Source organism: Meles meles, chromosome 18 (assembly GCF_922984935.1).
Source record: "Meles meles chromosome 18, mMelMel3.1 paternal haplotype, whole genome shotgun sequence".
In the NCBI taxonomy this organism is placed as follows: Eukaryota; Metazoa; Chordata; class Mammalia; order Carnivora; family Mustelidae; genus Meles; species Meles meles.
Window position 1 is genome coordinate 15,987,893 of NC_060083.1, and position 142,631 is coordinate 16,130,523.

Genomic DNA, 142,631 nt, shown 5'->3' on the forward strand with positions numbered 1-142,631 from the left:
TGTGTGACGAGCTCAGTGTGTGCGGGACCAGTGACCACAGTGTCAGTGACTCACGGCAGTGGCGGCACAGTCCCCTGAAGCCCGGGCAGGGTTTGACCGTGAGGCCGACTCTGCACGGGGCGTCTGAGAGACAGATGTGACTGGTGTCCACCCAGTGAGACCGGGCAGGCTGATCTCCCAAGAAGTGCACGCCAGTGTGTGGGGGGACACTGAGGCCCTCAAGCCGATGGGACCTAATTCCATGACAGCTGACTCCACACACTGCCTGCTCTGCTGCGGTCCCCGAGGCGTTGCAGGACCAGTCACAGCGCCCCACCCTGTGCGGCCCGTCCCTTGTCAGGTGAGACTCCTGAGTGAGCGTGTGTCCTCTCGGAGTGGCCACTTGGATGTGCAGAGATGGGCCATTTGCCAGGAGGGGGTGGGACCCTGAGGCCCAGGAAGGAAGGGTCACCGGCCACTACCCCTGAGCTCACAGCATGCAGATGGGCACGGGAAGGGGGTGTGGGGACACTGCACGGAGCACGGCCCTGGATGGTCACAGAAATCCTGCGACCTGTCTCTGGGATGCTCTAGCCTTGGCACACGGCTGACCCTGCTAGTCAGACCTCTTGGAAAGGCTCCCACCTGCTCCCCGACCTCTAGGAGCAAAGGATGGGCAGGAAAGTTGTTCTGTCCTCCCCAAATAAAGACCATTCGAATGTGAAATCCAAAGTTTAATCTGACACAACTAAATATATTCATATATCTCACACTGGAGGATTTTTCGAAACATCAGAAGTTAGAAATTACAAGTAGCTATTGCTTCCTATATTCAGATACATTTGTTTTTATTCATTATTTTGATTCCAAATAGGGAGAGACAACTCTGGCAAAAAATCGTGGATCTATGAGAGCAGATGGCATGAGAGTGTCTCTTAAAGACGCAGACAGTGTTCTGGCCTCTTCCTCCCCAGCACAGGCCACGGACGCTGCTGGGTCCTGGGAGGAAGACTCTGTTCAGGGCGGGAAGGATTTGTGGGGTCAGCAGGCAAGGAAGGCAACCCAGAGTCTCCCCACACCAAGTCCTATCACAAAAGCTACAGCCTGTCTGTCTGCCTTCCTAGAAGCCGTCATTCCAGCGACATGAGTTCCTCTCGTGGCGGGGGGGGGGGGGGGGCGGCAAATTCAAATCCCCTCGACAATCAAGTCACACCAGTGTCTGACCCAGGTGACCCGGGGGAGGCCCAGAAAATGCTGCCATTTCCACTCTTCTCCCTGCTGTGGGGATCTCACACCCAGTAAAGCCAGAAACACCTGTCACCCTGCATCTCCTTCTGCGAACGGGGAGCCCAGAGGTTGCTCTCGACACCGGCAGGGCCCAGGTCATCTCCCAAGAGGTTAGCACAAGTGCCTGCGGGAGCCAGTGGGCTCGCCAGGGACCCCAGAGCTCGTTACCTGCCAGGCTGGCTCCCCCAGTTCTGGTCATCCCCAAGGAAAGAGTGGATTAGCAGGAGCAGCTTTGGCAATATGCAAATCCGGACTTTAAAGTTAAGAATGTGGCTCTAGACTGGTGGGAGATGTGAGGCCTTCCCTGGGGCGGCTGGCCTGGGGCTTGTGTGCCCAGAGACCCTGCCCTTCTTTGGGAGGTGGAGGGCGGAGATGGGCTGTCAACAGCGCCCTCTTCCCGCCCAGCTGGCCCATCCCTCCAAGCTACAGTCCACAAGCCAGCTCTCTCGGTGGCGACATGCGGAGTGCGCCCGCCTCATGGCTGCAACACCGTTTGCTGGTAAGAACGTGGAAGTGTGCTTTACGGAAGTAAAAACAGATATGGTGACTGTCGCTGTGATTGGATGATCCCACAGATCTCCCCTTAGCATTATCTGGGTGAACACGAATGCACATTGTAACCAGGGACCGTGCTTGACGAGGCAGGGACACTGGAGACACACAGCTAAGCGGCATCACGATTCGCAGCAACGGTCACGGGTGTGGGCCGCTCCCAGCCTCGGTGGTCACTGCAGGAGGGCCCTGAAGATGGCGTTCACCTCCTCCGCCATGGCCATCAGTGCAAACTCAAACTGCTCCTGGAGGGACAAGAAAGGGAGGGAGAGTGGGTGGGACCATGTTCCTCTCGACTCCAGCCTTCAGCTCGGCTGTGTTGTTCTGCAGAAACAGTTCATGAAAGAAAAGAAAGGCCACTTATGTCCCTAGAAAGGAGAGGACGGATGGCTTGCACGACGAGACCCCGTTTTCATGGTGACTAGGGTTTCTCACTCATCTTCTGTCATGGAGGGGCCCCCGCCTGGTCCCTTGGATTGCACAGGGACGGCAGAGTGCCCAGCCCCTGGGGCCCAGGGCAGACACAGACCCTGGCCGCTCTGAGTTCCAGACCCCACGCCAGCTGCCGCGGGACCAGCCACACGGCCTCCCCTCGGAAAGGCAGAGGGTAGTGTCATCGCGGTCATGGGCCATTGACCTAGTGTCCAGCCGCGCCCCATCCTGTCGCACCTGCCAGGAAGCCCCACCTCACCACAGCATGTCCAGTTGCAGACGTGTGTGAGCACACATGTGCTCCCAGCCACGGGCACACGCTGGAGGGGGCACGCTGTCTCACACGCAAACCTGCCAAGACCAGGAGGTGGGAGCGAGGGCGGTGTCAGGACTGTTCTCTGGAAGTGGGGGGCTCGGCAGCCGGAAGCAAAGCCCACTCTTCCACGCGGCTCCCAGGCCACCTCCCTGACCCGCCTGCCACTGCACGGGAGGCTCACAGTCATCCCAGAGTTCACAGGGATAAAGAAGTCGCACACACCATTGCTTCTGGTGAAGGAAAGCCTGGGGGATGGTTTCAGTGCGCGAGAACGCAAGGGGAAGGCAGCTGTAGATCCAGAAATCAGGTTAATACTGACTCTGAATGCCGGGCACGTGGCAGAAACAACAGAACGGTGGGATACTTCAGCGCTCACTTTGGGACCAAAGACTGTCACTGGGTGTTCTCTTCATGCTGGCACTGAAGGACTGACCCGTGTGGACCCTCATGGCGACCTTGCTAGTGGGCGCACAGCCTCCTGACGCACATTCTGGACACGACCGTCACAGGGGTGCCCGGTCGAGTGAAGCAGTGGCTTCAGGAGGCAGGCCCCGTGCGCCCGGCATCCCTCCTCACTCGAAGATCCCAGAGGAGTGGCCTCTGGCTGTCACCGGGGACAGGAAGCTGTCTGCTGTCACTTTCTCTCCCGGTAACAGCCTGTTCAGGGGGACACGCCTTCGGGAGGACCTAGTTTAGGATGTCCGAACAGTCACACCCAACCATTTCTTCCCCAATCGCTGACTTGACGATGGGGAGAGTAGGGTTTCATGATGACTTGAAACGTGCAAAGACAAATGGAGACTCTGGGACACTCACATCCAGGATCATGTGCCTGCTACAGCTTCTGACACCCTGAAAGTCAATCCCGGGACATAACGTTGATGAGGAAGGTGGCAAGTTCACACACTGCGAAGCCTCCGTGGCTGTCAGGAGGACCCGGTCGGGCCAACACGTGCTACAGCGGCCGCGACCAAAGCAGACGGCATATGTGAGCCGGTGCCTCGACTGCCCTCATCAGACAGTCCATGTTGGCAGCAGTGTGGCACGTCTGCAGGCTTAGATCCTTACTGGGTGGTTCGGGTGGCCCCGGGAACAGGAGGGCCTGCGGGACATGGTTGGGGGTGGCACGACCCTGGGTCCCAACACGGGAGTAGCTCTGGGCACACTGGTAGCAGGAGTGGGGGGCTTCCTGGGATGAGGGACTCTTGGCAGAGGCGTGCTGTGCGCTGCGCCTCGGTGCCAGTTGGCAAGGACATGGGGCTTGTCAGCCCCTCTGCTCCTTCCTGGAGAAGCAGCCGCGAGTGGCCGTGCCGCCGTGTGCTCTGGTCTCTGGCCCCCGGTGAACACGGGTGCACACTCACATTTCAGTGGTATCACCTCTGCTGAGAGGCCTGCGTCGGCGCCTCAGAAGTCCGGGGAGCCGAGCCGACAAGCTGGGCAGACCCAGCCTGCGACGAGCTTTTGCCATGGTGACTGCAAGTACGAGTGGAGGCGTTCAGGACTGCTGTGTCTGTGCGGGTGTGTGTGTGTTTGCATTTATAGTCACACTCAGATTCGTGTTTGCGATCCCTGTGGCTCACACAAAGAGCTCGGGGCACACACAACATTGCCATAGTACTGTCATCGTTACTGATTTTGAAGGGGGTCACAGTGAATGCCTGTCCCGGGGGCTGTCACCCTGCACGCAGAGCCAACGGCCCCTCCCCTCCTGGGCAGCGCTTTCCCGCGCCTCCCTCAAGGTGGGGGGGGGGGTGGGACGGAACGCTCTCCGTGCCCCCAGCTCAGTTATTCCTCACAGAGCCCAGCCCTGGCTCCATCCTTGCTGTCTGATGTCAGAGCAGACAAGGGATTGGGTGCATGCACGTGCACGTGTGTGTGCACGTCCATGTGCACACGTGCATGTGAGTGTACACACGAGAGTGTATGTGCTCCTGTGTGTGCATGAGGGTGCATGTGTGCATATGGACACACTGGCATGAATGTGTGCTACATATATATGAATGCACACCGGTGTGTGCACACAGATGTGCACACGTGTGTGTTTATATGCACGCGCACATGTAGTATGCACACATTCACGAGTGTACATGTGCATGTTCATATGGTGCACACATAGGCACGCACACTTGCACGTATGTGCACATGCATGGCCACATGTGTGTGCACACAGACGTGCATGTCCATAGGCATGCAGAAGGCATGCGCACGTGGGCGTCTGTGCATGGTCATACATGTGCAGCTAGGCACGTACACAAGCACAAGTGCAAACACGTGTTCATAGGTGTGCACACGTGTGCATGTGTGCATTTACACGGTCGTGTGTGAGCACACACAGGGACGCACACATGCATGTGCATGGGGGGGATAGAGACACAGCACCTGAGGGGACCATCCCCAGGTTCTCATGGAGCAGGGCGCGGGTCGGGAGGCTGGGGGCTGTGAACTGGATTACACTTAATTCAATCGGTCCTTGTCGCTCCCGGCCCTAAGCAAGGCAGGGGACAGGCTTGTGGAGCAGATCACAGACTGGGCAAAACCCGCATGCAGAGATGCTCCGGAGAGGGACAGGCGGGAGGTGTGGGCAGCACACGTGTACCCCATGCACACCCACCTGGGGCCAAGCGACATCAGTCCTTCCTGGGGACACACGGGTCAGTCGGCTTTTCTTTTTGAAAATGAATGTCGAAGAGAAAGTATCGTTAGAGAGCATTCAGGCCTTCAGTTAAGGAGGCACCTTCACGAGATGAGGGCACGGAGGGGAGGGTCTGTCCCACAGCAGGTGTAGAAGACGAGACATTGCTCACCCCGTGACTGTGCTGTTTTCACTATGTCCGCGATTGCATCTCCCTTCCTGAAATGCACGTCCTAGCATGCTCCTGACAAATGTGCGGTGAGGGGCTTGGGTGGCCTCTCCTTTGGCTCAGGTGGCCTCCATCAGCTCGGGTCTCACGGGCTGTGACCCCGCTGCACAGGACGTGCCCTCGGCTGACGCCAGCTCCGTGGCCAGTTCCTGCCCCCGGAGACGTGCAGCCCGTGTCTGGGCCTCGTTGGACTGAGTGTTTGCTTCCAGGTGGAGAAGCGGCTCTCGGGTTTTTTGAACGTGAAGATGGAGTTGTGCGGTCAAGGCTGTGCGCTGGGGCCGGGGCCGTCTCCAGTCCTGGTGGCGAGGCGCCTGCCGGCCCCTGTTCCGTGTCTTCGGCTCCCGTGGCAAAGTCCGACCACACGCGTTTGCGTGAACTGTCCACAGGCGACCTTCTCTTCGCTTCGACAGAAGAGTATTCACATTATACGACACTGTTTTTCTCACAGGAATTTCCCTTTTGTTCAATTGACCGTGAGGGAAACTCCGTCTCGTGGAGTAGGGCTGGGCAAAGCCGCCGTGAATTAAGGCAGACGGGGGTCTGGATGTGCTTCTTTCTTCACGCCTGGAGATTCCAAGAATTGCATTCACGGACACACTTCACGACAACTCTTGAACGCCGACCTGAAGGAAGAGGGTCCAGTCCTGCCGGGAAGCTACGTGACGCCAATTCTCTGCTGCCTGCTTCATCTCCCTTTCCCACAAGGCCTGGGGGCCACCCCCTGGGCCTCAGGACCTCATGCCATGAGGTCCGTTCTGGCAAACAGGACGCAGACAAGAGGGCCGATGGGTTTTGGGGTGTGTTAGGCATTGTCCCCACAGTTTCTCCCAGATCCACTCTGGAGTCTGCGTTTTGGGTGTCCTTGAACCGTCTGGGGTGGAGGAAGCCTGCCTGGGCAGGTACCCAGGTGCAGAGAGTAAAGCGGGTCTCAAACTGATGATTTCCTGCAGATTATCTGTGCGGCATCGAGATTCAGGGGAGAGAGAATCCATTTCTCATTCCTAGTTATTAAGTGTCCTTGCTCACCAGGTCCCGGTTCTCAGCAACCCCCTGCCCCTCACCCAGCCTCCTCCGTGGCTGCTGGTGGCCTGGTGGGGCCAGACCATCCAGGACAGTGCACTGACCCTGCCGAGCTGGCCCTTAGGAGGCCACCGCCAAGTGGCAAGGGCAGGCTAGTGGGACAGACATTCCCTGGGCACAAAACCTGCAGGTTACTTGTCACTGCTGACATTGTGATAGAGCACAACAACAAAGACACATGAAAAACACCAAAGCTCTCCCCCAGGACACTGCTCACACCAAGGAGAGTAGCCTGGTGGACAGCCCCTGAGTCGAGTGACCGAAGCTCACTTCCTTTTGAGATGGTCCTGCCTGAGGGGTACAGCCGGAATCCATCACAGGGACGGCAGACAGACTCAGTCATACCTGCCAGTTCCCTTTGGAGGACCTTTCCAGGCCACCCAGCTGTCCCACTAGGGGAGATGTGGGAGGTGGGATGACGGAGTACAACTTGGGGGGGGGTCCTGCTCCAGGGAAAGGTTGCTAGGGTCATGGGTGAGCTGGGACCCAGAGCTGCACCCGAGTAAAAGGCTCAGACCGGCGCCGTTTCCTGGCCACGGTCACCTGGAGTTGCATAACGTGCTAGCAGTGGGACCCTAGTGAGGGCACAGGAGAACGATCTGGATTGTTTCTGCAAGTGTTCTGCAGGTCTGGAATAATTTCAAAATTTCAAATTAAAGAAAAGCCCCAGGAAAACAAAGTGTGTCATGATGGATGAAATCCTTTCATTCGAATCAACTGTGATCATTAGGACAGCCCGCGGGCGGCCTCCAGTGGGACACAGTGAAGGGCAGGGTGCTCGGGGCAGACCCACTTCACACGAGGGCTTTTTATGACTGTGGTCCTTGTGGGCATAAGGAAGTCCTTCTGCAAGGGCATCCTTCAGTGCCTATGGACTTCCGTGCAGGTGCTGGCGGCATTGGGGTCGGGACCACCTTAAGAAGGGCAACATTCTGTATTTCATGACGTTGGGACCTTTATGGAACTGATGTGCGGGAGTGTCTGTGCCCCTTGGACCCCGATAACTCTGAACGCTAAAGGAACATCATATTGAGCCCATTTCTAGCTCTGCTTAACCCAACGCCAACCAGGCAGCTTGTGCTCACTCTTGTTGCAAGTGTCGCCGTTTCAGTAGGCAAATCAAGGCATTGTGAGGTGTCAAGGGGCCTGCGTCTAGCCCGGGGCCTCTCGATGACCATGCAGCAGAGCTGTGGTTCTGAGGGCCAAAACAGGGGAGTCTGGCAGGATGTTTGGTGAATCTAGAACATTCCCCTGCAAGGGTGCTGGGGTTATCACCGACCTCTTTTTGTTTAGAGAATAAGAGAGAGCAGGCAACAGGATGGGCGGAGCGAGAGGGAGAATCCTGAGCAAACCCCCCACTGAGCATGGACTCTGAGGTCATGACCTGAGTGGAAATTAGGGGTCAGATGCTCAACTGCCTGGGCCTCCCAGGCGTCCCTGTCACGGAGCTCTTATAAAAATGTGATGCTCTCCCCGTCCCTGAATCTGGTGAGGGAGGGCTCCAAAGCCTGGAGATCCTACCGAGTCTTTATGTTGAAATGCAGGTGGTCGCCGGAACCTCGGGCCAGCCTCTGGGGAGGGGCCTCTGAAGCCCACCTGGGACCTGTATGGGCGACGCTCGGTCCTCTTCTCCTCTCTCTTGGCTTGGAAACACGTGCAGAAAGACAACTTCCTCCCCCCACTCCCGTCCCCGAGGACTGGCCGGCAGTACCTTCGTCTGGACCATGCCTGGTCTCTGGTCCCTCAAGTGCTCTAGGGTTGCAGCGATGTTGATCTCCTTGGTGCCTGCAACGACACACACAGGTCAGCTCAGACTTGGCGCCGGCGCTCGCTGTCCCTCACCCACACCAGGCTCCCTTCCGGCTTGGCCCTGTTACACTCGCTGCTCACAGGTCTGGAGGGCAGCCGCCCTGGCCGCATTCATCTGGAAGGATGTGGTGCGCTGGTTTCTGCGGGTTCCTGCAGGAACGCGGGGCTGGGACTTGGCTGTCAGACGCGTGCTAGGTCCTTACCACAGTCATCGCTGTCAGAGACAACAACCTGATGCCTCATGTGTATGTGTGGCATTAACAGAATGTTTCAGTAATTTCAACTGTGTAGGTTTTTAAAAAATTTTCACGTAATGAGAAATTAGACTAATAAATCCTTTCTGTCTTATATCGAAAGGTAGAGCTCCTGGTGAGTGTCTCAGACAGTAACAAAGGGTGGAGATGCCCTTGTGTGTGTCCGCGGCAGAGTTTTGCTGAGAGACCCCCTCACCCCCCGCAACAGGCAACGTCGGGCTCACGGCAGGTGACCCCGGCTTCACAGAAATACCATTTGGGTTTGAAACTTTGACCTTGTCATTAATTCAAAGTGAGTTCTTGTTTCTCTGTCTTAGTAGACAAGGAATGGCGCTGGGTCCCAAGCCCAAAAACCTTCTCACAGTTGAAGGCACTGGGACACATCCGCCAACATGAAGATGAAAATGTGGGAACTGGGAGGGCGTAGTCGCCTCTGAGGTGGAAGGACCCTTGTGCCACACATGAGGTGCCTTGTTCCGAGTGTCACCTCAGCTCGTCACAAGAGCACAGGGGAGTGGGAGCTGCCACCCCACCCCACGGAGGAGACCGAGGCTTGTCCCGGTAGAACAGCCTGTCCCTGGTCACACAGCCCATGGCCGCGGTCATCATCATTCCGCACCAGGCAGAGGGGTGAGAGGCCCCTACGGGCCCCTCTCTGTCTCCACAACCTACGTGAGCACATCGCTCCTCTCGGGCACAGAACCAGGACCATGAACTTGCATGTTTCGAAGGTAATTTTTCAAGTTCTGGGGCTTATTTGGCTGGAACCGAGCAGCCTGTGATGTTTCCTGAGCACAGTGGGTTGAGCCGGGCAGAGAGGAGGTGAGGTGGGCACTGTGGCCGCTGCCCTCGTGCCCCCCCTCCCCGCCGGTCCTTGAGCAGACACAATGGGGGACGGCGCTCAGCATGCCGAGGCCTGCAGCCAAAGTGCTGGCCTTACAGGAACTAGGTTGGCAGTCCTTTCAGACACGGGATACTGTGCTAGCAGGAACGGGGACACCCCGAGTTTCCCCGAGCGCTACCTCAGGGCCTTCATAGCAAGGAGAAGAAATCCCCCTATTGGAACAGCCAGATGGTCCCCCAGGGTGCTCGGCAGCTGGGGTCTGCTGAGAATCTCATCCAAGGAAAAGACAGGGGTCGAGTTCTGGACGTGCGTCTCCTCGGGTGTGACGAGGCCACAATCAATGGGATTTGTTTTAAGGGAACCCACAATCCTCTGTTCTGTCCCGTGGATCTGTGTGTCTGTTTTTGTGCTGGTACCAGATTGGCTTGATGATCCCAGCTTTGAACAGAGCTCGAAGTCCGGGATTGTGATGCTGCCAGCTTTGGTTTTCTTTTTCTTTTCTTCTTTTTTAACAAATATTTTATTTACTTATTTGACACAGAGAGAGAGAGAGAGCACAAGCAGGGGGAGGGGCAGAGGGAGACACAGGCTTCCCGCTGAGCAGGGAGCTTGACACGGGGCTCGATCCCAGAACCTGAGCCCAAGGCAGACGCTTAACTGACTGAGCCCCCAGGTGCCCCTGGTTTTCTTTTTCAAGGTTGCTTTGGGTGTTTGTAGTCTGTTGTGGTTCTGTATACATTTAAGGATTTGTCTAGTCCTGTGAACGATACTGGTGGTGTTTTGATAGGGATTACATGAAATGTGTAGATGCTTTGGGTAGTGTAGACATTTGAACAATGTTTGTCAAAAACAGATGAACAGAGGGGAAGGGCGGAAGAGAGGAAGAGAAGGAACGGGACCGGAAGAGACTCCTGAAGACAGAGATCACACTGGGGCCTGGGGATGGGCTGCACGGGTGCGGGCTGTAAGGAGGCCCTTGCGGGGATGAGCACTGGGTGTGTAAGTGATGAACCACTGAATTCTACTCCAGAAACCAACACTGTATGTTCACGAAACTTTAAGTAAGAAAAATAAAGTTCAATGGATCAGAAACAGTAAGTAGAAGTAAAGGGAACTGCCGAGTCTGAGAATCTGAAACAAACAGGAGTTTGCCCACTATGAAATGGGGAGATGGAGAAGATAGGAGCCCAGCAGTCGGGGAGGGAGGCCACGGCGTGTGGTGCCTCCCATGGCGGCCACGGCCTGAGGATCCACTGCCTCATCTTCCCAGGGTAGGCCGGGCCCTCAGGGCCCTCGTGCGAGTTATCGGGATAAGTGTACAGAAACAGACTTCTTTAAGACACTGACTTTAGGGGGCCAAAGTCTCCACGCACAGGGAGCGAGGGGCAGACAGAGTTGTTCCACCCACGCGCAACACTGTTCTCCAGTGGGCAGGGGTGGCCGCAAAGGTGCCTGCAGGACTGCTCCCCGTGCCTGCCACCCAGTGCCAGGAGCTTGTGTTGCTGTCCTGCCCCAGTCTAAGCAGGCATGGAGCACCAAGGATCCGACACAGAGCGACACAATGCGGCCACGATTCACAGTCCTGACAGTGCTAGACGCTCGCAGCTTCCGGAGAATTAACCTGCTCGGTTCCGGCCATGCTGGCTGCCAGCCAGGCCCATGGCGATTTCATCCCACGACCTCAAGGCCTGGATTTGGGAGAATCAGGTGTGGGGCAGAGGCTGGTGCAACAGAGAGGAGTCCCAATCCTTCTGAAATGAAATCCACGGCTTCACATGGGATTCGGACTTAGGGAGAACCCTCTCTTTCTAAGGCCGTTCAGGGCACGCACTTTGAGTCCTTGAAGCTGCTTAAAACTTCTTCCAGGGCTCTTTATTCCGAGGGGCTGCTCTGTATGCTGGGACCATACAGAGGCCGTCCCTGCTGGAGGCCACAGCCGGGGCTGGGGACACATGCGCCCTCCCTCCTGGGTGGCAGTGTGCAGGTCAAGGGATGATGGCCGCTGTCCCAAGCCGGCAGCTTGGATAAAACCCTATGAGGAACCTCTCTTGTTTTATCACTTGATGATGCCCCTCTGGACCACTGTCTGTGGGGAGAGGGAGGGGCAGGAGGGGAAGGCCAATCGGGTGGTTCCTAGATAAGGCGTTTAAGCCACCAGCAGAGCCAGCAAGAATCCTGCTTCACCTGGAGCCAGTCGGACACTTGAGGAGGTCAAACCAACACTGAAAAACATCCAGAACAAAATTTGGGGAACTGATCGGTTTAAAAGTCAAGTCCATTGTGGGATGCGGGTGGCTAATGTCCGCTTGCTTGTCAGAATTGTGACAATAAGTTCTTTGCAGGGACACCTGGGTGGCTCAGTCAGTTAATTGCCTTTGGCTTGGGGAGCAATCCTGGGGTCCTGGGATGCAGTCCCACGTGGGGCTCTTTGCTCCGTGGGGAGCCTGCTTCTCTCTCTGCACCTCCCCTGCCCATGCTCGCTTTCTCTCTCTCTCTCTCTCAATTAAATAAAAGTCTTAAAAAAGAGAAGTTACTTGCAGTGAGTGCAGAGAGAGAAGTTCACAGAACTCAGTCCGTGGTCTGTCGTGCATGCTGGGGTCACATGGGAAGGGCGGTGGGAGAAGGTGCTGCCTGGCACTCAGCGCCCGTGAGTGCAGGGGGCCTCACAGAGCAGGACGCAGAACCCGCATTTGTAAAGCAGACCCATTGGGTCGGGAGGGCGGGGCGGGTGTGTGCGTCCCTCCTTGCTCTATGAAGGGATTTATTTAAATCCCCCCGATTCCAGGAAGCTCCCTTCAGTGCATTTAAAGTGGAATTCCCTCTTTAAAAATCCCGTCTTGCTGACAACATGAGAAACTGGAGGCGGATGGATGGACCTACTGCGTGCGGTGCTCAAATGGGAGAGCCTGTAAGTCCTCAAAGAAGCAGAACATGCGGAAAGATGCCCCTGGGAAGACCCGATGGGCGCGAGATACGGGGGAGCTTCCCGGCCTCCCCGCCTGAGAAGCATCGCTATTCCAACAGCAGATCTCTCAGGGCCTGCCCAGCGCAAGGGGTGCCCCCTGGGCTCGGCTGCCCCTGCCCACCCCGAGGTCTTCCCCACAGCCCCCTGGGGTCGGCTAGTGCACACGGGGACCCACCCAGGGCGGCGCTCCGATCACTCTCAGTCTCTCCTTAAATTTCAAGAACATTGGTTTCCAAGTTTACGTACCCATTAAATACATTTTTAAGCCTGGAGAGGTTTTTAGGCCCTAGATAAAAAGTATTAATCATGAAACAATGAACACCTCGAGAGCACTAGTATGATTAAAGCATTAAAACTTTTTTTGGAGCTGGGGCGTCTGGTTGGTTCAGTCGGTCAAGCATCTGCTTTCAGCTCAGGCCATGATCCCAGGGTCCTCGGATCAAGCCCCACATCGGGCTTCTTACTCAGCTGGGAGCCTGCGTCTCCTGCTCCTGCTTTCCCTGCTTGTGTCCCCCCTCTCGCTGTCTCTGTCATATAAATAGAATCTTAAAAAAAGATAAAAACAACTTTTTTTTTACATTGAACGGATGTTCTCGAAATTTAAGAAAACCAAGGTCTTGATGGGGTTGGCTTCGAGCTCTCCTGGCGTTTGTTCCCGGCCGCCGACTCGTGTGAACAGTCCTCCCACCTTGGCCAGCAGGCCTCCCGGCAGGTGCGCACCCACACACGACCTCTGTGCTGATGCCCGACACACAAACCAGTTTCATCGGTTTCTACCCACAAGGTGTGCAAACAGCAGGACTCCCGTGCGCTCTTTTCTTCAAGGTAGAAAGACAAGGTGTGTCCAGTGTGCAAGAGGGAAAGCCTTCGGTTTGCACAAGCCAGTGGTCTGGCTTCTGCTGTTAGGAGGCGCCGAATGCGGGCAGTGCTCTGGCCGAGGAGCGCCGTACCCAACACATCCGGCCCCAGCTCCGCCTCGGACAAGACCCGGTGGCTTGGGCGCTGTCCTGGAGGTGTGCCCACTGCACACACACACGCCTGGCACAGGCTCACGCACACGCTCCACTGTCCAGAGCCTTCGGGCTGTACTTGCAGCAGCCGGAGGGTTTCTGCTGGCCTCGGAGATGAGCTGTAATCTTTTGTCTCTGGATCAAAGGGGACAAATTTGCATCCTCCTCCCTTGAAAATCAAGGGTACCAGGACCTAAACCCAAAATACTTTCCATGTTTTTTTTTTAAAAAACAAGTTTGGAGTCATTTTTCAGGAGAAACTATGATGCTTACAAGTTTGTATGCAAGCCGTGAAGTCAGACAGAAGCAGGCCGTGCCGGTGGGCGCACTCACGGCGAACTGCAGGATGTGGGGCTGCTGGGGGTGCCGGCCGCCGGTCCTCCAGCCGGGGTGTCTGCACACCACGGGGCACCCATGGTTGTGAGCATATGGGCCCGGCGCCCAGGTGTAAGTGAGCCCGCTGGCCGTTGGGTGTGAAAAGGGACGGATGAGGGGAGACGCCCAGCACTTGGGGAGCAAGCCACCATGCACAGGTGTGGCTGCCTCTCCCACCACCGGAGCAGCAGGTGCGGTGCGCTCAGGGAGTGAAGGAGATGCAGAGGCTGCGGGGGTTGCGGAAGCCTGCAGGTGTGGTCAAGCCTCCTGTCCATGAGGGTCCACGCAGCCCAGAGAAGGGTCCGAGTCATGAACGCGCACACGTGTGTCCTGGAGCGCATCCTGGCTGCAGGAAAGGGGCCTACAGGACCACCGCCAAGTCCCCGGGAACACCGGGGGCTCCTGGTAGGAGAGTCTGCAGCTTGAAGCAGCTTTACCCAAATGTCTGGGCGGTGGGGATGCAGAAGCCAGCCGGGCCAGGCTGCACGGGCTGCTCTTGGTCAGAGAAACGAGTCCTTCAGCGTGACTGACCCTCCAACCTCTGGTCACCAAAGTGGCACCGTGGGCTCCGCTGGCCCCTCCTCCCTCAGTCCTCCCTCTGCTTCTGACTCAGGAAGCGGAGTCTGAGGCCTGGCTGGGGACGGTGCAGAGCACCACCGTGACTCCAGGCTCTGTCGGTGCCGCCGGTGAAGCACTGGGCCCCTCCTCTGTGGACTCCTCCTGGCCTCGTGGAAAGGAGGAGCAGATGCCCGAGGAGGCGTCGGGAGGGAGCCCAGAGGTCGGGAGGACAGCGTGGGGCATTAACATGTAGCTCCATGTGTTCTGTCCTGCGGAAGTCCAGGTGACTTCAGGGGCCCTTATGAAAGAGTCACTAATTCAGGGGACAGAGACACATCCCCTATACTACTGCCCCAGCCAGACGGCCCCTTTCTCGCTCAGGCCTCAGAATCCTACTTGGTACAGCCTGTGAACTGTCACTGCCAAGAGACCAGGATGTCTGTGTGTGGGGACTTCTGCTATCAGGAACGGATGGGGGGGTGGTCTCAGCAGGAGCAGGGACTTGCCCTCGCTGTGCGGGGAGGAAATGAGCACGAGGTGGGAACTGCAGCAGAGGAGGCCTGGGCAGGCCTCCGGGGTCTCCAGGGAGAGGGTCGTGGTGGCAGATGGAGTGGCCTCAGCGGCCCAGCAGTGGGCAGAGCTCTGCTGGAGAGTGCTGTCAGCAAAGCCGCTGGGCATGTGTGGCAGGGCCCAGTGATCAGGCCTGCCTGGGGGTGGCAGGACCGATGGTGACGCTGCTCACGGGGAAGGGGACGAGTGGATGGATAGGCTGGCAGCCCAGGGTCCAGCAGGAGGAAGCAAACTCATAGGAGGGACGGCCCAAACACCAGCCAAGTCAGGCGGGTTGACCCAGGTTTTGTGCTGTGTCAGCTGGGCTGGGTGTCTGTGGGTCGCCCACGGACTCATCAGACAGGGAGGAGCGGCATGGGCGACCCCAGCAGGCCGTGTGAGCATCCAGATCTGACCCAGGAGGTATGGGAGGGAGGACTGTTGCTCTGTGACGGCCTCACGGGGACCTGCGTCCCCCCACTGGCTGTTCTGAGCACCCAGAGCCGACACCCTGACTGCGCTGCTCATCGCGGTGGCTCACTCCACGGGATGGGGACTGTTTAGGAGGTGAACTTGCGATCGTGGTTCACAAAATTACCCAAATACGTGGTGTTCATGCTGTGTCCGTGGGGTAAGCGGCCCATCATGTCGTTCTCTCTGGTAAGCGGCACCCGTGGTGTGGCCCGGCCAGGGTCCTGGCCCACAGATGCGGCTCCGGGCCGCTTCCCTGAGTCAAGGCCGCAGCCGGCCACTGGCGCACGTGGCTCCCATCGCTCCCAGTGCTCCCAGCACCGCTGCCCCGTCTGACCCCGCTGCCTGGCCCTGCCGCAAGCCACCGGGCAGCTCGTCGTGGGAATGCAGATCCAGTCGGGTGGGGGATGGTGCCTGCACACCCCACCTGCTGCACTCAAACGGCTCCCAGTGTCCTGACACGTTGTCACCTGGGACCGCACGATGCTGGGGAGGAGGCGTCTGGCTTGGAGGCCGTGCTGAAGCCAGACTCCCTGTGGAATCCGCTTTCCGCTGGTTCTTCAGGTTTTTTACACTCCGCCACACACAAGGTGATGCTGCGCCTCGACACGCACCGTCCTCCCGGCCCGTCCTCCCGGCCCGTCTTGTCTGTGGCAGAGCCGGCCGCGTGCCCAGCCATGGGCGTCCCCACGGCGAGGGCGGGCTCAGGCCTCCCGCACACTCCTCCCCTCGAACCAACAGTCCCACCAGCCTCTGCCTGCCCTGTCGCTTCTGCAGTGGCTTCAGGCCGACCCAGGTCAGTGGGGCTGCCACTCCAGCCTGGAAACAACTCCTCTCAGCTCCCTTGCTTGCCCCATCTCTCTGGGGCCCGTGCCGGGTGTCCTGCTGCTGTCTGTCCTCTCTTCCTTCTGGGCTCTGTCACATGCAGAAAGACCTGGGCTCTGCATCCACCCGGCCAGTGGGAGGCCACCTGGCAGGTCGCCAGACCTCTGAGATCTGCTGCCTCAGTCTACAACGGGGTGTCCGAGTGAATGAGCTTCAGGCCCCCTTCTGTCCGAGGTTGATGGTCCAGAGCTCTGCCCCAGGTGGGGAGTGAGGCACCCCAGGGCCCTGCGTCCCGAGTAAGGGGACTCACGGCACGCTCCACCCCTATAAGACGCGACTCCATCTGTTCTTCTCCATGGAGGATAAACTCAGGGAAGGTGACCTTGTTGTCTGGCCTCGTTCACTGTGCCTCCCCCGACACCGTGCCTGGCAAGGTGTTCTGTAAACACCAGGTTGAAGTGACACTCCTATGGCTTCGCCCCAAGAAGGACATTGTGGTACAGTGACAGTGGCCACGAGGCCCAGGAGGACCCATGAGAGAAGAGAGGAGCTGGGGAGCCGTGGGGCAGTACGTGGGAGGCCCCGAGCCCTGAGGTCAGAGAGGCCGTGGGCCCGAGGGGCATGGTGGAGGAACAGGAGGGCTCCACAAGCCCCCGAGACTTACTCTTTCAGATGTCATCGAACGCCATGTGGAGAACAGACAGGGTCGGGACCGAGCAGGGACATCTGTCCAGAGGCCGCCGCAGTGGGGCTGGAAGGAACGGGTGCCCACCATCAGTGCTGTTCCCTAGAGCTGCATGGCCCTGTGGGACTCCCCGTGACGAAAGAGGTGCTCCATGTCCCCACCATGGCAGTCAGGAGTCACGGGTGTCCTGGGCCGTGAAGTGTGGCCAGGGTGACGGAGGCACAGGTTTTCACATTTTAACCCACTTGCGTCGGCACGTGTGGCTGATGGCTACGTGGGGAATGGCGCGTCTGAGGAGGAGCAACAGGTTGAAAGGTTCAAGCAGCCATAAAACGTTGTTTATTATACCGGACAATTCACTGCGGACTTTAAAAATGGGGTGGTCTGTTTGTTGCCTTGGAAGAGGCAATGGTATAGCATTATCAAGGACACGAGCTGTGAAGTCACATCCCAGCAAGGTCACTGATGGCTGTGTGATCCTGGGCGAGTTAGGCCTGAATGTCTTTACCTGAGAAATGGTAATAAACATGTTACCATCTGCTGAGCCCTTGTAGGACATCACTTGAAATGTAAGTACATAAGAAATGAAGTTGGGGAGAGGTTTAAAAAAACCTCTGTGTATTTTCCACATTGATTATGTATTACTTTGGGAAACATAGTTGTAATCAGGTAAAGAAATGAAAATTGCATGTGTCCATACACAAAGTATTAAAATGATGCCCACTAAAGAGTTAAAAATCATCCCATCTGCAGATAAAGGCAAAGAGGTGGGAAAACTTGCCCTTTTCACTTTATATGTTTTTCTAACATTTTGACAGACATGTATATGTTACTGCTTTTATTTATTCTCGTTTTTTGGTTTTATTGAGTTTTAGATTTTACTTCTAGTATAGTAAACATACAGTGTTACATTAGTTTCAAAAGTACAATATGTAGGCAAAATCTTCATGACATCGGTTTTGGCAAAAGATCATCCGGGTAGGACACTAAAGGCAACACCAGGAAGAACAGACAAATGGGGCATCATAATAAATAAATAAATAAATAAATAAATAAATAAATAAATAAATAAAAATGCTTTTGTGCACCAAGGACGCCATTTGAGAGAAGGAAAATATTTTCTCCCACAGAATTTCCCTCTTCTGTGGGAGGAAATATTTGCAAATCACGTATCTGATAAGGGATTGATATTCACAATATATAAAGAACCTCCTAACTCAATGACAACAAAATCGAACAGCCCAATTAAAAACTGGGCAAAGGGCTTGATGAGACAGTTCTCCAAAGAAAAGACCCAAAGAGCCAACAAACATGTAAAGATGTCACACTCATTAGGAAAATGCAAATCAAAACCACGAGACCACTTTGCACACTTAGTATGGCGACTCCCCAAACCACACACAATAGCAGATTTCAGAGAAGATGAGGTGAGACGAGAGCCCTCGCGTGCTCTCTGTGGGAGGGTGAGCTGGCGCGACCTCGGACGTCAGCCCTGGCATGGGCAGTGTCCAACCCCTGTCCCCAGGGTCTGCACCCAGAAGAGGGGGAGCCAGAGCTTGGAGATGAGTTTGCAGGCCCATGTTCATGGCCACATGATGCACAGGGGCTGCAGGCTGGACGTGCCCCGAGTGTCTGTCCATCGGGGGTGATGGTCAACGAAGGGTGGTCTGTGCACACTACCGATTGCGATCCCGCCGCCTGCGCCACAGGTGAGCCCGGGGGACACCAAGTGAGCGAATCCCATCACAGGAGGACACCTGCCGCATGGTCCCAGGCAAGAGGCCCACGGCTCGGTGAGATTTAGGGACAGCGAGCAGGATGGAGAGGACACATTCCTTCCTACAGGTGGCTGTCACCTGAGGGGCACTGTGTGACAGAAAACAGGAAGCAGGCCAGGCCGCTGACACAGAAGGAGGGGCCGGACCCCATGGGCACAGAGACCCACGCACGTCCCCACAGCGTGGTCACTTCCGTGGCCCGTCTGCACCCCCGTAGGCCTGCAGGGCACGTGATGTGCATGTGCAGTGCGGTCCCCGGGCCCTTGACCCTCGGCAGAATACGAAAGGGGTTTCTGGACATGGGCCGCCAGTGCGGAGGCCAGGAGGCCGTGCTGCGCCCCCGGGGCAGCCCAGTGGGGCGGGGCGGGCGGGTGTCCGTGGTGGCCCCCTGCGAGTGACGTCGCCATCCAGCAGCCAATGCCTCGGGGTAACCCTCCACCCCTCTGCCTGGCCGAAGAAATGGACACACATTCAAAAGGCACAACTTGGGGAAACACGTTGGTGGCAAGCGCGTCCCAGCCCCCTGAGCCGCATGCACTCTGGAAATGCGTCCCGACCAGGCTAGTGCTGATGACGAGTGACAAGCGCGCTCCGGGCCGCAGAGGAACATGCGGAGGATCGCACCGAGGAACACCCAGAGGCTTCAACCGCAGGGCAGAGAGCTTTGCTTTCTGCTGCCCCGTCGTCTGCCTGCTACTGAGCCGGCGGTGGAGAAAGAGCCAGAAGGATGCCTCGCGCTTTCTCCGAGGCCCTGGATAGGACACGGGCCCTAATCCCCAGAAGCCCGAGTCCGTGGGCGCGGGTGTGTGTGCCCCGTGTGGGCCTGGGGCACCGGAGGCCGCGGAGGGGGGGTGCGTCACAAGGGCTTTCTTTGGTCCTCATGCAATTCATTCCTTCTAAGAAAAGGAAATGGGAAGACAGGTTTCGTGTCCAGCCTCGGGGCCGTTGATCATCCGATGACCGTGGGGTCTGCTGCTTGGCCTGCAGCTTCCCAGGCTAGACAAAGGCAGGCTGGGCCACACCGCCTGGCCAGCTGCGAGCCCAGAACAAAACCACAGGCGGCCGCACAGTGTGGCGGCCTGGGAAAGACCTACCTTGGCCTGCGAGGGGCTGCCCTGCCCTTTGATCTCTCCTGAGACCCAGTCCTGGGCCACAGGTCAGAGGATTTCACTGCGCACTCCCCCCCCACCCCGTAGAAGGAGCAGGTGAAGAACAGAACGGCCAGACAGTGGCCCCCCTTGACTGGCTCCTTCCACGCTGCTGCTGGGCTGCACTGTTGATGGCTCCCGCGCCAGAGGGGGAGCTGCGGGCCCTGCAGCGGCAGAGGCCCTCGGGGGTGGGTCCATGCCCCGCAGAGGCCCTTGGACAGGCCAAGCTTGGACAATGAAGTCTGCCCTGCCCCGGGCGGGCTTCAGGGGCCGCAACATTCTTCAGCCGCTGCTCCGGTGAAGCCGGCATGCGCCTCTGAATATCTAGGACACCCCCATGCCCCACGGCTGAGAGATCGGGGACGTCTGTCCACTCTCTGTGGGTGAGCCGGGCTCCTGTCAGACGCCAACGGGCCCCCTGTTTCCCTTGTCGCCTTGATTCACCCACATGGCGTCATGTCAAACAGCAACAACTATGTGCAGCCTTCAGAGGGAATCCTGGTCCAGCCTCAGGGAAATACCACAGGTGAGACAGGCAGAGAAGGAGGGAGGTGTGAGGGAAGAAAGATAACTCTCTTGAGAGCTCTGAGCTCCCAGTACTTGCAGATTTGCAAATGAAAAGATGTCCTCTGAAGCCAGAGTGCCCTCCAGGTCAGGAAGCTTTTAACTAAAGAAGTTAGGGCTGTGTTAGGACCCAAACCCAAAATAGGTCATTAAAACCAGCACCAGACTGTTTGCTTTGGCTCTTGTGTTTGCATGTCGCCTGCACTCTGCTCATTTGTATGCTTAAAATAAGATTTGATGGTGCACTCTGCTCATTTGTATGCTTAAAATAAGATTTGATGGTGCAAAGCCCATTTCCTGCTCTCCGCGGTGGCTGGCCCGGGGGACTGCTGATAGAGAGGGGTAGGGTGCCCAGCCCAGATCTGCTGCTGACCCTCTGGTCACTGGTAATGTGCGTCCATCACTCAGGTGTGCTGGTCCTTACGTGTAGAACAGGGCTCATGACCACATCCTTGGTCTGGTGGTGTGGTCCGCTTTTCTCCTCCTTTTTCACCAGAAGAGAGTGGGGTAAGGAAAGTGCTTAGTTTGGGCTCGCCGGCATCTGCGGGAACACACACTGAAAATCATCTCTGTAATCAGCACCTGCTCCTGCTTCTGGACACACGATGAAGGACGGCTGTCCCGGAAGGCTGGGATAACATGCAAGTGTGTGCCCGTGTGTGTACAGACCAAGAGAATGTTCTGTTCTCGGGTGAGAGGGATGGCGGGATCCCCGCCTTGGCGGGCCCTCCTTCCAGGTCCCATGGGCCGCAGACGGGCATGATGGGAAGAGCAGTGTTTCCTGAGTTGCAGTGGGAACTCACCAGGACTCTCCAAGAGCTGGGTCCCATGTGTATCCTTCCCCAAAAGTGACTGTGGGGTGTTCTCCCTGGTCTCTGAAGAGATGCCCCCCAGCTTCGGTCTGGAGAGCGTGTCCCAGTGACCAGAGCAGCTCAGCGTCCACACATCTGGGGGGCCCAGGGGGCAGGGGCCGAAGCTCTGCCCCTGCCGAGCCGCTGGCGGCCACGTGGGCCCCCAGTGCCAGACCCGAGCCTCCTCCTCCCGGGGTCAGGTGCAGCAGGGGTGAAGTGTGCGGACCAGAGTGCGAGGGGCCGCAGAGGGGAAGACCATGGCACCCTGCTCACCCAGCTGTGGCAACAGGGAGGCTTGCACAGAGGGCGCGGAGGACACTGGGGCTGCTCAGGTGGCTGAGCCCGCGGCTGGCTCGGCCTCTGCAGGGAGGCTCCCCGGGCCCCAGGCAGCGACTGCTTATCCCCACCCTGCACTGGGCTGAGTACTGCCCTGGCCACAGGCACCAGCCCGAGAAACACCCTGCTCACGCGGACGGCTTTCATGTGACCCAGGAAAGGGACCAAGGCCAAGGAGAAGAGTCCCCCCAGGTTGCCATGGCAACGCGGTCCTGGCTCAGCTGCCACAAAGCAGCAGCCCTGCCCGCCTCACCCTTGGCCATCTTGTTGAGAACCATGTCGATCAGGACGTAGGTGCTGCTCCTGCCTGCGCTGTTGCTGCCAACGGAAGGGGAGACGTGAGAACACCGCTGGCCATGGGACCCCCATGTCCAGCAAAGTCAGGGACAGTGTATTTCCCTCCGCGTTTGAGTGAGGCTCACGAGGGGAGAGGGAGACTTGATTTGGAGAGAAAGACGAAGAAAGTGGGATGAGGAAGAGTAACAGGATGGGAGGGGGAGAAGGAAGGGGAAGAGGAAGGGGAGGAGGGGTAGAGGGCAGAGAAGTGGAGGAGAGAGAGAATGGGAGGAGAAAGGGAAGAGGGGGGAGGAGAGGAAAGAGAAAGAGGAGGGTTGGGGTGGAGGAGGAAAGGGAAAAGGACAGGGGAGGGGAAGAGGAAGAAGGGGAGGAGGAGGAGAAAGAGGAGGGAGAGGGAGGAGGAAGGGAATGAGGGGGAGGAGGAAGGGGTGAAGGAGGGGGAAGGGGATGAGGGAAGCTGAAGGGAGGGGGAAGAGGAGGAGGAAGGGGAGAAAGGGGAGGAAGGCCGGCGGGGAGCTGATCAGCGGCAGAGGGATTAGCTGTGTGTTTGTACAGATTTGATCCTGTCTCCCCTTTTCCTCCCTCTCTGGCCAAAGACATGGTCGGTTTCGTCAGAATAAACAACACATGAGTCTGGCTGGGTCCGTGCTGAGGGTGTCTGCACTGGCGGTGAGCAATGTCACCCCAGCTGTGACTGCAGCGTCCCTGGGAGAGGGCAGCAGCCCTCAGAGGGCAGGGAGGGCCCTTTCTGGGGAAGGCAGCTGCTTTGTGAGGCGTGAGAGCGTGTCTCCCCTCACCAAGAGGCCATGAGTTCCCACTCCCAAAGCAGCTGCTAGATGGGGACTGTCACATGCATACTCCTAGCTGAGGTGGTCGTACCCACTTCAGGATCAGGAATTATGTGACCACGGTCCCGGGAGAGATGGCGGGGCCTTGGGTGGCCTTTGTGGGAAAGTCTCACAGGCTCTGGCTTTACCAGACCCTCAGACCCATGGCTGGAAAAGCTGCGGGGACCCGCAGGGTCTGTGCATGTGGGGAGCTCGCTCATCGCCCCGTCCGTGCTGCTCCCCAGGTGACACCTAGCTGTCCTGGTTTGGATGGGCCTCCTTCCCAAGGCTGCTCGGACACCCGCACACACTGGCCACTGCTGCGGCCGCGGGGCACCTGTGCCTCCAGCCTCTTCTCTCTGCTCTCCGAGGGCCCCAGACCACGGCTGGCTCAGGTCCTCATCACAGACCCCAGGGATGCACATGGACACACGCAGGGACATGCCACGTGCACTGGCACAGACACACTCACACACCAAACACACACACATGCACCTGACACACACACACAGAGGCATGAACCCACGCATACACACGGCACACACACACACACTCAGACACGTACCCAACACACACACACATGCACACACACACGGAGGCAGGCACCCGACAGACACAGAGATGCACACAACAGGCACACTCATACACAGACACACATCTCACAGGGACATGCACACACCTGACAAACACACTCACAGGCACACACCTGACAGACACACACCCGACAGGCACACTGACACACGCACACACACGTACACTTCCCCACCGCACGGACAGACTGGGTGTCTGATCCTTGGAGAGCTCCTTTCTATCCCAGCAGAAGGGAACGTGCTGTAAGACACTTCCACAAATCGGAGCACGGTTCTCTACCCCAAGGAGGTGGGTGTGAGGCCCTGACGAGAGGGCACGATGACATGGCCTTCTGGTGGGAACTCTGCTTGTCTGTGTGGGTCCAACGGGCTTGAGGAGCCCCCGGGTTTTACTCCATGGCCAGACTCGCATCCTAAGCTGGGTGAGGCCAACCCTGTGCTAATTCCCGACTCTGTCCCTGCTCCCGACGGGCCCCAAGCACGTCCCAGCCTCTCGGTTCCAAACCTCAGCTAAGTGAGCTGGCGGCGGAGACAAGGCCACGGATGGAAAACACCATCCCATGGTGTTTGTGTGAGGGCAGCGTGCGGGCCTGAGAACAAATGGGTGTGAGGACATGCGTGTGTGGTGGCGGCCCAGGCGGGTGGACCAGCCCAGCGGGGCACAAGCAGCCATCTGCAGCCTGGTCTCCTTCAGCAGGGCCATTAGCTGTGCGTGTGAGGCAGCAAGAAAGCTCAACATGGGAATGTAACTGTGACTCCTTCTCAGGTAGCGAGCAAGGGGCAATTCACGTGAGGAGTGGTACTTGCCTGCAGTGAACAATTATTGGACAAGAACGGCCCCTGTAGCTCTTGTTTACTTTTCTGAAATAAAAAGGGACAGAAATCATGGTTATGCACTATGACTCCTGTCTTCGGTTTTGCAGACAAAGTCCTAAGCCCACACCAACAACTGCGTCTGTGACATCGTTTTGCAACCGTAGCCTCTTTTAACAAAGAGAATCAAAATTACACACACATTTTCAAAGATTTATTTTTCTGTTCAATATCAAGGGATTAAACAGAGCTTTAAAAGCAGTTCTTACATTTCCACACTTCCCCTTTCCCAGCAGGAACCCACAGCCTCTGTCACCAGCCTGTCCCACTGCCCCATCTAAGGCTCCAGTCACCTGGGCTGCTTAGTGGCGATGGGAATATCTAGATTCCTTGCTAAAATGTTTGAGTTCTTGGGGTGCCTGGGTGGCTCAGTGGGTTAAGCCACTGCCTTCGGCTCAGGTCATGATCTCAGGGTCCTGGGATCGAGCCCCACATCGGGTTCTCCACTCAGCGGGGAGCCTGCTTCCCCTTCTCTCTCTGCCTGCCTCTCTGTCTACTTGTGATCTCTCTCTCTGTCAATAAATAAAAAAAAAATTAAAAAAAATAAAATGTTTGAGTTCTGCCATTTATGCACCAAGTTTCTTACACCCTAGACATCATACTGGAACGTAACACAACTATCGTCTCCAGCATCTCACAGGGCCTCTTGGCTCTGTCCATCGGTGGGAGCTCTATATCGCTAAGAAACCACAGTGGAGACAAGTAATTCCTTTGTATGTATATGTGTGTGTTTACAAGCAACTCTGCTGTGCAGATTTTAGACCACAGTTTAGAAAAATTAACAACAACATAGATTATTTTGTCACCGAGCCCTAAATCAAAGCAAAGCACCGATTTCAAACGCACTGTATGAACTCCAAGTTTGTCGGAAGTCAGTGAAGCATGAAACAACTAAGCGTGTTTACGAAGTGCTTCGGAATTCTCAATAAAATATTTCTGCAGAGAAAAAAGTCAGTGGAATAACGTGTGCGGGGCTGTGTTCTAAAATACTCCCTATGAATTTCTACAGTGTATGACATGAAGCAAAATTGAAAACAAATGACAGTGCAGAAAAAAAAAAATCTTTTTCCTTGCACCAGACATGGGAAAACGTCACCGTTCTTTGTAAAGGCTTGCTGCCCAGCACAGGGTCAGCTGGAAGCTCATATTCTCTCAATTGGTGGCCTCGTCCTGAAATCCCAGAACTGAGGGGTCGGGAGGTGGGGGTTGTGTGCAGTAGGGAGCTGGCAGACCGCCCAGGCACCCAGCACGTGTTTCCACGTCCACCCCCAGAGCAGAGCTGGCTGCTCCTAGTTCCTGTACGGGCTGAACAGAGTGAGGTCCACACGGCCCCCCAAAAACAAAGGGGTACCTGGGTGCAATGCACCCCAAAGATGGGCCATGCCGGAAGCCACTGGGGTAGCCCTTGATCAGGGCTGCCTCCCGCACTGTGTGGAACGTGCAGACCACCCAAAACCATCTTAAAAATGAGAAGACCCAGAAACGTGGAGGAACAATTGCTGAGGATCCCTGTGACCACATCGCTATTTCTGCTGGAGCTTTTTCTCACTTGCGAGGTCATTGCAGTGTAAGAGTTTAGCGGGAAGGTGAAGAAGGTACGAGTGCACTCATTAAAATCAGCGGCGGGCCAGGATGCCCAGAAGATTCTTGGACCTTTGTGAATCAAATGGATTGGAAAATAAATCTCTTAATTTCTCCTTCTAAAGCCTCCCACTCTTTGGGTCACCTGGCCAGCTCAGTTGGTGGAGTGTGCGACTCTCAGGGTCGTGAGTTCGATCCCCAGGTGAGGTGTACCGATTACTTAAAAATTAGGGAAAAAAATCTTCAAACTCCCATTCTTAACTCAGGTTGTAAAGGCAACATGAGCTTTAGGTCTGACGAAATGGACGCCAAACCCACAGGATGAACCCCAGACGTGAGCAACGAGAGGCCCGCTGGCCCCCACCCAGGCTGTGTGCATGGCCGCGGACCTGGCGTTTGCCTGCGTGTGTATGCACACACGGTGCGTGCACGTGCCAATCAAGCAAGCCCAGGCTCAGACTCGATCTGTGGAAGGTTCATTCCTACAGGCCTTTTAGTTTCAAACACAAGGTTTTACTAGAAATCTCTTGGTCACTGGATCTTTTTGATGCGAACATTCTGGCCGTTTCCTACTTGGCAGTCCAGGCTGGGTTTAAAACGACTCTACCCAACGTTTGCCTGCTCACACATGGCTCAGTCTCCAGGTTTGGGGCATTTTTTCTGATGGGGCCGAGCATGGAACTAGTACATTAAAAAGAAAGAAAGAAAGAAAGAAAGAAAGAAAGAAAGAAAGAAAGAAAGAAAGAAAGAAAGAACGAGCCCCCAGATTCCCTTGTTTAGACTGTACCGGTTTCAGAAAACAGTCACCATAAGGGGCTAGGAGAGCATCAACATCCCGTTTATAGCTGGTCAGCCCCATTTCTGGCAAAGTGCTTTGAGGATAACTGCTCTTAGAGAGGACGGTGTTCTCTAGTAAGTGCCCCTGTGGTCCCTGCTCTTATGTGACAGAATAGAGAGCTGCTTTCTCTGGTGGGCGGTGACAGGCCACCTCGGCTGGACCCAGGGAGGGCTCACTGCGGTTTAACCCTCCACGCTGACCCCGCCCTGGCTTAACATATTTACGAACAGCTAGGAGTCCAGCGTGCATACAGCTTGCTGCCCGGTGGAGAGTTTTATTTACAAAGAATCGGAAGCTTGTATCGTTACAACGCAAGACATCACAAATAGGAAAGTAACAGCATCACACAGTCAACAGAAGCATTCACCTGGTCGACTCCAGACAGAGGCGCAGGGTGTTCATGCAGATAAGCGATACACAGCTGTCTTGTTTGACTCGATTAGAACAAATCAGCAGTCGGCGAAAGGTTGCAAACGTTCGGAAAAATGGATATTATATATATTTCAGCAGGAGGAATTCACTGAGAAAGAATGATTAGCAATACAAACCAACCCCTTAGGTCCCTGAGAAGGAACCATCATGCAACCAACAGCTAGCCATGGTCAGAGGTCATTAGAGGCTCAGAAAAGGGGCTTCCCACACTGCCTTGCAGCAGAGTCACAGCTTCCAATGATCACTTTTGTGACTATGCAACTGGGCTCAGCTGCAACATCACAAAAATAACACTGGCCACCACTCACGAGCTGGCAAAGTAAGGGTCTGTCCATTTCTACAGGGGTCAGCGTTGTGAGTGCCGTTGCGTACAGCAAGAAGGGAGAGACTCAGAGACACAGAGGGAGAGAGAGATAATTTTTTTTTAAAGATTTTATTTATTTATTTGACAGAGAGAGACCACAAGCAGACAGAGAGGAGGCAGAGAGAGAGAGAGGGAAGCAGGCTCGCTGCCGAGCAGAGAGCCCGATGTGGGACTCGATCCCAGGACCCTGAGATCATGACCTGACCCGAAGGCAGCGGCTTAACCCACTGAGCCACCCAGGCGCCCCTAGAGAGAGAATTTTTAAAAGCAAAGCCCTCGGGTGCCTGGGTGGCTCAGTGGGTTAAAGCCTCTGCCTTCAGCTCAGGTCATGGTCTCAGGGTCCTGGGATCGAGCCCCGCATCAGGCTCTCTGCTCAGCGGGGAGCCTGCTTCCACCTCTCTCTCTGCCTGCCTCTCTGCCTACTTGTGATCTCTCTCTGTCAAATAAATAAATTAAAAATTAAAAAAAAAAGAAGCAAAACCCTCACATGTGATGCTGATTATCTCTTGGCTTCAGCGGCTTCCCTTTAAAGTGGAAATGTGCTCCCTCTGGGCTCCTGAACTGTGTAATCACACATCTCACTGCCTGACGCACCCTGGCCAGAGCAGGGGAAGGCGGGGTGCATGGTCGGGGATGGGGTTGGCGGGGGGACCCCGCATAAGGTGACCAGTGTCTCCGGAAGCCAATGCCCCTTTCTGATTGCTGACTTTTGGGAGGTTCTTCTACCCAGAAAACCCCAAAGCGGCAATCCGTGCCTGAGCACGATGCCTCTGAGAATGCGGTGGCTGCTGCCCACCATCCAGAGAGTCCATGACAGGCAGGCTGGTCTGGAATACTGGGCGGTGCCGAGTCAGGCAAGCCCGCAAAGCTTTTGATTCTAATAGACTGGCACATTTCACCTGAACAAAAACCTCCCGGAGCCTTATTTCCCAAGCTTCCGGGGAGGGGGAACTTGGGGCATCCGTGTTTCTTGGAGCAGGTTGTACGCACTGAGGGCTGGTTGTGTATTGTTCCATTCCATATAGGGATATGGATTTCCATGTCCACCCATAGCATACATGTGCAAACACTGGGTGAGCATAAAGACGAAGCTGGTCTCTCTTTGTAGCCACGTCCTTTGGCCAGTAATGACTCCTTCCCAAGACGCTATCTCAGGAAATGCACTCTAGGTCAGATTCTTAGGTAGCCCACGTTTAGAAAGAATGATCAGCCTGAAACCCCACTGTCTCACGTGACATGGCCACAGACTCAAGGGTGGTAACTGCTCGGATATCAATCCCTCTGGGGTGGGGAACCACGCTGGACTAAGGTGCACTTTATTTCCTAGTTCGTTGTTCTGGATGTCTGCCTGCTTTTGCAATGAGGCAGGTTTCCCACTGGTTAAGCGTGAGAGGGGTCTGCAGAGCCAAGAGCTCGGGCACCGTGCTGCTCAGCACCTGCCTCGCTGGGTGGCTGCTCATTCTTGACCTCTATAGGCAACAGCTAGTGCTGGCCCCCATTACCAACTAGTCCAATGGACAAGCCAAGCTTCCATTCTGAATTCCCCCCTTTTTTGCCTTGTCAATAGCTTCCTGAAAGATGGAGTCTGGCATTCATGTCAACAGCTCAGTAACCACCCTCTAGCGCCAGACAGCCCCCTGGGCAGCTGGCTGGTGGGGCGTGATCAAAGACTGGATGTTTCCAGACTGTTGGCTTCCAAACTGCACTAGAACACACAGTCATGCACTAATTCCATCTGTGCTCTCCCCCAAGGTCTAAGGCCCCCCAGGCCAGATCTGGGCCCGCGCCTGTTACATCTCATTATCCTGTCCGACCAGAGATTATCCAAACTAAAACCCTGCCTTTTCCTCATCAATATCCTGCAAAGCAGGAACTTCAGGACTCCAGCACTTGGAGAATCTTATCAGAAACAAGGACCGCATTTCCACAATTCTAACATGGCTACATCCCCCCGTTTTAACTCCTGTAAAACCAGAAAACACCTTGCGGGTACTATGTACCATCATCGAAACCCCTTCCCCTCCCCCTCCTTTGTGTCATACGGAAGATATCGCTGACCCTGGAACAGCGCGGCTCTGAGCTGTGCTGGTCCGCTCACACCCGAATTTTTTTTTTTCCCTCGATAAATACAGGTCAGCACTGAAAATGTATTTTCTCTTCCTTGTGATTTTCTTCATGATGGTTTCTTTCCTCCGGCGTACTGTACTGCAGGACCGCAGGGCCCAGTACACCCAGCAACCAGGATGTGCCGACTGGCTTCTTGTGCCACTGGTGAGGCTTCTAGTCAACAGAGGCTTATTATAGTTATGTTTTGGGGGAGCCAAAAGTTAAACGTGTATTTTCCACGATGTCAGGGGGCTGGTGCCCCAAGCCCGTGCTGTTCAGGGGTCGACTGTATGTTTATGATCTATAAGTGCAGACAGATGGTGCGTTGTACAGCAAATGACCCCTTAGACACAGGAAACCTGGTGTTGGACCACGCTCCCTCCTCTCACGCCTGCACTCCAATCATGTTACCCTGCTTGCAGGGCTGTTTGTCATACCTGCAGAAATCCAGGAGGGACCTCACGGAGGAAGGCACTCCCTGGTCATTCCAGCTCAGGAAGTGGAACTGGGTCATTGTGTGCATCTCGTTGCTTTGAAGGATCTTCAGGTAGAAGCTCCTGATGAGGAAATCCTCACACCATATGTGCTTGGAGACAAGATTCACCTGTACAGGAGGACGGGGAGGGGGGGCATTGGGAAGGTAAAGCATTGTCTGAGCACCATGGCATTCTGAGCAGCGAAGGGCGAACATTACCCGGACCACACACGGGTCAGCAGTGGCTGGACGGCCCCTCCTACCTTCTCAGTTTTAACTGCGTTTATGCAAACGATAACTGTGGGTTCTTAATATCACCCAGGTCCATTAGCCAAATTGTTAGAAAATTATGTTACAATCCAAAGTGATTCTAGCTTTCATCCTTTGTATCTCTAAGCCATCTAAACCTGCAAAAAAAACTATGCTTTGGAACAGAAACACCAGTGGGTTCCACTGTACCTTAAATCTCACTGCAGGTGGTTATCACCTCGAGGTGGAGAGGAGACCAAGGGGTTTATGCAGACAGCGGGGCTGGGCGCTTCTCGGGGTCAAGGGCATGCTCAGTGGCCTAAAAGCCAGGACTCTGAGCTAGGGCTGGTCTTCACACCCCTACCCCCACGGGACTCTGCATTCTGACTGATGTTTAATGCAGAACATTAAACATAATGTGCTCATGCGCTCATGCGGGTTCATGTTGAGCTGCCCAAGTCGGCACAGTTCATCGTTGACGTGGACAGAGTGTCCGGCAAGGGAAGGAGGCTCGAATCTGTGCTTCCACAGCCTTGAACGCCGCAGGAGGCCACCGTGCAGGCAGGCTCTTCCTACAACAGGCCCAGGAGCGTCTATTGCTCGGGGCCTGGCTCCATGGGCCTCCTTGGGACATAAATGTTTTTTGGTTCCTTCTGTCTGGATTTGGAACCCTAAAGCTTTAGAATTTATGCCAGAGCCCGGGGCGCCATAGCACGGCTGTTTGGAGGGTCTGGGGGTCCATGGACTGTGGGACCCTGGGGACGCCTGCTTGCCCACCTGCTCCTGTCCTCTGCGGGAGTACCTGGTAGACGTGGTAGAGGTTGGAGTCTTTGTCGGGCCAGGAATGGTAGCACTGCCGGACGCCATTCTCCGAGAGGGGCGTCAGCATCACGATGACCACACAGCTGCTCTCCCACACCATGCAGATAGAGACAGAGACAGGCCACGGCCACCTCATGACTACTGGGTCCTGCGTGACGCATGCAATCCCTGCGCTCCTTGACATGGGCCATGGGGGCTCATGCTCGAGCACTGCCCTCTCTTTGGCCACGCCTCCTCTGTGGCTGGCTTCCTGCCCCTGAATACACCCCGTAGCTTCCACGCTCCATAAAATATGAAAAACACACCACAAGTGGCTCATTCCACACCTTTTAAAATGTCTCGAGACCCACGTTCAGCCGTCTGGCCTCCCAGCTTTGGACCTTTGGAGGGAACCTTCTACCACACGGTACGGACAGGCAGCGTGGCCTCTGACACTGTCCCCAGCAGTGCCACTGCGGGCACGTCTGCTCCCACATGCAGTGCAGATGGAAACTGGATGGCACGACTGTTTTTTGGTCGTTGTCATTTTTCTGCATGACGAGAAAACCGTTTTTGCTTTGTGAAGCTGCCGTCCTATGGGAAGCAGACTCTGCTTACAGAGAGCCATGGCTGGGGTTTCATTTACCTCCACGGAATATGGCCACACTAGGCCACGAACACAATTCACAGTAGCCACGTTACGAGCCACAGCGAATGGATGGACACACATCCAAACATGGTGGAGGGCAGACACTGGGCCCTCCACAGGGCTTCCTCTCCAGCTCCCAGTCTGGTGGCTGTGGGCCTGCGTGTTAACCCTGTAGTGTCGTCACTGAGACTGAGACCGCTGGTTCTGTGGGCCACGCAGAGGCGGTGCCGGGGAGCGTGTCAGCCTGGTGAATTGCAGAGCCCGGACGAGCATGCTTTGCCTGTGGTGGGTTACGGGGACTTCACAGAAATATTTACAAGCAACTGCATTTCGGGGGTCTGCCCTCCTGCCCGCAGCTCCCTCCATCTGGTGACATTTCCCAAATGGGAAACAGCTGCTTCTGACCCTGGATCCAGATGAGGCCACCAACGTGGATGGAACACGAGCCTTCAGGGATGATTCTTGAGTATAAACGGGGCCGTGCTCGGAGGAACCGGGTCCCGCTTGCTGGAGAGCCTCTGCTCGGATGCCCCAGGGCCACTGCTAAGACCTGGGACGCCTCCATGGCATGGCTTCACGCACCAAGGCAGTGGCCATGGCAGCCTCTGGTGTATCTGGTCCCTGCTGGCCTCTTCTTCGGCAATCGTGCACTGCAGAGTTTGGAGCAGTCCCAATGTCCTGTGCCACCACTGGCCGCCAGTCCCTAGGAGCCTGCCCCAGGCTTCTTCTCCGGGATGATGCAGCAGTTGAGCATGCCTGCAGTTCCAGGGGCACAGACGAGCCTAGTTAAAGCAGATGGAAAGAAACCGCCATGTCTCTTCATTCAAAGTCCATCTTGAAAACTAACTATTCAGCAAACCAAACTCTTTGAAAGCCCCACAGAGACCTGATGAAAGGAAAGCTGACCCATCCAAAATCGCAGGGAGCCCAGGTCACGTTCTCTGCCAGGCACCCGCTCCCTCAAGGCATAAAACTGCTCTCTGTACTTAGATCTCTTGTGATGTGTCCCTTTCTACCTTTGTTATCCTTGTTCTGTACTCATGCCTTTCTCCCACTGGCCCAGCATCTCTGAGAAGACCAGAGGCTGGTCTGGGCACAATTTCCACTCTCCCCGGCAGCCAGGACCATGCCTGGTTCTAGTGAGTGCTTGGCTAAAAACAACACGTGTGTTTAGAAGAGACCCCTTGAATATTTCTGTAAAAGGAAATAAAGAAAATCCTGTCAAAGGCAGGCCTGGAAGGAGGTTTCCCGGGACCTGCTCAATGCCAGAAAGGCTTTTTTGTTTTTCATTTTCTTAGCATGGGAACCATGTGCACGGGTGTTGGAGCCATGGGCACATGAGGCAGACAGCTCTTCTCGTGGGCGCTGTAGCCCCCACGGGCCTAACCGTGCAGCTCATTTCTGTGCTGGACTTACTTTTACAGCTTGAACAGAGATATCTGAAGTCTGGCCAAGATGAAGTTGACTCACATTTTAGGAGTCAGTTAATAAGATTTAGTAACACTTGCATTTTCGTCCTTAAGGGCTCACTGGTGTCTGTTGGCTCTACCGTGGTCTGAAACACATCCACAAGGGAAAAACAAGAGTCTGGGACACTTTCTGCAGTCGAGACCCCCAACCCGCCCTTGGCCTCCCCGAACGCCAGGTCTGAGCACTGCAGCAGGCTTCCTGTGGTCACGGGCTCTGCATCAAGCCACTTTGAGGACAGGCGGGGAAACCTCTGTCGTGTCTTCCGCGCACAGCTCAGAACGCACCCACCCAACCTGCTATTTGGCGCACAAGCACATCCGCATGGGCCTCCCTCAGCGATAAAGACACCGTCCACGCTGGCGGTGTGATGTTCGGTGCCGACATCCTGCGCCCCAGCCGGTCATATGGCCGCCATCCCACAGGCTGTACACGGCAGTCTTGACCTCTGAAATTCCCTCCTACCAGGCGTAAAGAAGGCATCTCAGTAAGAAATCCTTGTCGTGTCCCTGGAACGGGGTACACATTCTCTACGGAAGATAGCATGGCTCACTTAGCTGGAGGCTGCTGGACGCGAACCCTGGTCACGCAGGGGTTCCCAGAGCCAGGGCACACGCTTCCTGCCACGTCTGCGTCATCCAGTCCTGTGCAGTCCCTACAGGTTCTCATCACAGTGTTTGGACATCTAGAACGCTCCCTGGAGGAGGGAGAAAAGCAGGGTGGAGGTAGGTGAGGGAGGGGACAGAGGGAGGGGACAGGGAACCAGGAACACACTTAAAAGCAGAACAGCCAGGATGTTTTCAGCTGTGATCTGGAATACCAGCTGAAAAAGGAACTCAGGTGGCTCTGGGGGTGCCTGGGGGACTCTGTTGGTGAAGCGTCTGCCTTCGGCTCAGTCGTGATCTCAGGTTCCTGGGATGGAGCCCTGTGTCCATAGTGCTCTTTGCTCCATGGGGAGCCTGCTTCTCGCTCTCCCTCCGCTTCTTTCCCGTTCATGCTATCTTGTTCTCTCTCAAATAAATAAATCTCTTTTTTTTTTTTTTAAAGGAGAGAAGACGACACTCAGGATATCTGTCTTTCACCGAGGCCCGCCCAAATGCGAAGGCTGATGAGAGGACTCAGGGCTCTCCGCTGTGCGTTCCCTATGCAGAGTCGCAAGTGCTTGGCAGATCAGGGGTTTCAAGCCCTACGTTGAGGGGAGGTGATGAACTTGTGTGTAGGGAGTCCGGTGAGACGATTTATCTGCGGTAAAACATCCTGGCATGTCCCTGGCATGGGACTGAAGGGGTTTTCCCAAGAAATGAACTCTCCTCAGTTCCTGTATTTCCTTTAATTTAACCCAACAATGTGCTTGAAAACCAGCCAGTCCCTAAGCTAACGGGGCTCTGGAGCCAATGTCCGCTTCCACAACTCCTCGCTGCCCCAGAAGCAGGAGACCCCTTCACACATGACCTAGAGGGTGTCCAGGGGGAAGACCAATGACAATGCATCAGGAGCATCACACAGCGATGGGGCTTTGGGGACAAGCTCAGACTCTCAGGTGGGGCCTCTGAGGACGGCTAGGAGTCCGACTTCTGACCTGAGCCCTGGTGTGATGTGGTCCCCTGAGGAAGAGGGACGAGGAGGCCACGGGGACCCTGGATCTGGGGGAGGCTGGGGCTGGCCCTGGGGACCAGGCTGGGGCTTCTCTGGACACTGGCTCCGCTCCTGCAGGCTTTGACGGTGATGCCTCTGACAGGGCCGTGTGTGGCCGGAGTGGACTGCCCAGGCACCAGCCTCCTCCCTCCCTCTGCTCTCCACCAGGCACAGGCCCAGGGCCTCCAGGGCAGGACAGATGCATGGACTCGGTCCCTGGCCATGTCTGGGCCCTGGGGACCTGCCGTATGCATGCTGCTCGCTTGGGCTTTGTTTGACTCTTCCTCCCGGGTCCCCTTCTCACCTCCTCCCCACAACCCCCAGCGGAAAGTGCTCAGGACAGGGAACCTTTGCCTTCTTGGGCTCTCCCATGGGATCATGGCAAGAACTGCGATAAATATAAACCTCTATTTAAACCCAGCCCATCCCTCTTGGGAAAGAGAGCGTGCCCCCGGTGAAGGCTTCATAATGGAGGACCTTTGGAAAGTGGGGGACAGGACTCAAAGGGAGGGCTTTCTTCTCGGTGACACGTTGCTAACCGTGTCTGTGTTTGTGTCCACCGTGCACCAGCGGGACCCCCTCTATGGGGTGGCCCTCTGACCTGGGCTGCAGACTCTGGGCCCCATCCCCACTTGCTGGCTGCTGGTTCCACCTGAAAGAGCTCATCTGTTTGGCGGGATGGGCCGGTGTCCTCTTGGCTGAGCCGCCCCATGGTGAACGGGGATGACAACCAGTCTGCAACCTGTGGAGAATGTCGCAGGTCCTGGGCCGGGAGGCTGCCGGTGCCCTGCTCTACCACTCCCATCTGCAAGTCGTCCTCTCGTATCTGAGCTCGGTGAACGGGGTGGCCTGACTTTCCGGTGGTGACGCATCAACGCGGCCACTGTGGAAAGGACCTGGTTTGGGCAGCTTCCCCTATAATACGAGAGGAGGGAGGACAGTCACCTGCCTCCTCAGATCAGGATTCCCTCGGGCCTGGGTGGGGAGAGAGAGAGTGTGTGCAGGTCTGCTGGGAGCTACACTGTGGCCATGGGAAGAGGGGGTACCCGTGGCAAGAATGGCAACTGGCCAAGTCCCCCAGGATGGCCCCCTCCTCCTGCTGCCCCGGCTGCCCACATCCCCGTCCCACAGAGATGTCTCTTCTGGGTGAAAGCTGTCCTCACGCTCCTCTGGAGATGTCTGGCATGGAGCTCAGCCCACGGGCTCCGGGCTCCAGGATGCCTTGGGGGGCCAGAGCTCACTGCCTGCAGCTCTGACATGCTCTGGGCCTCGAGAGCCAGTGACGCAGCACCTTCGTTGGCAGCAATGTGTTAACTATGAGAACGCCCACCGTCTCTGCGGGGAGGCTGCCTGCCTTGTGTTTCCGGGAGGGGACGCGCCTGGGAGCAGCGCCTCCCCCAGCATGACGCCGTCTTCCCTGCCGAGTATGGGCAGCAAAAAGCCTGAGTTCTGGAGATCTGGGTCTGCATTGTGCCCAGCCTCCAGCTGGCTGTGCGGACTCGGTGAAGTCGTTAGGGGCCCCGGGCTCCAGCCTTCTGGTAGAACAGGGACCACGATCTTCTCCCACTGCAGTCAAATAAACCTAGGATGCACCTTCTCTGTCGTTTTTACAAGCAGACTTAAGCAGCGTTAAGTACTCGTTGCCACCACTCATCCCAGAACGTTCCGTCTTCCTGAACGCAAACTGTCCCCGTTAAATACCAGCTCCATCCCACTCCCCTGGCGCCCACCCTCTGCTTCCTGTCTCCCTGGATTGGACTCCCTGCAGCCCTCCTACGGGGGCCCTGGGAACTCAGGTTCACCCTCGGTCATCAGGGGCGTTGGCGAAGGTGGTTGCCCGCAGCGCCGCCCAGGGTCGGGCACATAGTGAGTCCGCAGTGGGTTTTCCCTCTCTTCCTGCTCCTTTCCTTCCACTCCCTTGGACTCCAGAGCCGCCCGTGCATATGTGTGCGTGTCTTTCTCTCAAAGGAACCACGCAGGCCACACCACACAGTGGCGGACACCCTCCCGGATCAGGACGTGTGTTCCTGCCTCAGCGCTCGAACCAACAGATGGCTGGCTTCTCCCGCCTCCTCCTTCTCCTCTGCCCTCCAGTCCCGACGTTCCCCTCCCCACATGGCTCATCAACGCCCAAGCTTCCCGGTGTCTGTGGGCTGTCACAGGCTGTGGGACTGTCCGCTACTCCCTGCAAGTTAACTGAGCAGTCCTGGGGACTTGCACATTCTGGACATGCTGGGCCTGGCTTGGGCCCCCTCGCTGACGACCTCCCCTGCCCCCACCGCCCAGCAGCCTCTCTCTGGATTCCCGCAGTGGCCACGTGTCTGTCTCAGCAGCAAAGTGTTTGGTCTCAGCCAGTGCTCTTCTCTTAGTAATGCACGGAATAGTGTCCCCCATAGGTCACACACACCTGGAACCTGCGGACATGACCTTCTTTGGAAATAAGGCCTCTGCAGGTGTGTTCAGCACGATGTACACTGGCCAGAATGGACCCTTAGTCTAATGACCAGCGACCTTGGAAGAGGAGCAGAATTTGAGGCAGAAACACAGATATCCTGTGGGGGGTCACCCCGTGGATGGAGGCAGGGGGGTGCAATGTGTCCATGGCCAGAACCCCAGCCATGCTTGCTACTCCAGAAGCGGGAGACAGAGACACGAGCAGGTCCCCCCACAGAGGCTCCGGTTGGAACCAGTCCTGCCCACACCTGGTGTCAGGGCTTGTATGCGCTACTTTGTTAAGTCACGGCAGCCTTGGAGAAGCCGTGCCCCCACCTTCCTCGAGACCATGGCATCTAGCCTCAGGGTGTCTGGAGTCGAACCAGTTTCTTTATGATAGACTTCTCAGCGGCTTCGGTGTGCTGTTGTGTGCAATAATCCTGGAGTGTGAGCTGGTCACCTGCAGAGTCTTCTTGTCCTGGGACACCTGCTACCATTCAGATGGACACTGGCATGTTCTGAGCAGCATGACTAAGGCTGCGATCCCGCCCATGGTCATGTTTCTCACGTTGCTTCATTTATGATGGCTTCTTCTGTTCCTGAATGTCAGACCTCCAGACACTTTGGAGAGTGACCCACGCCCTGCAGGCCCTGGTGACATGACGTGGGTCACTCTGACAATTACCTCCATCTGGAACACGGGGCAAGAAAAACATCCCAGCGCTCACGCTCATGTGACCTGGGCAAAGCGGAGGCCTCTTCGTCTTCCGACAGCAAAGATTGTTTTAACACACACACAACCCTCTGGACGGGACCTGGTCCACGGTAAGTGGCTGTGGATGTGACCAGCTGTTACCGCTGGGAAATGTCCTTGTGCCTTCCAGAAGCCTCGCATGTGGGAAGCAATTGCCGGCACCTAACCGTTGTTAGAATCGGATGATGGGTCAAGGTTGAGGACTCCCTCCTCCCGGCGCACAACTTGGAATGTTCTCTGTCCCTCCTCCTGAGCATCAGAAGCCGGGGAGGCAGCTGGAATGGGATGGCAGCGGCACATCAGTGATGTTCTATGAGCAGAGCCATAATCTGTGGGCTCCCATGAGTCTCAGCTGAGCCTCTGCACGAAGGTCCCTCTGGAGCTGGTGTCCCAGGACCAGGTGGCCCATGGGTGCTGAGCTCCAAGCAGGGAGGCACCCCACGCATGCCACATGGCCTCTCTGGGTGTGACGTGGGAGAACGTCAGCGTCTCGTGGCTCGGGACCCACTGGTCCTCCCACCATCCTAACGTGAGTTTAGTGGCTCTGCACCGCAGTTACAGGTTTGGACAACAGAACCCTGAGGCTCCGTTGGTTTATTTTCTTCAGCAGCATAAAGGCTGCGAGGCAGAGCCCGGGGCTGCATGGACATGCTCTGATCTTGGTTCCAGGTGACGTCTGTGGTAAGCTATGGCACCCAGGATCAACACACTGAGAAGGCAGGGGTGCATGCGGGACCCTCCTCCAAGTTCTCCAGAGCCCCCCACGCTGGGCACGTGCCCTGCTGCAGGTGGGGAGGCTGCAGAGGGCCCACAGCACACTGGGGAGCAGAACAAGAGACTCTGGGGAACAGAAGCATGGAACCTGTCAGCCCAAGGAGGCCTTTACTCTTAGAACTGCCACTTTGGACGCCAGCTTCACCAGCTGGGGTCCGAGGTAACCCCATCTGAGCGCATGGCCATGCTGCCGGGGTGGGGGCTTGCCATCCTCCCAGGCACTCTGTCTGCTCGCCCTCTCACCTCTGTCCTCCACGGGTTCGGCTGGGCGGCTGGATGCCCCCACCAGGGCTGGGGACAGCAGCGTGCTTGATGCACAGGGGAGTTGGTTTGACCGTGCCACCTTGCAAAGCCCCTTCCCCCTTAGCTCTGTGGCATGGCAGAAGCTGGAGCAGGACGTGGGGGAAAAAGGGGAGGCCCCTCGCTCTCCTGTCTGCTCTCTGGGGCCTGTGCTCATGCTGGCTCTCAGCGGCTGAGCCTCCGTCTGGGTGTTCAGGACTCTGCTGGATGGAACAGACTAGCCTGGCCCTTAAATGAGTGAAAGAGGGTCTACAAAGAAGAGGAGCTATAATCTGACACCACTGTTTACCTTCAGAGAAGAGAACCATGGACAAGGACACATTTGGACAGAATGCAGTAATTTAAACACTTATTAATTCCATTTCCTACTATTTCATGAAATAAAATTCTAAAGTGTGTAGAAAAGTAAGGATCTTTAAAGTATTCAATCTCTCGAGTTTTGAAAAACAGAAGATTAATAATAGAAACCATTAAAGGACCCGCATAAATCAAGTAACATTGATGAGTGCCGCCTAGAAACAAGTTTACATTTACTGAATCAGGTCCAAGCCATTACTCGCGGCCCGTCTGTCAAGGTCTCGTCGTCAGAAGAGTTCTGACTCCCTGCAGACTCACCTGCCAGAAGTTGGCCACGGTGGCAGGCAGCGGTCCCTGGGTGGCAATGTAGGCAGGATTCCCAAGGTGGTGATCCATCTGCAGAGACAAGATTAGAGGAACAAAGATGAGCCAAAAACCTAGAAAACAACCAGGAAAGAGAACACGGCTAAGGAGGTGAAGGTGGCATGTCCCGGGCCAGATGCTGGTCCTGGGGTCGCAGAGTGAGAAGAGCAGGCCGGGCTTCCTTGCTGTCCCTTCTGATTGCGACAATGCTTGGACCTCAGCAGAGCCCCGTGGCCCTGGGCGAAGACAGGTGGGGCGCCCACGTGGCGGTGTGTGCAGGGATGCGGGTGTTCTAGACCAGCCCAGCCACGGACCAGCATGCATGGCCCCCACCTCAGCCAGGAGCCTTGGCCCCGGCCACCTGCCATGTAAGCTGCCCGCACCCGTACCCCAGGCCACGTGCAGGGGTGTGGCCAACACGCCCCTGTAGGAATTGCAGGGGTAGGAATTGGGAGAGGTGAAGCCGGGGGTCAGACCCATGAGACCCCCTTCAGGGTCCCAGAAGAATGAATGGAGGAGTGCATCCTGCCTCCCACGAAAAGTTAGCTCTTCTCACACGGATGCTGGTCCCCATTACCCAGAAAGGGGTGCCGGCACCCTGATCAGGCTGGGGGTCTGTGAGCGTGGGGTGCAAGACCTCCCCTGGAGATGAGCCCAGCCTTCTGGCTGCTCGTTTCCCATTCCAGTCCTACAGAGCCAGGCACGGGGCTGAAGACAGACAAACAGCAGAAGACGCCGCGGTGGGCGTTCTGGCTGGGTGGTCTATCCAAGCACAGCCTGCTGGTCGAGACAGAGGGAGTCTGGTTTAAAATACCTTTGTTATGACATTTAATTCAAAGACGTCTAAGCAGGAGAATGCAGGGAGAAAGTGACCCAAGGAACAAAGCCTGGAAAAGGAAAGTGGGGGAAATGCAATCTGAGGGTCATCGAATGGACAGCCCCTTCCCTCCCGGGTCTTCCCGGCCCACTGTGCACCCTGGATGGACGGCACCATGGGGGGTGGACTGGGCCTTGAGCTGAAGCCTCACCTCGGCGCCAGGCTTCCGCTCCCCTGTCCATCCCTGATTTTCTCCCATCTGGAGCTAAAATATACTCTCCTGATACCAAGGTTTGAGGAGAGATTTAAAATCCTCTGTGTTTAAAGATACCTGTTAAGAAGACATTTCCCAATACAATGAAAAAAGGAGGCGTTTTCAACACACATGGTTGTGTGGCAGCCCACGGGGGTGTCGGCTGTCTACCCCACAGCCATGGTGAGACCCGGCCCAGCGCTGGGGTTGAAGTTGCCGCGGGAGGCGCTGTCTCTGCATCTGGGGCGTCCTCGCAGAGATGACAGCCGTCAGCACAAACGGGTGCGGGGCCCACCTTGTAATTACGAGGCTCCTGGAAGATCGGATGCAGGTCAGTCCCACAGAACAGCTGTGGGACGCCAGCGGGGGTGGGGCAGGAAAATGCTTTTTCTGCCTCTGGTCTGTGGGTCCCGATTAAGACTGGGCCTCGTTTTCAGAACACGCATTTGTTGGAGGCAACAGCTATGTACAAAAACCCTGTCTCTTTCCATCAAACAATTTTGCGTGAGAAGTAAAACCCCACCTCCTTTTCAAATGTGGGTTTTCGCCCAAAGCAATTTAGAGAGCACCACATTTAAAAATCATCAGTGTGTTCAAACTAGCACCTTAGTTGCTTTCAAACTGAGAAATCTCTGATTAACAGTCAAAACCTGAGGAGGGCTTCAGGAGGGTAAACAAGGCGACTCACTGAGGTTGGTGTCCGTGGTCCGCCATGGCAGGGGAGGGCGTGGACAAGGCCCACCGGTCTCCCAGGCCCTCGGCCACGGCCACGCGGCTGCCACTTGGCAGACAGTAGACAGCATAACGATCACAGAGTGGCGGAATGTGTCATGCAACCGTTTAACAATAATTCACAGACAATTAGGATTATTTCATTCTGCGTACATTCTGTTGAACAGAAACTAATCTGGACAGAAGTGCTTTGTATGTGCAGCAAGTATCGGGCAACAGAAGGACTTCTCATGGGTTTGTGCAATCTTTAACCCAAAGAGAATAAAACAAATACTTGACTAAGTGAACAGAAGCTTATATTTAAGATTTCCAAGGCAGGAGGAGCTCCCCTGTTCTTGGCAGAGAGCACTTCACTCGTGCGCACGTATGTTCACACATGTCCGCTCTGGGACGGGGGAGGAAATCAGCAGCTGTGTCTGGGCCCCGCGGTCAGGGTCCGTGAGGTGGGGCGGGTGGAGGGGAGGCTGCACACATGACCCCGTGGCCCATCGGCTCTGGGAAGCCACGTGCATATGGTGCGGACTCCCCTGTGCGCGCCGTGGGCGTGTGTTGCCAGTAACCTTGAGGCTATCAGTCAAAGCCCGTGCAGTTCACACCACGCCCTCAGGTGGCCTTCCCCGTGGACTGCAGGGCCCCCAAAATCAAACAGGACTTACGCCCAGTGACTGCATAGCAGGCGTGGGCCATGGGGTGCCGGTTCCCAAGTATGACTCACACCACCATTTTGCTCTCACAGACTGTTGATTCCACTGTCCATGCTCCTGGCAGGGTACGGAGAGGTGTGTTCCCATGAATTTCTGAATGCACAGGCCCTGCAATGCAGTCCCAGCCAACTGCTCTAGGCTGTGCAATGCCAGTTAGTAAAGGGGTGCAAGTGGCTTTCAGAAACTCTAACCTGCGTTACAAACTTGGCAACAGTGTCCTCAATAGTACGAACAAAACAGACTTTTAACCTCAATCATCCAGCATGCCAAGTCCAGGGACCCATGTCCCAAAGCCATTAAGAGCTCGGGGGAGAAGCCGGCGGGCTGCCCGCTGCTGTGTCCTGCGGGGTCAGCCAGCTCTGTCCAGCACGACCCTCATCTTGACCACAACCCAGGGAGCAGTGCGGGGCCAGGCCTCTCACTCCGGGCTCTCAGAGAGTAAACACGCACGTCTTCCTTCTCTATTCCTATCTGACTGCCCCTGCATCTGTTTTTTCTAAACTTTAGAGCACACTTCACAGACCATTTTCTTCAAAACAAGTGAGGATGAAGCCAGAGTTTTCAAGTCAATTTTCTAGACACCCAGTCTTTGTAGGGGAATTCACTGAGAAACGGTCGCTTCTGTAGTTGATGTGAGAGAGGCTGATTTAGGAGCCGAAGCTGTTTTCATACTTTTTTCTTCTGAGTTGGGATTCAAGTAAATTACAAAAGATAACATACACACAGAGGTGCTTGCGTGTAAGTGTTTTCTGAGAACCAGAGAGTCGGCTCCCATATTTGGCCTGTTTCTATGATATTCACGACACCACACCGGTCACCCTTTCCTGAGGGGTCCAGGTACGCCCCTCACATTAGTTAAATGTGTTCTGGATTAAAACGTTCAACAACTTTTTCTCCCTCCGTACACAGCGGAAGGAAGAATAAGTTTATTTTCGAGTCGGGGGGACTTTCAGACCCATCCCTGGTCACGATGTATGTGGCGTTTCGAGCACACGGCATGGCAGGCGTGTTAATGACCTGCCTCAGTCCGCATCTTCGGGAAGAGCCGGCACCCCCACATGCACCCCCCCACGCGCCCCCCACCATATGCCCCCCACATGCGCTGGGCAGGAGCACGGAATTCCCATTTACTTCCACAACCCCTGCTCTCAAAGCCAAGACTGCACGTGGCTGGCGCGTGAATGACTTCCCCGGGATTCAGTGAGGACTAAGGACAAACATGACGGATGTAATCGTCATAGTTTCATTCCGCACAGCCAGGGTCTTCTTGGGCTGCAACTGAGCTTTCCGTTCAAGTGCAGCTGGGAAGCTCATTGTCACCGTCCCTCAGTCATTTCAGAAAGGTACCACGGTTCATTCTTACGACCCAAATGAGGAAAAAGAATTCTGGTGTGAAATGAAGGGGAAACATAAAATATGGCTTAAATCCCCTCTTTCTCCTGGCATCGCCTCACAACCCGTGCCATGGCCCCATGGGGTCAGGGTCGGGGGTGTAGTCCCTTGTTTCCTGCAATGGAGGTGAGGGGTGTGGGAGCAGCTTGGGCCCCGTGGGAGCACCAGCCGTGTCCAAGGAGAACACAGCTTCTGCATTGACACTTCTCTTCAACTGGGGATCACCAGACAGTGGGACAGTGGGCCATTGGAACCTGTCAAATAGGCGGGGCAGTCGGGGGAGGCTGGATGCACCCCAACTCTGAACGCTCACCATTTAGCTTGAAAGTAACAGCTCAGTCCTCTTCCTGGCCCAGTCACATGGTTTATGCCCAGGACGAGGAGTCCAGCAGGGGGACATGGCGCTCCAGGAAGTTCTGCGCTGCCGGCACCGTGGCTTGCCATGGGGGACCACGTCCAGGCCCTCACCACGGCCTCCCTCCCAGAAACCCCGCTCCACCCACAGGAGAGGCTGCACACCCATGAGGCTTTGGCTTGGTTCTGAATCAGCATTGACAGAAACTACTGAGCCCAGTGCGGCATTTTTTGAGAGACTGGCTCAGGATGAGAACCTTGAAGACACGGGTGGGGCCAGTCCTTGTGGTCTCCCTGCACTGGGGGAAACAGTCACTCCTTACCAGCAACCGCAGGAGCCGAGGTCTGGGCTCGGGTATAGACGGAACAGCAGACCAGCCCATAACCTGCTTTCTCGCGGTGAAGACGCTACCCTGTGCCCCTGCTGTGCACCATGAGGGCCACGGGACGGGCTCAGACCCATGGCACCCTGGGCTCCTAGGAGTATGCTTATACGCCGGGCGCCCCGGAGACACCTGCAACCAGTAGCTACTAGAATGTTCTGAAATCAGAGGGCGAACGTCCTCAAGGAAAGCCTGCTGCTGCCGGAATGCAAGTTTTTGTCAGGACGCTGCGGGGTGTGTCCCGAACACAGACGAGCTCACCGCCTCCCTCAGCCACCCACAGGTCACCAGCAAGCCCCCCGAGCTGGGACGCTATGTGCACTGCTCCCCGGAATGCAAGTTTTTGTCAGGATGCTGCGGGGTGTGTCCCAAACACAGACGAGCTTACCGCCTCCCTCAGCCACCTGCAGGTCACCGGCAAGCCCCCCGAGCTGGGACGCTATGTGCACTGCTCCCTGGAATGCAATCTGAGGCTTCACTGAGAAGTCCTGACGCCTCCCTGGTGACCAGCTTTGACGCTGCAATTTATGGGGGGAGGGACAGGGAGGGGACACACCAACTGTCCCCTGGAAATCCCTGCTCGCTCCCAATCCCCACGATAAGCCATGCTGCCTAATACTCACACCACGGAGGCATGTTTCCCCGGCCTCCCACTTATGATCACTCGGACTTCACCTTGAGAAGCCAGGCTGAGCACCGTGCAGGCTGGTCTCTGACCATCACCCTCTGGCTGCCCCAACCTCCCTTCCCGCCGCTCTCCCGTGGGGCTCATGCTGGCGTGGGCTGCAGGGGATCCTCTGGGAGCTGGGGTGCCCTGGGTCACGGGGGTCCCCAGGGGTTCTGTTCGCAGGACACCTGGCCTCGGGACGCACCGCCCCGCGCACCGCTCACTGCTTGTCTTAGGGGAGGTGCACCTGGAAACAGCTGCAGGGACCAGCCTGTGCACGTCTGCCTCGGTGCCGCCAACTTTTCCATGAGGGGAGGGCTGGGGCCCGTTTCTGCTCCCCCTGAACACACAGTGAACAAGTGGGTCTAGAAAGGAGGAACGCCCCAGATTTTCCTGAAAGCCATAGGTTCCCATCAGAAAACCAGCGGCCGCTCTTGCTGGGCCCCCAATCCAGGGTACCCAGGACTGCTCTTGCCTGGGGAGGACTCAGCCCAGGCCGGCTGGTTGAGAGGACTCACCTGGTTAGGATTAACTGCCAGGTGGAGTCTAGTTGCCTGTCAAATACTAATTACCTGGTTCACGAGTCATTTGGTTGAGCCCAGTGCCTGGCTGAGACTACCTAGTTCCCTAGTCACCAGTTGAGACAGGTCACCCGGTCAAGACTAATCACCTAGTTGACTAGTTGCCTGGCTGACACAACGGGGGCTCACGACTGAGGACAGGCAGGGGGGCCCAGGAAGGTACTCACGATGGGGCTGGCGTTGATATAGTCCAAGTTGCTGTGGCTGTTCTCAGATTTCAGCAGGATCCTGGAGTGATCATCTGCAAGCAAAGGCAGGAAGTTAGATGAGCACAGAGGCCGGTGTCCCCAGGGGCCACACGAGGGGACAGCAGGAGCCGAATGCCCTTCGAGGCTGCCAGCTGCCATGCTGGTGTCCCTCCTTGGGGCTCTGTGGAGGCCACTATGAGTCACATCCCCCCCATCCTCCATTCACACCCCTTCAGCCTCAGGGTGGAGAAGCGGGGAGTGTGGCAAGGGACACTGGGTTTCATCCAGCAGAAATGAGGTATTCTTGGGTTTTTCTTAGAGTCCGACACTAGGGTCAGGTGTTCCGCTGCAGGATTTTCTCTGGGATCTCCCTTCAGCCAGTGGACACATGTGGCCACCCACAGTAGACACGTTTCTATGTGAATACCCAGGTATCAGGCAACTGTTCTCTGCACACAATTTTGTGGTCTGGACACCGTTCTGTTCTGGAGATGACAGCTTTTTTTTTTTTTAATTATTTTATTTTATTTTTTTTAAAAAGATTTTATTTATTTATTTGACAGAGATATCACAAGTAGGCAGAGAGGCAGTCGGGGGCGGGGGGAAGCAGACTCCCTCCTGAGTAGAGAGCCCGATGCAGGGCTCAATCCCAGGACCCTGAGATCATGACCTGAGCTAAAGGCAGAGGCTTTAACCCACTGAGCCACCCAGGCGCCCCTATTTTTAACTTTTTGAGGAACCTCCACATGGTTTTGCAGAGTGGCTGCACTGGTTGGCATCCCCTTGTCCCAGCATTAAAGAAGCCTGCGTTTGTGCAAGGCCATTTGGTTCTTTAGGATGAAAGGCTGTCATCTTGGTCTGTTGGGTTTCTGAATGAAGTCGCTTTCCTTCCCTCACCACCCTACCTCTCGGCTTACTGGCCTGTTGCATGGTGAGCAGACTGAGCCCGGCCCCAGTTACACTACGCCCACGAGGTTCGGCAAGCCGCGGTCCGCAGTGTGGTGCCTCATGCACACGTCCGGCTAGAGACCGTGCTGTGTTGCTCAGATGCGGGCACAGTTTCTCCAGGACACCCTGGGTCTCCCGCTGCAGCCTACACAGGATTCTGGAATAAAAAAGCAGCACTTTTGGCTGCTTCCAAAGGGTTCCAGAGAGCCTCCCGGGGGCCCTGCCACGTTGGAAATACGTTTGCCACAGCCAGCCTCCGGAGCCGTTGATTGCTGCAGTGGGGATCCCTCCCGTCGGTCCGAGAACCTTTTACAAAGAGCAGGGTCACAGGCGAAGGGACGGGAGGGGTCTAGGGAGGAAGAACCGCACCCCCTGATTTCTGGCCTCAGACAGCCCCAGACGTCACCCAGCCGGACAGACGCAGGCCTGGGGGCCACTGGGCACCCTTCACGTCGGCTGGCACTGCTCTGTCTGGTGAGCAACCGGCCCAGGGCATCCCAGCCCAGCTGGAGTTTCTGGTCAGCACGTTCACGCTGCACAAAGTGGGAGTCTCGGTGACATAAACATGCAGCCTGCCATTGCGCTTGGCACTCAGAGCTCTCCATTCGGACAGCTGAGGAGACAGGCTGTTTGGAGAGCCCGAGCCCAGCGAGGAGGACGGGCTGTGCTCCCTGCGGCCCCGTGAAGCGCTGTTTCAGCTGCGCTTGCTTCCTCCAGGCTATGCTTTCCAAGCTGCCGTTGAGTCTGGGATGAGGACTTCGAATGCCTCAGAGTTCCGCTGCCTCCCATCACACACCTGACTTTGGCAGCAACACACTCATTTCACGGTTAATGGTGATCTGGTTTTGTTTTTCATGTTGGGGCGCTGGGTGACTCATAGGTTGAGCATTTGCCTTCGGCCCAGGTCATGATCCTGGGGTCCCTGGATCAAGTTCGTCGGGCTGCTTCTGCTCCTCCCTCCCCTCATAATCTCTTTTTCCATCACTGACTCTGTCTCAAATAAGTTAATAACGTCTTTAAAAATAAAATCGGGCCATCTAAACCTCCCTCTGGAGCAGCTGGAGCTGCCCCAGAAGGGTCGGAGTCCAGCAGAGGGACACTGCCGTTGCCGGGATGGCCCGGGGGGACTTTGATGGGTTGGGCAAATCTCATCAAAGTGGCTCTTGTGGCTCGCTTGTGGCTCTTGGGGCTCGCTTTTTCCTGCTCATCTTTTTAAAATGGCTGATGTGGGGGCCAGTGAGTGTTAGGATGTCAAGCTGCCATCAAGCAGAGTCTGGCTGCCTCTAGTCTTTGTGTGGCCTGGCAGGATCGCAGGGTCCCCCGAGATCGCTTGAGCACGCTGGAGTTGAGGCAGGACAGAGCTCATGACCACATGGTCCTCACCATCGCCAGTGCTCCCCTGACTGAGCACAGCCCATGTGAACACACACCCCTGCCCCGGAAGTAGATATGGGGGCCCCAACCACGGAGCGAGGATGCATAGCCACCTGGGGGGTTGCCCTTCGGCTGAGAAGGCCATGTGTTCTCTCGGTTCTCCCAGACCTCGCTCAGGAGCCAGGAAATGGGAACTCAGAGTCCTCCTGTCTGTATTAAGCCCTAAGACGGAGCTGTTTTCTTTCACGGGGTCCACAATAGTGAGCTCTGTCAGGGAGAGGAGGAGAAAGACACCTACCAAGAGGAAACTTGTTATCTTGGTATCAACATGTTATCTACACATGTAGGGCACGTTCCTTCTCTTTTTTCTTTTTTTTTTTAAAGGTTTTATTTATTTATTTGACAGAAAGAGATCACAAGTGGACAGAGAGGCAGGCAGAGAGAGAGAGAGAGGGAAACAGGCTCACTGCTGAGCAGAGAGCCCAATGAGGGACTCGATCCCAGGACCCTGAGATCATGACCTGAGCCGAAGGCAGCGGCTTAACCCACAGAGCCACCCAGACGCCCACGTTCCTTTTCTCAACTCCTTGCTCAAGTGCTTCAGTGCTCTCTGCTCAAGGGTAGTCTCACACACACACACACACACACACACACACACACACACACACACACACACACACCTTTCATCTTCCGGGAATGCGGCGCTAGAGATAGAAGGGGGTCTGTGTCTCCATTTTAGGTTCAACTTATTTTCATAAATTCCAACAGAAGAAACAAGTTCTAGAAGTTCTTCTTGATTATGAGTGGGACAAAGAGCACGTGAAGACAGCCCAAGGTACATCTGGAGGGCTGTGGCCGAACCGCAAGTGGGCACGTTCTGCTCTCACTGTTGTCTAGAACATGTCCACAGGAGCTGTTCAAGGATGGTGTGTGGAGGCTTCCTTCTAATCTGTCCTGTGGCACCAGGGTCCTGTTTCTTTAGGTTCCTGTTATGCCATTTGTGCCAAGTGAGCTGATACATGTGGTCGATGACCTTCACAGCAGGAGCAGATGAGTTACTGGACACTGACTGCCTTCACACGAGGCATGTGCAAGGTCACGCTGGACATCGGCACCGTGTGAGGGAAGTCTTCACTGAGCGCTCTGCCCACGTCGCCGTGGGGCCTCCCACTGGTTCATGACTTTCTCTCCTGCTGGCTGCTCTTACCTTAACTTCGGTGGTGTGGCTGGCAGAAATGCGGAGTGTGTCCGGTGACACCCAGCGCCGTGTGCTGTGGAGTTGGGGCTCTGAGTCTTTACGGGGACCCATTACCCAGGGAAGCTCAGCGGCATCCGCGGCCGCCAGTTTCTCCTCAGATTTCACAGGGCCATGGACAGTCTGGTGCACTGTGAACACACAGCCTACGGCTCTCTGCTGCCGCCGGCTCCCAGCCGCTAAAGCTGGTCTAGCGATCCCGGCAGTTCTGCATGGCAATGTCCTTGTTGACTTGGACTCGGCATCATTAAGCAAAGCTATAAATGTCTGCAGACTGGATTCGAGACTGAGTAGCTACACAGATAGCAAGCTTCTTTGCAGACCTGGGAAGCGGAAGACCACAGTGAGGTCAGGAAACAGGCCTGTTCTGAAGCATAAGTCCTCCAGAAAGGCTGGCTCAAGCTTCTTCCCATGGCCTTACCTTCCTCAGTAAGTAAGCGGGTGCTCTGCTCTCGGGTAAGCGTGTTTGAAACCCTTAGCTCAAACTCTAAAGATCTCTAAACCTCCCAGAAGAGAAAGCCACAGGGTTCCGCTCAGTGCCCCTCGGGTCAGCACACAATGCTGCGTTTGGGGGTCTGGGTGGTGAGATCCCAGTCACGGTGCCCTCCCGCATCCAGAGCTGGTGAGGGAACACGACCCGTTCTGTCACCCTACCCGTCACCCAACACAGAGCCTCTCGTTGGCCTCCGGCTCCGGATGCAGCCAGGGGAGGTCTCGGAGTCCCACAACGGCCTGGTCTGCCTCGTGGCTTCAAGAGTTCCACCCACATTGCCACCGATCTCTCAGAAAGAAATCCCCAAATTGGATGGGCAGCTTGCTCTCCAGGGGAATGACAGTGCAGAGGAGGACGAGGGCTGGACCATGCCAGGACAGCCGCGCACGGGCCTCACCCGTCACCGCACAGCCCTGGGGACAAGGCACTTGTGTGCTCGGCATGTGTTCAGAGCACAGCACAAGCAGGAACTGACCCAGGGGTTCCTGGTGTCTGGGGCCTGGCACTGCCCACCCAGCCTCTGTGGGGTCAAGAATTGACCCGGGTGACCCTTGTCTGCTGGCATCCCCACCCCAGGGCCCTCGGGCCCCACATGGAGTGTCTGGTGTCCTTACACAGAGAGGCGGTCATGGAAGGAAGACGACGTGTGAGACGCTGAGCAGAGCCTGGAGCCGGTGCTCCCTCAGGGCCTCCGACGTCGGCCCCGGGGCCGAGAGCTGCTGGCTGCTGTCGCTGCTATGGCCTGTGGTCTAGGGTGCCCCGGGCTGTACACCTGGAGTCAGGTCTCCATCCCGCTCCAGCTTCTGCACAACCAGCTGGCCTTCCCCTCGCCTGGCTTGTCGCACGTTCCCTGACGCAGTTTCCCCGTCTCTCGCAGCGAGACCATCAGGAAGGGTGCCAGCAGCGGGAGAGGATCCGGATTCTCCGAGAGCATTTGGCAGACAGACGAGGGGCTGCATCTGGAGCCCGGCCCGAGTGGGGGAGCGGGCACTGGCCCTGCTGGGACGTGCGGGCGGCCCGCCGCGGCAGGTGGAAGGAGCGCTCTTCCCACGCTGGTGTCGGGGCCATGGCTGCCGAGCACACTCGCAGGGCTCCACGTCCAATGTGGAGGGCAGAGCCGAGGGAGGCAGTGTGGCCGGCATCTCGTGGGAACGGGGCCACACGCACACCAGTGACCAGAGCGGACGCCACGTGAGCACAGCCTCACTATCCGCATGATTCTGCTGAGCCTTGCAGTCAGTGCCCACGGATTTCACCTCTGCTCATGCGAGGAACCACAGCACACACGAGGCTGGGATGAGGAAATGCAGGGTGTGCAGGTGGCGGAGGCTGTGGCTCCCGCAGCCCCGGGGCTGGGCAGTCACACACATTAAACAACAGAGCTGGGTTTGTGGGGAGCACAGGCTGCCCCCAGAAAACAATCCCACCTACACCCATGCTGACGGGGGACTAGAGCCCCTTGGGGGTGGACGGTGGGCATAAGCCATCGTCTTCGAGGACAGTCCTGACATCTGAAGGGGACCCAGGCGGACAGAGTGTCCCCTGACCCTTGGCGCTGCTGAGACAACATTATTCCCCCAGGCCTTGCACACTCGGATACTTCTGGAAAAGTAACAGAAGAGAGCACGGCAGAAAACTTGCTGATTAATGTAACAGAGGTGGGAAGCAACTCCTAGACACCCCACAAAACTAGCCCTTTCCATGGGAGAAGGGGTGTGGCCCTGGGGATGGAGGACCATGATCGGACGTGGGAGCAGCTTCTGGCTTCCTCAGTCCGTGCGACTGGGCCCCAGCGGCCAGCACCTCCCCCTGGGTCAGAGGGCGCCACACGGGCGAGGTCAGCGTTCCCGCTGAGGGAAGGCCGGTGTCCACCGGCATCTTCTGGACCTTTCCCTATGCGACGATGCGAGCACTCTCCATGGAAATAGGGTTGATGTGGACGAGGAGACAGGGAGGGAAGCAGTGGAGGGGAGGGGAGTAGAGGGAGGGAAGCGTGGGCCTGGGGATGGAAAGTGCAACTTCGAATCCTGATTTCCCGAGGTCCCGGGAGCCCACAGACGAGCGTTGCTACTCACCCGCACTGACTTCTAATGAGGAAAGTATTACTGAACTCATAGCAACCTTGAGAGGAACGTGGACAGCTCATCTTAAAGTGTCAGGTTGCCAGAAAGAAAACCCTGGATGGACAGTTAACATGTAGGCAGAGGAGAGAACTTTGTTCCAGAGATCCTAGAAGGGAGCCCAGCCCCAGAGAGAGGATCGCTCAGCATTGGGGCCCCGAGGCCATGGCTGCAAATATCCCATGTAACAAAGGGACAGATGCCCAGAGCAGCAGGACGTGTGGGATTTCGAAGGCCACATGCTGTTGTCCACCCAATGAAGGGGTCACACAAGGGTGCAGACCTCATAGGAGAAGTGCTGGGAAGGCTGACGCCCTCTGTGGGTTGATGGTGGAAAACAGAGAGGATGATCACTGACCGCCTTTTCAGCTGCGTTTGTTTAGACCTAAAGATCTCACCAGGTACGAAGTCTCTGTCTGGTGCAGAGGAAGCTATGTTAACAGGCGATTTGGAGAAAAGGTATTCGATTACAGCTCTGCCTGGACCATCTCTTTCCAAACCAGGAAGGGCAGAGACAGGGGGTTGAGGGATGGTCGGCGGATGCCGTTCGCTGCCAGTCTGGTGATCGATCGAGCTCAGGCATTTATGAGTCCTGCAGGGACGCCACAGAAGCATGCTTGCAGCTCATGTTCACGGGGGCCACTTGGAGATGTGGAGACTGGCACGGCCACTCTCAGTCTCATGGCGCCCCTGGGCCCCGGGCCTTGGCTGCGAGACCAGAAAGGGACGGGGCCGTGGGAGGGGGGGAGCAGGCCTGCAAACAACAGGTAAGCTCCCCACGGACCCATCGGGACAGTCCGACTCCTCGCTGATCCATTCGCGATGCTGGAATGGGAATGCGGTCGGTGGGAGAGCAGCTTCATTAGGGACAGGTCATGTCAGAAAACATAAGGAGCTGTTTTCACAGGACCCCCAGGAGGGAAGCTCCACCTGATTACATCGTGGTCATGCAACGCTGTACACAGGTGCCTGGGAGGTCCGCGGTGCTGATGATGGACCAGAACGAGAGGCTCGGTTTCTAGCTATAGTGACAGGGTTGTAGGAACATAGGAGAACAGAACATCCTTATTTTTAGGAGGCACAGTCTAAAGTATTTACATGGATGTCACAATGCCTAAGCTCACTTTGAAAGAGTTCAGCCAAAAAATGGGTAAAGCACATACATGTCGAGGAAAATCGGCACAAGACTGCCTGGCAGCTGGGCGGTGGGTTTGCAGGCCACCGCCCAGTGGTCATTTCTACTTGACTGTTTTCAAGCTTCTACAATAAAATATGTGGAGGAAAGCTGTGCTGCGGGTGACGTTTCTTTGCCAGGGCTCCTGGGCTGGCCCACATGGGAATCCCTCCTGGTCCGGTCTCGCTGCTGGCAGCCTGGGGCCACCTGCTTTCCTTTCTTAACCTCTGGCTCTTCTACGGACAACTGGGGACAAAGGACTGGAGCCTCCCGGGGTTCACATCTGTGGCTTCTACCCCCGTGTCTACATGTAAGTGCTGAGTGAGCATCTTGACGTCCCCGGGGCCACCCAGAAGGGCTGTACGTGAAGCCCTTGCTCTCCACGGTCCACTGAATGTCCTGGCTCAGACCTGTGTCCACGTGGGGGGCCTGGGTAAGGCAGAGCCCGTACTGACCCCGTCAGATGTGGTTGTTATAGATGGAGACGCATAAATCATGTCTGTCCAACGTGCAAATGTCAGAAAGCTGACGGGGGAGGGGTGAGTGTGGAACCAGAAATTAAGCCCTTGTTGGCGGTGACCAAGGACCCGCGGATGGAACTGAGAGCAAAGTGTCTCAGCGGCATCTCGGTGAGGATGGGTGTGGACGGGCAGGGACGGGGGGTGGGGGGAGATGGGCGGGGATGGGCAGGGACGGGTGCATCTGGGCGACGGAGGGGACCAGCCGGCCTCATGGCTCATGGTGTGCGTATGGCAAGGTGGCTGTGGATGGGTCAGGGAGGAGGCACACCCCCAGTCTGGGCAAGGGAGCTGGGGCCTGTCCAGAGACGGTGGCTTGGGCTGCTGGCAGGCAGCGTCGCGGCCCCAGACCTCGCACCCCCGAGGTCAGTCTGTTCACAGCAGCGGCGGGGAGCACAGGGACCAGAGGCAGTGCCCCCCACACGGCTCCATGAGCCTGTGGCCTGGCTCCGAGCAAAAGAGGAAAGGGAATATAAAACGTGAGCTGTGAGTGGTTAAGTTGGCTGACAGTCACTGCAGCTCCTGAACTGACCAGCCCAGGGCACCTCCAGCCCAGGTCCTGGAGGCACGGAGGGGTGGGGCAAGGACAGCACTCCTAGGTCCCCTCAGGACACGGCCTTGTTTCCTGAAACACCGTTTTTGCCTCTACCCGGCTTCCCTTCGAAACAAAATCCAGAACCCCAAAACGGGCCCTCTGCCCCAAGCAGCATGGCTGCCCGGGACAGCGTCTGTCTGACGTGCCCAGGACCATCTGCCGTGGTGTTTTCCTCAGCTCTGGGAGGTGGGAGAGGTGCCTCAGATGGGCCCGGATGCAGAAAGACGCAAAGGCAGGTGGAAGGCTCGGGGGCTGTGCGGGCTGTGTCCGGGCTCTGGGGAGCAACGGGGTCCAGCTGTTGGAGTCCTCAGATGCCGGCCGGCCCGTGCTGTGGAAGTCAGGCTGTCGCTCCAGCCTCCTGGGTGGAGGAACCACTGAAGGGTTTCCTTGCGTGGACAGGTGCGGAGGCAGGAGGGCAGGAGGCCCTGACTGCGGGGGTCCTGCCCTGGGTATCCAAGAATCTGTCAAACCCAGCAACCAGGGAGCTCAGGGGAAGGGACAGGGCGGGTCACAGCCCAAGAAGCCAGTGCTGGGAAAGACGGATCTGGCTCCCTCCTGCCCATGTGGGTGCCGAGAGGGGTGGGTTCTGTGCTGATGGCCCCAGCCCTTGACCATGGGCCCCACACTGGCTGGCAGAGGCCGGAGGTGCGGGGAGCCGATTCTGTACCATGGGGAGTGTGCACGCCTGGCCACAGGAAGCAGGGTTTCCAAAAGAGGAGGCAATTATCTCCGGTACAGTCTGGCAAGACCAAGACAGTACACGTCCCCACCCCCACCCTGCTCAGGAAGGGGTGCAGGCTGAGATCCGACGGGAGGACTCCCCCGATGAGGGAAGATGGCCAGAGGCATGTGGACAGGGTGGTCACTACAAACGCTTCTGTGCCAACAGCGTGTGGTCCCTGCCCCGACTTCCCAGACCAGCACAGCTGCGCCTTCAGGACCCGGGACAGCGAGGAGCCCAGCCAGGCTGCAGGGCACCGGCCACGTCTCCCCAGTGCCACGGGAAGAAGCAAGAGGCTCCTATCAAAGGGCAGGTGTCAGGGCTCCCATGACCTTGGGACGGGACACTGCACCATCACTAAATTCCTGTGGGCACAGGGGCCCCATGGGCTGCTGTTGTGGTCTGGGTTTCCATTGTGGGAGGGGTGCTGGAAGAAGGAGAGACTTTGGGTTTTAGTATTTACTGTTCGGGACCCCGTAGTCCAAGTAAGCGAGCAGACCCAGGGGATGTTCTGTGTAGGCCTGCTGGGTGTCCGTGTGCCCCAACCACTGTGCACCTGAGGCTCAGGTGTCAGCCTGCCCCCATCCCCAGCCAGGTCCTCCTTGAGCTCAGTGGCCTAGCTAGAGCCTCACATCTCCCAGCCTGTCGGCGGCCCCTGCACACAATAGGCACCTAATAAATATGTCAGTCAGTTGTGGGTTCTTTGTTACTTACCTTCTAAATACAGAAGCTCTTATTTTTATGTTGCTTTTAAAATTTTTTAAAAAGATTTTATTTCCTTATTTATTTGAGAGAGAGAGCAAGAGGTGAGGAGGGGCAGAGGGAGAGGGAGAGGGAGAAGCAGGCTTCCCGCTGAGCAGGGAGCCCAATGTGGGGCTCAATCCCGGGACCCTGAGATCTTGACCTGAGCCGAAGGCAGATGCTTCACTGGCCGAGCCTCCCAGGTGTCTGTAAAACCTCCTCTTTTTAAATCCCATCACGGAAAACACCTCAGACCTCATGGAAACGGAGGGCCTGGTCTGAGCCCCCAGGGAACTGTGAGAAAAAATCCCCCCCGGAAGGGCCTTCAGATGTCAAGGTTCTGTGGTGCCTGGGTCAGTGTCAAAGGCAGTGCAAGGGGTCAGCTTTTAAAAACCCTGACCTGTGAGGGGCGCCTGGGTGGCTCAGTGGATTAAGCCGCTGCCTTCGGCTCGGGTCATGATCCCAGGGTCCTGGGATCGAGCCCCACATCGGGCTCTCTGCTCCGCAGGGAGCCTGCTTCCTCCTCTCTCTCTGCCTGCCTCTCTGCCTACTTGTGATCTTCTCTCTATCAAATAAATAAATAAAATCTTTAAAAACAAAAACAAAAACAAAAAAACCCTGACCTGTGAGCCCAGTCGGACTGCTGCCATTTACCATCAGCACACGTCCCTCGGCCGGTGCCAAGCCAGGTGAGGGGGGACCATCGGGAGCATGTTGGGGGGGCACCATGCAGGCGGCAGTGCTGGCTTCCAGGGTGCTGGGACACAGCGTGTGGGACACAGAGTGTGGCTGCGCTGTGTCTTCCAAAACGTCAGCTGACCAAGAACATTTTCCTATGTTTGAAACGTGCCCGACCACTCTTGCCTGCAGTTCTTGGGACGGGGACCAGGTCACTCGCTCACACATCAGCTGCACACGTGGGCAGCCTTCCGAGAGCATCTGTTTCTGGTAGCCACTTGGGTCCCAAGCGCGCCTCGCAAGCCTGTCCCCTCTGCAGGGGGTTCCTACCTTCATCTGGCTACGAGCCTGGCCTGAAACCTGCTGGAACACGGGAACTTGCTGCGTTTCTTAGCCATGTGACTGAGAAAAGATCCTGGTGGCCAGGCAGGGGCAGACCAGGCCAGTCTGTTTTCGCCCTCTGCGTGGGCCTGTCTTTCTGTCTGTGAGTCACACCACATACAACACGTAATCTAAGACTGTCTCCTACTGGATGCAAGTTGATTAAAGCACTGGTCTCTCTCTGTGTCTGCTTCCTGGTGCCAACCTGTGCAGAGAGCGGGCTCTCCATGACACGGTCAGGACGCGGGAGGCTGGTGGGCATCTGCGGACCCTCCCCCACACCGGGCCCACAGCACTGACAGTCCTCAGGCTCAGAGCTCTCCAGGATGACGGGAGGATCACAATCAGACAGGGGAGGCTCCACGAGGCTAAGAAATGAGTCTCAAACCACACAGCAGCAGCGCAGAAGGCAAGTGTTCACTGGGGCCCAGACGTCCTCAAACCAGGACTGTGCCCCTGGACCACAATTGAATCCACCGACTCCGTCTCCGGGCTGGAGATGGCTCCCCAGCCACGAGCGCCCTGCAGAAACCCAGGCAAGCAGGGGACGGCGTGGTGGGCCCTGCTCAGCCTGAGTTCCCCTCCCCCGACCCAGAGCATGGCCTGGTACGTACAGGTCAGCACCGCTGGAGAGCGGTTCTTGGGCACATTCTCCTCCCTCTGGGCCACGAGTGAGCTGTTGGGCTTGGCCTGGTAGACACAGAGCGCCACCCACTCCTTCTCCAGCCAGTTCTTGTTCTTCAGGTCGTCCTCCATGTAGGCCTGGAATGGAAAACAGAGACTCAGGGACGGCTGCGGACGGTGGGTCCTTGGTGTGACACGGGACACAGGGCGCAGCCCATGTGTCCCTGCGCACATGGGTGAGGAAGTGGTTCTCCGTGGACCTGGGAAATGCACAGGCCTACCGGATGCACAGGGCAGGGCAGGCTCTTTACCTGTTTCGCTGGTTGGTTTCCGGCTGTTCGTGGCATGTGTGTTCCAGGGGCAGAGCCCGGCGTCAGGAACACCCAGGCATGGCATGGCCCCATCAGGTATTACCAACCAACGGGCAAAGAGAAGGACACAACACAGACCAGATCTGATCAACCGACCTGAAGCCGGTATAGACAACGTGTCCACACAGACACCGTTTTCCTTATAACTGACCTACTTTTCTGAATCAAGTGGGTGAGGCACTGAAGATACAGGCTGCTCTGATGTGTGCCTTGTGTTAACCAGTGTGGGGTGGCCGCAAAAGACAAACCAAAACCAAAACTCAGAACAACGGAGCCGATGTCCTGACCCTCGGCTGCTCAGATCTTAATCTTTCCGGACCCTTGTCTGTCAGCAGCAATGGCTGGAAGTGGATGAGGAAATACTTCCAGAACATTCGCTCCCACAAAGACAGCCCTGTCCGTGCATTCTCACCAATTTGTATAGCTGAGAAACGACCATGGCTTTAAGGAAAATCATTTCAAAGGACCAACCCCCAGCGGCTTTATTGTGCCCAACGGAAATACTGGTCCCACCCTGGGATGCCGTATTTGTGGGTCTTTGGTGTCATGTGTGGACACAAGTCTTCAGCTATATCCACATGCAAAATGAGACACACGCACACAAGTCCGGGTCCTTGGTGGTTAGGCACCCCCACGCCCAGTGAGGGTTGGCCCTGACCCCCGCCAACCCCTGCCGTCCTCTCACTGTGGGGAAGCACGCATGTCAGGCCCCTGCACAGGCCAGGACAGGACTGCCCCACACCTCCCCCCTGGCCAGCTGCACTGGACTTGGGGGAACCACCTGTTGGACTAGAGCTGACTCGGATTGGTTTGTGTTATTCACTCAACAAACAGCAGCTTATCCACATCGGTCCACAAACGACGGAAAGTGCCATAGGAGAGAAGGCACCACCTTCAGGGCTGCCTGGCCCAGCAGGAGGGTCAGCGATGGCTGTGACCAGCAGCTGGGTTGTCACTATCACTTGGGGAATGGACACACAGACTTTTTGTACAGATGACACCGAATCACATGAGCCACGCGGTGGCATCCCTGCGACCCTCCGCGACACGGCCTCCTCAGGACGGGAGCCGAGGTTGCTGCGCCTGCCCACCCCTCCCCGCAAGGGCCCTGCACCGTGACCTCCACCCAGACAGCCCCTCCGGGTTCTTGGCAAGGGCAGGCAGTGGATTGAAATGAAGTCGAGTGGCCCAATCCGGAAGACATCAACTGCAAACTGCCTGGTTCTTTTCTTGCAAGACATCCTCCTGGAATACCGAAGACAGAGTTACCCTGATGAGGACAGCTTCGCATAAGATGACATTTAAATTCTGTGAAACATTTACCAGCTACAGTATGGTGTGAGGGAGCTGGGGGAGGGACAATTCCGGCTGAAGTGGGTACTCTCAGTGTTTCTGGGGTCACTGCCCTCAAGATGCTGTCTGCGAAAGGGGAGTTGGATGCCCCCTGAATTCCTGCAAACACAAATGTGCACAGGTTCACCTCGACAGAAGCAAAACCACGCCATGAGCTCGCTGGGATTTCTCAATTTACAGTGAGAAATACCAACCAGGACTGTAGGAAGCATGGCTGGAGGGAGGAGGGAGGGGGCAGAAAAGAGCAGATGTGGCTCTTTTTCCTCATTGAGAACAAATCATGTAAAGATACACTTGATTAGATTAAACGTGAGGGAACTTTTTCATTCTCCAGGCGTGTGCGGCTCCGGTAGCCTGTCTGTCATGCTCTGGTCTCGATTTGATCTGTTCTGTTAATGTTTTCATGAGACATCATTTATGATATAAAACTGATGTAATTTCCCCATTCATGGTTTTGGAGAATTTCCTCTTTCACGTTTGTAGATAAGATTCTTGCTTTTCCTTTCTTTCTTTTTTGAAGATTTTATTTATTTATCAGAGAGAGGGAGAGAGAGAACACAAGCAAGGGAGAGGCAGGCAAAGAGGGGGAAGCAGGCTCCCTACTGAGCAGGGAGCCCCATGCAGGGCTCCATCCCAGGACCCTGAGATCATGACCCGAGCCGAAGGCAGACGCTTAACTGACCAAGCCAGGTGTCCCAAGATTCTAGCTTTTCATCTGTGACACGAGAGTATGTTTTCATGTTGTCTGTGGGGAAGCTAGGCCTTAGTCATAAAATAATGTGTTTTAAACAAAACCAAAACCAAACTGGCAGAATAACTTAATTCTGGGAGTTCCTGTCTCTCAAGGGTGTGAGATGGGTGGATCAGAACAGGTACAGTCCCCTCCTGAGACACAGTCGCCTCTGGAACAACGGGGCAAGTCAGCATATGGTGAAGCTCCACTCAGGCTCTTGCCCCCAGAGTGAGCACAGAGCTGCGGGCGTTCAAAACTGACATCCCGATACTTCTGTTTTGTGTGTGTGTGCACGTGCCTGTGTGCGTGCGTGTGACAGTGAGTGTGGTGGCAATGGCGGGAGGGTGCAGGTTTTAAACTGCACATGTTTATTACACAGTAGCATGCATAGAAAAGAACAAAAAATGAAGGTAAGTGTCATGAAAACAAAAGCCACTCATAACTCTGCCACGCGGAGCGAACCATAAGGCTCTTCCGAGCCCTCACACGGCTGCCTTTCTCTCCCTTCTTCAGTGCCACTCACTGCTTCCGCTTTGGACAACATCCACGTTACAGGACTTTCTTGTCCAAGATGGAAAGAAGCTGAGATGAAACTTGCCGCTTATTTTTGGAGAAGCCAAGGCCTAGATTCCTTAAACACTTACCCCAAAGCCTCTGGCAGCCACCAGCAGCACTGGAGCTTGGGTCTTGCCACCTGGGACGCAGCTGTTCTGTCTTGGCTCCCTCCTGCAACCTCCTCCCCACACCCCTCCCTTCACACCCACTTCCTAGTCCACTCACAGAGCGACAGGATCGCCACTCCTGGTCCCAGATACCACCGGGTTCAAAAACCACCAATGCAGTCTAGGCCAGCACTAGCCTTTGTCCAAACTTCGTTTGACCAGTCTGCTCGTTTCTGTCTCACCAAGACTACTTCCCCGTGTTTTGACCACCCCCACCCCACAGCACCATCATTCTTTACACTTTGTTTGTGTGATTCTTCTGTAATGAATCTATCCTGACTTTGAGGTTGGTGCAAACACTATCATGTCCTTTGTGAGTCTGGGGCATGCTCCAGCCAGCCTGTCTGGTTCTCATTTCCTACAAACCCACCCTCTTCATCAGACACTTACTATTTTAAAAGCTACGTCTTTGTGACAATCATCGCATTCTGCATTGTGCTCTGGCTCGGGGGCATCAGGACATTCCGTCCCTCATGAGATCAAGATTGTTGAGAATGGGGCCAATGTCTCATTCACTTGGCACAAGCTTTGGGCACACGGTCAGTATTTGTTGGATGACTTCTCACAACCTGGAAGTTTCTGGAAGTAATTCGTACTACAGATAAACAGTTTATGTCAATGATGGCATCCAAAAAAACTGCCATAGGATCTTCTGAAGTTGGAAGAAATGCCCTGACAAGTAACGCATGGACTTTGGAATGTTTCATTATCTATTTACTCACCTCCTTCCTCCTTGTGGGTTATGCAAGCCCTCCAGCATCCACGCCAAGTGGATGCTGCCACTTTCGAACGGTCCCGTGGCCACCCGGGCATAATGGCAGCCTTAGGAACTTGGAGGAGCCACAACAGTTCAGAGAGCTCTTCCCCCAACCCTCCTCCTTGGCCCTCTGTGTCCAGTTGTTGTCTCCCCCAGTTCTCCTCTGTCATTGTGTGAATCCACGCCCTTGACCAGTGCCTCCCATTCAGGATGTGATACGTGCTGCCATGGATGCCACGAGGGATGTTTCTAGAACCTGTCATCCCCAGAGCTGTGAGCATCTGCTGGTTAGATACCCGCCTCAGCCACATCACTTTACACAGTCCCTGTTACGGGCTCTTGAGTACCTCTGAATTGAAACTTCAAGAGACAGGCCCTGGGATACACAAAGTACTAGTTAATAGTACTAGTTAATAGGACTAGAAGGAAAGCAGCCTGAGCTGGTGGGACCCCACTGTGACGTGCACTCTGGAAACGTAAAAGAAGTGAGGAGTCGGGGCTTAGCAGTAGTTGGTTCCATCTGCAGGGCGTCGGCAAGTCAATCTTGACAGCTACTTCTGGTCATTAAGGAGTGTTGGGAAGCAGGACCCTGAGCCTTGAGAGGGGTTCACTGTGCTCTTAATACTTGTGCCCAATTCACTTGTGCCCAATACCTTGTGACCAAGCTTTTGGATGAGTGCTGAGCGGGGAGCTGTATAAACCTTTTTGAATTCTGATAGGTTTCCTGGGACTAGACTTAATGGGCTTGCAGAAAAGATAATTCCCAGATAAAGTGTTTGTGGGGAAAAGGCCGTGGGTTCCAGAACATGGCTTTTCCATGTCAGTAACCAGGACACACCAGCTGACGCCGGTCTCAGGCTCTGTGGCTTCATAGTTAGGGCAGGTGGAAGAGGAGCCAGCACTTCTTCTGAGTCCTCTGCCCAGCGAGAATGACACCAGCTTTTGTGAGCCGTACTTTATGAGATATTAACCCAACCAGAGGTTCCCCCATTTAATCTTCCTCGTACGAGTCCAGATTCCCATCTCGTGTCTCCTTTTCTGGTTCACACTATTAGAACACTGGTAGGAAGACTAAAGATCCTTTCTGGGTCACAGGGACTGTGGCCACCAGATGACACAGCGTCCATGTGTCAAACAAACTGACGGGCCTCCACATTGAATGGGATCATTTTACACAGAATCCCAAACTCTTGGGATGAAAATGTTATTGCTTGGAGACATGTCCACCATTTGTCTGGATAGCGCAAACATTTTCTGTGATGAGCTTTCTGATGGAATTGTCAACACTGTGACGTCAAGAAAGTGATTTCTAGAAATATGGAGCATTTGGGATGCTCTGGCACATGATGGGGTTTTACTAATAACCGCCAGAGCATTGTGTGTCTTTGGGAGCTGATCACAGACTCCACCAACAAAGCCTTCAGGAAAGCCCCGGGAGCTCCCACTCTGCTGGGAAGCAGTGGAGGGGAGCAGGCACCGGACTGGGCTTTGGAAGTCTTCTTAACAGTGTAGGACACGGCAAGGGCTGGTCCCCACATAGACTTTCTGGTTATACTCTCCTCTCACTAGCCCTTAATTCACTGCTGCATAAAATGGGGATCAGAACAAGGATTTCTCAAGGCGGTTCTGAAGGCTGACTGGTCACTTTGTGAAGTCGCTTTGGGAATATGAAGTGTGCCCACGCGGAGAGGATGGTGATCGCGGTGGATCTCCGTTTTTCTTTGGAAACAGAGGGACTCTCTTGAGTTGGTGTCTGCAATCTGTGACTTTACGGCACGTCCTGGGGACATTGTCCCTGACCTAATGACATACAACACATGGGTCTCCAGAAACAGCAGCCGCTGGTGCAGCCTGAACACAAAATCCCAGGGCTACTGCGGGGGCACTGCCACGGGGGCCATCGCCGCAGGTGCGTCCGCACCGTCGCCCTGAGTGTAGCGACACCATGGTAAATACTGCCGGAGAGGAAAGAAGCAGCGCCAGCAAGCACACAGTCCCTGGCTTCAGAATCCTGTCCTGGTCCCCATGGACAATGGTCCTCCTCACTCAGTCTCCACCTCGTGTGGATGGAGCCAACATGTGCTGGGTTCACAGCCGGCTGACCGTGCAATCAGGGATGGTTCCGGAACTCATCCCCTCCTCTCGCCGTGCTCCCATCTGTGGCTCAGTGCCTCGGGAGGGAGGTATTGGTGGTCAGGCTTGAGGAGTCACTGGAAAACACCAGTAGAAGAGAAGGTGTGAACTCAGCCACTAAGGAGACGTTTTCCAGTGTGGAGAGCAGGTGCTAATACCCTGTGGCTGTTCGGACTCTGCGCCCCCAGCCCCCGTCCTGATGGGGACTGTTTCCCGGGCATTGTCTCATGTGCAGTGTCAACGTCTGGACTGGTTCCCAGGGTCACGAAGGAAATAATGCCACTTAGTAGAATTAGTGTTTCCCCACATGGGACAGGTGCACGTCTACACTCTGATGCCAGGTGGCAGGGCTCTGCCTGCCTCTGAACGTCGGGTGCAGGGGCTCAGTGTTGTCGGGGATCATCTGGGCCCAGTTCAGGGCAACACGGAGGGACAGCGAAGGTTATTAGTTCCATGAAATGTGGGGCAGTTTCTGTGTCATTCCAGCATCTCCTGCCACCAGCAATGAAGTCATGTGATGCCTGGCCAGCAGGTTCATTATCACCCGAGAGAACAGTGGGAACAGCTCCCTCTCACGGAACACCGACGCTCATGGGGATGGAGGCCTGCGGACAAAGACGTGAAACGACCTCCACTCGGCCTCACGTCCCCTCAGCCAGTGTATATAGAAACCATCAACGTCCACATCCGACTGCCCTCCCGGGTGTCCGGACACCTCCTCTGTGGGTCCTCACATAAGAAACACGCAGAGAACCACCCGGTGGAGCTTCATTCTACAACAACGCTGCCGGACACCAGCACCTGCCTGCCATGTCCAAGGCGTGTTGAAGCAAGCTGGGCTTTGGGAGACCCAGTTTTTATGGGGGAAGCTTTGTTTCCATTCCTTTCTTTACCTTGGTGCCTATGAGCGCTTTACTTTACTGTGTGACAATCAAACCTTTTGTCCGAGTGAAGAATGCAGCCCATTTACATTTCCTTCCTCCTGAGAGGACCTTGTGTTGTGCTGTGAAGTCCGCGAGCAGTAGATGAATGTCTGTAAAGGCAGGAGTAAGCTGCTTCTGCTGCCGTTTGGGCAAAGGGAGGACCTTTTCCTCTTTAAAAATCAACATTGCCACCTATCTTCATTAATACATGAAAGGCAAATGTTGATGCTAAATGTTTGATTTCCCGCAGTGAGAGGTTTGGATTCCAAGCAGAAAGTATGAAAAGATGAACGGAGAAGTTCGTAGGTGTCGTCATCCTGACTTTAGCGGCTCTCGGTGCCGGCCGCCGGCTTGGCGAGGGGAGAGGCTCCGCCACCCGCACAGAACCACTCCAGACCCATGGCCGCGCTGCTCTTTAACACCCTGAGCGGGCATGTGAAGGTCCTTGAGATTCAAATGAAATTTGACATAGTACATTCACGTCCTAAGAAGCACAGATCTGGTAAAATGATCAGAGGGTAGCCTTGTTGCTTCTCAGCTTAGGAAAGATTTGCTAGAAACAGGAAATGTGCTCCCAGATCATGTTCAGATCGTCGCCTGAGTCCTCCACAACAAAGCCGCGTAGTGGGGCCCTGCACGGAGGCCATCGCCTGCCGGCCCAGCGGGTCTCTACTATGCACCCAAGCCCTGCACCTCCTCCTACTTGCCACGGGACTGCTCGTCTCCCCGGGTGGCTCAAACACGCGTTCCTCTGGCAGATAGACACACATTATCCTTAAAAATGGCAAAAAAAAACCCCACAGACCAAGGAAAGGCCAACTCAAAGCATGTTCCTGTGTTGTCAAAACGGACTTTACCTGGGAAAAGCAAACACAGTCTGGCCTTCAGCCTCTGGGTCATGTGTATAAAAAGCCTAAAGATGTATGTGTGAGGAATAGAGGAAAGGCTTGGGGTTCTAATCCTTTTGATTACATTTTTGAAATCGCTGCCATGGAAATTCATTCTAGGAAGGGAACATTTCCACACGTCTTTGCAGTGAGCCTGGTTCATCCTGGTGAGGTTGACCAGCAGGAACATCATGTGAGTGGCAGAAATGACCTCACCGGCAAGTGTGAACCCTTGTCATTTCCCCCAAACCCTCCCTCCAGGAGCTCTGGAGGCCCAGCAGAATCCCTGTGGAGGGGTGTCAGGGCTGTATCCGTGTGACTTAGAAACGCATGCTCACACGTTATGTCGTCGCCAATCCGACGGCAGTGACAGAAGTGTGAAAGGGTTAAAATGGTGGAGAAGAGTTCAAAGGCTGCCAAGCAGAGAGCCTTTAAGAGAGAGTCCCCAGCCCGCACGCAGGCCAGGCACGGAGTGGGTGAACATGGGGACACAACCAAGTACAAAGGAACATGCTGGGTTTGAGCCTGTGAACACTGAGTTCTCGGTTTTATTTAAAATCCCTTTTGTGACTGAAAAATAAAACACATGCCAGAACTAGGAAAATAAACAAAACCTGTAAAGAAAACAATATGTTTTTCAAAGAACGTCTGGGACGCCCCCTGGGCAGGAGTCTCCAAGGCAGGTGTGGAGACGGCTTCCGCATCCCCTGTGCTTCTGGAGGCTTGGGGAGAATGCAGGGGCCTCTCGGCAAAGCGACCACAGAAGGGGACTTGGAAAGTCATTACATCTTGATTATGAGGAACCAAACTAATTGGGAGCGTTATTATAATTTTGGGTCTTGGTATCCTGCATCTAGAACCAGGTCCAGAATGGCTAGTGATCGTATTGACAAAAGAGGGGCCTTGAACTGCAGCAGACAAGCCTGTGGGGCATTTCCTGGAATCCGTCAATAATTACCCCGGCCACAGGGTGGTCTTCTGGGGGTGCCGCACACAGATGGGCGGTGTGTAGCAGGCCACCCTGCTGGACTGAACACGCACGCTCATTGAGTACATGCGTGACTTCCATTATCCTTTACCTCACAGACTTGCAGAGGAAGAAAACCACAGCTTGATGAAAACTCACGATTAAAACCTCTATGGGAATGGGTAATAATGAACGCCTTCTGTCCCAGAAAGGTTCTATTTACTAAACTTCAAGAAAGAGGCAGATCTGTCATTACCACCTACTCTTACTAAACAGGAAGAAGGGAGAAGGTCTGTCCTCCAACATGACGGGGGCTCCATGTGCACGTGGGGGCAGCGGGAGCGACTCGGGCTCCGCAGGGAGACGGGGTGGGGGGGGCGCATGTTGGTGGCAGTCACGCTGTCCCAGTGTTTCAGGTCATCACTCCTCGAGGAGCTGGATGAGCTTAAATAAACAATTTTATGAGTCTTATTATCTTATACAGCATCTTAGAAATTAAGGTTCTATGAACAGAGGTTAAAATACAGTGATGGAAAATAATTAAGAGAATTATACCGTACTTTCCATCCACGTACAGGTGTTAAAGTTTAAATTTCAGGCAAAGAGCTTCCTTGACTGTATGAGTGAAAGTGGAACTTCTCCTGTAATTGGGGGAGCGAGACCCGAGCTGCACTCCTGGTGCAGACTCCTGCCTGGTGCTGGTGGCTTAGTGACTTATTTATTCATTATTCACGTGGTCTTGAGCACGTCAGACGAGCAGTGTGTGTGTGTGTGTGTGTGTGTGTGTGTGTGTGTGTGTGTGTTCCGGGGACCCAGCAGAGACTCAGTCTGTGTGTGGCTGGTTTCTTCAGGCAGGGGACAGGCCGCAGACAGATAAATGAACACGGTTACAATGGTGACTTCATAGAGCGGTAAGAACACACGACAGAGATTAGGCGAGGAGTGGGTGCGGGAGGCAGGGGCTCAGACCCCAGGAGGGGAGGCCCCTCTGATGAGCAGATTTCTGAGGGTATCCTGCCCGGTGGGAAGGGCTCATCGTCTCCAAAATGAGTGGTATCACAGGGAGACAGAGCAGCCAGAGTGACAGCCCGGGGTGGGAACGGGTCTGGACTAGTCCAACAACAGAGAGAAGGCCAGCATGGCAGGAGCCAAGGGAGCGAGGTGGGGCAGCGGCCTGTGCCCCGACTCCAGGGGAGCCTGCCAGTCGCGCGGAGGGGGGGGGGGCGGCGGCTGAGGTCGGCAGTGAGATCCGCGGGAACCCTCTGGGGTGTTTTAAGCAAAGAAAGCACATAATGGGAAAGATGCTTTTAAAAGGTCACTCTCACCCCAGGCGGAGACCAAGCCCACAAGATGAGCCGTCCGCATACGAAGTGCGGGGGCTGACATTTGGCGACAACAGCGGGGAGTAGGGCACAGAGAAAGGGGAGGAGGCGTCCTGTATTCCGGAGCCGAACTGCCGGGATTCATTCACTGGCAAACAGGGGACCCGAGTCCAACAGAGACGGCGCATCTGCTTCCCCGGCTGCTCTGCCTGCCACTCCTCGGTTTCTGGGACCTGCACTTTGGATGACGTTCTGCAGCCGGGCCACAGCTTCGTCGGTCACCCAGCCGCCACGGGGCAAGGTCCCGCCGAGCTGGTCGGAGAAACAGGGTCACAGCATTCATCTGCCCCAAGTCAAACGTTGGGGTAAAATCCGACACATTCCATCCACATTCTTGGCATTTCCAGCACCCTTCACGCTTTCCCAGCGTGGACGAAATGTGCGGATGGCTGCTGCCCCACACGGTTGTCAACATCACCACACGTGTCCAAAGAGCCACACAGAATCAACAGCCGACCGCTTGGCTCCCGGTTCAACACGTACAGTCCCACAGCCACACTGTCCGGAGCAGCCTGAGGCACGCAGTCACGCGTACAGTGGTTCCCCAGGCGCACACAGGTGTGCGAGCGCGGCTGGGCCCAGGCCCCGGAGGGCGGGGGCTGCGTGCTGGGCAGGGGAGACGCGGTGCTGACTCCTGCCCTCCCACAGCCCCCGCCAGGACGTCCCGCCGCCGGCCCCAGAGCTGCTTCCACGTGACGCCAAACGATTCCACGAGAGGTCTGCGGATTGGAGGAGAATGATGGATCCGTGCATTAAAGTGTATTTTTAAAAATCTTTTAAAGACTGAAACCAAGAAGACATCAGGTTGAAGGAGAAAATGAGACTTCTGAGGGAACGGAAAGAGAACTGCTCTGCACCCCCTGCCTGTGCTCTTTGGGCGCCAGGTGGGGGGCAGCCCAGAGTTTCCGAGGAACTGCCACAGAGCCCCACGTCCCACGAGTCCTCCATCCGCGCGTGGCTCTAGCGTGGCCTGAAGCCCAGAACACATGTGGGGTTTGCTGGGAGCCCTGAAAGGGAACCTGCCCTCCCACGCCAAGCTTCCTGGGCTTCTAGAAACACAAACAGGCCCTCCCCTGTTGGTGGCGACACCAGGCACTCACCCGATGGTGCTATAAATTTAGTATTTTAGTCCACATCCTCAACTCTGGGGAAAAGCAGGACAAAAAAATAAACATGAGCCACATTTTAGGTGCTCCCAAAAGGCCAATTATTTTACCCCTTACAGTCTCTCCACTGCCTGCAGGGAGGCTGGCGCCTCGGCAGTCAACAAATATTTGCTGTAGGAATCCCCTCCTGAGACTGTGGGAGGGCTCCATGTCACCAACTCGTGGCCCCGGTTTTCGGAAGCGGGGCCCACGTGGGGACACCTGCATCCATGCAAGAGCCTCGGCAGTGTCGCCAATGAAATCTTCCTGGGCAGATGGATCCCAGTGCTCCGTTTAATGGTTTTCTTTGAACAATATTTACCATTTATGATCTCAACTCACAGGAGCATTCAGAAGTGGGGAAAGGCAGATTTCTAGACTTTTAAGCAGATTTCCATTGCTTTTAACATATTCTCATATGTTTTAAGTTTTTCAGCTCTGGCTCCTTCCTCTGGCTGCCTGACGGATCCACTCACCTTCGCTGGGATATTTGGGAATATTGCATAATCCGTTCCCGGAATGCATGAGCAGTTCTGGGCCCTATAAAATACTCATTGACTTTTAAAAATATTTGCACCCCACTGTCAATGAGGACAAATGCACACAGAGTCGCAGAAAGTGGCACACACTTTCTTCAAACCTCTCTTTCCACTAAAACATTTTCTTCAAAATTATTTTCATAAGAAAGATGAACAATTTCAACATTAGCTGCTAATATCCTTTCATTTAAAACTCTGCTGATAAAATTCTTTGCTTGTCATTCAAATAGTAAGTTATATATAGATTTGAGGCTTCCATCTCTGGCTTCATTAATGGTAAATTGCATGCAAGTTTGAAGCGTAAGTCCGCTTTGATACATCTCAAAATGCAATTTCCACAGCCTCCCTGGGCTATGCACAATTAATTATACAGTTAATAAGGGTACTATATTAATGAAAGGAGCATTATTCATCCAGAAGACCCGCCTTTACCAAATATCTTCTGTGTGATTCTCTTCTTTTTGTAATGTTGGTGTACAGACAATAACAACAACCAGCACCCGTCCCCACAACTCCTCAACTGACAACATCGCGATTTTAAATATCCATCTGCTCATTGGCAGCTCCTTCAATCATCACAAGTCTAAAGAAAAAATAGTTCAGCTTTATGATATTTCTGCTGATTTCTGCTTCTTAAGAGTTTAAAAGTCTGCCCATGGCATGTTGAACTCTTGAGACAACTCTTTCCTAAGCAAGAGCCTTCCTACGACAGCATCTAGCTTCTACCAATGACGGGCTGGGAGTCAGAAGGGACTTCGCAGAGACGACGGGACCCGATGGTCCCCCGTTCCCTCCTCCCCCATGCCAGGTCTCTGTGTTTTGCAGTAAGTAAATCATTCCATCTGTAAGACTGAAGTTTGACTACGGTTCTGCGCAGACACTGATGTTAACTTTTACAAAGAAAGTTCACGTTTCTGAAACTCTGATGTAGAACAGAAATCAGAACACTTTAACTGGAGAAGAAAGCCACCCGACAATGCTGCATTTCTATTTATTTCTACAGATTACTTCAGCAGTATGAAAGAATGTGTTTGCAAAGGGTTTTACAAGTCCCTATTGATATAAATTAATATGCTTTTTATTAAATGAGAACATGAGAATTTGATTTCAGCTGTAACCATGTCCCTTTGACATATGAAAAATACCTAAAGATGCAAGTTATTTAGAGACTCCATTCATGTATGAAATCCAGCAGGAAACCAACGCTGGGTTCCAAAGAGTTGACAGGAAATGCAAGATGGGGACACAAGAGGAAACATGTCATGAAAATGCAGTCCTAGGACAACCCTGAAAGACCTTCCGTTAACAAATTCTTGTAGAAAAATAGGGTCTCCAAACCAAGGGCACCCACTGCCACCTCTGGACCTGGAGGTACCTGATGGCCACTGCTACATCTACATGGCAGTGCGGGCACCCGATGGTCACAGCTACATCTACACCAGCCATGCGGGAACCTGGTGGCTGCTGCTACATCTACCCGATGGCTGCTACTCAGCAAGAGGAGGTGAGATGGAGGAATCGGTTCACCCGTCCTCTCTGTCTACACTGGCGTCCGTGACTCAGGCAGCACTGGTTCCTAGTGCTCTTCAGAAGCAGGTTTTGAAGAGCTGTGTCTCCATGCGGTGGGCCAGCAGACTCATGCATTGAATGGCTGTCCACCTACCGTCCCCAAGTGGAGGGTCAGCTGCAAAATTCACAGGGCCTCAGTGGTGTGACACGAGCACGGTGTCAGCAGTCTGAGGACAGGGCCCTGGAGAGAGGGGGAGGGGCTGGTTGCCCCGCTGCCCCCAGGTGGCAGGTCCTCCCTGGGCAGCACTGGGCGCCCCACACTGATGACGACATCCTTGCTGTGACCTCCTGAAGAGCGCTCAGGGAGAAGAGAGAGTCGCAGTGAAGCAGTGAGGTGACGTCGGCTCGGCACACAGACACGGAACTTCCCTCCCAGGTGTGGATGGGCAATGCTGGTTCCTGCCGCAGCGCACTGTCGGGACATGCTTGCAGGAATTCTGAGAGCACTCCTTGGGTCCAGAGCATTTTGGAGATTTGCTGTCATAGAACCAACAGGCTACGTGCTGCGGGCAGTAAACGGGAATGGGGACCAGCCCATGGCGCAGATGCGAGCAACCCACAGAAGACCCCACGTTTGTTTTCCCCTGGAAGAGGTCCGAGTGTCCGTGACTTTCCCACAGCATCCTGGAGGCAGTGGGACAGCTGACACACGGTGTGGACCTCGGAGCAGCAGCAATCAGTCGGCCACCACAGCTGGGACTGATGGGCTTCAGTCTTCAGTCGATGCCTTTGAAATAAGGAGCTCAAAGTAGAAAAGAGAAGTGAGTTGATCTATCAGAAATTATCTTCACTTGTAGGGTGAAAAGTTAGAGGTAAGACTATCAAATATATTTTTAATCTTCTAGGTCAGCTGCCAGTCTGACGGTGGACGGCCTGCATCCCATGCCCACGAGTTCTTGGGTCTGATGGGTGAAGTGAGAGTACGCTGTCAGACGTCACACCACCTACTCTCCTGGCCCCGCGAGTGCAGCCATGGAGCCTGGAGCCACCCCTGCCCACAGCTGTCTTTATTGTCACTGCAACAAGGTACCATCTGGAACACCTCCAGGGCTGCCAGCCATCAGCACCAAGGGTTAGAGGCTCTGGGCAGTGCACACCCTCGGACAGTTCAGTTTGGACGCTCGGGTGCGGTGACACTTCCTGAAGCACGTAACACCTTTGCCTGCGGATGGTGGGGAAGCGTGGGACCAGTCCGAATGAGGCCACCGCCAGGCTTTCTCTGACAAGAGCTGCCGCTGTTATGTCTTCCTCATAATGCAGAACATGAAGTCGGCTCTCAGACGCGACTGTCAAGGCAGTGTGAAATCAAACGGGGCTGCGCACTTTCCCTGCGTTCCCTATGTTTAACCTGCTTTAAGTCTCATGTTCCCAGAGGCATGAGGAATGAGGTGTCCTGAGGAGCCTTCCCGGTGAGACACGTAGAAGTGTCGCGTACATGCCACAGTCAGCTCTCCATACGATGAAGAGAAGTCCTCGGAGATCCACAATGAGGTGGAGAATGGACTGGTTAGCTTGTGACCCAAAGGCACTCAAGCCCTTGCGAGAGGGCGGGGTGTGTAGTTTCCAGCCCCTCAGACCCAGGGTAAGCATGTCTCTTTTCACAGGGATGCAGAACGGGAAGGCTTGGGACCACCTGGTTTAATGGGAGCCTAGACTGTGTGGCAAAGTGACCTAGGACCTCTCTCGAGTTAAACACCCTCCATGCAGCCTCCACAAAATTCTGAAAGATGGACGTGATGGACTGCATCAGACAGCAAACTCGTCCCCTAAACAACTCAGCAAACACATCAAGAGCAGGATCAGCTTCAGAAGAACCTGGATGACAGAAGCATTAGACAGAAACAATCAAATCCTGGGTTTACAATGACTGAAGATACTGCAGCAGGGACCAAAGGCAGCAGAACAGTATGGCAGGCAGATTCAAGAAAGAATAAAGACATCAACCACAAATGAAGAAGATTCCCCTTGGAGTTATCCACGTGATGGGTGGTCACACATCGATTAGACGCTGCAGAAGAGAAACAAGGCAAACTGGACAGCAGACCTGAGGGAGTGCCCTGGAACTCAGGTGGAGGGGCGACAAGAGACCGGTGAAGACACATGGAAGAGATGTGAGGGCCACGGGAGCACCACGATAGATGCTTCCCCAAGAGCAGAGAGCACAGACTGTCACACGTCAGTTGTGAATGACTGTCCTTCCTGGGGACCCACGCACAACAGGGATTCTCCGAAGGAGGAGTACAGTAAAGCTGGGGCCAAAGGAAAAAGAAAGTAGGTCTGCACCCAGACTGGGTGCAGGAAGATCCTGGAACGACACAGGTGTAGGGTTCAGGAAGAACGTGGGGAGACCCACAAAGGCAGCCACAGGGCCGGTCACCAACAATCTTCTCAACAGCTATGGCATCAAAGACAACAGAACTTTTGAAGGAACGAAGGAACATCAACGAGACTTTTGCCTGTTGACTGATCCATGATGTAAGCATGAGGATTGGTAACATTCGGGCCCATTTGTCACGGACACTCTCACCTCCTAGTCAATGAAACAAGCCAAGTAAACCAGCGAAGGTCACTTCTCCTGTTTTCAGGAAACCACAGCAGTCATGTCAGGATCAAGCCCAGGCTCACACGTGGAGCCTCTGTCCGGCTGGGATGTGGTCCAGGTTTATGCACACGCTTCCAGACCCGGGGCCAGACTCAGGGCTCCGAGGAGCTGTGCTGGTGCCTGCTCTCTCAGCCGCCCACCCCAAAGAGCTGCTCCTTCTTGGCTAACACATGGAAGCCGGCAGTCCTACAGGCCTTGAGGGACATTTCTGAGGCCATTTTTGCAAGGAACCATAAGTAGTTTCCAAACGCAGGAAACGTTCCTCAATGTCATGAACATTGACAGAAATGCAAATTACAACTGCCTTATAATAACAGCATTTTCCACATCCCAGCAGCAAAAACGAAGGGTGGTCAGTATCCAAAGTGGGCAGGGTCTGGGGACACAGGCACCCTTTTCTACATAGTTGGTGGGAGTGTCAGTGAGTCACGCATTTTGGCAGGAAGTTTGCTGTTGCGTCTCAAAATAAACGAGAGGCCTCTTCCATGACCTACGGTCTTCTAGAAATGTAGCCTGCAGTGATTTTCACCGTGCTGTTTGTTTGAAGTGCAAAATTTGAAAATTGTCTAAATCACCCTTAGCAGTACAAAATAAATAAGTTATTGTATGTGGGATAACAGGAGATCATGGGTCCACGAAGATGAGCAGAGTCGGGCCGCCAATGGCGCATGGAGCCGCCTCTCAGACGCTGTGACATGTGCAGGACGGTGTTTGGTGCTGAGTGGCTGTTACTTTTTGTCACAAAAGGTCTATAGCAGTGCTGGCTTTGGGGAAGGAGCCTGTCCCTCACCATGAGGACAGCTGCCAGGGTGCCGTGGGCACTCGCTCTGGTCTCACAGAGCAGGGCCAGGGAAGGGGCACCCCAGAACCACGTCCTTTTAGAAAGACTATAACATACTGGGTTTTTTTAGAATTTTTTATTTATTTCTTATTTTTTTATAAACATATAATGTATTTTTTAAAAATATTTTATTTTATTTATTTGTCAGAGAGAAGGAGAGAAAGAGAGAGAGAGCACACAGGCAGGCAGAGAAGCAGGCAGAGGTGGAGAGAGAAGCAGGCTCCCTGCTGAGCAAGGAGGCCATGCGGGACTCGATCCCAGGATCCCAGGACCATGACCCAAGCCGAAGGCAGTGGCTCAACCCACTGAGCCACCCAGGCGTCCCTATCCCCAGGGGTACGGGTCTGTGAATCGTCAGGTTTACACACGTCACAGCACTCACCATAGCACATACCCTCCCCGATGTCCATAACTCCCCTCCTCCCCCTCTCCCAACCTCACCTTCCCCCAGCAACCCCCAGTTTGTTTTGTGAGATTAAGAGTCACTTATAGTTTGTCTCCCTCCCAATCCCATCTTGGTTCATTTATTCTTTTCCTATCCTCCTAACCCCCATGTTCATCTCCACGTCCTCATATCTGGGAGATCATATGATAGTTGTCTTTCTCCGATTGACTTTTATTTCACTAAGCATGATACACACTAGTTCCATCCACGTTGTCCCAAATGGCAAGATTTCATTTCTTTTGTTGGCTGCATAGTATTCCATTGTGTATATATACCACATCTTCTTTATCCATTCATCTGTTGATGGACATCTAGGTTCTTTCCATAGTTTGGCTATTGTAGACATTGCTGCTATAAACATTCGGGTGCACGTGCCCATTTGGATCACTACGTTTGTATCTTTCGGGTAAATACCCAGTAGTGCAATTGCTGGGTCATGGGGTATCTCTATTTTCAACATTTTGAGGAACCTCCATGCTGTTTTCCCAGAGTGGTTGCACCAGCTTGCATTCCCACCAACAGTGGAGGAGGGTTCCCCTTTCTCCGCATCCTTGCCAGCATCTCTCATTTCCTGACATTAATTTTAGCCATTCTGACTGGTGTGAGGTAATATCTCATTGTAGTTTTGATTTGTATTTCCCTGATGCCGAGTGACGTGGAGCACTTTTTCATGTGTCTGTTGGCCATCTGGATGTCTTCTTTGCGGAAATGTCTGTTCATGTCCTCTGCCCATTTCTAGATTGGGTTGTTTGTTCTTTGGGTGTTGAGTTTGCTAAGTTCCTTATAGATTTTGGATACTAGCCCTTTATCTGATATGTCGTTTGCAAATATCTTCTCCCATTCTGTCAGTTGTCTTTTGGTTTTGTTAACTGTTTCCTTTGCTGTGCAAAAGCTTTTGATCTTGATGAAATCCCAATAGTTCATTTTTGCCCTTGCTTCCCTTGCCTTAGCCGTTGTTCCTAGGAAGATGTTGCTACGGCTGAGGTCGAAGAGGTTGCTGCCTGCATTCTCCTCAAGGATTTTGATGGATTCCTTTCTCACATTGAGGTCCTTCATCCATTTGGAGTCTATTTTCGTGTGTGGTGTAAGGAAGTGGTCCAATTTCATTTTTCTGCATGTGGCTGTCCAATTTTCCCAGCACCATTTATTGAAGAGGCTGTCTTTTTTCCATTGGACATTCTTTCCTGCTTTGTTGAAGATTAGTTGACCATAGAGTTGAGGGTCGATTTCTGGGCTCTCTATTCTGTTCCATTGATCTATGTGTCTGTTTTTGTGCCAGTACCATGCTGTCTTGATGATGACAGCTTTGTAATAGAGCTTGAAGTCTGGAATTGTGATGCCACCAACTTTGGCTTTCTTTTTCAATATTTCTTTGGCTATGCGAGGTCTTTTCTGGTTCCATATAAATTTGAGGATTATTTGTTCCATTTCTTTGAAAAAAATGGATGGTATTTTGATAGGGATTGCATTAAATGTGTAGATTGCTTGAGGTAGCATGGACATTTTCACAATATTTATTCTTCCAATCCAGGAGCATGGAACATTTTTCCATTTCTTTGTGTCTTCCTCAATTTCTTTCATGAGTACTTTATAATTTTCTGTGTATAGATTCTTAGCCTCTTTGGTTAGGTTTATTCCTAGGTATCTTATAGTTTTGGGTACAATTGTAAATGGGATTGACTCCTTAATTTCTCTTTCTTCTGTCTTGTTGCTGGTGTACAGAAATGCAACTGATTTCTGTGCATTGATTTTATATCCTGACACTTTACTGAATTCCTGTACAAGTTCTAGCAGTTTTGGAGTGGAGTCTTTTGGGTTTTCCACATATAATGTCATATCATCTGTGAAGAGTGATAGTTTGACTTCTTCTTTGCCGATTTGGATGCCTTTAATTTCTTTTTGTTGTCTGATGGCTGAGGCTAGGACTTCTAGTACTACGTTGAATAGCAGTGGTGATAATGGACATCCCTGCCGTGTTCCTGACCTTAATGGAAAAGCTTCCAGTTTTTCTCCATTGAGAATGATATTTGCGGTGGGTTTTTCATAGATGGCTTTGATGATATTGAGGTATGTGCCCTCTATCCCCACACTTTGTAGAGTTTTGATCAGGAAGGGATGCTGTACTTTGTCAAATGCTTTTCATCATCTATTGAGAGTATCATATGGTTCTTGTTCTTTCTTTTATTAATGTGTTGTATCACATTGATTGATTGCGGATGTTGAACCAACCTTGCAGCCCTGGAATAAATCCCACTTGGCCGTGGTGAATAATCCTTTTAATGAACTGTTGAATCCTATTGGCTAGTATATTGGTGAGAATTTTTGCATCTGTGTTCCTCAAGGATATTGGTCTGTAGTTCTCTTTTTTGGTGGGATCCTTGTCTGGTTTGGGGATCAAGGTGATGCTGGCCTCATAAAATGAGTTTGGAAGTTTTCCTTCCATTTCTACTTTTTGGAACAGTTTCAGGAGAATAGGAATGAGTTCTTCTTTAAATGTTTGGTAGAATTCCCCTGGGAAGCTGTCTGGCCCTGGGCTTTTGTTTGTTTGGAGATTTTGGATGACTGTTTCAATCTCCTTACTGGTTAAGGGCCTGTTCAGGTTTTCTATTTCTTCCTGGTTCAGTTGTGGTAGTTTATATGTCTCTAGGAATGCATCCATTTCTTCCAGATTGTCAAATTTGTTGGCATAGAGTTCCTCATAGTATGTTCTTAGAATTGTCTGTATTTCTTTGGTGTTAGTTGTGATCTATCCTCTTTCGTTCATGATTTTATTTATTTGGGTCTTTTCTCTTTTCTTTTTGATGAGTCTGGCCAGGGGTTTATTAATCTTATTGATTCTTTCAAAGAACCAGCTCCTAGTTTCATTGATTTTTTCTATTGTTTTTTTGGTTTCTATTTCATTGATTTCTGCTCTGATCTTTATGATTTCTCTTCTCCTGCTGGGTTTAGGGTTTCTTTCTTGTTCTTTCTCCAGCTCCAGAAAGGGATTATTCTAACAGAAGGCTTTAATGAAGCCGGGGAAACAACGGAAAAGGGAAACAGGCAATGTTCCACCCTGAGCGACCAGGGCATCCCCAGCTGCTGAGCTTCAAGGATGTGTATCCTCCTCTCCACCGGAGGCCTGCTGCTAAGTACAGGTTTTCTCAAGGTCATCCTCAAGCATGCTGCGTGACCAGTACATTTTCTCATTAGTGATATTTTAAGCAGTCTATCGTTCTTAGGGACGGTTACATTTCCTCCTTTTTGTTAATGCAGAAACAGCAAATCTGTTTGCAAGTTCTCGAAACTTTAGTCGTCAGAAAGATTTCCGTGAGCATTTGAGGACTAAGCATAAAATGATTATAGCAATAAAATGTGTCATCATTCCACCTATAATGCAAAGACCAGTGTTTTGATCCAAGCAAAGGGGTTTAACCTCAGACAGAATATCATTAATCCTTTGTGCGGAACTCACTCTTGGAACTGATTGTAAGAATACTGAGGAATGCCCTGAATAGTATCTTGAAGCTGTTTAATATCCACTGGTAAATTACTGCTATAATGACTGGTAATATGGGTCTGGGATGTATCACATAGCACAGCATGGCCTGGGACTTGAGCATAAGTAGAAGTACTTGACTGGACATTTAGATATGAGGAATGTGGCAAGTCGCTGGGTTTCAGTGATACTTCTGTATCCATCATTTTCATATATTCTCTACTCAATTTTAGTTAATGTCTAAATCTGCACTCTCATTCTATCCGTCCTTTTTTTTCCCCTTGAGATTTGTTTAGATTGAGATCCACTGTTTCTTGGGCAAATAAATCATTTGAATTTTTTGTTTAATCATCACTTAAAAGGGATTTTAACTCTCCCCGGTGCAGGTTTCCTGTCCTTATAAGAAAAAAAAAATTTTTTAAAGATTTTATTTATTTATTTGACAGAGACAGAGATCACAAGTAGGCAGAGAGTCAGGCAGAGAGAGAGAGAGAGAGAGGAGGAAGCAGGCTCCCTGCTGAGCAGAGGAGCTGAAGGCAGAGGCTTTAACCCACTGAGCCATCCTGGTGCCCCCTTTGTATGAAAAATTTTAAGATACCCATCTGCCATATTAAATTGCTGATTTTATCTGAATTGCAACCCAGATTTCCTAATTGAAATGATAATTGGTTGAACAAGCATCTTTTCATTTCATTTCATTTTTCATTTGCAAGTGGTCTGCTTTTTTGGTTCATCCACTTGTTCTGCTCTATTTCTCCTGTAGCTGACATAGGATGTGGCCTCTTAGTAGTCCACTTGGGAAATAGTAAGGGCTTCTCGTGGCCCTGGGGGAACATGGCAAACTACCGGAAGCCTCCCTAGGACAGAGCTGTGACAATGCAGATCCACGATCTGGACCACAGAGTGGTGTTTCCATTCACTGGGGCGGGACCTGCGGATCTGTGTGGTCTAAAGTTGTTTAGGTCAGAAAGGGCATCTAACCGGGATCATTTCCCAAAGAAAGGAAGGAGTTGAATCAATGGAACTAAGTCAGGAGGAGGAATTGAATGTGTGTTAGTCCGCATTCTCCAGAGAAACAACTGTGTTTATACCTACATCTCCATGTAATCTTTCTCTAGAGATGGATTTATTAGAAACTGGCTCACACAGTTATGACCCAGGCAGGAGAAGACCAATGTCCCAGCTCAAAGACAGAGGGTTAGAAAGAGGGGCATCTCCCTTACTCAGCCTTTTTGTTCTGGCTCAACCAGTTGGATGAGGCCCAGCAGCATTGGGGTGGCAATCTGTTTTACTGAGTAACTGATTCAAATGTTAGTCTCATCCAGAAACACTCTCATAGAACCAGAGCAAAGTTTCATCCAATTCGGTACCTTGTGGTCCAGCGAAGCCAACACAAAAAATGAACCATCACAGCATATTCCACAAGAGTGAATGAAGCTTCTGGGTCACGGGGAAATGATACCAAATTAGGTCACGGAGGAAGAAAAGAGAGATTCCCATCTAGGAGGCTGTGCAAGTGCATTTGAGGACCTTTTAAGGGCTTTGAAATTTCATGGAGAGTTTTCTCCACATTTTCCTTGTTCTAATCCTTGTGGCATCATTGAGAGTACCTTCAAATCTGGCTCCTAGTTATTTAATTCCTCTGTATCTGCTTAGCCCTCTAGCTGAGTTTGTAATTTTAGTGATTTCACTTGTCAATTCTGGAAGTTTCACCTGGGTTCCTTTCAAATGTCTGGACATTTTTGGTAAGCTTTCGTCTTGATGTCAATACATTCTTTTGAAAATATACAGAGTTTGTCATTTGCAGTATGTGGTCTTTGCAAGTTTTTCTTCTCCTTCTCCCCCCCCTTCCCTCCCCTCCCCTCCCCTCCCTGCCCCCAGTCCCCTCCTCCTCCCCCACCTTCTTCTTTTGTTCACATTCTGCACTGTTGTATGGGTTCTGATTATTTCCTCAAAAGTTTTTCAATAGGAATATATTAATGCCTGGCTTTAAAACACATTTCTGTAGAGTAAATTTTATATGTATTCGTCTCGGTACCTCCAATGCGAGTAGATGTAGTAAACTCACATTTTGGCTTAGATTTCTCAGTCCACACAGGCAATGTGAATTTCAGGCTATGAAAATTAATAAAGGGAATTTATAAATAAAATGAATGGAAATTAATATTTAAAGGCTTAATTGTTCATGTTAAAAATAACCATGCTTTGGGAGAGCAGTGGTTTCCCAGTGCATTTAAGGGGATGACCTTAAGCATCCCATCTTGCAACCTGGAGATCTTGTCTACTGGAAAAGAGCTCCAGAAAAAAATCTCTTCAAGCTCTTTGGAAAGGCCCATATCAGGTCTTGCTAACCAACCCTGTGCTACCAAACTCCAGAGAATAAGCTCTTGGATTCACGTGGCACATTTGAGGAAATCTCCAGATTCTGTCGGACCTGCACACCATGCAGTGACCTAAACGTACAGATTTCCCAGCATGAAGTGGATGGCATCTCAAGAGACAGCTTTGCCACGATGCCTGGATGAGACCCATGTACCTTTTCTCACCCTTGCTTCCTCTCCTTCCTGGAAAGACAGTGCTCCATCCCACACTAACCCTTACAGAAGAGGCAGCATTTTGTTGTTGTTGTTGTTGTTATGATCTTTCAGAAAGAGCCTCCTCATAATACCATGACAAATCAAACTTTTCCCTTGTTTTTGCTGGAGGGCAGAAGTTCCTGAATCCACAAGAGTCTTTCTTTCATCAGAACCACTAACAGACTCCGGATTCTTAGCCACATTCACGGTCTCCGCATTTGTGCACTTACAGGCTGTATTATTGGATAACACTGGTTTCTAAATAGTTCTTTGGGATAATACAATTCTAATGCAGCTGTGACATCTTGCTGTTTTGCAGATAGTTGTCCACCTCTTTTGTCGTGTCTATACCTGCACTGCATCTTCCCGAGGGCACTCGGTTGATTCTCTGACAGGCTGCTTGCAGGGCCCACTACTCTGTTTTCATGGCTGTTTGAAGCAGGGACTGCAGGAGGCATGCATGGCTCTGTCTGGGTTGGCCTCCACAGGGAGAACTGTTCTCTCCTAAGTCACAATAAGTGCCAATGACTGTTTTCAGTTGGCTACTTTCTGACCTAGGGTCCTGATTTAGAACCACAATACAATTTGGAATTTTCATGTGAATTTTTATTTTTCTTAAAGATTTTATTTATGTATTTAAGAGAGGGAGAGAGAGCATATGCAGCGGGAGCAGCAGGCAGAGGGAGAGGGAGAAGCAGACTCTCCTGCTGAGCAGGGGACCCGAGGTGGAACTCTGTCTGATCCCGGGACCCCACGATCATGACCTGAGCCGAAGGCACATGCTTACCTGACTGAGCCACCCAGGGGTCCTGGATTTATTTATTTGAGAGAGACTGCGTGTGTGAGCTCTTGTGTGAACAGAGGGAGGTTCAGAGGGGGAGGGAGAGGGAGAGGGTGAGAGAAGCCTGAGATAAAGAAACATCACCCACGACAGAACTGGAACTACTTAGTGACAGCAGGAGAGTGATTGGGGGGCACCTGCACCCCTGCATTTGGCAGAGAATCAAGTCAAAGGCAGGTGGAGGAGCAGGAAAGCTTTTGGGTGGTGAAAGGGAAAGGTCCGATGACAGGTTGTTGGGGTGGGGGAGCGGGACGGGAGCTGACTGAAGAGGGCTGTTCTATGTCACAGACCATATTCGAGGAGCATATCTGTTTCCCTCATGGTCTCAAGTTCGGGGGTGTGTGCTAAGTTGGGAGCAAGAACAAGAAAATCTATCTGGGGCCGATCGCTGCAGAGATATGGCTTGGCTTTCCAGGAGGGCCTCTGCAGAGCTTGTGGGTCCAGCCCTGCCTGGTTTCTTGGCAGATTTAAGAAGTTCCAGAAACTGGAATCCCTCTCCTAAGCTGTCTTCAGACAACTGAACACCTTCTATGGATAGAGAAACTGTATTCCATAGCAACTATGATTAGTACTGTACATAATAATTACAATAATGATCAATAATAATGATAATCACCTACATATCATTCAATGTATAAATATTAATATGTATGAAATTATATAATCGATATATCATGCTTATAGCATGTATTTAATTATACATATTTATAATTATGATAACATAAGTGATAAACTACATTAAAACATAATAAAGTAATACATTAATGAAGTATTAAATAATAAAAATTTTATGATAAAAATGATTGACTCACTGGGAGCCAGAGATGCTCCTTTTCCTTATTGTGAGCTGCTCCTAATGCTTTAGACTGCCAGGTATCTGATCTCCAGATAACCGAGTGTTTCTGTACAGGGATTATCAGTGTTTTAGAGCACTTTGAGCAAGGGACCACCACCTGCACGACCAGACTATGACCTGCTTTGTGTGGGCCCCACGAACTCTGGCAAGACCCTTCTGTTGTCAAAGGCCTTCAGTGAAAGCCCTGAGAATTTGGTCTCAACTTGGAAAATTGTGTGATGAAAAATAAGTGCACAGAGGCATGAAGGACAATGTGGGGTTGACAAAACAGATTTTAGTATTTAAAAGCACTGTTTTTCTAGAATGCCATCTTGAGGGGTGCCTAGCTGGCTCAATGGGTATAGCATGTGCCTCTTGATCTGGGGGTTATGAGTTCAAGCCCCACATTGGGCATAGAGATTACTTAAAAACATGCCATCTTGAACGTAAAAGAGCTTGAAGAGGCTGATAATATCTGGAAATACTCCCAAGGATCTCAAGGGATCTGGAAATGCTAGAAAAGGACTGCAACTCAGCTCTTCAGCACCCACTGTATCCTTTTTACTATTTGCACATCATCAAGACAAGCCATCTGCTCACTCAGTACAAAAGACCAAAAGCTACTTCGAATCTGAACCACTTGCATGTGGAAAACGCTAGATCCTCATCCTTACTTGCTGGGTGACTTGCATGTCCTGCAAGACAGCTTCTCTCAGCTGATGAATTCATTAGAAGGAAAAGACAGGTGTCAGGCTGTGAGAAGATGAAATCTGATGAACACAATCATTTCCCAAAGGCCTTGAACCTATTGTGTTCTTTTCTCATTGCTATTTTATTTTGGCATCAAGTCTATAATAGCTCCAGTATTCCTTGAGTTATCTCAGACTCTCCTTTCTAGACAAGTGAATATTCTGTAAATCAGGAGAACGATCATTGGCATTCACATCACGCACAGACAACTGAGAGAGAATGGATTCTCTGTTTACCATTGGATTCTCTGTTCATCCTCAAAGCCTGCCTCCTCCTTCTGTTCTGTCTCCTCTATATTCTGTGTGAAAGTGGATGGAATTCATAGCTCAGGGAAATCAATCCCTTGTGAAGAACTCAGCCTGGGTCTGTGTGCGGAGTGTTGGGTCCCTGGTACTTTCTCCAAGATCTCTATCAGTTCCAAGATCTGGGGATTTTATTTTAGTGTGTGTGTGTGTGGTGTGTGTGTGTGTGTGTGTGTGTGTGTGTGTGTGGTTTTTTTTTGTTGTATACTGGACTTATACGTTGGGAAAAAAATAAGTACCAAAAACTTCAGTTAATCTCTTTAACAGAAAGGAGTAACCTGCCATAGTAAAATTAACCTAAAAAACTTAAAAACAACATGTATGTTTCTTTGATGACATCTGAAGCCTCATTCCACTCTTAAGAGCAAAGACATTGTTTTAGTTTTGGAGAGGAATTAGATGAAATTTAGGCACAGTGCAGGCATCACTAATTACTATTCTATCATTTTCAAGCATTTTTAATGGAAGATTACTGTACAAAATCAAGATACACCATAACATAAGTATATTTTCCTAAAAGTCTTAAGTGTTTGAAAAAAAGAAAAGGAATTTTCAGGTAATAGATACAAAATTTTAAAACCAGCCAAAGGAGTATAGTTTATATCAGCTAAATGCAAACTGACATGGATTTCACAAGATAACAAAGCCAGAATCATCTGTATATTCATCCATTAACTGCTCATGTGTCTTGATGAGCTCGCCAGCCTGCACCAGCCGTAAAGATACAACCTCAGCCACAGACAGAGCCTTGGAAAATTTGTCCACGGGACTCTGGGCCAGGGATATCTGTCAGGTGAAGGATGGGCTCTCCCAGGCACCTCCAGGCCCACGCTGGGCCGGTTCTTGGCTCCAGAGTGGAGCTGAAAATTTCACCAGGGGCACCCTGCCTGGACTCTTCTCAGCCAGTGTGAGTGCTGCCGGTCTCATGAGTACGATTCAGAAATATCCGTGGACAAAAACCCATCCTTCCATCCTTTCCTCAGTCCATTGGACACCCTTTGTGGATAGAGAAACTATTCAAAAAATATAACAGCGGGGCATTGGGTGGCCTGGTCTGTTAAGCATCAGCCTTCTGCTCAGGTCATGATCCCAGGGTCCTGGGATTGTGCCCCGAGTTGGGCTCCCTGCTCAGCGGGAAGTCTGCTTCTCCCTCCCACCACTCATGTTCTCTCTCTCTAACACATAAATAAAATATTAAAAAGTAATAATAATAAATATGTCAACTAATCTTCAATGAAGCAGGAAAGATTATCCAATGGAAAGAAAGATAGTCTCTCCAACAAATGGTGTTAGAAAAATTGAACAGCCACATGCAGAAGAATGAAACTGGACCATTTCCTTTCAGCAGACACAAAAATGACTCAAAATGGATGAAAGCCCTAAATGGGAGACAGGAATCCATCCAAATCCTGGAGCAGAACACAGGCAGCAACCTCGGTGACCTCGGCTGCAGCAACTTCTTGCTAGACACGTCTCCAACGGCAGGGAAGGAAAGGCAAACCTGAATCACTGGGACTTCATCCAGATAAAAAAGCTTTTGCACAACAAAGGAAACCACTGGGACAGAATGGGAGAAGATATGTGCAAATGAAAAATCAGATAAAGGGCTACTATCCAAAATTTATAAAGAACATGTCAAACTCAGGATCAGGGAAATACAAATCAAAATCACAATGAGATGACCACCTCACACCAGTAAGAAGGGCTACAATGAGCCAGTCAGGAAAGGACAGATGTCGGAGAGGATGGGGAGAAAGGGGAGTCCTCCTCCACTGTCGGCAGGAATGCAAGCTGGAGCAGCCGCTCTGGAAAACCATATGGAGGTTCCTCAAAAAGTTGAAAATAGAGTTACCCTACCACCCAGCAATTGCACTCCTGGGTATTTACCCCAAAGATACAAATGTAGTGATCCAAAGGGCCACCTGAACCCCAATGTTTATGTTTATAGCAGCAATGTCCACAATAGCCAAACTATGGAAAGAGACCAGATGTCCAATGACAGTTGAACGGATAAAGAAGATGTGGGATACACACACACACACACACACACACACACACACAATGGACTATTGCTCAGATATTTTAAAAAATGAAAGCTTGCCATTTGCAATGATGTGGATGGAACTAGAGGGATTTTGCTAAGCAAAATAAGTCAATCAGTGAAAGACAATTACCATATGATCTCTCTGATATGTGGAATTTAAGAAACAAAACAGAGGAGCATAGGGGAAGAGAAGGAAACAAGATGAAATCAGAGGGAGACAACCCTTAAGAGACTTAATCGGAGGAAGCAAACAGAGTTGCTGGAGGGGAGGGGGTAGGATAGGGTAACTGGGTGATGGGCACTAAGGAGGAATGTATGCAATGAACACTGGGTATTATATAAGATGGATGAATCACTGAACTTTACCTCTGAAATTAATAATACAGTATATGTTAAATAATTGAAATTAAATTTAAAAAGAAAAAATAAATAATAAAATTATCCATATTATTACAATAATGGTTAAAGCAATGACAAAACCAGAATTATTTACTATTTATAGTAGCTCAAATTTATAGTTAAATTTATATTATAATTCATATATATGTAAAAAAATTTAGCACCGGTGTCCTTATAACACTTTATGTTTCTATAAAAAGTATCATTGCTGTAAACCTCAGGACACCTATTCCTATTCTATCTGACAAACACCACAGATTAACCTGTTCATTTGGGGTTCCAGTCTGTCCACCTGGTCTACCCTCCGTGACACAAAGGTGTTTCAGCCCTCATTTTGGCGCCAGCGACCAAGTCCGTTTATTCCCACGGTATCTTGGTGCCAGTTTTTAAGTCCGATTTTCCAATCAACGGGGGGGAGGGGGGGTCTCATATCTGAAACTTCAAATTGACCCAAAAGCAATCCTGAGGTCCTGCTGGTCAACCTGGACCCCAGAAGGCGTCAGGACCGCCAACCTGCTCTTTTCTCAGGCTCAGCGGGTGCCCCAACACTTGGCCCGCCGTCCCCTTGCTCATGTGTCCCTGAGAAGGGGACCCTGCGAGTTGCCACGTCCTATCGCCTTTCTCGGTGGCTCCCACTGCTCCCCAAACCTGTCCCTGCCCCTGTTGAGACCTGGCAAGGTGGGGAAGGAAATGGGAGTTGGCCGTGGCGGGTATGGGCCACGGTAGCGATTCACAGGGAACCACGGAGAACCCGTGGTGCCCTTTCCGCACTGCGGGGTCCCCATCTCTGGGTCCCGAAGGCCCTATCCTGTAACCTCTCGGCCCTCCAGTCGGTTCCCGCCGGCGGTCGGGCATTGGCGTGTGCTGGATGACCCTCTGCGAGGGAAGTGCGAGGCCCACCTCTTCCCCAGCAAACCTACTGGTACAGCCCTCGGCGGATTGGAGACCTGCAGACACCCGGCCCCGCGAGGAGATTCTGGGAGCACCATGGGCCTTCCGGGACGCTGCTTTGCGGACTGCAGCCAAATCCCATCCCTTGCTCTGGAGGCACACTATGACGGCGACGCCAGGTGGCGCCAGACAACAGGCCAAAAGTGCGGGCTGTGCACCGGGTACGCAGGCCCGCGGTGTGCGCAGGTGGCTGCTGCAGGTTGGATGGAATCCGGTCTGGCTGGGATCCCACTTCCCAGCGCGAGGAGGGCATAGGGCGCCGGTTGTGGACCGGGATAGCCTGGCTCGGAGTACAGGGCCAGCGGGATCGGCAGGCCTGGCACCCCGTGACTCCAAACGCAGAAGAAGGGCTTTGACTTTTTTATCCAAGAGGTGTCCTGAAACCGCCTTTGCCTGCCCGGGACTGCCAAGGAGAAGGCGGCTGACTCTTGGCGACTCCTATGCCAGAGGAAAACATCAAAGTTTCCCAGAGACGCCAGCAGCCCCCATGCCCTACCCCAGCTTCCCAGAGCGACAGCGGTGCTCCTCCATCTCCAGGGTGGACAGAGAAGATTCCATGGGGGTCCAGTGGGCCTGCCTGTGAAACTGAAACCATGAAAGTACTGGCCGAAAACGTGGATGGATCAATTTCAGTGTATGACGTTGGAGTGGACAAGGTCTTAGGAAGCATAAAAGTAAGTCCAGAATCCATAAAGGAAATATAATCGATCAACTTGACCACCTGAGTAAATACAGTTTACCTTTGTATAAACCACAAGGAAAGTCAGCAGACAGTAAATAGGTGTGGGGAGCATTCAGGTATATATGGATGTTCTACGAATATCGATTTCAGCATTCCTTGTTTCAGGAACAAAAAGTTGGGGAAAAATAATAGTCATTCAGAGGAGCCAGATGAATCTCTGGTGTGTCCATACAATGCAGTACTGTGTGTGTTCTGGTTTATGAGTAGTCCAACTCAGTCAGCTGTGACAAGTGACTAGAGACTGGGTGACTTTAAAACAACAGAAATTCATTTCTCCCATTTCTGGAGGCTAGAAGTCCAAGGTCAGGGCACTGACATGGTTGGGTGAGGGCCCTCTTCTGAGTCGCAGACTTCCCTTATAATCTCATATGGTGGAAAGATCTAGGGAGCTTTATGCAGTATCGTTTATTTTTATTTTTTATACTTTATTTTAATTCCAGTATAGTTAAGTTTCAGGTATAAAATACGTGATTCAGTAATTCCTTACATCACCCAGTGCTCATCAGGACACGTGTCCTTCTTGCTCCCCGTCACCTATTTCAACCATTCCCCCCCACCAACTCCTGCTCTGCTCACCATCAATTTGTTCTCTATAGCTAAGACTGTTTCTTGGTTTGCCTCTCTCTCTCCCCCGCTTTGCTCATTTGTTCTGTTTCCTAAATTCTACATGAGTAAATCATATGGTACTTGTCTTTCTCTGACTTATTTCACTTAGCATTATATTCTCTAGTTGTAGCCATGCCATTGTGAATGGCAAGATTTCATTTTTGTGGCTGAATAATATTCCGTTGTATATATATATGTCCCATCTTCTGATCCATTCCTCTCTTGATGGACACTTGGGTTGCATTCACCGTTTGGCACTGTAAATTTTAAAGAATACTGCAGTAATCACAGGGGTGAGTGGGTCGCATTCAAATTAGTGTTTTTCTATTGTTTGGGTAAATACGCAAGTAGTGTGATTCCTAGATCAGAGGGTAACTATTTTTAAATTTTTGAGGAAACTGCATATTGTTTTTCAGAGTGGCTGCACCAATTTGCATTTCCTCCAACAGTGCAGGAGGACTCCCCTTTCTCCCCATCCTCACCAACACTTGTTTCTTGTCTTGCTGGTTTCAGCCATTCTGATGCATGTGAGGTGGTATCTCGTTGTTTTGCTTTGTATTTCCTTGATAATGAGCGATGGTGAGCATCTTTTCATGTGTCTGCTGTCCATCTGGATGTCTTCTCTGGCAAAACGTCTGTTCGAGTCTTCTGCCCATTTTTTAATTGGATTATTTGTTTTTTGGGGGCTGTTGACTTGTACCAGTTCTTTATAGAGTTTGAATGCTAACCCTTTATCGGATTTGTTGTTTACAAATATCTTATCCCATTCAGTAGGTTGCCTTTTAGTTTTGTTGATTCCTTCCCCATGCAGAAGATTTCGATGATGTCCCAATACTCCATTTTTGTTTTTGTTTCTCCAGCTTCAGGAGACATATCTAGAAAGAAGTTCCTATGGCTGATGTCAAAGAAGTTACTGCCTGTGCTCTCTTACAGGATATTTATGGTCTCAGGTCTCACATTTTGGTCTTTAATCCATTTTGAGTTTACTTTTGTGTATGGTGTATGGAAATGGTCCAGTTTCATTGTTTTGTGTGTAGCAGTAAAGTTTTCCCAACACCATTTGTTGAAGAGACTGTCTTTTTCCTCTTGGACATTCTTTTCTCCTCTGTCAAAGATTGACAGAACACGTAGTTGTAGGTGTATTTCTGGGTTTTCTCTTCTGTTCTATTGGTCTATGTGTCTGTTTTTGTGCCAGTACCAGACTGTTTTGGTTCCTACAGCTTTCTAATATAACTCGAAGTCTAGATCCAGCGTCTCTGTTTAAAACCACTCATCCTACCCACAACTTGTACAAACGGGAACTCCGGATGGATCACATACTTAAAGGTAAAAGGTAAAATTATACAACTTTAAAGGAAAAATTCTAATAAAAATATGTGGACTGTGGGGCTAAGCAAAGAGAGTTTAGACTTGACACTCCAAGTGTGATTCATGTAAAGGAACGGATCAGCTGGAATTCACCAAACTTAAGAATCCAGGCTCTGTGAAAGGGACTCTGAGAGCCTGAAACCAAGACTGAGAAAATATTTGCAAACCACGTATCTGACCAAGTGTTAGTAACCAGAATGTGTAAAGAACTCTCAAAACATAGCAGCAAAACAGAAACGGATTTGAGATAGCCCATACAATCAAATCAGTCCAACAGTATAAAGGTAATCAAAAAACTTGTCATAAAGGAAAAGGTCAGGGGCGCCTGGGTGGCTCAGTGGGTTAAGCCGCTGCCTTCGGCTCGGGTCATGATCTCAGGGTCCTGGGATCGAGTCCCGCATTGGGCTCTCTGCTCAGCAGGGAGCCTGCTTCCCTCTCTCTCTCTCTCTGCCTGCCTCTCTATCTACTTGTGATCTCTCTCTGTCAAATAAAAAAAAAAATTCTTTAAAAAAAAAAAAAGGAAAAGGTCAGGAACATAATATAAATTCAATAGTACAGTTACCCTGTAAAATACATGACAGTAACACATGACATGAAAGAAAGATCTTACCCAAGTATTCAAGGATGATTTAGCATTCCAATATCAGGCAATGTGTCACTGCACTTAAAAAATAGATGTAATAACGTTTTAAAAATATTTTATTTGAGAGAGAGAGAGGAAAAAAAAAAGCACAAGCAGGGAGAGGGGCAGAGGAGAAGGAGAAGCAGACTCCTTGAGCAGGGAGCCCTACATGCGGTTCCATCCCAAGACTCCCAAATCATGACCTGAGCCAAAGGCAGATAGATGCTTAACCTACCAAGCCACCCACAGGCCCCATAACAACATTTTTGAAGTTCAATATTTGCAATGATTACAAATTTTTAAAATACTAGGCATAAAAGGGAAAATTTTTCAGCGCTAGAAAACCTGCATATTTAAAGACATCATATATGAAATGGACACATTTTAAGACATTCCACCCCTTGCCAGTTGCTCTCTTGTTTAACTTGTTTCTCTGACTTTTCAGGAATTCCACATTTGGAGCTCTCTAGTTTACTTTCCAACCTTGGAACTCAGAACTCATTGATACCATCCAACTACTAATATTCCCTGGTTTGGTCCTGTCTGTCACCTTTGGAGGCTAGAAGAGATATATACTTTCTAAGGAGATAATTAGCCATTCAAAAAACCTCCAATTTGCTAATACGGCAATAGAAATTTATGAAAAACTCTACAATTTTAATTGATTTGAACAATTCCTTATTTCTAAACTATCTTCATGGCTTGTTTCTCAATTAGTATATGCATTTTATATTCTTGTTTTTGTAAGAATATGAGTATATAGTATACATGTATGTGCACATATAATGTGAACAGAGAAATGTCATAAATTTATGATTCTCAAATGATTTTAGTGAGTACCTTGTTTTTGGTTTTATTTTTAGAAAACATTATTAGAAATATTAGGAATACAGATTCTATTAGGATATTTCTGACATAGAGTGGTGATCTCTGATCAATAGATGAGACAGATGCCTATAAAATAATTTGGGGAAAGGAAGATACAAATGGAAGAAATAAGCAGAATTTGGAGTTCTTGAGATTACAAATAATAATGACAGTTCTTATTTTTTTAATTAAAAAATTTTTAAAAGATTTTTATTTATTTATTTGACAGAGAGAGATCACAAGTAGGCAGAGAGTCAGGAAGAGAGAGAGAGAGGAGGAAGCAGGCTCCCTGCCGAGCAGAGAGCCCGATGCGGGACTCGATCCCAGGACCCTGAGATCATGACCCGAGCCGAAGGTATGGGCTTAACCCACTGAGCCACCCAGGTGCCCTTTTTTTTTTAAATTTTAAAGAGAGGCAGGCAGAGAGAGAGGGGAGAGAGGGAGAAGCAGGCTCCCCGTGGAGCAAAGAGCCCAATGCGGGGCTCAATCCCAGGACCCCGGGATCATGACCGGAGCCAAACGCAAAGACTGATCACCCAGGTGCCCCAATAATGACAGTTCTTAATATATTTCTTATGATTTTTGAAAACTATATCACTGTGTCTCTATCATGGCTGTGAATCTCAGTTCTGTTGAAAGCTTATTTTTGCTTTTTGTTTTTTTTTTAATTTTGTTTTTATTTTATTTTATGTCTGTTTAGTGTTTTGATTTATTTGTCCTTTTTTATTGAATGTTTTCCTTGCCTTATAATTACTAAATCAGAATCTCAAGTTATGATGCTAAATAATTAAAAGTTTAAAGTCTCTATATTCTATAAAGATACATATGACAACAGAAATGCATTGTAAATCATATTACTAAGTATAAACAATTCTTAGGCACAGCACAATTTAAATATATAGATATAGATATAGACATAGACATATGTATGTATATATACATACATATTATATAAAACTCAAAGTTTCGAGTAAAAGTCATAGCAAAGGAAATCCACCAGAGTAGTTGCCTATGATGATGGGTGATAATGGGCCTTCTAATCAGAGCTAGAGAGGGAGAAATAACATAAAATAAAATAATAGAGACATTGTGCATGAGTTAGTATTTGTGGTAAAGACTGAGTCATTATTCACTCACACCACTGCCTCCTATGAACACAATGGAAGACTGTGTCTTTCAGACTCCATATGAGTTGATTGCAACCATGTAAGTGAGTTCTGAATGATGAAATGAAAAACAGAACTTTTAGCCTAATCATTACACCTTGTGCATAATCACCCCTTTGTTCTCTTCTTCTGCTTGTGAATTCAGCATCATGGATGAAAAGATCTTGGATACCTGACTTACCACGGAGAGTCTGCCTGGCTCATGACTAAGTGAGAAAGAATCATTTAGGCTGCTAAGCTAGCGAGATGTGGTGTCGTTAGAGTACCTAGCAATATCACCCTTAACAGGATGATGATGGGGTCCCATGAAGCATATGATTCAATAAAAGGTGTTTCTGTGGAGAGAAATGTAAAAGAAGGGAAAAAAGCAGAAGAGTAAAGGTTCCACATAACAATATTTTACAAAGCCTCCATCCAAATCAGTGTTCATACGTATTATTATATAAGCAAAAGCAGAGAAGAAAATTCTGATTTAAAATATTCACAAGTTCAAGCTTTGTCCATATTAGACTAACTGGAATCAAATATCCCTTTCTGCTATTAAAAACCTGATAACCCAAATGAAAGAGTTGATTTCACAAACTGGAAAACACAGCATGGGAGTGTGACACATAAGGCAAGGAAAAAAAAAGAGATTAAAATCATGGTTACTACGTTTGCTATCTAAAAACACTTTCCAGATCATGGCATTGCGAGGAGAAATCCAATGGTAACTGTGTTGTCTTGTTGCATTTAGAAAACAGAAATTACTTTTGGGGAAGCCTGAGCCAGCTGGTCATGCAAGGCAGAATACTATAAAGGATGGAAGTAGGCAGAGGGATCGTTTTAAATGGTGGGTGCATGTTAATCTGTGCACACAAAGGAGTAACCTTCATCAGGCTAAGGAGGTGAAAATTCTCAGGACCTCTGTGCTGAATAATTCAGAGATCACACAGACCTGGGAGGATAACTGGGGTGTTCAGGAAAGACACATAAAATGCTTTTTTTTTTTTAAAGCAGGAATGAACTAACCTAGAGTAAAGGCTATTTTAGACCTTGCCTTCAAAGCTTACAAAGAAGTGTCCAACAGACCAAAGTAATCAGTTAAAATGTACATTGTCCCCAAATTTATCTATGAATTAAATCAGTCTCCATCAAATTCCAAACAGACACCTTACAGAATCTGAAAAGTACATTCAAAATACATGAAGAAATGAAGAGAACTTAAAATAACCAAAATGATTTTAAAAAATAGGAACAACTTTGGAGATTTACACCACTTAAATTCAAGATTCATTATACAGGTCAAAAATCATGACAGTGTAGCATAAGCATAAAGGTAAGACAGAACTGAACGAGGGGTGCCAGGCTGGCTCAATTGGTGGAGTATGTGACTATCTCAGGGCTGTGAGTTCAAGCCCTGGGGTGGGTAAGGAGACTACTTAAAAATTAAATCTTAAAAGGAAAAAAAAAAGATAAAAGTGAATGGACCAGAATAACAAAACCAAAAATAGAACCACATACATAAAGCCAATTGGCAATTCAGTGGGGATAGAGATCAACAAATTATGCTGAAAATAGAGGCTAGCCACATACAGATAATAAAATGAAACTCAAATTTTACCTCCTATTACACACAAAACAAACTCAAATTGAGTCATAGACCTATGTATAAACCCCCAATTATGAAACATCTAGAAAAAACAATAGGAGAAATTGATTTTTTGTCTGGCAAAGATTTCTTAAATAGAATGAAGAACACATACTTGGACTTCCTGTTTCTTGTCCACCGTAGAAGAAGTTGGGAAGTCGCCACTGTATTCTAAGAAGTAAAAAAGTGAACAAACTAAAAAGTCAACAGCTCTTCTGAGATCTTTGAGAGAAGTGAGTTTACAAGCAAGACTGCTGTCCCTAGAATTGGAAAGACAGGTGAATACAGAGAATCATAGATTACTATGGCAAAAATCCACCGGCAGAAAACTAGGAGCAGTATTGGGGTAGGGAAAGCTGAACTTTGACAACTTCTAGAGGCTTGGTATGGACAAGTCTAAGAGACAAAACTCCATGGGGACCCAGTCATAGACCTCCCACTCCCCACACATTGATCTCTTGAAGCTTTACCAGGTTCTCATGGGAACCATGTGCATTCTGTTTTTCACAATGTTAGCCCTCAGGAGGATTTAACCACACCCTAACCTTCTGGTCCTTTCACAGAGCCTAACTGACCTAAGAGAAGCAAAATACTCAATTCCATTCCATTGGAGCCATCCTGTCCCAACTAATAGTGTAAACTTCTGACCCTCCATAAGGTTGAACAATTACAGACAGACTTCCCCTGTGCTTTTTTATCTGCTCAGCCATCCAACAAATCATTATCGTCCATCTGCCGTGTGCTGCGTGCTGTATTCAGTGAGGATATAGCAGCAAAGAAATAGTCCCTGCCCTCCTAAACTTGATATTCTAGTGTAGAAGAGAGACAAGTAAGTAAAGAAACAAATGCACTATGTAATTTTGTGTGTTAAAATTTTCCATGAGGAAAAATCAGTTAGGTTAAAAACCCAATTGTAATCCATGAGATGAATTATCAGAAAGTTTTTGCCTTTGTAAGTGAACTGTGTTCATAATGTTTGATATGCCTACTCTGGAGATGGAGGTACATAAAGGCAAAATTCCATGTGGACAGTAAAAATATATATATATGTGCTGCCGAAGCGAGCATTGGACAGTAAAAATATAAAGTGATTAAGAAAAATAAAACCCTGAAATGAGTAAGTGACTGAATTAGATTGGGTTAACTATGTGATTTTGTTGTTTAGCTATATCGTGATATGGTGTTGAAGTGAAATTACTGTGTTTGCATTGAAAGCAAGTTCTATCGTGCTTTCAAAGGCCAGGTCCTCAGACCGCATGGTAGACAACAACGTTGAAATACAAGAAGAGATAATGCTTAAGTACATTGGCATAGTAACAATCTAAGATCTCCTATTCCTCAGCATACACAGAGGCAAAATTTGATGAGTCACATGTGTGAAATTACCAGTAAGAACATGCCAGTAATGAGATTCGTTAAAAAGTTTTGTTTTTGTTCTACAGATTTAGAAAGTTCTGCAGATGATAAACATGAGGTCTCCTTTTTTCCTCAGCTGCCGCTAAGGTGCTCGGTTCTTCCGAGGAAGCTAAGGCCATGTTGGGGTGAGGCCCTCACTTCATCCTGGGACTAGCACCGCGCCCAGCAGCGTCCGCTCAGCACTCGCCAGCACCATGGCCTCGGTCTTGGAGCTCGCCTGCATCTACTTGGCCCTCATCTTGCACGACGATGAGGTGACGGTCCCGGAGGATGAAATCAATGCCCTCATTAAAGCAGCGGGTGTGAATGTTGAACCCTCCTGGCCCGGCTTGTTTGCAAAGGCCCTGGCCAACGTCAACATTGGGAGCCTCATCTGCAATGGAGGAGCTGGTGGACCTGCCCCCGCAGCGGGTGCTGCAGCAGCAGGAGGTCCCGCTCCTTCCACCACTGCTGCCCCAGCTGAGGAGGAGAAAGTGGAAGCAAAGAAAGAAGAATCTGAGGAGTCTGATGATGACATGGGCTTTGGTCTTTTTGACTAAACCACTTGTATAAGCTGCTCAATAAGAAGCTGAACTCTTGAAAAAAAAAAAACATGAGGTCGGCTGTTTGACTGTATTGATTAGAATTTCTTAATTAGCATCTTTTCAAGGTGTAAAGGGAAAAATGAATGAAACAAAACAATGAAAAGACTAAAATGAACACATTACTGGACAACTAATATATTTTAGGTACCAGGTAAAGCAATTTTGTGTAGATTATCTCAATGTTAAGAGGAGAAAAAAGTAAAATAATGACATACGTAGCAGTGGAATTCTGTGACTCTAAACATTTCTTCCACTTCTCATTAATAAGGGATAAAATGAAGGCAAACTCTGGATGTTTGTAAGTGATGTTGATTTCTGTAAGTGTGTCCTACTGGGAGAATGGGGCCATAGGGTCTCATTCTCAGTCCCAGGGATTGTGGTTGCTTTGAAGTTCTCACAAACTTTTTTCTTTTGACCGAATCATCTATTTTAGTGCATAAAAATGGATTTTTGTCTTGAAAAACCTGAAGTTTAAAAAAGAAGATTACTGTCAGTATCAGTTAAAAGGGTGGAGAAGAGAAACATTCAGTGAATTTTTGCTGTTCATCGGGACATATCTTTAAAAGCATATAACCTTCCTAAGAGAGAGCATGGAGACTAGATCAGACGTGGGTATAATGTGCTGAATTATGGTGCAGAAATGAAGGGTAAAATATTTGTCTCCATGAGGACAGATCCATAACTGCACTTTTCAAAATGCCAAGGTTACATTTGAAAAGTAGTTACAATTTTCCCCCATCTCCTAAAGGTAATTCTCTGCTTGTACTTCACACAGAAAAAGCCATGACTTAATGAAAATTTTCTTTACAGTATTAGGATAATAATCCCACCTAACATGGCTTAGAGTACAGTGTATTTTTTTTCTTAATCTCCAGATTCCAGGGAATAAAAACATAGTATTGTTGGCGAGTTAGTAATATTTTGTCTTTTTGACCACTTCAGTTTTGTAGGAGCTCATGGTTTGTTTCAGAAACTTTGTCAAATAAGGTATCTCTTTTTGGAAATATTAATCCATAAAAGAAGAAAACATATTCCTATATGTTTGAGATTTTTAAAAAGATTTTATTTATTTATTTGACAGAAATCACAAGTAGCCAGAGAAGCAGGCAGAGGGAGAGGAGGAAGCACGCTCCCCGCCAAGCAGAGAGCCCGATGTCGGACTCGATCCCAGGACCTTGGGATCACGATCTGAGCCAAAAGCAGAGGCTTTAACTCACTGAGCCACCCAGGCTCCCCTGAGATATTTCTATATAAAACAGCCTACCTCAGATAAATTGAATCTTGCTAGATAAAAAATGTACATTTGTGTAAATTTGATATGCTTTCTGAAGTCCTGATTATATATGCAATAGCAGCACAGCTAAACATTGCAGTATACTTTTACAACTATTAAACCATCAAAGTTTATTGTGGTACAAATGTAAAAAATACTAGTAGCTAGTTGGAGGTAGATATTAGATGGTGATGTTTAATGAGATGGAATGAATGGCAAATGCAAAATATAATTCTCCAATAATTTTAAGGAAAACTAATTTCAATTTATTAGAAATCTTAATATAACACATATTTTAAAAAGTCCATGTAAGGAAATTCTGGAGGATGGTCAGTCGTTGAAAATCGATAATTAGAAGCATTAAAGGAAAATTTCTGTCACCATGCTGGGGAGTGAGAGGACATATGGACAAGATTTTAAAGATTTAAGTCATTTTGCAGATGTCAACAGGTAATTTGCCTTTATGTTGGACAATTATTTTTAGTCCATAAACTATTGACACAGAAAAATTGTACCAAAATTATGGCCTTTCCTTGCAGAAATTAAACAGTGCATCTTTGTAAGAAATACTCTAACATGAAACATCATTTAGATTCAACTGAATATCATAAATATTATACTTTCTATATGTTAAAAACAGGCATTTTCACATGGATCATCTTTTTTTTTTAAAGATTTTATTTATTTATTTGACAGAGAGAGATCACAAGTAGGCAGAGAGGCAGGCAGAGAGAGAGGAGGAAGCAGGTTCCCTGCCAAGCAGAGAGCCCGACGTGGGACTCGATCCCAGGACCCTGAGATCATGACCTGAGCCAAAGGCAGAGGCTTAACCCACTGAGCCACCCAGGCATGCTGGATCATCTTTTTTTTCAAGATTTCATTTGTTTATTTGAGAGGGAGAGAGAGGGAGAGTGTGCGGGCACACAAGCGGGGTGGAGCAGGGGTAGGAGCAGAGAGAGAGGGACAAGCCACCTCTCCACTGAGCAGGAATCCAAATGCAGGACTTGGTCCCAGGACCCTGAGATTCCACCTGAGCTGAAGGCAGCCACTTTAACAGACTGAGCCACGCAGGCACCTCTTCAGTGCGTTATCTTAGGTCATCTTCACAAGGACCTTGTGGAGCAATTATTTTAATTTTAAAGATAAGAAGATTAGACTTACAGAGTCTTAGGAACTTGTTCAGAATCTCAGCTATTTGTTGGTCAATGTGAACCTTAACTGAGCTCTTCTACCCCAAGTATGGTGTCTTTTCCACTACCTTTGCCCACTCCAATAATTAATAGCCTCATTTAGACATCTCAATAAATCTCTTATTTGTTCAGTAAATATCTACAAGATTTCTAGTATTTCTGACATCTCTGTGTTACACAGTAGAGAATGAAGAGTTGCCTTGACTGATCTCAAGTAAATTTTGTTCTTCTGTATGTTGTTTAATATGTTGTTTTTCTCTGGCTGCTTTCAAAACTTTCAAATTAAGTGTAAATTTGACTGTATGTGAGTAGACGCTACTTTCCTTGCAATTACTATGCTTGTGTTCTGATGAGCTTGAATTTGTACATTTATGTTTTTCACCAAATTTGAGACATAAGCCCCACTTCTTCATCCACTTATTCTGTCCCTTAATTTTTTTTTTCTCCTGGTACTATCACTGCATATATATTAGACCGTCTTCAATTGTTGCAGTTTTTCTGAGTCTGTTCATTTTTTGCATTTAATTGTCTCTCTCTTTTTTTAAGATTTTATTTATTTATTTGACAGAGATCACAAGTAGGCGGAGAGGCAGCAGAGAGAGAGAGAGAGAGAGAGAGAGAGAGAGAGAGAGGAGGAAGCAGGCTCCCTGCTGAGCAGAGAGCCCGATGTGGGGTTCAATCCCAGGACCCTGAGACCATGACCTGAGCTGAAGGCAGAGGCTTTAACCCACTGAGACACCCAAGCACCCCTAATTGTCTCTCTTATCTAATTTATTATTTATCTGTCTTAAAGTTCATTTACTTTATCTTCAATATGTTGTTAATCCTGTTAGGTGAAATTTTTATTTCAGATTTTATTTTTCACTTTTCAATTTCCTTTTTATACTTCTTTTATAGCTTCTGTTCCTTTGCTGAGACTTGTCTTTTTATTCATCATCAATATATTTCCATATCCATGAAGATAATTACAGTAGTTTCTTTAAAATCTGTTCTGATTCCAACATTTGATCCATCTCTAGTTTTGTCTTCATTGATTGTTTTTTTCTTTGAGTGTGGCATTTTTCCATTTCATTGAAATTTGTGTGATTTGGATTTGTGTTCTGGGTATGAATTATGCATTGTTGAGATTCTGGATTAGGATATATGCTTTCAAAGAATGTTGATTTTTTTTTTTTTTTGAGTGTTCAGTTTGACAGAACTCAAACTACAATTTTTTTTTCCATGTGGTGCATGGCAAATTCAGCCAAACATTTAGGTATGATGTGGTGTTCCTACCTTGTCTCTCTTTTTAGAGATCCTCCCCTCACTCCACTCTGCCCCCTCTTAATTTTTCAGCTGTGTAGTTGTCCCAGATTCTGTCCTTCTTGGTTCATCAGTCTAATAAAAAAGTCTTATCACATCCATATTGTAGTTGCACAACATTGCACTAATGGTGTCTGACCTCAGGCTCTGAGTAGTAAAACTAGGAAGCTTACCTAGGATTATTCTCTTCTACCAAGTGTTGACTTACCTGTAACATCTGCCTGCTTTGCTCAGTCTTCAGTGACCTTAGAGGATTGTTTTCTTTACACATTACACTGTAGTTTATGGAATCATATAACATGAGGTGTTTGTATCTGGCTTCTTATACTTAGCGTAATGCTTTAAAATTAATTTGCAATATTGCATATATGTGATTATTCCCTTATGTTCTTATTCTTTTACTATTGAGTAGTATTTTGAGCAATGGTACAGAGATTTCCCACATACCCCATCCCTCCCTCATTATAAGCATTTTTACACAAGAGTGGTATATTTGTTACAATCTGTGAACCTACACTAACACATAATTTCCACCTAAACCCATCATTTACATTATGATTCTCTCTTGGTATTGCATATTCTATGATGTTGTACAAATGTATAGTATCCACCGTTATACATATGTAGGTATATGCATATATACGCCCTCATTCGCATCAAAGAGCAGGATGGACAGACTGGTTTGCAAACCTGCAGGCCAGCTTGGTGGCTTAAGTATCCTTCCATTTACAGTGCATGAGCGTCCTTACCTGGACTCTTCCTGACACAGAAAACTGCCAATTTGATAGACATGGGATCTTGGTTTTCAGTGTGTGGTTTTTGTTTTGTTTTGTTTATCACCAGGGAAATGGTTATTTTTCATATGTTCCTCAGCCAGTTCTATGGCCTGCGTGAACTTTTGGGGCCTGGTGGTGTCCGTTCTTCCACTGGGGTGTTCATGGTATTCTTTATGTATGGAGGTTATTAATCCTTTCTCTGTCGTGACCAGTCAGATACTCTCTCAGCTTGTCATTTTCTTCTTGGTTTGGTTTAGGATGCTTCTTTTTCTTTTTTAAGATTTTTAAAAAAACTTATTTGAGAAAGAGAGAGCAAGAGTAGGGGGAGAGGGAGAAGCAGACTCCCCACTGAGCAGAGAGCCGGATGTGGGACCTGATCCCAGGACCCTGAGATCATGATCTGGGCTGAAGGTAGAGGCTTAACTGACTGAGCTGCCCAGGCACCCCTTGTTTAGGATTCTCCTGAGGCACAGAATTTTCAACATTGTCATCACGTCTTTACTACTTTCTCTGTGGCTTTGTGCCAGCCGGCAGCTGGTAAAATGGTGGCATCATCTTCCAGGCTTTTTTTTTTTTTAACAGTTAATTTAAAAAAAAAAAAACTAGTCTAGGACTTATTTTTACCAAATTGTGTGATGTGATGATCTAATAATTTATTTTTCCCCATACCACAAGTTCCCCCCAAACTGAAAACATTCTATGTATTCCCACCAGCTGCTGCTACAGGAAATATACAAGAAATATTAATGAGAGTGCTTACTCATTATTATAAACCAGACTCATTTAATGTCCTGTCTCATTGATCTGTTTGCTGATATTTCTCCTGGTTTCCTTATCCTGTGGGTTTATAGACTTTATATATGTAAGTATCTCACATACAAACCCTCATTGTTCCTTTACCCAAAGATTTCTTTTTTTTTAAGATTTTATTTATTTATTTGACACAGAGAGAGAGATCACAAGTAGGCAGAGAGGCAGGTAGAGAGACAGGAGGAAGTAGGTTCCCTGCTGAGCAGAGAGCCCCATGCAGGGGCTCGATCCCAGGACCCTGAGATCATGACCTGAGCTGAAGGCAGAGGCTTAACCTGCTGAGCCACCCACGCGCCCCTACCCAAAGATTTCTTAGCTGAAACTTTGTCCTTTTCCTGCTTCTCCCAAGTTTATCTGTTCGGAATTTTCATTAGGGTTGTATTAAACCAAGAATCAGCAAGCTTTTTCTGTAATGGGTCAAATACTAAGTATTCTAGCCTTTGTGGGACACAGGTGTTTTATAATTCTCCCTCCTCTCTCTTTCCTTTTCCTCCCCCCAATCTTCTCTCCTCTTCTTCCACAAATGTAAAACATAAAAAACATTGTTAATTCAAGGGCTGGGGAAAAACAGCCCGTTGGCTGTCTGTCATTCATGGGCAGGTGATTTAAACCATTTCTGTGGGATTCCTGAGGCTATAACAAAGAACCACACAGGGTTTGACTCAACATCACAGGAGTTTATGGTCCCACAGTTCTGGATGCCTGTGATCCAAAGTTAAGGTGTCCGCAGGACCCTGTTCCCTCTCCAACCCACAAGAGAGTTCTTCTTTGCGTCTGCCTGGTATCTGGCGCTGCCGGCCATGGTTGGTGTGCTCGGTGGGCGGGCAGGTGGGTGCCGCTCTCCAGTCTCTGCCCCTGTGGTCTGGGCTTCTCCTCGTGTCTCTGTCTTCTTATAAGGACACCAGTCTTCCTGGATGAAGGACCCACCTGACCCTAGCATGACCTCACCTTAACTAATTCCATCTGCAAGTCCCTATTTCCAAATAAGGTCCTGTTCTCAGGCAAGTGGGGGGTGGATAGGGCTTCACCGTATCGTTTTTGGGTGGGAAGCCATTCAACCCAATGAACCAATGACACCAATGAACACAATTGGGAAGACTACAAATCGAAGGGAACAGCAGAAGACATCCTTACCCCGTTTCACATTTCCACCCAAAAGCATCAGACGTGTTCTCCGTTGCTCATTAACGATGTAAGTTCAAGCCATTTTTGCAAACGTGATCAATCCATTTATTTGTCCGAGTAATTTTCTCTTTGTCCTGCCTCTGCTTATACAGGCACGTGTATCAGCACTCCCAGACATGCGTGTCCTCACTCTCCCTCTGCTGACGTTTTGCCACGTGCCATGCGGACCCTGCTTCCTCCATAGAAAGTGCAGCTTGGCTTTCCAAATCCGTCGGCGCATTGGAGTGGGAGCCCTTGACGCAGCGCGGGAGTTAATGCATGTGTGAGTGAAGGATCCTGTGCCCTTTCTGGGAGGACATAATGTCTTAACCTTGCATTTCCCCATGGTGGCTGTTCCCTTCCTCCGAGGGTGCAGGGTCAGCTCTGAATCCTCAGGACACCGGCCCCTGAGCTCTTGGAATGAATGTAGTCCTTTGCCTGGATGCACCGAGGGGATGCGCAGGTCCTGGGACCCTGCACTCAGGGAAGTGATGGGTTGGGATTTGACGGCCTCTGATGTGGGCATTTCCCTCAACGCTGTATCTGCTGCTGTACCTGCCAGGCCATCCCCCACCAGGCACTGAACCAGATACATCTGCGCACATCCATGAGCCAGCGGTGATCCAGAGAAGCATGTGTGGGAACCTGAGCACGTTTTCCTTGGGCAATGGCTGGCGCCTCCCGCAATGGCAGAGGCGGCAAAGTGGGACCAACCCCTCGGCCTTCCCCAAACCCGCCAGTGGGCAGCCCCCTTTCCCGCCGGGCCTGGGGCACCAAAGGCTTGTGGTTCCTGCACCTCCGTGGGGCCCCAGCACCCTTCCATCTGTGCAGAAGACTTGGCCTCTCTGCAGCGCTGCCATAATCCCATATGTTCCCCCATATGCCTGAACCTTTCTGCAATTCTTCCATCTGTTTCTGGTAAATGTGAAGGAATTTAATGATCTTCTCTGGGGTCATTAAACCGACAGCTGTTGTCATTAATAGAGGACATTCTTTACGGCACACTCGTGTGTAAACACTAGTCGTAACTCTGGCCTGTCACACAGCTCGCGCTAATAAGTCACGTGCTCAGCTGCAGACCCGGGAGGTGGGCATGGCCAACTTTGAAGAATGACAGTCTCTGTTCTCGCTTCTGTTTTGTTCTCCCCGCAGCTTTTGAAGCAAAATGTATATTTGGGGGGGGGGGGGAAAGAACTCAAAAAACAAGCAAACAAACAAAAACCCCACAAATCCAATCTGCCCACCACTGGCTTTCTCGAGAATGAAGGCGCTCGAGTGTTAAAAAGGAAAGATTATATTTTCCTGTGTGTTTCAAATTGCAGCTCATTTTCTGGTAGGCAGAGAGAAACTGGCTTTTATCATTTGAATTGGGGTTGTCTGCACAGCCACACACAGCTGTGGCGTGTTTCGGGTGCACGTGGGGAGCCCACCACATGTCACTTTGCAGGCTCCGAGCTGCCCATGGGGGGACAGTGCCTCCAAAAGACATCACAGAGATGCCACGTGATGAAGTCTCCTGTGGTTGGAAGGCTTGAAGACGCTGACCTTGGCAGAAGAAGCTAACACCAAGTAAATTTTATCTCAAACCCAAGCAATGCTGGGATCCCTTTCTAAAATGAACATATTTCCAAAGAACTCTGACCCACTTCTGTTGACTCAAGTATTCCCCATTATAATGTCACTTGAACATGTACCAACACGAAGCTGGAGGAGAATTCTGTTTATGCCTCTCATTTCACTCTAAAAGCAAAACAAATGGATGAATTACAGAATGCAAATTATGAAATAAATAAAATCCAAATTAATAGCATTAACTTAATGGGATGCTGTTTTACCAGGCCTCAATCACAGCCTTTCCTGTGAGCATGGGCTCCGCCTTCCTGTCATCACTCCTGGGAAGCCATCTATGGCTCCCCATGTCCCACTGCCTTCCTGCAGAGCATGCCTCCTTGTCCTGGTCTTCTTAGATCACCACAGTTAGTGAAAATAAAATTCAGTGTGATCCCTGAAAGCTAGAGATCTGTGGGAGGGGTTTTAAATTTATTTTTTGAAGATTTTATTTATTTATTTGGCAGAGGGAGAGAGACAGCATGAGCAGGGGGAGTGGCAGAGGGAGGAGAAGCCAACTTTTCACTGAGCAGGGAGCCCGATGCGGGGCTTGATCCCAGGACCCTGGGACCATGACCCGAGCCAAAGACAGATGCTTAACTGAGTCGCCCAGGTTCTCCAAACTGTACTTTTCTTCTTTAAGATTTTATTTCTTTAAGCAATCTCTATGCCCAACACGGGGCTCAAATTCACAGCCCTGAGATCAAGGGTCACATGCTGTCCCAAGTGAGCTGGCCAGCCAGCTCTGGAAAGCTGCATTTTTAAGCCTCACCCCCAACACACACACACACACGCACGCAAACACACACACACACACACACACAAGTGGGTCTCAGGTGGGACTAGATGCACACATGCTGAGCATAGCATCTTTGTGTGGCTGGCACCCACCGCATGCTCCGACCAGGCTCAGAAGCACCGGGGGGTCCAGGTCTCCAGTAGCCCCCTTGGCCCATGACAGAGAGAAGCGGTCAAACAAGGAGTTCATTTTCCTTACTTGGGTGGTGGCGATGGGAGCTCTCCAGACCCGCTGCCCACAGGGGCATCCTGCTCATGAAGGCCCCTGGAACCGGCCCCCTTCCCTTCCCACCTCTTCACAGGGCTCCCGATAGTAATCAGCCAGGGAACCACCCATGCTCAAACCTCGATCTTGAAATCTACTTCTGGGGGGACCCAGACTTTGATACCACAGGAAGCCTGGGGGTGGGGGGAGTAATCCCTCCCATGACAAGAAAGGATATGTGCTAAGGTTTCCCTACAGGTGGCCCTAACACGTCCAGTCCAGAAATCCCAGCCGTGACAGCCCCACGCTTACGACAGTGCTAAAGTCAGCAGCTGTCTTTCCCAGCCAGCAGTCAAGGGCTGTGCGCCGTGCTCTGGAGACCAATCTCCTGAAGAGCCCTGCACTTGGCATTTGTGTAGAGGGCATGGAATCTCAGTGGTCACAGAGCTGACTGGGGGGGAAGTGTGATGCTCCTGATTGCTGCAGCTGGATTTATTTTCTGACTCCAAGTGCCCAGTGAGTGATTTCATCCCTTCACCTGTCCACTCACTGGGACTGCTGGCCCACTCTCGGCCTGAGTCCCTGACTTGGGGACCCTGAGGTGTGCATGCCTGTCGTCTACACCCCTGAGAACCTGGCCTCCCCACGCCTGCGGGTCCCAACCAGACCTTCCTCCTCTACATCACTCCCTCTCCAGACCCTGGAGCAGGAGGGTGCTCACCTGCGCTGGTCAGAGTCACCTGCTCCCTCCACCACCCTCTGCCAGCAGTGGGGGCCTTCCCATATGGATCAGGGTGAGGATGGCTGGCTGGAGGGTCAGTCCTGCCTGCATTTCTCGCCTTTCTATGCTCCTATTGTCTCCACCTTAGAAGCCCAGAGAGAAACTGCACATCAGCAGTCCCTGCAATGACCCTGGTTCTCACACTTAAATGGGGGGGGTGTCTGTGTCTGTGCAGTGGGGGTGGTGGACAGCAGAGCAGTGTGCCGTTTCTGAGGTCCCTGGCGTCACCCTCCAGCCCCAGGTGTCTGGAATGGGAGAAGCATGAGCAGATGGCAACAGCTTCTGCACACCGTGTGCCCCTGAAGCGAGTCCAGTGCAGGGAGTGCAGGGTCAGAGTGGCACCAGCGGAACATGCCATGAGGCCCCTGTCCTGCTGTCCAGACTGGCTCGGGGCCCTGGCTCGGGTGTGGGAGGAGAACACGCCCAGCACAGAGCTCCTCGGCCTCCCCCTCTGCCCCCTGCACTGGGGCTGTCGGTGCAGGCTCAGCTCGGGGCCGGCGGCAGATGGCCAGGTGGGCTCCCCAGCCGGTCTGGAGCGTGGGCTTCGGAGAGCGCTATGTTTCTCAGATCTCCTCTGCAAATTCCCAACTGTGGCAACACCATCTTTCAGGCTAGGAAATGGAAACACTGCCAGATGGTGGGCCAGGCTGCTGCTTAATTAAGGACCCTCCCAGCTTGCAGGCACCAGTTGTGGTTTGTAAGCAGTTTGTGCACTGGCTACACCCATGCACGTGCAGTCAGAGTGCTCCCTCGCTTAGAGCAGGGGTTGCCCAGGCATCCCCGCCCACTGGGAACAGGAGGGGTCTCTGTCTCTGTCAGACGTTTATTCTCTGCCAGGCACGTTGTCCGCATTCATCCTGAGAACACAGCTGATGTTGAACTCATGGAAGTGCTCAGAACACGTCGTGAGGCAAACCTGAATTCTTTTTTTTAAAAAATATTTTATTTATTTATTTGACAGAGAGAGGTCACAAGTAGGCAGAGAGGCAGGCAGAGAGAGAGGGAGAAACAGGCTCCCCACTGAGCAGAGAGCCCAATGCGGGGCTCGATCCCAGGACCCTGAGATTATGACCTGAGCCAAAGGCAGAGGCTTAAACCACTGAGCCACCCAGGCGCCCCGAGGCAAACCTGAATGCTAAGCCTCGCTTTGCCATGGTGAAATAGGCGGTTCTGCGTATCTCAGGGGTTAATGGGAAGATTCAGGAAAATTACGTGGATGGAAATCTTCCAGTCTAGAATTTGACAGTGAACAATGTCTGCTGTGATGGTTGATCGTCTATGTCAAGCTGGCTAGGGCCCGGTACCCAGGTACTCAGCCAGACGTGATTCTGGATGTTTCTGTGGAGTGTGTGTGTGTGTGTGTGTGTGTGTGTGTGTGAGACTAAGACTCACGAAAGTGAGACTAAGACTACGAAAGAGGGATTATTTTCCATGGTGTGGGTGGGCCTTGTCCCATCAGTTGAAGGCCCTCCTAGGAAAGAGGAATTCTGTTCCCAGACTGCGTTCAGGCTGAAGCTGAGACACTCCCTTGGGCCTACCGCCTGCAGCCTCACTTGCCACAGTGCATGCTTGCCAGCCTTCACCGTCCATGAGCCCATCACTGGAAATAACTTTCCATCTCTGTACACATCCTATTGGTTCTGTTTCTCTCGCCCATCCTGACTAAAACACCGACGAGGAGGACCACAGTTCAACAGCATGAGGTGTACCAGGATGGCGTAGCAGGCAGTCATTGAAGAGAACAGGTCACACCAGCTTTTTCTGACCTAGATAGACATCGGTCAGAAGACAGTTTAGCTTCTCAAGCACACGACGTCTTCAGCGGACAAGTGCACAGGGGCAAAGCGTGTGCATGCTTACAGGCACAGGGGAGGTGGAAGGGACATGGCACGCTGCTGGCCGATGCCCTCGGACCGTGACCAGGCTACTGGGTGCTGCTGGCAGGCAGGGAGATGCCCTTCTCTCTGTGCTCTGTGGTGCCTTGATTTCAGCGTAGGCCGTTTCTGTCATTAAAAGACCGGCAAGTGCATATACATAATGGGAAGGATTGATTTTGAATCCCCTTCCCAGGCATCTGCTGGCAGGGAGGACAGCGTGGCAGAGTCTGTCTGTGCCAGGGCCCCTCCTGTCCTGGGGCAGCCAACCGGTGCTGCCCTGATCCCGCTCTGGTTACAGAGCCTCACTGACACAGCTCAGAGTGTCCGTGGCCATGTGTGGTTTTAGAGGACACTCGTCCTGCAATTCTGGCCCTGGTTTCCGGGCTCTCCAGGAGCCGGGAGGCCTGCGGCACAGCCGAGGAGGCCAGGGCCGCGCTCTCGCACCTGAGGGCACCATGCAGTATGGAGCTGCTCCTAGATGCCAGACCCTCCTGTGCGCTGAGAGGCCAGGCGCCGCTCGACTGGAGGTTCCCGTGGAGGAGCTTTCTGCAAGCCGCGAGAGCTGTGAAGTCTGGGTGGTGACGCCTGGCCACCTCAGCTTTGCCAGGGGCACTCAAGTAGCCCGATTCCCTTGCAGAGATGCTTGCAGGGTGGGCTGCCCACTGCTGGTCGCTGGCTGGAAGAAGTCCACTGAGGCAGCACCCACATGCGCCCTGCACAGAGACCTGCCTCCTGTCCCCCCTCCACGCAGAAGGACGCAGGACTTGAGGGTCCTAGGCATCCTTCTCGGCCTGCCACCCTGGGCCATTCAACCCAGCACGGGGTCGTCTGAAAGTAACCCCAGTCGCCACCTGTGGACAAGCCCTGCCTCCAGCATCTGAGCCCGGGCAGGCGCCCACAGTAGACATGCACGCATTGGACAAGCGGCATTTGGGAGAGGCACGTCAGAAGCAGCCAAGCGCCAGAGTGGAGCCCGCCTGCCCACATCCGGTGAGCGCCCCTAGCTCCGGAATCCCCAGGAGCTGTGTGGCGGGCGTCGGTCCCCTGGCTCCTGCCGCCTGGAGATGCGGTCGCCCCGGTAGGGCAGACCCAACTGCAGCGGCCCCGGATCTGTTCCGCAGTTGGCTCCCAGAAGCAAGGGCCATTATCCTGAGAAGCCGCGGAGCCCAGGGGCAATCGTGGACTGTCCAGCCACGTGTCCTTTGTCCCTGAGTGTGTGGAAGGGCGGGTCCTGCAGCTGACGTGCGCGGGCCAGGGACCGGGCAATGAGCCTGAAGATGCTTGGAGCTGCTGCCCAGCCCGCCCTGCCAGCGCCCTTCCAGAGCCTGAGGGCTGGGGCCATGCAGCTTCCGTCGTCCTTCCTTCCTTCCTCCAAGGAAGACAGCGGGACCACAGCAGCAGCCCGTCCTCCCGTCGCGGCTGGAAGCGCTGGAGCGTCCGCAAGTGCCGGAGTGTCCGCGCCCGCTGTGAGCATTCGAGGGCCGCAGCCATAAGTGCCGGAAGTATCCCATGCCAGCCGGCAGTGTGGGATGGCCGTAGGACGAAGTGCCGTAAGTACGCCGGAAGTGCCGTAAGTTCGCTGGAAACGTCCGCCGGGCGTTCACAGGGAGCGTGGCACACTGCGGAGCAGGATGTTTTTGAGGCGCCCGGCCGGCCTGCGCCCCCTCCGCCTGCTCCCCCAGGCCAGCTGCCGAGGCGCTGAGAGAGCTCGGCTGTCAACACCCCACTCCTAACAGCTCAGCCCGTTGGGTCACCCTGTGACTCCTTTGCGAGCCCCTCGTTAGTGGGTGCCACGGGCGGCTGCGCACTTCGCCTCCCGTCGCGTGGCTTGTGGCGGCAGAGCTGGGGTTAGATCCCGCGGCCTGCGGGACAGAGGTGCCCCAGAGTCTCCAGAGCCCATGCCCCCCCAGCCGCGAGAGACCGGAACGCGGGCGCCTGGTGCGCTGACGGCTCTGCCCGCAGCTCCCTGGTCCTGAGGAACTGTCGTCCAAGGTGGGTCTCCGGTGGACCTTCCACTGCTCTTACTGGTAGCGAGCTGTCCCCTCCCCTGTCCGTAAGAGTTGGTGCTCTGGGTCATCCAGGCGTAATCTCATGCACTGCTCCAAACGACTTTGTCTCCACCCCCTTTCAGCCAGATATCCCGTGGGCTGCGACAGCCGCGTGGGCAACAGGGCCAAGGACGCCCCCTCTCCACTACTGGGGGAGCTGAGGGGGGGCAGCCCCAGGGGCTGGGGTTCAGGGTGGGCTGCGTCCAAGCTGGTTCTCTCTCTCTGGGATGCTTCAGGGATTCTCGGGGACTCTGGTGGCAGCACCCTGGCATGGGTGGGTTGTCCTTCCTTCCCAGGTGCCCCTCAGCCCTGGCTTCTCGCTGTGCACTCTGCAGACTCTGATGGGATCCACCCCCACCCACCCCAGAGCTGGTCTGTGTCCAGCAGCCGTTCCTGCTCACCCTTTGGTGGTCCTGGAAGGCTTGTGTGCTGTCAGTGGGGTGCACGTGCCGTAGCCCGTGTGGTCAAGACCGATCAGTCCGTGTTCGTCTGGAAGGCTGCCTTGGGCTTATGACCAGGTAGGAAACCTCTTTCCCCGTGGGGAGGAGAGGGAAGGCACCGCAGAGCTTTGGAGAGCCCTGTGGGACTCCGTCTCACCATCCCAAGTCTCCCTGACAGACCTGCGGAGTGTGTGACTTTGGGGTCAACCCTGTGCGGACCCTCCTGAGATGACCTAATGCATCTCTGTAGTGTGTAGATACCGAGCGCCCTGATCTCAGCCTGTGATGGGATGCAGCATCCCAGCATGGACCGCAGCGAGTCCCCCTCCACAAAGGCACACGCTGCTCCTCCTGCCCGAGGACGGATCTCATCCCCTCCTGTAGCACTCGGCTGCCCTGCGGTCTTTTCAGATGCGCAGAATGTGCCAGAAGCAACACCGTGTTGTTCAGGGCTGGCCCCTGAGAGTCCATCCCATGCTCCCACTTCCCTTCAATCCTGCTGCCATGCTGTCAGGGCGAGGGCCACCTGCAAAGAGAGGCCCCTGGGGAGGACAGGCAGCAGGCCGTGCTTGCTGGACGTCTGCCCAGCCTGTAGGAGCGCTCCCAACCCCAGCCGGCCAGCAGAGTGCCGCTGCGCGTGTGTCCCTGCCCCATCAACCCCACTCACGGGAAATGATGTGACCCTGTGGTTCCGCGCCCCCAGATGCTGGAGCGGTAGTGGGCGACTGGAACTGGGAGGCACAGCAGGTTTTAGGGGGAAGGGGTGCTGCCATCGACACGGGTTTGTGATAAGTCTCCGTGCGTGACCTGGCAGGTTGACGGTGTGTCCCGAGGTGAGAGGCAGGGGAAGGGGTGCTGTGAGGGGACACTGGTGGGGTCATTGGGGAGCTCCCCTCTGCTGGGGACACGGGCATCACTTAGATCCCAGTCTCCACTCCCAGGCTGCAGTCTACTGGGGTGTGAGCGGTGTGTCCCAGTCTCGTCGCAGGCCTGCTGTCCCGCCTCTCTGCACACATTTCTGCGCCTGTTGCTGGTGTAGGGTTCAGGCAATGCCCTGCACCCCGTTCTCCCGCGGTGGAAATCCGGTTCACCCAGACGGTGGAGACAGAGCCCTCTGGGCACAGGTGGAAGCCAGCACGCTGCCCGGGGGCCCTGCAGCCGCAGCCTAGGGGTTCCAGGAAACCCGGGCGGACATTTGCTGGCTGCAGTGGGCCAGTAGTCCCGCTCAGCTTCAGTGGGGCCAATAACCCGCTCTCATGGAGAGAGGGGCATCACATGTTTGGGGACCAGCTATGGAACCATCTGGAGGCACTGAGTTTTTCCACCACTGGCTTGGCTTCTGTTTGTGCTGTGAAAACGCTGTGTCCCAGATGGGACTTCCCCTCCCTGGACGCTGGGTGCTGTGGCGGGAGAGTGGCCGTGGTTGCCTCAGGTGACAGTGATGGTGGCCCCCGGCTCTGAAATGGGGCTTGCTTGTTAGTGCAGCAGAGCAGGCTGGGGCCCGCCGGCCGGAGGGCCAAGACGTGGGGCAGGACTCAGGGCTGGCAGAGACGCGGGGATCTAGCTGTAAGGCAAAAGGGGGATGGAAGGTGGAATGAGGAGGGTTTGGTGGCCAAAAGGCTGCGGGACTGGGAGGGAGCTGTCCAGGCAACCCCAGGAGCCCCTGCATTGGGTTAGGTCCCATCCCATGGACAGCCGGCCATCAGGCAGGGCTGAGTAAAGGAGACCCAGAGAAGCCAGAGGAGTCTGCGTGGAGGGCAGCTGGTTGGGGGGGTCCTCGAGATGACCTGGCTTGGGTGATCCCCCACCAGAGTGCACTGGAGTCCCGAGGGCTCAGCCCTGAGCTGGTTCAGCACCGTGTGCTTGGGAACTTACTCATTCATCCTTCCTTCAGCCAGCTAGCACGTTGTGAGGACCTTCTGTCTGCTGGGCACATTCCTCTGCATGGGACATAGAGGGATGGACAAGGCAGAATGTAGCCAGGCCTCAGCAGTTGGAAGTCCGGTAAATAGGCGACCCTGGCCTCCTGCTCACGCCCTACGTCCGCAGGGGAGGCGGTCTCTCCGACCCTCTCTGCCAGGACGTCTTCCGGCACCTTCCTGGCACCACTCGCAGGCTTACCTGGTGGCTGCGTGCCACGTTTGGCCGATGGGTTTAACCTCTGTCCCCACTCCCACGTGCCCCTCTCTGTGTCAGCCTTTCTCGTCCCTCCTGTGTGGACATGGACCCTCGTGTGAGGATGGAGGTGTTCTCAGAGGAAATCCACCACGCCAGGATCGGGGAAGACCTGGCCCCTTGGAAGCTCCTGCTTCCGACACTGGGGCCCCGGGTGTCCTAGCGCAGGTGTGACCTTCACAGCCCCAGCAGTGACGGTTCTGGCTGCTGCCCCCAAATCCAATTCCAAAAATAACATCTATTAGACTCTCATGGACTCCATCTTTACCTTCTGTCCCCACAGCTCCTTCATGCTCACATTGACAGCATCTCCGTTCCCCGGGGTGGTTGCAAAACAGAGTCAGAGTCCACCACGTCTCCTTCCCAGGGCTGGTAAGTGCTGCAAAGCAGACATCCTGTTTTCATTTTTATTGTTGAAGAATGTGTGCCAAATTTCCACAACACGGGATTCTTGTCATTAGGGAGGAGCTTTTATTAGGAGGGCTTTTTCCTCACTAGCAGAGTGGGAACCAGTAAGAGTGTTTCTGGGGTTGGGCGAAGGCTGGTCAGACAGAGGTCAGGAGGTCTAGTGGACACTTGCCGCTGGAGGTTGTTGCTGGCCGAGCAGCACGATGGGTTTTCCTTCAACCAGTCTCAGAGCCACGCTGAGGGGCACACACGTCTTGGAGCCAAGAACACTGAGCCTCCGACCCGTGGCCGGCTTGTTCACCATCCCTACACACCGTTCTCTGCTTCGGGATGTCCAGGTGGGAAGGTAGCATCCTCTGGCCTGTCGTAGACCCTTCCTCACATGCTTCCCGCCAGCCCTTCCTGGCCTCTGGCTAACAGCCCCAGCCAGGTGGTCTTTCCTGGACCCCTGAGCGCATCTTTCCTCCGGGTGGCCCCGTAGAGCAGCACTGGTGGAATTTTTATGGCTCATGTTCTGAACGTCACACCCGAGTTAAATCTGTGCCGATTCAATTAGAACATGTAAGCCGAGGGAGTTCTTCATCCCATGACTGGGTCCTGGACGAGCAGCTTCTCTCTGGACACAGCTGTCCTCACTGCCAGGCTGTGAGCGACAGGCCAGGGCCTCCCTGGTCAGCCTGTGTGCCGAGCGGTCTTGCGGCAGGACGGCAGAACTGGAAGCCCATGCCCCTGCAGACACGGGAGACTGAGGGCCGGGCAGTAGGGGTGGCACACTGCTCAGAGCCACACAGATAGGCTTTTGTCCGGGGAGGGTCAGCCCAAGGCCCGAGTGGCTGTAGAAGCTGCACCTGAGGAGCTGACCGGGGCTTGGGCCAGATGGGGTCCCGGCTTTCGGAAGATGCCATGTCCTGTTGCCCCCAACCTGGGAATGTGTGACGTCACCTTTCAGGAGGGGCTTCACCTATGGGACTGACTCAGGGTTCTCACTGAGGGTGGGGTGATCCTGGATTGTTGGGACACACACCAGGTCAGTGCAAGGAGCCTCCTACGTGGGGGCAGGCAGGTCTGCATCAGATGAAGTGAGACAAGGGAGGCAGAGGCGTGTGTGTGCACACGTGTGTATGTTGCCGTGTGTGTGTTTGCGCGTGGAAGAGACAGACCGGGAGTGAGGGAAGCAGGTGGGGGATTGCCGCCGCCGCTGGAGGTGGAGGATGGCCCTGGGGACAAGGGCACAGTTGTGTCTGGACTCCTCGGAGACAAGAGAACGCACTTGCCTGGGTCCTCCAGAAGGAGCACAGCCCCGAATGTAGACCTCATGGTCCCAGAGCTGCAAGAGAATGTGTTGTGACTTTTCCCAGTGGCCACGGGAAACCCGTTGGAGGCATGACAGCCTGCCTCTAGTTCAAGAGGGAGATGGGCTGTGAGCAGTTTGTCTTAGTACTGACCGCGACCTTGGGGTGGCCCGGAAGCTTTAGGCCACACGTGCACAGTGCCTTTCTTGGCGACTGGAAGACAGGATTATGCAGTTTTAGGTAATCGAATCAATCAATAAGTTAAAGACCAAAAATAGCTGGGGGAAAAAAAAAAAGTCAAGTGTATGTTTTGGCACAAGATGGAACTTGTAAAGTCTCCAAGCAAAAGTTTTCATTCAGACATATTCCGAGTGTTCAGAAATATCTTTCCACCGTGCCGTCCCAGTTACAGTCTCCTGGAATGAAGAGCAGACAACATATTTAAACTGATGCCTGCCTTTCTTCGTTGGCGGATCGTCACGGGCCAGACTGACGGGGTTCTCCCCCACGTGAACAGTTTCCGTGAGCCCGGGGGAATGCTTCTTGGGGGCTGCCCTCTCCTGGAACCCCCAAAGCCCTTCTGTGCTGGTCACCCACCAGCCTCCAGTGCTGAAGGCCGACCTCTGAGAACCCCACCCCAGCGCGTGCATGTCCTGCGCTCCATGGTGCCTGGTGGGGGTAGGGGTGCGTCAGCCATGCTCAGGGAGGGGTTGTCCCCGTGGTTTGGCCAGGGGGTGTGACTGGCCACCAAGGACCTACTTCCCTGAGAAAGGAGGGTCCTCCATTGGGGCAAAGACTGTCGGTGATCGTCTCTGCTCGTCCAGGTGCTGAGGTCCTGCATCTCAGAGAGCAGCACGGAAGGATCTAGGACGGGTGGCGCACCCACCACGTGAGCTCCTGTGGGGGCCTGGTGGCACGTGTTTCTGCAGTTCAGGACTTGGGACCATGCACCTGCTGCAGGCCATGCTTGGGGCTTGACAAAGCCACTGGCCTCAGGGAACTCCTTGTTTTGAGAAAAAAGCTAATCCTTGCATGGGTGGGGCTGCAGGCCCAGCTCAGATGGGTGTGGAGGATCACAGGCAAGGGAGCATCGCCCTGGACGCGGGGGTCTCTCAGGAGCTGCATCTCCCACTTGTGCAGGAGAACCAGGGAGGGGCTGGACACTGTGACTTTCCAGTGGCTTCGGGGCCATGGGCTGGGACGCTCCTTTGGGCCTTTCTTTCCGTGTGGACTGAGAATCCCCAGGGATGAGAACTCTGTCTTTTGCTCCTTCTTGCCCCTTGCTCCTGAGGGGATGACCAGGAGGCCGGCAGGACCAGCACAAAGAATGTAGTCTTCCTCTCCGTCCTGCTTCCCCAGGGCTAGGCCCAGGTCTTGATGTCCAGGGAAGGTGCTTGCCCTGGCCTGGGGCTCCTGGGTCGGTCCTTGGGATGGTGCGCTTGGTGTTGGGGGAGAGGCCTGGCAGCGTCTGATTTCTTCTGCCCTCTCTCCGTGCTCAAGGCCTGCATCCTGATCACACGCCTGGGACGCTGTTCAGATGGTTTGGATGTGGAGACCGTGGCTTCCTTGGAAGCCCATCATCTCTGACTGGCCGAATCCTCAACCCAGTGAGGCAGTGTTCTCTCTGACTTCTGCATGCTCCCGGGGTCCAGGAGGCGTCGCGGCCCCGTCACTCTGTCTGCGCTTTGATGGGCTTCTGCTTTGAGGGCTGCAGAAGGATCCATCATGGCCAAGAAGAGGACATCCCCATCAGAAGGACAGCTGCCCCTGGTCTCCAGCCTCCTGGGCCTTCATGGTTGTCTGTCTTTTCTGCTGCAGGAGGAGCTCAGAGCCAGCAAGTCGTCAACTGCTGGGGTGCCGGTTCAGGTCCCAAGAAGGTGGTGTCTCTATGAAGCGTGGGGCTCTCCTGGCCCCTGTTGCATGCAGGGCAAATTCTGGGTCCCTTGTCTTGGCGGTGAAGATGCCTTTCTTCCGGGGCCAGCCTCTTCTGGATATCCCTCATCCCTGCATCCTGGGTGCTGCACGGAGGGCTAGTTGGGCACATTGCTGGCGGTGGCCTGGTGAGGAGCTCCGGACTTAGCAGAGTCACAAGGCCATGTGAGTCCCTGCCAGCTCTGGTCCACACCAGACCTTGAGACCACCCCACCCAAAAGGAAAGCTTTTCTCGGTTGGTCAAGTCTCTGCTGACAGAGTCCACAGCGTGGAGAGGATCAGAGTCTGGTGGAGAAGGTGACACCAAGAGTGGTTCATGTTATGACCTAAGGGAGTGCAGGCTCGTGTGGGCACACGCAGTGGAGCTGAGGACAGTCATTTGATATAGAGAGGGTGAGGATCTTCAAGATAACTCCTGTGTAATCAGGGCGGGCTTCCTGGCGGAGGTGACCCTAGCACAGTCTCAAGGACGTCATCGTCAGTGGCAGTTGTGCCAAGGGAAGGTTGGGTCGTGTGCAATATTGACAGAGGCCACTGGCGTGAAGTCCCCGTCCCATGTGGTGCAGCGTGGTGTGTGGGGAACTCGCACATTTTGCTGCAGCTGGAGCCCGACACGCTTGCTGGAGGGCGGAGCCGAGGAGTTGCTGAAGCACCAGAGGAGCATATCGGGCAGGAGTCAGGGAAAGTTTAGGGAAAAGTCCACCTACAGGAATCTCGGGGCCTGGTGAGAGCTGACGCCCTCCCACGCTCCTCACTGAGCGAGCAGGTGGGACCCACCCGGACCCTGAAGGATGGGCCTCATGTCAGGCTCCCTTCTGCCTTTGGGCTGTCCTGAGATCCCAGGGTGCGGAGGGGCAGGAAGGGGGCGGCCTACAGCTGGCGTCGGGAGCCTGTTAGACGAAGATGTGCACGTGAGGTAGATTGTGGATCGGCACAGAAGGGGTCCCGAGACGCTGGCTCCATGACACGCAGTGGGCGGAACTTGTGGGCATTTTCCTCCTGGACACAGAGGCGTCATTATTTCAGATGCGCAGGGAGCCGAGACTCGAGCCCCCGTCGGCCCACAGGGTGAGGATGTCTTCCCCGCGTTGTGCTTTAATTGCTGTGCTGGGCACAGCCACCTCCGCGGCCGCTCGTTACTGTCCAGACGTCAGCACATACGACTAAATATCCCCTACTCGTGGAGGTTCCCATCCATCTCACGTGAGGCGTTCCTTCTCACACGAGGTTGAAAACTGCAGGCTCCAACCCCTTCTGACCCTGTGAGTGTCAGAGGCTCCCAGGTTAGCGTCGGTCTCATTTGCTTGCACCTGTGAGCACCCACAGGCCGGGCACAGGGTGGGCCAGCCCTCAGCAGCATCTAGACGTCATGAGTCACCAGCACCATGGCCTCTGGGAAGGGGAGGTCAGCCTGGACTGGGAAGACTGCATGGAGAGAAGTGGTTTCTGAGCTGTGGGCCACAGGACGGCTTCCGGGGCTCCTTGGTGCCCCAAAGTTATTTGCAAACGGGCTTCAGTGTATGTTTCTGTAAACAAGGATATTTTCCCACACAACTAGGACATAGCCCCCGACCCAGGGGGTAGCAACAGTGTGCCTGATCCCAGAGCCCACACCCTCCAGCTGTGCCGGTGACGTGCGTTGCCCAAGAACCATGTGCTTCCCTGAGTTCTCCCTTTCCCTGGGCTCCCTCGGGCTGGAGAGGCCCTCGGCTTTCCCCTGAGGATGCAGAAGGCTACGGGACAGGAGCCTGGGTCCGTGTGGGGCTCCTCAAGAGGAAGGTGTGTCGATGCATCCTCCGCAGGATGGGGTACCTGTTCCCATGTGTCCTGTTGCTGGAGGCGATGGCTCCAGTCCCCTCATCAGGAGGACATCTGTCATGCCTCTGCGCTGCGAGACCGTGCTTCAAGTTGTGTCAGTATTTTACTCGTCGTCACATTTTCAGTTCATTTGTACGTGAACATCTATGTGGACTCACGGTTTCCTGTTTTACTCAGCAGGTTCTAATCCGTTACTACCGCCATTCGATTTCATACTCACATTATCTCGTATTTGACCAGTGGGAGCCCTCTGTGTCCCTTGACCCGTCCTGGCTCTGTCCCCATCATTCTAAGAATGCCTCCTGCTTGACCTTGACCCCTCCAGGTCTGGGATCAGTCCCTTCTCTGAGGAGCCCTTTCTGCTTTCAGTGGAATGTGGTATGTAGTATGGTGGTATGTAGAAGCCCAGACGCAGATGCTAGACGTGCTCAGTGGTATCGGGGCGCCCCTGCTTTCCGGCTTTCTGAGAACAGAGCTGAAAGATGTCTGCGAGATACCATGTCACACTATGTTACGTGTTGTTGTTATCTGCGTGTAGTTCACATATCGTATGTATGGCCGTATGGTGCGTATCCAGATGTACCATCAGTCCCCGTTACGCACACGCTGACACTTCTGCATCAGTCTCCAGACACGGGAAGCCCTGAGTTCACATCGGTACACCTGGTTCAGATTCGGGTTTTCTCCCTGTCGGTATTTGTAACTCCCGCCCCGTGATGACCGACTCGGTGCATCCGAACACAGGGGTGTGAGCAGCAGAACTAGCTCGCATCCCACGGTTTTGGAGGGTCAGGGCGGCGGACCTGGTTCTGGCTGAGGCTGGGAGGAGAGAGTGCCCCAGGCCTCACCCCTGTGACTGAGGTCACTGGCAGTTTCCGGAGCTCCTTGGCTTGTAGACACTCACCCAGTCTCTGCGTTCATGCTCTCCATGTGTGGATCTCTCTGTTCAAATGTCTCCTTGTAAGGACGTTGGTCAGACCGCTTAGGACCCGCCCCGCTCCCGTGTGAACCCATCTTAGCCAGTCAGGCCCACAGCAGTCCTGGTTGGAGGCTCTCATGTGGGCACTGAGGGGCCATGAGCTGCCTGCAGCATGGCCAGGGCTTCTGGTGTAGAACATGAGCAGAGAACAAGAGTGGGCAAGGGGGTCTCCAGCCACCCGTGTGGGTCTGTTTAGCAGGAGGCCCTCACCCACGGAGCGATGTCCAGCAGATCGGTGAGCACACCAGTTTGCAGCTTAGGGCTGGGGTCGGGGGGAGGGTGCACTTCCGATGTCACTGGTGTTAGCCGTGACGTGTCACATGACCAGAGATGCTGGAGTGGGTAGAAGGGTGTGGTGGAGGTGAGCACCGTCCGAGTGGGGCTGGAACATGCTGCAGACCATCGCTTGTCAACCCCTGTCTGATGGTACCTTGCAGGAGGGGGGAGAATGTGGACGTCCTGACGTGAATCTGTCCCAGAAAAGCCAGTCCCCCATGGGGGGGGTGGACCCTCTGCTGGGCCCATGCCGAGGACCCCTGTGTTGATGAGTGAAATTCATACCAGGTGGTTGGCAGGTTTAAGGCCCAACTCAGACCTGGATCTCAGAACCCGCCCGTCGCCCTCTGACGCGGGGACTCCACAGCATCACATCTGCTGCCTGACAAGTGTCGGGCACGTTGGGGTTAGGGGTTGTACTGGTGTCCCGACCTGTCCGGTCTCACAAGTACCCTTAGAGGCCTAGAGAGATCTACAGCCAAGGAAAAGCGGTCCCAGGCCGGATTAATGGGACGGATTGGAGGGGGGCCCGAGCTTCTGGAGCCACATGCCTCCAACCGTCAGACTCGCGTGGCCGCCACCACTGGCCGTGTCCACTCCCCCAGCCCTGGCCCCTCTACTGTGGATGCCACGCTCTTGCTGACCAGCAGGCTTCTCCACCTGTCCTGCTCTCCCGCTGCCCTCAGCCTGTCCTCCACTGGCCAGAGCCCAAACTCTGGTTCTGCCTGCCACATGCATGGCTCTGGGCCCTCACCTCCTGGGTGTGCCCCAAGCGCTCTGCCTCTCCAGCCACTCACCTCCAGGGAGGCCTCCCTGAACCACCCTGTGCCTGCGAACACACGACTGTACCAATCACTGTGTGTAAGGCGGTCCCCTCTCACCTGCCTTTCTGTAGTGACTTCAGTCCTGGGGTCTCCAAGGTCCACCTCATCCTCTCTCCTTGACCCGAGGGAGTCAGCTCTGCTTCCCTGGACCCAGCAGAAGCAAATCAGTCCAATGCGGATGACGAGGCACAGGCTTTCACGGACATTTGAGGTCACCTGCTTCCCAGGCCGTGCTGGTCACCAGGTGTGCACGGACTCTGTCGTCATCAACTCGTAGGAAGTCCCCAGAGCTCTGGTCCATGTGGGCAGGTGTGTGTGACCCAGGTCTTGGTGTGTCGGCCCTGCCCCTGCCTCTCCCCAGAGCATGTGGGGCCTGGCTCCCCGGTTCTGGCAGAAGCCTCCAAGGGGACCCACGAGACGTGGGGTGGGTGTACTGGGCAGCACTGCTCTGGGCTGGGTCCATCGTTGTCTCCATTAACGTGGCTAACACCTCGTCCGACCATGGAATTCAGAAATCGTGCTTCTAAAGTCTCCCCATTTGACAACCGGCAGAGAATGCTAATCCCCCACACAAGGTTATGTTTTATTTTTCTAGGTGGGGAATGTTGCCGTCACCACATAATGACTGCCTTGACACGGTAACGAGGGAATGGGGATTTAAAGCAGTCTGCGATGCGGTGCTTTTGCTGTTCTCTTGTTGGCTGGCTGCCGCCTGTCTGATCGTGTCTCTGTTGAATTCACTGCTTACAAAGACTGGAATTTACCAAATTAAATTTTAGTGAGTTATTTCTGTTCACATAAACGGCAGAGATTAAACCTTTGTGCCTGTGGTAGAGGGACTGTCACCGGGCTAGCCTTGCACAGGGTCATGCCGTGAGGTCCGATAGAGTCCGTGTGCCATCTGGGGACACTTGTCCACACGTGGGGGATGTGAGACCCAGCTGACCACCCCTTTTCTCTCTCCCTGTTGGTTATTTGGGGTGTGGACAGACCCCACACAAGCATGGGCTTCACACGCGGCCGTGCGTCTGGCACCTGTGCCCTCACTGCTCCTCCAGCCCACAGCAGAAGTAACACAGAGGGAATGGACCAGCCAGCTTGGTGGCACCGACCACATTGTGGCAAACCTGCAGGCTGATGCTGAGCGGCTGCCCCAGCCCAGGCAGCCCCAGCTTCCCTGCGGGCATGTGGATGAAATCGCAGAGATCATTGTGGCTGCCTGTTACATAGCAAGAACTGACTGGTACAAGGTGCTCTTGCAGCCGGTGGCCCGTCCGATCTGCGGAGAAAGTCGCATGGTATGAGACAGCCTAAATAATTTTATTTCACTCTTCCACGTGAGAAAACAGGGGCTCAGGGAGAAAGAATGACTTCTTGAGGTCATAAGCTGGTCAGAGAGAGAGCTCAGCGTGTGATCGAGTGTTCTCTCCCAAGGGGGTCAGTGGCTTCTCTGTGGGGTGCTGGGGGGCCCTGAGGGGTTTCCTGCACCTGGCGTCCAGCTGTGTGGGCCTCCCCGGAGCCATCTTCACTGTCACTGGGCATAGATGTCCTGTCGGCATGCCTGGCTGGTGTGTCTGAGCCCCGACCCCGAGGCCGTGTGGCCTGTTGTGCTGGGGGCTGCATATCTCCAGCTGCAGACTGTATGGGTTTGATGAGTCTCCTGCCCCCACTGCCTCGCACATGACCCGATTTGGAGAGAGGGGCTTGGCAGACGAATCCAGTCAAAATGAGGCCACCAGGCTGGGGGTCCAATCCAGTGTGGCTAGTCTCCTGAAGTAAGGAAATAAAGAGGAATTAGGACAAAGATATGGGCACAGAGGGAAGACCATGGTGGGGACAGAGACAGCCGCATGCAAGCCTGGGGAAGGACTAGGAGCAGACCCTTCCTCTCTAGCCGTGAACCCGTGCCCTCATGCTGTCTGGCCTCCCAGTCTGTGGCGCGGAACTCCAGCAAATCCCTGGCCCACTGCCGGCGTCCCACACCTGCCACGGAGCCCACCCCAGTGGGGCCATTGCCTGGGCCTGGACCCAAAGTGTGTCTCGCCTTCTGCCCGCCCCCATTTTCTCTCCTTGGGGCTGGGAGGTGTGGGCGAGCTCAGTAGCATAGCTGTGTAGACCCACGGTAACTTAAAGACAAACTATCAGACGCCTGGACATACGCCCCTGCTACACGGCAGGTCCTGGGTTCTGCGCTGACCAGGCCGTCCAGACCGTGATGCTGAGAAGGGCTGTGTTTGCCCGCGGTGCACGACATCCTGGGCCACTCCGCTGGGGGCCACTCCCAGCACAGAGCCACAGGGCAGCGTTCTCTCCAGGCGCCCATGTCGCTCGCTGGACACGTGGCCAGACTCCTCTTTCCATCTGATTCTAAATCCAAAGATTTGCACTTCCTTCCCGATCCGCTAGCAGAGGCCTGGGCACAGAAATATGAATTGCATTGGGTCCTCACCCATGATGCTCTATGAATCCTGCCTTTCCTGAACTAATGGGGTGGCATAAATCACTCCGGGGAGGACCCTGGCCTGGCAGCCCCCAAGTCAGACAAGTTCATCAGTCCTTGGCCGATGCATCGTCAGAGGGTCTGGGGTTAGTCAGGGGTTGGCCCGTCTGGGACTAATTCCCTCCGGGCAGAGGCAGCTACCCAGAACCTGCTGTCCTTTGGTCAGAGTAAGGCTGCCCTGGGGGCTAGGAGTCTGGCCTTCTGTCCCTGGTGGCCCAGAGACAGAAGTCCAGCCGGCTCCCGGAATGAGCTGGGCAGCCACAGTCTTCCCAGAGGACTGGGCAGGTTCAGGGGTCCTGCCCATCAGCCACTGGCCCTTGCCTCATCTCTCACCTGTACAGCCAGCGCTTGACCCTATCCTCTGCTGGCTCTGGTTCTTGTTTTCCTCACTTAGAGGAGGATGACCCTGCCCGGCCCAGCATAGGGCTTCAAAAGACGCCACACATGAGTGCAAGTGAGCCTTAGCCCAGGGCCTGGCCCACTGGGAGTGCTCCCATCCATGAGGACCTCGTCTGCCCTTGTGCCCTGGCCTTCCACCAGTCTCCCAGGAGAAGGCTTTAGGGCTCTTGGGATGGCCATCTCAGCTGGGGTTCTTCAGATCCCAGCCCAAATAGGGGTCAGCCCCTCAGATGCTCTCAGATGTGGGCCACTGCCCTCCTTCATTGCTACGGGCAGGGGACCAGAGGGACTTGGGGGACAGTGGAGAGAGGGTCCAAGTGTGGGGTTTCAGGGTCTTTCTCACTAGTGGGGTAGACTTCATAGTCTATAAACCCTGTTGCCCCTCCTTGAGACACTCTGAGCCTGTACAGGGCCCAGGGAGACTGGCTGGCCGGGGCCCTCCCCCTGCCACCAATGAAGAAACTGTGGCAGCTTGCAGAGGGGACGCGGTGGGCACAGAGGCACACGGCACAGCGGGATCAGCCTCCCCAGCCTAGGGTGACCTGTAGCCCGGCAACCTCTCCCAGCAACGGCTGTGCCCTCCAGCCTCAAAGAGCCGAGCCCAGGCTGCTTGCTGGGGGCAAGGGTATCAGGGGCCATAGGCATCAAGTGGGAGCAGGAAGCCTGAGGTTCTGACACATAGTTATTTTCAGAAGTCAGTGAGATACACCCAACTCCCAGAGATCTGGGTTCAATTCGTTAAGCTTAGATGATTAATTACAGGGCAATTAAATATCTGATTAAATTAATCCCAAGGTTTGTAAACATTGTTTTGTAAAGAATGTTTGCTCATTAATTAGAATGGCTAAACACAGAAGCAGGGATGGGGGTACAGGAGGGTGGGGGGACAAGGAACCGGAGCGCACCCCTCAGAGGAGACTCTTTCCAGGAGCCTCCCTGTTTTGTGTCCTCATTTGCAAATCGGTGCAGGCAGATGGAGCCTTCAGGAAGCCCAGGCAGGGCATAACAGCGTGAGGAATAGGGACATCCTGCCCCCGCCCCGCTCTTGCAAAAATGTGAGATTCCAAATGCAAGGAAATGAGGGGCATTGTCATTGGGACTGAGACCGGGCAGGGCTTGGGAACTTGGAAGGAATATAGTCTACAGGAAGACAAACAGGACCCATGTTTGGTAGCAGGTGTCTGCTGGGCCATGGTGAAATGTTGGGACGCAGGGAACTCTGATCAAACAGGCCTTCCTGGGCTCCTCCCGCTCCCCATACCTCGCTCACAGTATGACGCAGCTATCTACCAAGAGAGTGCTCCTCCTGAGTTTTTCTAAGCTTTCAGGCAGTTTGAGGAGGTCACAGTTTCTTCCTGAGTTTTTTGGGCCTTGACTGTTTCCAGCTCAAAATTATCTGCGTGGCCAAGGGGCCCATCTTGGGGCAGTTCGTTCTGAATCCCAGTAGTGATCCAGACAGAGCAGAGGGCAGGGGACCCTGGGTCCGGACAAAGGCGGCTCCAGGGGTGCCGGGACAGGAGCCAGGCCAGGATGGGTTAAGCAGGGCAGGAGGTGAGGGCTTGGAGCTGCAGACAGCACTCACAAGCTTTGTTGGGGAGCCTGGGGGCAGAGACCGGGTGGTGGCTGGAGGGAGGTAGGGCCAGGGAGTGACACGATGTTTCATTTTTATTTTTCTTAGGTTTATTTATTTGTTTATTTGAGAGACAGAGATCACAAGTAGGCAGAGAGGCAGGCAGGGAGGGGGAAGCAGGCTCCCCGCTGAGCAGAGAGCCCAATGCGGGGCTTGATCCCAGGACCCTGAGATCATGACCCCAGCAGAAGGCAGAGGCTTAACCCACTGAGGCCCCAGGTGCCCCGACAGCAGGATGTTTTAGAACAGGAATCCCAGAGCCTGTTGATGCTGTCGGCAGATTCTGCAGGGAGTGAGGCCTCAGTGGGCAGGTGCGTGTGCTGACCCCTTTGTAGAGATTGCTGCCACTCCCAGCTGTATTTCTTCTGTTCTCAGGGCCCTGGGTCCTCTCACTGATCTGGCCAGCACCCACACTGGGATGGGATCACCTGTGGGACTCACCGGGTCAGCAGCTTGGAGCCCTGGACCTGCCCTGCCTGCTGGCGTGCTGCAGGTGTACTTGCTCCAGCAACCGTGGCCCATCCACAGAGCCCTGGCTGGGGGTGGAAGCCCTGGGTTCACCTGCTCTGCACCTGCGGCTGTGGGACCCTGGACTCCTCACTTCTCTAACTCTGGAGGGTTGTCTGCTTCTCCTCACTGTGTTTTGTGAACTAGCCTCTCACCTCCGTCCACAGCCCCACCTTCTGGGCTGGAGTTCCCGCTCTTCTCCTTCATTCCCCAAGGGATTTTCCATCTGTCCCTCCTTCCTAGTCCCCTGGGGCCTCCTCCCACTCAGAATGGGGTCTGTTGGGCTTCTCTCTCACCTGTAGCCCCTCCTCAACTGGCAGGCCAGACCGAGCCCCTCCCACCAAGTGCACTCTGTCCTTGAGCCCCTGGGGCATACAAGCCCTCCTGGCCAGCTCTGAGCACCTGTGGGCAGAGCCCTTCATAGTGGAATGCCCAGGCCAGAAAATATAATGAAAAAATCCATTTGTAACAGAAACAGGTGATCTGAGTGACTTAGGAACATAATAAACGCCTGACCTTTGTAAAGAAAATTACAGCCCCTGCGGGTTAGGGACAAGGTGAGAGACATGATCTCTCTCACAATGAGCACACGTCATAGGGGGAGAACAGGTCACCAGCTTCATTTGCAGACACAGCCTCCCTCGAATCAATCCCAACAGTATTTTTCTGTGGGTTCTGCAGAAGCAGACAGATGAGGGTTTCATAGGACACTTGAAAAATAAAAATAGCAAGTCAGAAGGCCTCACCTTTCTGACGTTAGAACACTTTATAAAATAATAATTAAAAATGAATGATGTTGAGAAACCAGATAACATAGAAGAATTTTAATTTAGATCCACCCCCCCCCCCCACCCGCCGTGCTGGAATAGACAACAGATGCCTCAAAGAGCCAAACCTCTTTAAAAAACAAAACAAAACAAAACAAAAAAAACAGGACAGTTAGCACATAATGAAATATTTATATACTAACGAAGAAAGACCACTCTCAGCTTTGAAGCCTCACAAGAAGCCGCAGAGAGAAATATGGGTAGATGACAGCAAGAACAAAGCCAAGACCCGTGTACATGGGGAAAGGCCAGGGGAAGGGAGGTGGTTGCACCAGCTGGGGTGTGCAGAGGGGGAATAGCTGTGCCCACGAAGGGCTCGTCACGGTTCACGAGAGGCAAACGGTGACCCGGTTGCCAGCAGGCTCCGCGTTCCAGCCCGGCTGCTCACATGGGGTGTTCCAGAGAGCCAGCCGCTCTGGGAAAACCGGGAGCCTCGCTGGTCGTCAGAGCGAGGGCAGTCGAAGCCGTCTTGAGGTGCTGCATACTACCTGCTAAGCTGGCAGAAAGGGCCCCCCCCCACCAGATGCCCTGGCAGGGTCGGGGTTGGGGTGTGAAAGTGGCGTCGCCCTTGAACTCGGTTCCTCTCGGTGGTGAAGGAGACGTCACTGCTCTACACAGATGGTGTGTGTATAGTCAGAACATATAGTCAGTATAGTGCGGTATAGTCAGAAACTGCCATCTTTTGGCCCAGTCAGTTTACTTCTGGAAAGAAAAAATGTTCTCCTGGAAATGTGAGACGCGGCCTCTGTCAGTAATGACAGTTCGGCAGAAACCAATGCACCCAGTGATGGGGTTATCTATTAAGTTAGGGCCCTCTGTGTGGTGTTGTTTGTTTGTTGTTTGATTATGAAACCTGTGTGGAAACTTGACGAATGTTTATTACATATTGTTAAGTGGACAGCACCCCCGCCCCCGGATGCAAAATGACGTACATATTATACTTGCAGAGTGACAAGGACAGGACCAGGGCTGGAAGGAGGGTAGACAAGTGGGAGCAGCTCTGTGAGGCTGGGGTTCGGGTGGCCTGGTTGTTACTGCTGTTTTCATTTGAGCACCGGGGGGTGCCCCCCAAGCTGGTGGGGCCTGCATCCCAGGCTCCTTCCCACCCACGGCCCCTTTCCTGGGTCAGTCTGAGCACCCAGTTTGCGGGTGTTGGCCCTGCTTGCCTTCTCCAACACGAGTGTGTGTCTGTACCCCCTGGATGGGCACAGCTGGGCCAGCAGTTTCCCGGGAGCCCAAGAGGCCCCTGTGCTCTCAGCGGCCACAAGCCCTGTGGGTCTGCCACTGCTACAGGACTGAACTGTCCATCCTCCACACCTGGAGAGTTATTGCTGCCACTTCCAAATTGACCAGCTCAGCCATGGGGCCAGAGCCCTCAGCCCCAGAGTCAGCAAGGAGCCTTTAGGACCAACCCAGGGCCAAACTCAGCTTCCCCCCAAACCCCAGGCAGGGAATCAGGAGGCAACCCCCTGCAGCTGTGCTGTAGGTGAGGACCACCCCCGAGAGCTGGGGTCCCTACCTGAGAGGATTACCAGGCCTCCCACCCCAGGGGCTGCCGGGTCTGGCACCTTCCATGCGTCTACCATTCCAAGAGCTGCTGAAGTGTGTGCACGGGTGCACGGGTGTGTGCCTGTGGGCACGCGTGTACTCGGGGTTGTCTTCTCCCCCTCATGCCACAGGTATTTGCTAGCTGTCTCCCCTGTCCTGGCTCTGGGCAGCTGTATTTCCCCAGTGCAGGATGGGGAAGGGGTCGTGATGACTTAGGTTCAGGCACAGCTACAAGCGTGCACATTCCGGGTCCTCCTGAGGGTCTGCAGCACCTGGTGGGGAGTTTGGAGTCTTTCAGATGGGGCCGGACTCTCTCCCCTGCCCTCAAGGCAGGCACCACACCTTCTTCTACCTGGCAGGTGCTTCTAGGTGGCCTGCATGGCTCTGGGGAGGGGCTCCCTCTGTCCTCACCCCATCTGGGAAGTCACCCCAAGCTCTGCAGTTGGTCCCTCCCAGCAGCTCCTGCCCCCAGGCATCACCCACATCACCTCCTGGTCAGGTCCTCCCTGTCCCAGTTCTCTTATTCTGGAACCCTCCTGAGTCCCAGCCCTGGACCTGAGCAGCCCACTGGCTGGGGGTCCCTTCATCTGGCACAGGAGGTGGGAGGCAGGCTGGCCATTCCTGGGGAGGATCAGAGCCACGTTCAGTGACCGCCACTCCCTCGACCTGCGTCCTGTGCTGGGAGCGGTGGGTGACTCCTGCCCCCTCGTGCTCTGAGCACATGTCCCAGCGTTCTGGCAGCGTTGCCCTAGAAGTGCCAGGGAACTGGGGCCCAGGAGAGCGGAATTGAAGGTCCCGGGCTTGAGACCTGCTTCTTGGTCAGGACCCAGGACAGCGACTGTCTGAATGCCAGACTTGGGCCAGAGTGGATGTCTGGGTCTGGCCTGTGCCTGGAGACTCTTCAAGGGCTCCTCCTTCCTTGCACCCCACCTCACATCTGCTTTTCCCCCTCCTGTTCATTTAAACATACGCACCCCCGTTCCTGACCTTTCCAGTCATTCATGTGCACGTCCCATGTTCCTCTTACACACAGCTTTATTGAGGCATGAGGCTCCGGACATTGGAAGGTCATAGTTAGGTCAGCCTGAGGTGCACACGCCCACAAAGCCCTCAGCACACATGGGACAGTGAACACACCCCTCACCCCAGAAGCTTCCTGCTGCCCCCTCCTCACCCCGAGCCGCCCACTGACCTGCTTTCTTTCATTGTAGACCACGTAGCGGTTCCTAGAGTTTTGTAAGCAGAATCCTACTCCTTGTTGCCTCTGGCTTCCTCTGTCATGAACACTCTCCATGTTTCCCCCTGATAGGATTTCCCTCCTGTCGTATGGCCGAATCGTTCTCCATGCCACGATGCCCACAGCTCGTTTTCCCCATCCTCTGTGGAGGAACAGTGGAGGTGTTTCCGGTTTGGGGTGAAAACAAATGAACCTGCAGCGAATATCGACTTGCAAGTCATCATCATGACGGTTCCACGCTTTCCTTGTGTGCCTACACACCGAGGGGCAGGAGAGTCGGATCTTACAGCAGGTATGTGTTTAGCTTTTAGATTGAAATTTTTGTTGAGATAATTACAGGCTCATATGCAGTTTTAAGAAATAACACACAGGTTCTGTGGGCCTTTACCCATTTTCCTCCAGTGGTAACATTTCATAACATCACAATCAGGACACTGACATTGATATACCCATGCCTCTTATTCAGTTTCCCCAGGGTTCCTAATGTTACTATGTTACTAATGTGTGCAATATCTTCAGTTATGGACAGCAGGTCACTCACCAGCTCCCCTGTTGTCCTGGGGAAAGACAATCCTGCCTGCTGGACTGTTCCAACCACAGGCACCTCCCTTGTGCCCCTTTCCCATTCATAACCCCATACAGCCTGTCTGCTTCTGCCCCGGCTCCCTCCCGCAGCACGGCGCCCCAGAGAGCTTTCCAGGCTCTGTGTCTGTCTGTCCTCGGCTCCTGTTTATGGCTCAGCTGTATGAAATGCTGTGGGCATGCCTTCCATTTACCCGTCAAAGGACATCGGCTTGGCCCCAGGTTTTGGCTCTGAGGAATCAAGCTTCTGTGAACAAGTCCACAGTTTTCTGTGGACACAGCCTTCGTTTCTCTGGGACGCTGGTTTAAGAGCTACACGTTTCCCTTTACAAGGCGCTGCTGAACTGTCCTGTAGAGTTGCTCCCCGCGGCGCATTCCCCGTCTCCATCCCCATGTCCGTTTCCACCAAACTGATGGATGTGCTGTGGTGTCTCACCGTGGTTTTTTCCTTTGCACTGTCCTGCCGACTGCTGATGCCAAGCATGTTTCATGTGCTTTTTTCTCAAAAATGAAATGTCTGATGACGTGTTTTTCTCATTTTCTGATTGGATTGCTCGTTTGGATTTGGCTGTGGGTTTTGAAGTTTCTCGGTATATTGTGGCCATGTCCTCTGTAGGAACGACGGTTTGCAAACACCTCCTTGGGGTCTCAAGCTCGTCTTTCCATCCCTTTTACAAGGTCCTTCCCATTCCGATATGCCCCAGCCCACCCATTTTCTGTGCTTTCTGGTGTCAGCTCTGAGAGCTGCTTTCGTTGTCTCAGGTATCAAATTTTTTTCTTCCTTTTTTTGTTCTAAAAATGTTACGATTTCACATTTTAATTGAATTCCCTGATGCATTTTGATCTAACTTTTGTATGAGGCGTGAAGTGACAGGCGAGCTTCAGTTTCTACCTGTAAACGTTCTTCCCCCACCAGACTGTCTGTGCCCCTCTGTCAAACATCAGTGACCCACACTGCTGTGGGCTTGTTTCTGGGTTCTCTGTTCTGCTCTGTCGATCTGTGTCTCTCCCCCCACGGTACCACGGTCATGGTCTTTATCACTGTGGCAGTGGTTTCAAACAGTGATCTCACCCTCTCGGTTCCTCTCCACCAAGATTGCTTTAATTATGCTGGGGGCAGGGTGTCTGTGACTCTCCGAATAAATTTTAGAATAAGCTTGTCTACACCCATAAAAAAACTTGCTGGTGTTTTGACAGAAATTCCATTAAACCCGTACATCAATCTGGGGCTCATTTCACCAGGTTGGATCTTCTAACCCATGAACACAGCTCATCTCTCCATTAGTTTGGGCCTTTCGCTGTGTTCCATCGGCATTTTGGAATGTACAGCATGCCGATCCTGGGCACACCTGAGGATTTCATCCTCTTCGAGGTGGTTGTACATGGCCTTGTGGATTTAATTGCAGTTCTGGCATATTTGTCATTAGCATACAGGACCAAAGTGGATTTTTGTGAGTCGGTCCAATATCCTAGAATGCGCCAAGCTCATGTACTCCATGTCGGAGTGTTTTTGTTGATTTCTTGAGATGTTACACGTTGATAATCTTGTCGTCTATAAATAGAGACAGTTTATTTCCTCCTTTCCAACCTGCAGACCTTTTATACATGTACATATTTCCTGCCTAGTGCAGTAGCTGGAAAGTACAGGACTATGTCAGATGAGCTTGTTCCTACTCGTAGGCAGGAAGCATTCCATTTTTAACCATTAAATAGAACGTGAAGTGTTGCTTGTTTTTGTAGCTGTGTTTTATCAACGAGGGGATTTCATCCTATTGCAAACTTCCTGGATTTTCAAAAAATCTCGAATGACTGTTGGATTTTGTCAAGAGCTTTGTCTGCATTAATTGCTAGGGTTTTTCTCCGTTTATTGAGGCAGTGGATCACATCGATGGTTCTGAATATTCAACCAGCCTTGCACATCTGGAATAAATCCCCTTGGTCATGATATGGAACACCTGTTAGATTCTATTGAATTCTCCTTGACAATGTTTCGTTGAGAGATTTTGCATCTTAATTCATGAGCGATCTTAGCCTCTGTGTTTTTCTTTCTTTGTATACTGTCTGGCTTTTCTTCCAGGGAAATCCTGGCCTCATGAGATGAGCTGGCAAGTGCTTCCTTTTCTGTTTTCCAAAAAAGATCATGGAAAATTGGAGTTAATCTTGTCCCCATCTTTACTGATGTATAATTGATGAAAAATGTGTATACTGGCTGGCAACAGCGTGGCGTTCTGCTGTATGTACACGCTGTGAAATGCTTACCAGGTCAGGCCGTTAACACGTCCATCCCTGACGAAGTTGTTTCTGTGTGTGCCAGAAAATTCTAGAATTCTCTCCCAGCGCATTCCGAGGGTGCACTGTATCGGTGTTAGCCACAGTCACCGTGCTGCATGTCTGACACACAGAACTCCGTCCTGCATAACTGAAGCTTTGTCCCTTTTACCCAACACCTGCCCACTTACCCCGAGTCCCTGGCGGCCAACCTTCCACTCTCTGCTTCTGGAGTTGACTTTTAGGTTCCACACGTAAGTGAGATTATGCCTGGCTGATGTCATTGGGCATAGTGTCCTTCAGGGTCTCTCCTGTTGTCCCAAATGGCAGGATGTCCATCTTTTTTAAGGCTAAGATTCCGTTGTGTGGACAGCCTGTATTTTCTTTACCCGTTCATGAGTTGGTGGGCACCGGCGGGTGATCCCACATCTTGGCTGTTGGGAGTGACGTTGCCGTAAACATGGGGGTGCAGGTGCCCTCGAGATACCACTCCTTTGGGCAAATACCCGGAAGTGGGGTTGCTGGGTGGCAGGGCAGCTGTATTTTTAACTTTCTGAGGAATCTCCGTGCTGTTCTCCTGAGCGGCTGCGCCAGCCTGCACTCCCACCGGCAGTGCACGAGGGTCCCCGTTCTCTGCTCTCTTGCCGGACCCTGCTCTCCTGCGCTGCTGACTCTCGCCATTCTGATGGGGGTGAGGGGATACCTCATTGTGGGTTTGACCTTTATCTCTCTGAAGCTGAGTGATGCTAGCATCTTTTCATGGGTCTGTTGGCCATCTGCATGTCTTTTTCTGAAAAAGGTTATTATTATTATTTTTTTAATATTTGGTAGAATTCTCCCACATGACCATCCAGGCCTGGGATTTTCTGTCAAGTGTACTTTTAATTATGAATTCAGTTTCTTTCATGGTTATGGGGATGTTTAGACTGTGTCCTTACGTTGGTTAAGTTTTGGTTAAGTTTTCTAGAAATTGGTTCATTTCTTTTTTGTTGTATTAGAAATTGTTTGTCCTCTTCTCCCCTAATCCTTTTAATGGCTATAAGCTCCGTAGAGATAATCCCTATTTAATTCCTGTTACTGGAGAACCGTGGCTCCTTCTTTTTTAATTTTCGTCAGTTTTGCCAGAGGTTTGTAAGTTTTATTGACTTTCATGCAAAGAACCAGATTTTTGTTTCATCGATTGTTTTCTACTGTTTTCTTATGTTCACTTTCATTGATTCCTACTCGGATTTTTATAATTTCCTTCCTGCTCCCCGCTCTGGGTTTCTTTTGCTCTTCTTCCCCAGCTTCTTGCAGGACGGACTTAGCTAACTGGTTGGGGATGCTCCTCATGTCTGGTGTATTTCATGCTGTAACATTTCCTCTCGGCACTGCTTTGAAATCGTGGTTTTGCTGGTTTTCGGCCTGAGAAGTGACTTCTGATCCTGAGCTGGATGTGCCGTCCTTCATAGTGGGGGATGTGGGGCCTGGTTTCATTTCTCTATTTAGCAGGGAACCACTGTTGACTGTGTGGGTTGTGGTTCTGATGACAACTTCACTGAAGGGCTTTGTGGTGTCCCTTTGCTCGTCTTGGGTCTGCCCTAGGGCAGTGTCTCCAATGGGGGAGAGGCCTCTCTTCTCCCCACTTCACCCCCTCCTCTGTCCTCCCTTATTGCTTGTAGAAACTGAATTCCCTCTCAGACTGTGTGCCTGGCCACATGGTTGCCCCGTAGAAAGTGCATGTCGCTGGCATCCCAGCGCCCTCCTGCCCTGTCTTCCCCGCTTTCCCACTGCAGGCTCCGCTGCATGTGCCCAGGGCTGGGCCAGCTTCGAGCCCCACTGAGGGCCACACCTGCCAGAGACATTGAGACAGGTGTGGAGACCCAGTGTTCTGACTGGTCCCATGGTACAGAGCTGGCCGAGGACAGTGCATGGGGAGCTAGCCTGGGAGCAGAAAACAGTCAGACCAACTTCATGTGCGTGTCTTGTTGGTCACGGGAAGGCTTCCTTCTTTATCCTGATGGTTCGAGAAGTGGGTGATGGGACCCCATTTGTGCGTTGTCGGGATGGGTCTGGTTGCTGCGTGAGGAAGGCCTGGAGCTGATAAGAGTGTAGCCGGCAGGGGGTGGGGAGAGCAGAGTGGCAGCCATCGTCGGGGGAGCAGCTGATGAAGACCACCCCCCACGCCCGTGACAGGAGAGGGACCCAGCGCATGGCACAGCATGTTTGCCAGGACAGAAAGGAAGGCGAGGTTTGGGAAGCAAGATCCTGAGTGTGGTTTTGGGTTTGCTGAGTTGGTGGCACTTTGTGACATCAAGCAGACAGGGAGATACACACGGGCAGGGCCCAGAAAGAATGGAGATGCTCCTGAGGGATTTATGACCCTAACGGGCAGGGCCCAGTGTCCCACGTGAACCCCACTGCCTGGGGAGAGAGTGTGGAGTCAGAGGACACAGCCCCAGAGCACGGCTGCTGCAGGGGAGGGATGAGCACAAAAGAGAGACACAGACGCGTCAGAGGAAAAGTCAGGAGAAATGTGAACTGTGGTCCTGTTGTGGGGGGGGGTGTCCTGCCTGTGCATGTTTCAGAAGACAAAGGTGAAGATCCCCAAATTCCATAGTAAGGAAAAAGACATCGTAATGGGAAACCAACCAGACATAGGCACAGCACACACAGCCAGTGTGAGCCACACTCCTGGAAAGCCGGCGAGGAGGGATCTCTAGCCGTCCATGTAGCAAAATTAAATACCAGATTTAGAAACACAGCAGAGAAAAAGGGACACTTGCATCCTGTTGACAACGTGCGTTTGGAGGGCAGTTTGGCAGAACGCGTCGAAATTCACTAGCCGCGGAGCCCACGGTGAAAGAAAGCTCACACATCCATGTCAGGATGCCCTGAACCAGAGGACATTTAGGCAGTGTTTCGGCAGAAATGTTTAGAAAGGCCGTGGGAGTAACGTCATCCCGTAGACGTGCTGGACAGAGGACGCACCTGTTTGTGTGGGCGCTGGTGGCCCCGGTGTGACATGGAGCCAGCGTTCTCTCTAGAAACCCCTGCGTGGTCTGAATCACGAGAACACGCTCTTTGTCTGCAAAGCAGGAGCCGTGTGGTTGGGAAGGCAGCCCAAGAGCCAGGACCAGCTCATGCTCCCCTCTGCCATGGAAACCCACAGCTTCGAATGGCATCATTGAGAATGAGTGAGAATGCCATGATTCAGGGCCATGAGACTGGCCAGGAACACAAGGCAAGGATGTGTCTGCACAGGGACACGCACCCAGGTCACAGACTCTGAAGCCACCTTCCACCGTCTTTGGAATGAGGCCACGTGACTCGCTTGTGGAAATGCACCTGAAGTCTCACGAGTGATGCAGGAGACACGCGAGTCCCTCACACCAGTGACTCCACGTGTGATGATGTGAGGAGAGCATTATGAGCCACTGAAAGGTTGACCTTCAGGAATGTTCATGGCAGCATGGGTTGTAACCATGAAGAAAGAGCCCAAAGTGGGCAGGAGGGGGGGCTCATGCCACGAGGGACACGTGGAACAAAGGAAAATGGAAGGAGAGATTCCTTTTTTTTTTTTTTTTTTTTTTTCCCCCCCGTTAAGCAGCCTCCATCCCCAGCACAGAGCCCGAGGCGGGACTCCATCTCATGACCCTGAGACAATGAGCTGAGCTGAGCTAAGAGTCGGACGCTCAACCGGCTGAGCCACCCACGTGCCCCAAAAGATTCAACGTTAAAGATTCCAATTCCAGGAACATACCCTTTGAACGAAAGACCTAAAAATGTTAAATGCCATTGGTGTTTTTCTCTGATGTGGTAACGTCACTGGTGAGTTTTAATATAATTCCATGTTTTCCAAATTTTCTAAAATAAATATGTGTTATCTTTATAGACATCCACCCCCAGAGCACAATAAATTTCCTCTGAAGACACACACGGTGTAACATCGACAGGTTTATGGCCAAAATCGTGAGAGAACCCCAAGGCTGTGCTAGGTTGTCACCAGCAGACAGGACCAGCGAACATTTTAGCAAAGGGAAAAACCTCCCGTGGTCCAGAGGGTTAATTCACAAAACCCAGAAGCTCACAGCCCCACTGCTGGCCTGCTGCAGAGGCAGTGCCCCACCCCCAACCCGGGACAACCTGCACCTGCTGGGATCCAGGTGGGACCGGCAGAACAGCCGTGGTGCAGGGAACGAGCCGGGTCAGCACCACAGGAAAGCCCGAGAAGACCCGCCCGAGTCATCAGTCATCTATAGGAAGCACTCACACTTGTCTCCCTTCATTCTCGCCCTCCGACAGACCAGGAGCAGGTGCAGGGAGAGGGGACCTCTCGTTGCATGCAGGATCCCTGTGGAAGCGTCAGGGGCCAGCAGCCCGTCTGCCCATGGTGCTGGAGCCCCTTGGAGGCCCCATGTCTGCCATCCCAGGTCCAGGCATGGAGACAGGGCAGGTCTGTCCCTATGGCCGCAGAATATCAGACCAGATGGCCTCTCTGTGCTCGGACACACGTGACATTGGCTGAGCCCCGCGCCGGTAGTCAGACGGTCATGGCACTGATGGTGCCCTGCGTGTCCTTCTGTCCGGCCACATCGTGATGTTCCTGAACCATCCCGACCAACCCACAAACCATGGTGGAGATGTCCCCTCTGGGGCTACAAATGCCACTGACAGCGCGTGACCCAGACCGGTCCTCGAGAAGCCCAGCCGGACCCCTGCCTTCGCTCCACCGTGGGGGTCCCTGAAATCACTGTGGCCTCGCTCACCAAAGCAGAACACTGAAAACCACAGAAGTGCTACAAGTGGGGGAAGGGTCGCGAAAGCACCAGGATGTCTGCGCGAGGGAGCCCAAGATGGGGAAAGTTCTGCCCGTGCCAGGACGGAGCGGTCCCTGAGCCCTACCCACCGGGCGAGGAACAGAAGCTGCCCATTCCCTCCCAAGACGCTGCTCGGCAGGAACTGCGGCACCGTCTGGATGGGACGGGTGCCTGCTTCCACGGCCACGACCCCCTCTAGCTCAGGCAGCATGTGGGGGGCAGTGTGTCCCCCTCAGAGCACCGGGAGGGTAGAGTGGGTCACCCGCCACATGGGGCACCTCCAGGTTTGCAGATGGAGCGGCCAGGTCTGGTACAGCCGAGCTCCTTGGACTGGCGATGGCAGTGGGCACTCCCAGGGCTGCGGACTTCTGGCAGGTGTGCAGAAGCCCTGGGAGGGCCCGTGTAGCAGGTGCACACGGCCTTCCACCCACAGCTCTGCTCCCACGTGGGGAGCATGGGAACGCGGGCCTCAGCCGGATGCTGTGAGCCCCCAAGGACAACCCAGATACCCCGAAATGCTAGAGCCACAGAGAACCACTCCAAAGGCTGCTGCTTGGGCTGGAAAGTGCAGGAAAGGCTCCGTCTCTGCCCTAATGGGCGCATCTCAAGAGGCACCAGGTAGGGCAGGCTCCCAGGCATCCCGAGAAGCCCACTTCCACAGCTCCGAGCCAGCAGCGTGGTCAGAACCAGGGGGCCTATCTGGGTCCAAATCCCAGGTCCCCCACGTAGGGGATAGGTGACCTTGGACAGCATATGTGACCTTCTCCGCCTCTGTTTCCTCAGCTACAATCACAGCATGTCCCAGCACCTGCCAGACATGGCCGTTAGGAGGGCAGAGTGACTTCCTACATGGCGAGGGGTGTGGCTTCCACTGGATGAACAAGGACATATGTGCCACCATCACCAGGACGCTCCCGTCCTAGCCCCATACTGTTAACGTGGCCTCCGGTCACAGTCCCCAGCACATGGGAACAGCCCTGACCTCGGCCTACTGCCATACCCCGGGGCCCACATGTGGACCACTGGACCGCACACCAGACCTCAGCACTCTGAGGGTCCCGTTGCTTACCAGCCCCACCTGGCCTTGACCACCGTGTCCCACCTAGAGCTCTCTCACAAGGCCTGGACAGAGGCCTCTGCACCCTGCCCGCCCTCTGCAGAATTACCTCCGAGCCCCGGCTGAGACAAAGGCACACGTGAGACCATGGCCCTTACGCCGGGTTCAGCGCCCAGCCCTGTCCGTCGGCACAACTGATAAGCCGTCCACTCTCCCCAAGCCCGAGCCAGCACGTCCCTCTAACAAACACTCAGTTTGACACCTGCCATCGGGGAAAGCATGATCCTTCCAGCCTCGTGGCCCAGGGGACAGCACTCCGGCCAGCCTGGGGTGCCCACGCAAGCACAGACCACACGGCCATCCCAAACCTGCGTCCGACCCGGGCTCCTGCCCCATGCAGGGCACCGCACATGTGCACGCATCACAAGTGCCCTTACCTTCTGGGAACAAAACCCTGAGCATGCATCCACCATCATGTTGGCCTGCTCCGGGGAGTCTGGGAAGGTGTGGGTACCGTTCTCCGGCAGTTGGAAGCACCCACGGTACCTGACAGTCCTCCCTGTGGGGACGGAATGGGTCTCTGGTGAGACACGGTGCCCCTGGCTGTTGGTGGCTGTTGGGGGGAAACGGTGGGTTCAAGGTCTGGAAAGTGGCAAATAGAGTCAGTGGGGGTTTCAAGCCAGATAGCAGACCACTCTGGACAGCGTGTGGTGGGCCAGGCGCCTGAGACCCTGGGCACCCGAACCTCTCCACCACAGTCACCGACAAAGGGCCACGTGGCTGCAGCTGCTGACCTCAGGCCACTTCTGCCAGCTCCGTGGGATGGTTTTTGCCCCCTCTCTGTCCCTCCTTCCTTCTTCCACCAGCTCCGCAGGATGATGTCTGCCCCCCCTCCATTCCTCCTTCCTTCCGCTAGCTCCCTGAGGATGGTATCTGTCACCCCCTTCCTTCTCCCACCAGCTCCTGGGGAATAGTGTCTGTCCCCCCTCTGTCCCTCCTTCCTTCTCCCACCAGCTCCTGGGGGATGGTGTCCGTCCTCGCCCCATCCCTCCTTCCTTCAACAGATCTGCATTTGGCCACCCAAGCTGCTGATATTCTGGAAAATTTTATGTCCCTGCCATGCAGGTACGAGGAGAAAAGTAGATCCAGAAATGTGAAATGCCACTGCGGCCCCTCGCTGTGCTCCAGGGTCCAGACCCATACTCCCACCAGCCCCAGGAAAGCTCCCCAAGCCCACAAGCTGTCCTCTAGCCCAGGTGGAGTGGTACAGCCCCGAGTAGGGTCCTGGCTGCTGAGCCTTCTGGAATGTTCCAGCTCTGACAGGTTGTACTCTGGCCACACTTGTCAGGGCTGCTTAGGCGGGAGCCTTGCTGTCACGTGCCCGCTTTGCCCGCCCACCTCAATAGCATGGAGACCCCGTCACCAGCCAGTGCCCTGGGTGGCGTCTCCATGCAAAACCGTAGAGCAGGACCAGGCCTGGAGTCTGGGAGCCTGTCAGGTGGGCCAGCACTCTGCAGTCCCGGTGCCAGTGGGCTGAGGGCAGCCCTGGGAGGCCGCGCTGAGCACCTCCCGCCTTCCTGCTAGGGGCCCCAGTCTCCATGAGCAGGTGCGTGGCCCCTCACCCTCTCCCGGGCTTCAGGGACTGTGTAAAGCTATGTAGATATGTACCAATGTACGTCCTCATACACGCATATACGGAGTTGGGTTTCGTTGTTCCTGTTTTTATTTTTGTTTTTCATTACATTGAATAACTCTGTAAAAGTTATCTTTAGAGAAACCTGGGTGGCTCAGTTGGTTAAGCAGCTGCCTTGGACTCAGGTCATGATCCCAGGGTCCTGGGATCAAGCCCCACACTGGGCTCCCGGCTAAGCAGAGATCCCACTTCTCCCTCTCCCTCTGCCTGCGGCTCTGCATACTTGTGCTCTCTCTCTCTCTCTGTGTCAAATAAATAAATAAAAATAAGTTTTTAAAGTTATCTTTGTAAGTTCTTACAAACTGGTACATTTGGTTCTACAGAATAGCTTTCTAGGAAAGGAATAGGTTTTTTTTCTTAGTAGGTATTGTCATATTCTCATTTTACAGATTAATAATACTGAGGCTTTTTAGAACAGAAGGCTGAACTCGGTTAATTCACATTACATTTCAGCCAGCAATCTAAGCCTACCCTTTCACCTCCTGTCCATATCAACATGAAATCTGGAGCATTTAAACTTTCTCTTGGGTTAAATCAGTATATTGACTTCTATTTCCCTAGTAATTAGTCAGTTTCCTTTCTCCCAAGGGTGTTAGTCATTTGGATTTGCACTTGGTACACTGTATATTCATATCTTTGCCCATTTTTAGACTCTGTTTTTTGTGTCTTTCCAGATTAATTTGTAAGAAATTTTTGTGTCTTACTGAAATGAACTCATGGCCCGTTATTTGCATTTTCATTTTTTCCAGATATATCACATCTATCTTGCTTGGTATATCTTTTTTTTTGGATACAGATGGTTTAAATTTCATTTAATAAATGCTGAGTTTCTAGGTCGTCTAGGTGTCTAGCATTGCACATGAGCTATCTAGATTTTCCTGCACTATTGCCAGAAAACAATCAGTGTTTTAATTCAACTGGTGTTAATGTTTGTAAATAGTGTAAGACTGACAGGATCCCTTTTTAATTCCTCGTAGATCAATGCATTGCTGTTTCAGGACTGAATATGAAATTTGCTAGTCTTTTCTCATTGAATGCCTCTACCACGGTTGTTGTGTTAACTTTACTATTTTGACAAGGTATTCAGAGTCTGATGCTTATGGGACTGAGCTACCCAAGCGCCCCTCAATTCCTTTATTCATAACAACTGATTCTCTTTCTCTATTAACTTGTTTTGTCAAAAGTGAGAAAGACCAAGAAATATGTAGAAAATCTGTGATTTGTCTTCCTCATCCCTTCCATGCATTTCTGCCTTTTAATGTCTATTTCTCCTCTTTGCTTCCTGAGAACCTTCTTTCTACTTCTTCCCACCCTCCATTGGTATCACTCCAGCCTCCTGTCGAGCTCACCTTTCTTTATTCCTCTCAAATTAGTCATGTCCTAATGCCTTTCTACATGTTTTCCTATCATGAGATAGGTTGATATATAACTTTGTACTCCGTTATAGTTTTTACAGTGATCCCCCAAAGTAGGTATTATTATTCTTATCAATGTTACTGAAGAGGTTATACGACCTGTCCAAGAACCAAAAAATGCCAAGAAGTGGCAAAGCTTATATTCAAACACAGACATTCTGATCAAAAATGTCATGTGTTTTTTGCTGTCCTTTATTTGTAAATGACTGTTTTGTTTGATTGACTCATCTGAGTTAGGGTGACAGTGATTAAGAGTCAGTAGATAATTTTCCAAAGTTTATCATGTCAATTTTCTACATCAATTGAGAGGACCATGTGGTTCTTCTCTCCTTGATTTGTTCTATCTCATTTGTTGATTTGCACATGTTGAACCACCCTTGCAACCCATGGATAAATCCCACCTGGTCACAGTGGATAATCTTTTTAATGTACTGTCGGATCCTATTAGCGAAGGTCTTGTTCAGAGTCTTGGCATCCATGTTCATCAGGGATATTGGTCTGAAATTCTCCTTTTTGGTTGGGTCTTTGCCTGGTTTGGGGATCAGTGTAATACTGGCTTCATAAGAAAGTCCAGAAGTTTTCCTTCTGCTTCAATTTTCTGAAACAGCTTCAAGAGAATGGGTATTATTTCTTCTTTGAAAGTTTGTTAGGATTCCCCAGGGAACCCGTCAGGTCCAGGGCTCTTGTTTTTTAGGAGGTTTTTGATCACTCCTTCAGTCTCGTTACTAGATATTGGTCTATTCAGGTTGTCAATTTCCTCCTGATTCAGTTTTGGAAGTTTATAGGTTCCCAGGAATGCATCCATTTCATCTAGGTTGCTTAACTTATTGGCATGTAACTGTTGATAATAATTTCTGATGATGTTTCTATTTCCTTGGTGTTAGTCGTGATCTCTCCCTTCTCATGTATAATTTTATGAATTTGGATCTTCTCTCTTTTCTTTTGGATTAGTTCGGCCAGTGGTTTATCGATCTTATTGAGTCTTTCAAAAAACCAGCTTCTAGTTTCGTTGATGTGTTCTTCTGTATCTAGTTTCTATCTCATTGATCTCTGCTCTAATCTTGATTATTTCCCATCTTGTATGTGGGGTTGGCTTCATTTGTTGTTGATGCTCCAGTTCTTTAAGGGACAAAGTTTAACTGATTTAACTTTGATTTATTTGGTCACAGAAATGAGTCTGTGTATGTGTGTGTATGTACATGTGTAAAGCAATTACTTTCCATCTCAGGTATTTTTTTTTCTTCAGGACATAGTTTTAAGTTATTACCTCTACCAAAAAAATCATATTTCAAAATGAGGCAAATAGGTTTAAATGTGGAAATATTTCACATGCCATAGGAGAGTGATTAAGAAACCAGAGTAAAGACTAGAAGTTGAAATTATTATTTATAGGAATATAATGAATAATAAATATCTATTATTTACCAGGGCCACCTACGGTACTCAGAATGTCACTGGACATCTCAGATGTACCCACACTTTACAATTCTAAATACTCAAATATTAGATACTACATTTCTTTTACATGGAACAGCATGCACTCTTTATGGCAAGGCATCATAAACATGTGCATTTGTATTAGAATCTCCATAGGTAGCAAATAAAAACACAGAGGACACAGTTATATATGCTTCTCAGATAAAGGACAAATGTTACTTTTAGTATAAGCATGTGCCATACAATACTTGGGATTCATGTATACTAACATTATCCATTTTTATCTGAATTGAAATTGAACTAGGTATCATGTACTTTATCTGGCAACTATTTTTATGTATCTAACACTATACTCAAATCAGTGTTCATATTGATGTTCAAGACAACAACACCTGCTAACAGCTACATAGGATCATCACATTGCATTAACCTTTTTTTTTAATATTGCGATAGAACCCATATAACATAAAGTTTGCTGTCTTAACCATTTTTAGGTATGCAGTTCAGTAGTGTTAAGTGCATTCGCATTGTGCCACCAATCTCCAGAGCGCTTTCCGTCTTGCAAAACAGAAGTTCTATACCCGTGGAAGAACCCGTCATTTCCCCCTCACTGCGGCCCATCAATCACCATTCTACTTTCTGTCTTTTTGAATTTAACTACTCTAGGAACCTCTTATAAGTAGAATCATGAAGTATTGGGGTTTTTGTTTTTGTTTTCCAGTGACTGTCTTATTTCACTAAGCATAGTGTCTTTAAGCTTTACACAGGTAGCAGGTGTCAGAATTTCCTACCCTTTTTAAAGGCTGAATAGTATTCTACTTTTAGTTCTCTATTCAGCTGTAAATAGATATTTGGATTGCTTTTACCTCTTTTGGTTATTACA

General features: G+C 52.3%; 2 protein-coding genes across 2 annotated transcripts; one reads left to right on the forward strand and one right to left on the reverse strand.

The window, feature by feature from the left end:
• Window positions 1-1,991: 1,991 nt before the first annotated feature.
• On the reverse strand, window positions 1,992-70,685 carry LOC123930007 (receptor-type tyrosine-protein phosphatase N2-like). Its single transcript, XM_045986233.1, has 13 exons — window positions 70,615-70,685; window positions 67,957-68,161; window positions 67,735-67,807; window positions 67,558-67,643; window positions 57,318-57,465; window positions 45,685-45,758; window positions 39,590-39,667; window positions 30,964-31,083; window positions 29,875-30,041; window positions 24,051-24,104; window positions 21,783-21,847; window positions 8,219-8,292; window positions 1,992-2,063 (listed from the first exon to the last, which is right to left on the reverse strand). The coding sequence occupies exons 1-13, from the start codon at window positions 70,683-70,685 to the stop codon at window positions 1,992-1,994; spliced, it is 1,287 nt and encodes a 428-aa protein (XP_045842189.1).
• Window positions 70,686-87,334: 16,649 nt separating this feature from the next.
• Window positions 87,335-95,876, forward strand: LOC123929091 (60S acidic ribosomal protein P1-like). The gene is made up of 2 exons (XM_045984334.1): window positions 87,335-87,546; window positions 95,366-95,876. The coding sequence occupies exon 2, from the start codon at window positions 95,484-95,486 to the stop codon at window positions 95,826-95,828; it is 345 nt and encodes a 114-aa protein (XP_045840290.1). The 5' UTR covers window positions 87,335-87,546; window positions 95,366-95,483; the 3' UTR covers window positions 95,829-95,876.
• The last annotated feature ends 46,755 nt before the right edge of the window (window positions 95,877-142,631 follow it).

What these genes read in the sequence shown, in the direction of transcription:
- LOC123930007 (XM_045986233.1), bottom strand. Translation starts at nt 70,685, where the DNA reads ATGGCTGGTGTAGATGTAGCTGTGACCATCGGGTGCCCGCACTGCCAT. An exon ending in CCGTGGCCAACTTCTGGCAG is followed by an intron (nt 31,084 to 39,589) that starts GTGAGTCTGCAG and finishes GTCTCTATCTGC; the next exon opens with ATGGTGTGGGAGAGCAGCTG. An exon ending in TCTCAACAAGATGGCCAAGG is followed by an intron (nt 8,293 to 21,782) that starts GTGAGGCGGGCA and finishes GTGTCGTTGCAG; the next exon opens with GCACCAAGGAGATCAACATC.
- LOC123929091 (XM_045984334.1), top strand. Translation starts at nt 95,484, where the DNA reads ATGGCCTCGGTCTTGGAGCTCGCCTGCATCTACTTGGCCCTCATCTTG.